We start from the raw sequence: 144179 nt of genomic DNA, 5'->3' as shown, positions 1-144179 counted from the left end.
CCAATCAGGATGGAGTCCTAAAATGGAAATGATTTGTTCAAATGGGATCTGAATGAATTCAGATATGTTCATAGTGCACTGACATCTAAGTAGAAGAGGATATAAAAGACACTTCAAAGATAATGAGAATGTCCTGGATTATTTGGAAAGTTTCTATTTTCTTGAGATAATTAAAAATGGTAATCAGCATAAAGATCTTCACATATAGAGTGATAAAGTTAATATTAATAGGTACAGTGGATACTAGTTATGGTTTTGAGCAGTCTGGTTTGAGTTGCTAATATAAAATGGGAAATAATAGAAATTTATGCGCATAGATAATCACGAAGCCAACACAGCTTCTTATCTATTTCCTTTTGCACTTCGCAGTCATATACTAATTGGAAATGCCTTGTTACTAGGATATCTCTACTTGGCATATGTAGAAATTTCAAAAACATATCAACAGCTGCACTATACCTATATTTGTAGAATTCTTCATTTCTCACCCAAATGAAGGACCCTTTTTTATAGGAATTACTTACCAAATACTTCAAATAAATAAAATCAGATATGAATACTAGACTGCTATGCTTTCTGAGCCTGGGCCACTTTGCCATACCTCTTTCTTGTTATTCCTGCACATATATATAATTACCTGTTCCTGCTCACTTGTTGAGTTATTTGGGGCCCTCATATGCTTATCAGCTTTGGAATTCATGCAGCATCGCAAGGATACAGTATCTTTCGGTGAAGCTGATCCCTCCTTTTATCCTTTTCAACTTGCAACCATCTTACTAACAGACATTTAAGAAAACATAAAACATGGTGATGTAAAGCTCGGATTTCTGTAGATTAGAAGAATGTATGCTCATTATCCATGACTTGTATGGATTTCGTTTTGATTGATCCATTTCATTCATGTTTCTTTCATGGGTTACCAGTGTCATATCTGTCATACTCCATAACTTTGTACCAATACAGATTATTTTCTATCAACCACCATTTTTTATAGCAACATATTGACCAGTGTCTTTATTGGATAAAATTCAAAAAGAAATACATATTAATTGAAATGTGAGGTGGTTTGCCACTGTCTTGCTCGAGGAGGGGGGAAAGGGCAGCACTTAGTATCTGTAACTTTGTTTCTGAATTCTGTATATGAGCTTGAATAATCCGAAATACTATGAACCTGTGCCATCGTCCAAGCAAGACAGCAGATATCTCCTTTACCACCAAATAGCGCTAGCACTTGTAGTCATATCGGGTGTTTTATCCTCGGTTTAGTACATTGTGTTTCTCAGATAACACTTGACCTATAGACCAGAAGATGTTGTCATGCACCCTGTGAGAAATCATGGCTACTTAAGTTTAAGACATAAATGTGACAAATAGAAAAACATGGATCAACTTTCTTTGACCATTCTTGCTCGCAAAGTTTCACATATCTCCTACTAACAATGGTGAATCTTCTCTTCCCTTGCGAAAATCTGTGTCAGGTATCCCCATGTGGCCATGTCTGGAAAGGATGTCCCAGAGTGCAACTGGGAGTTGCAGAATTAATTTTTATGCATGTTATAGGATAATTGCTTATTTATTTGGTTATACTGCAGTTAGTTGAATGTTCCTCTTTTTTTATTTATGTTGTCATGTCTCGAAGTTTATTAGATGCACCACTATTTTGTAAATTTTAACATATGATGTTGGTAGCATAATTCTTTTTCTCTGCAGTTTTTGTGCTTCTGTATTCATTACCTGCACTTTATGAGAAGTATGAGGATCAAGTTGATGCAGCTGCTGAGAAGGCAATAATCCAAATGAACAAGCAATATGCTGTGCTGGATGAGAAACTTCTGTGCAAGATCCCCCGATGCCCATTTTCTGGTAAGAAGCAGCACTAAGGCGCGAACTCATTTCCTTTGCCATGGAACTCCAGAGCTTTTGCTCCAGCCATAGGGTCCTCTGCTGCTGAATTTTAGTTGAGATTTTGATGGGAGGACATGGAGGGAGAAGTTTCTCTGACTTGAAACCGTTGTAGCTTTGAACTAGTGAGGGCTGACAAGTACGGGACTTGTACTGATAAGCGGGTGTTAATACTTTTTTTGAAATCTGTCTTCCAAGAAGCCATTTCTGGATTATTTACTGATTCCAGATTATGCTGTTTATTCATCGACAATTTTCCCTACAATTGATGTACTAGCAATGCCTGTGTGCTTCTTGTTGTGTATGTATATAACATCCATGGTGGTACATCTACCAAGTGTGATGGCGACCAAAACACTGCTTGATCGGGGGCGTCTTCATCTCTGAGGCCGCTTGCTATTGAACAGTTGGTCATGCATGAACATACCAACTGTTTTTTTTAACACTTACTAAAGAGCAAATAGACGACTAGGATGAAAGATGCAGCTGTGCCCAGTAGGCACTGGCTTTGTGCCAGCTTCTCAGTTCCTGCCTGTTTTTCTTCCTCTTCCTTTCCTTAATTTAGTAACCTCTTATACATAAAATCCATTATTGATCGATGGGTGGTTACAATCTTCCCCTTTCATCACAAAAGAAAAAAAGAAAAAGAAAAGAAACAAAGAGAGAGGAAAAATCAAAATGTCATGCACACCCATTGCCCCTTTCACGGCCCCTCCCACGATAGCTTTGGGCCATACCAAGAACCAAACTGAAATAGTGGGCTTGGCTTGTGTTGGCTTCAGAACAAGATCGAGTCAGTTTCTGTTCCAACTTTGAGAAACCCGATTGGGTCAGGTGAGGTTTGGGTCGAGGGATCATAGATTCGTATATATACGTATGTATACATGAATACATAAATTAAGCTGTAGTAATATGTCAAATATATGTTATATGATATATTCATAAATTCTTATATATATTTCATTCATGATTTTTGTTGAACTTTTTTTTGATGAAGTTTTGGTTTATTATGGTTACAATACGTAGCATGTTATATTTTATATTGATAGATATATTAATTTTTTTATTTTTAATTTTTTATTTACGTAAGATGTCTTTGAGTATATATATTGCCTTTTGTAATTCACCTTTTATTACCAGTTAATTTTCTCAGATACAAAATAATAGTTTATTTACTTTTTTTATTTAATTTTTGCTCATCTGAGAATCGAAGAGAACCGACTGAATCTTGATTGGTTGGGTTGGATTGGTTCCAGAATTAATCGGTAGGGTTCTGAAAATTAGGAATTGATTAAGATCAAACTACGTACTCTTGTATTGGTCTCTAATCAACCCCAAACCAACCCGTTTTAAGGGCACTCCTAGTTTCAAACAAAGGTTTGCAACGAGCCAAAAATCTGAATTTGATAGAAGTACAAATAAAATTCCTCATGAACGGTGGTGAAGGAATGTTTTGTTGTGGAGGTCTTTAATACAAACTAGCCAGGGTACTCTGATTGTGCAGGGTTTTTGATTTGAAAAACCATGAGGTCTTGGACCAAAATGAACCTGTTGACGGATTTAAAAGATGCGTGCCGTGGAGTTTAGCTTAAACTTTTTTAAATAGTACCTCCATTCTATGAATTCCGGCAATGATCAAATGAATTAGAAAGATTGGAACTTCGGATACCATCAAAAACTTCTACCATGTCAATGGAAATTTCTGAATATTTACCATTCGTTCAATAGTCTCATAGACAAGAATTATGTGAAAAGGTTAGTAACGAGTGAGTAGTTAGAGAATTTCAGAAGAAAAATCCACTAAACTGTTATAATAATAATAATAGAGAAGGGCTCCAAGAATAGGGAATTCAGAAATAAGGATGCAAGACCGTAGTAAGTGCCCTCTGTGAAACAAAACTAATAAAAAGTACAGATTCTATCATCTACACGTATAACGGTATAAGTAGGTGTCAAGCATACAAGAGTCGCTCAATATGACAGTATCTACAGAAGACATAGAAGACGTATACGAGTTCCGGCACCGACAGGTGATCAGAGTTCGGTCTTGTAGCTGCACTCCTGGCTCTTCACCCTGAGGTCCGGGACCCCGATGCCGACGTGGCACTCGGTCTCCGCCACCGCGTGGCGCTTGATGAAGCCCAGGAAGGTGACCCGACCAGGGATCTGCGTCGACGAATCGAACGCCACCTCGCCGGCGGCCACGTCCGCAATCAGGCTCAAGAACTTCGTCACGAGTCGGTCGGCCTCGACCCTGAACTTGACCTGCACGTGCCCATCCCCCCGCGGCGGGATCCGGCCTGGCTCCACGTCGGCGTCGCCGATCAGGGAGCCGCGGTAGAGGAGGACGGTGTGGCCCTCGGCGTAGTCGAAGGCGGCACGGTTGGCGTTGTGGACGAGGACCTCGAGCTCGAGGGTGACGTTGAGTTCGATGCGAACGACGGGGAGGGTGACGCGGGGGGAGACGCCTTCGACGCGGGCGGAGACGAGCTTCATGGTGGGGTCGCGGGGCTTGAAGAGGGTGAGGTAGAGAACAAGGACGACGACGCCGAGGACGAGGAGGAGGAGGAGGCAGGCGCCGCCCAAGATGAGGCAGCGCCGTCGGTGGCGGTGGCGGCGGAGCGAGGTGGAGGACGAGTCCTTGAGGTGGGTACTGCTGGAGTCGCCGGATTCAGTCATGAGGGATGGATGTTGGGGGGTTGGGGGGAGGAGAAAGAAGTGGTTGGAGTTATAGTGAGAGTGGGGTATAATTTCTCGAGGATGGAGGATGATGGGGTGGAGGATGCGTTTAATGCTCTGACGCAGACACCGGCATACCTTGACGGGCAGGAAATGAGAAAGATGAAGAATGGAGAAAAAAAATAGCACAGAATATTTATATAATTTGATTTATTAACCTATATGTATAAATAAAGATAAAATAAAAATTTTATCATAAAATTGAAGATCACAAAATATGAGATTTTCTCATAAATCCTAACTCTCAATACATCCGAGATCTCTAGAATACTCAATCTTAAGATCACAGTATATGAATATGTTATTAAGATTTGAATTGGTATCCTATAACGATCAGGTTGACCCATGGAGTCTCCACTCTTGCACCTCTAGTCAACTATTTATGCAATCTAAATAAAATAAGTGTGGCGATGGAGGAAAATTTTTTCCAACGACCTATTTTACTCATTTTGCTTGTTGCACTCTATTTTGCTCATTTTGCACATTGTGCTGTGCTCTGATTTTTTTAATTTTTTATGGCTTACTAGAATTTTTAAACTTAAAACATGATAGAAACAATATATTATTTGCTTGTTAGGATTGAAGAGATCACTAGATCGGTGTATAATATGGCCATACTGATGGTATCACGTAATTTTCTTAATCCCTTATGCATAGAGAACGGCCAATATTACCGTCTGCAAGATTAAATTTCATGACGATTTTTTACTTGCAAACAACTTGCAATTTACAATTTTTTACTTTGTTTACTCACTACCACCTTGCATGACCATGGGATGAATATTATTTTCAGTTTTTTTGACAACCTGCTGCGTATTGTGGATAGAGTTAGTGGCGTTAGAAAATCCAGTCTCATGGCAAAAACCGTATTCCTGGTTCCAGTCTCGTATGATTTGGATCACTATACTAGGTGACTGAAATATTTAGGATGGTCTCCGGAGAGGGGCAAGGATGAGATCCCACACCCTTTGTATATATCGCTCATCACATGACTTGGTTTTGGAGTAGCGCAATATGTATGGGGAATTAAATCTCATCCATCTCTAATAAGATTTTAGTAAAAATAAAAATAAAAATATGAAGCCATTGAAATAATAATGTATATAGGATTTATATGATTTGGCTCTACCCCCATCTGGAATATGAAAACAATAGATGAAGCACCATTTAAGAAAGAGAGAGCACAAATTACAATAGATGATCCTAATATATGTGATATTAAATTGTAGCCCTCCGCCTCTCAATTCACACATGTATAGGTCTCTCGTGCCTAAGCCTTTTGCAAGGGCTCATACATTAATACAAAAAATCATACATTTGAAATCAAATTTAATAGATATAAGAAAAATCTTGCACTTGTAGAAAAATAAAGCAAGAAATTTAAATTCTATATTTTACTACTTGAAAAAGAATTCTTTCTCTAATGTTGATTATTCTATTTTTTTGCTAAAAGATGTCCTTTGCTTCGTATGTGAAAGACAGGAACCGTTGGTGGGTGGCCGATGGTAACTGGCATAAATGTCATCATGGGATAGTCAGCGAGGGGAAGTGGGCGGTTGGAGGTCGTAGTTCGTATTAATAGCGGTCTTCTCACCAAGAGAAGTTTATGGTCACCCGTGGTGATATGGTAACGAATTTTACCAATTCAAATCAATGCGGAGAAGAAGCAGGGGGGTGAGGCTCACAGGTAACGAAGCGTGTTTGTCTTTCCCGCCACAATCACAATCTCCCGTTTTAGAGGAATGGATTTTTTTTTTTCTTTGTTTGAATATTAAGTTAAAAAAAAAAACCCCTCTTTCCTGTTAAATTAATTTTTTAATTTTTTAATTTTAAAAAATTGAAAGAAATAAAGATATGAGATAGATAAAGAATAAAAATATTTACAGATTTTTAAATAAAATTAAAGTATAATAGCCTTTTTGATTTAAAATACCTAGGATTGGATACCAGCATATCCATATCTATATTTATTTTCTCATATGAATACAAATAGGATATGGATATTATTCAGATATAAAAATTTATATCCATATTTATTTTAAATAGATATGGATACAATTTAAAATACTAAAAGTATAGATATAATTATGAATATAACTTAAATAATTAAATTTTATGGTTACGGAATCAAAGATATTACTAAATAGATAATAAATCAAATTTTATATAGTTATATATTTTTCTTAAAAGTTAATAAGTATCATATAAAATTATATAAAGTTACATGTAAATTTGGATATTCGGATATAGATTGGATAGTTATCTATACATATCCATATCTATTTTTTTTAACGGATATGGATACGAATACGAATATTAATTGGATCTTCAAATTTTTATCTATATTCAAATTAATTTGGATATAAAAATAGATCCGAATGGATAATACCCATATCACTTTTGCCTTTAAAAATATTTATCTTTTTTTTTTTTTTTCTTATGAGAGCTATCCAAACGAGGCTGATATTCTCCTCTCCTTTCCTTTTCTTTCCATTACAAGGGCTATCCAAACAAAGAAAAGTTGCTAAAAGAAAATAAATTGATCCCGCATATTAGAACTAGCCTATTTTTTTTTTAACATGGACATATCAATTTGCATATAATATAAAAATCTCAATTATATTAACCGACATTTTTTCATCATTTTTATTTTGAATAAGTTTTTATCAATTAATAATTTTTTAAATTTATAGTCAAATATATTTAAAATCTTTGATTTATTTTATGAGCTAAAATTTTGATATCTAGATTTGAAACTTTTGATTGATATCTAAAAAATTTTGATTCTTTTTAAAAATTTTCTGTTCATTATATTGGCTGAGATAAATGAAGGTCTTGGTCACTCAACAAGATGATTGATTCAGGGAGATTTAAAAAACCCGGTACCCTCCTAAAAGTGTAGAGGAAATCCAATGAGTTTACAACCTGGACGGGCGATGGGCTCTCAGGGACCAAGGTTGCATCCTTCACTTCGATCCAAAGAAGGATTCATCTTCTTTAGCGGGAATCCACCATTGTGTCACCCACTGCACAGTTTGCAAAGCATTGCAAACTTCATCATCGATCCATCTGTATGGATCTCAAAGCATCCATTGCAAACTTCATCATCCATTCATCTGTATGGATCTCAAAGCGATTAATTGGTGATCTGACGGTGGATTCAAGCAAAAGAAGGTGAATCCTCTTTTTGCACGAAGGATACAACCCCATCCCGGCTCTTTGAGGCTGTTGTCGGAGATCCTCGACTGACATTGACCCAACCTTAGGCTTGATGTCATCAAATTCCGCAACCAAGATTCCCCCTACCCATGCGGGCCGCGGACCATGTTGCTTTTGGGGAATTGATCGGATGATAATCCTCCAACACCGAAATGGAGAGCCATGCATCTCACCTCCTGACACGCACTCGGTTTTTGAAAGTGGGGCCCGGTGCCCGTACAGCTTCTAGAGACATCATTCATATCCCAAACGGACGGTTACAAGTTGCGATTGTATTTGAACTCGTATATTTATGTGTGTGTGTGTGTGTGTTTGAGCTCTAATTCATAATTCGAGATGCGAATGCAATCATATTTTTGGCACGCATCTGATACAAAAGCAAGTGCTGTGCACATCTAATATTCCAGCAGACAACTAAAATGAATGATGATTCCAAGCCAATCAATTCCATGGTAAGTGAACAAAAACTTAGACAATTCACAAATAACCAGCTTTAATTAATTAATATTCTTGGAACCGATGCAAATCTATATTGATAATACAAAATTGCTCCTCTTCAACCTTGCAAAAAATTATGGAAACAACGAAGGAAACATCCGTATTTGTTGTCAAGGATGCTCAAATCTTTGATTAAGCCATCATTCTTGACCATAACTAGCAAACAAATATCCATCTCCACACAAACACAGGAGGAGGGCAGCATTTATTGGATTTAAACATCTTCTATTTCTAAATTTTGTCATGTTCGTACTTAAATAATTTATATGAGGTTGTTCGCGAGTGGATGTGGTTGCTAAGGTTGAGGTGAATCAAGCTAACATTGAATACATGGAGGAATGCTAAGCAAGAAATATGGGCACCGTACATGATGCTGAATTGAGAAGTGATAGGGGGCAGACCGTAGCTTTTCTTTCCTCGTGTTTTCTCAAGAACTAAATCTCTTTAAATCCGGCATGATAGAGCAGTGTAACATCCCATGCAAGCGAAAGGAGATACATTAAAAAATGATAGTACAAATAGTCCGTGTTGGAAAAAAAATTATCATCCAGGCTGAAGGTATGGATTAATAAAAAAGCAGGTAATGTGACATACAGGGCTGATGTCACAGCGCTATCAAAAATGAAAATGTTCAATCTCAAAGAAATGTGTTTCTTTTATACTATAAAAAAATCGTTTGAAGTCATTCTGTATATAACTTGGAACCTGCCAATCCTAACTTCGGCTCCTGACAATCCTTGACTCCTAGTGATCTCCTTGGGCAGAGCACCCAGGATCATCCGATCTTGATTCCTCGTTCATCCTGACTTTGGCATCAAATCTGTCTCAGTCTCCATTGTAGCTGACATCCACCATTTGTCTAACGTCTACAGACAGCAAGATACCTAAACTGATCGATCTCCGACTTCAGCTGCAGGTATACTTCAGCCCTTACTGGTCTTCATCTCACTGAGCGCAGTTGGCTCCCGCTGCCTCTTTCCTTGGGCATCCGCTTCCATCGAACCAAGCCGAAGTTTCAACAAAAGAAGTCAGTCCAATCTGACCTGCACCCTCATTTCAAAATTTAAAAAATATCTATAATATTCAGTTGGCTCTAGAACAGATAAGATAAATGTAACCATTCGATCTCAAAAATTTCAATCGAAAATCTGATCATATCACGCCTAAATTAGCCATGTAACCGGCTTAAAATGGTTTTCTAGCTCTCAGTTACAAAAAGACCTCTAAGAGGACCTCAAAGGTATGTGCGAGTAATCTTTGCACTCTTTATCATCTATTTTTTTGATTTCTGACTGAGCGTCAAAGGATCTCCATCGATGCCAACTCCGATCAGGACTTGTCTTGCAGGTTTCTCTTCCGAGAGGATCCGCCATTGCTCCAGTCTTTCCAATTGAGTTTCAAATTTCAGTGGCAATAGATTGGTGCTAGAAGGAGGGGCATTTTGACCTGATTGTGAGAAGGAGCAACAAATTGAGACCATGGCCCCATGCAAGGTGTCTTCCAAGTGATCAGCTGACGCTGCAACCTCCCAGCCAATGGAGAACATGGCCAACCAGCAGGTTTAGGTGCAACCACCACTAGAGGTTCTTTAGCCACCTTTGCAGCAGGTGGTAACCGTCAGCATGGAACACTTCAACCTACTGTTTTAGTAGGTGCAGACTTTGACCACCGTCGTCTAGATGATGCAGCAGCTTCATACTGTACCAATGGCGGTGACATCGACACCAGCAGTAGCACTAGTAGCAGTAATAGCACCATCGACCATTGCCGCATCGACGGTAAAACTACAGCTAGCAAACCCGGCATAACAACTTGCACGGGCACCTTAGGAGTGACCGTTGGTCCCCCCATAAAGTCCTGAGCGGGAGAGAGAGGCTCACCATAGCCGGCCGTGAAGTCTAGAACAAAGAAGATGGCGGTCTTTGAGTCCTCATTCCCGACAGGATTCAACTCCTAGCCAATGATCTCCTCCACAGTGCTCAGAGCACTACACCATCTGAGATGTGGATATCGACTGCAGACTTCAGGAGATGAACGAGTAGTCAAAGCAATCCACCATCAAGTGCCAGCATGCGATGATGGGGACAGCACTGCCTGCCATTCAGCATTCGAATTATGCAGGAACCACTCCCTAGCAACTTTAAGATGCCGCAGCTGGAGAGGTACCATGGGATAACCAATCCTGTGGATCATCTGAAAAGTTTCAAATCATTAATGCTTATTCATGGGGCAACCGATGTTGCCTTTTGTCGAACCTTTCCATCAACTCTGAAAGGTATAGCGCGGCATTGGTATACAAGTTTGAAGTTACAAACAATCCATTCCTTTGATCAGATGAGCCAAGTATTTATGGGCACTTTGTGAGTAGCAGGAGGCAGCAGAAAGGATCAGACTTCTTAATGAATATAAAGCAAAAAAAGGGAGAATCAATCTGATCCTATCTCGATTGCTTCAATGTGGTCGTGTTGGAAGTTTGCGACCTGGATCAGTCCATCACAATGGTTGTCTTAAAGGATGGATTACAGAGGAATGATCTTTACTACTCGTTAGCGAAGGCTTATCCCGTGACTTCACGGACATGTTGGCTCGAGAAGTACACGAGGGCAGACGAAGCATTTGAAGTGAGTTCCCGGTAGATATGGTCATCAAAGAAAAGAAGGAAGAAAAGATGAAATTTCTGTCAAAGGATCAGTAGTATTTTCGTTCTTCGCCCAGACGCCAGAGGTCCCAATCTCCCCTATGGAACCCTCGACAAAAGGATAATTTTAGAAAGGAGCAGCGTGCATCTCTGCCTAGAAGGTTTACAAACTATACACAGCTGAACGCTGCCCGGACCCAAGTGCTGATGGAAGTCAGGGATCGGATCCCTGGGCGGGGAAGCTACAGTCTCATCCAGGCAAGCAGAACTATAACAAGTACTACCTATATTACCGCGATCATGGCTATGATACCGAAGATTGTATTCAACTTCGGGATGAAATTGAGAAACTTATTCGGCATGGATGCCTGGACCGATTCATCAAGCATCGATAGAAACAATCGAAAGAGTGGCATAATAATAGAGCAGCCGCTCTGATACCATTTATTGCCCAGACAGGTAGCAACTCAAGAGGGGGGTGAATTAGGTTCTTTAAAAATTTTAAGTCAAATTAAGTCTTAAGCAAATATGTGCTTCAATTTAAAACAAGTTGTATGTTTGAGATATGTATAATGCAAGCAATAGTAGAATCAAGATATAATTAAGGCTATGCAAGAATTAAATCAAGCTAAACAAAACTTAAAATTATACAAGATAAGAAAGCACAAGTATAACAAAATACAAAAGATTTATAGTAGTTTGGTACAATCCGCACCTATATCTACTCCCCAAGCTTTTCTTAAAAATTTTACTATAATCAACCTGATTATAGTGCATTTATTTTACTCAGACTCACAAATAAATTTAGTTGATTTTTTGAGATCACCAACCAAAATCTTATATCAATTATTTTTTGGGCTCACAATCAATCCAGTTGGTTTTATGGACTCACCAACCAAAACCTACAATGTCCAATTTCAGGCTTGGATGGGCTTAAATTCCAAGTTTCTTTCTCCCAAAGAAACTTGTAAAGAAAATTAAAATATAAGATGAGATTTTAGCATAAAAAAAAAAAAAGAAAACATAAACTCTTTGAAGCCGAAGTAGAAGCTGAAAGATTGCTCTTTAAGGCTTGACTTCTCTTCAATTGAAGCTTGAGAGGATGTTGGAGATGGTCTGAAAGATTGCTATTGAATGTCCTCTCAAATCAGTGCTTGATTCCTCTTATTTTCTTCTTCTTTTGGATGTTCAATGAAGCTCTCACAACTTTGAATTGATTATCTCTTTTAATCCATTTTTCTTTTTTTTCTTTTGATTCTCCATCTTTTAATAGGCTTGACAATGACTGGAGAAGAAATTTGGACCATTGGAGGACTTGAATTAGCCTAGTCGTTGGAGTAAAAAAATAGCTATTGGAGACGTGCAGAAAAACTAGCCGTTATATCTGTCCCGTGTCATGAGTCGACTCGATTTTCTTTGGAGTCGGCTCGTTTTTATTTCGAGTTGACTCGATTTCATTTCGAGTCGGCTCGATCTCAGATCTGCAAAAATTACTTTCTGTCTTGCAAATATAGTCAGCTCAGATTTTTCTCGAGTTGGCTTGAATCCATGCCAGTTTTCTTCCAACATATTAGAGTCGACTCTTTTTCATCAAGAGTCGACTCCTCTTAGCCAAACATGAGAAAATATGTTCTTTGAAATGCTTTGGCTTGCCAACTTGAGTGGATCTTTTCATAGATAAATTTTTTAATTTAAACATCTGAAGAGACCTATATACATTCTTGAAATACATGATTAATATCATTTATACTCAATATTTTAGAATCATTAAAATTATAGGGTCAATATGGCAGATATCCCTCGACCCACCAGAGTGGCACCAAGGAGAACCTTCTGGAGATCGACCCCTTGTTGGAGTAATTAATGCAATAACGGGTGAGCATCGAAGCCAAGCGAAGGAATTTGTCGAGCCAGCCAAGAAGTGGAGAACTGAAGAATCCATCACCTTTATCGAAGAAGATGCTCAAGAAATCCAGTTTTCGCATAATGATGTGATTGTAATGTCTTTAAATATCATAAATTATGATGTACACTGTATTTTGATGGATAATAGAAGTTCGACAGATATGTTGTTTTACGATACCTTCTCCCAAATGAACATACCTCCTGAATGCTTAGGGGGACTGGATTCCTCTCTTATGAGATTTATTGGAGATGCGGTGCCTGTTGAGGGAGTCATAACTCTCCCTGTAATAGCCAATCAACCCCCAGGCATTCCGAAGTCCAAATTGATTTTTTGGTGGTTCGGACTGCATTGGCCTACAATGCCATCCTCGGGCATCTAGGACTCAACATGCTCTGAGCTATAATATCCACATACCATCTGAAGATGAAATTTTCAACAAAATTCGGAGTCGATGAAGTTTGTAGAGATCAGATCTTGGCACGACAGTGCTACAACATCGTACTTCGTAGCATGGGGCCTCCTAAAGCTTATCCAGTAGATGGACTGGATACTCGAGATGAGTTGTTTGAAAAATGAGGAAAGCCGGTGGAGGATCTAGAGACGATCCTACTTGACGATGGCAACAAAGAGTACACCACCCAAATCGGGTCAAAACTCAATCAGATAACCAAATGACGTCTCATCTCCTTCTTACAAAAAAATATGGATGTGTTTGCCTGGACCCCAGTAAACATACCAGGCATCGATTTGGAGGTAATGACGCATCAGCTAAGCATCAACCTGAACCATCGACCCATCAAATAGAAGAAAAGAAGCTTTGTGCTCGAACAACAAAAAGTAATAACCAAAGAGGTGGACAAGCTACTAGACGCAGGCTTCATCCGAAAAGTCATCTATCCAAGTTGGATTACGAATGTGGTTCTGGTGAAAAAGATGAATGGCAAATGATGGATCTGCATCGACTTTACTGATCTCAACAAGACATGCCCGAAGGACAGCTATCTCTTACCTTCCATCGACCAACTAGTAGACTCAACTTTAGGGCACGAACTTCTCATCTTTATGGATGCCTTTTCGGGATACAATCAAATCCGAATGGCATTAGAAGATGAGAAAAAAATAGTCTTTATTATTGATCAAGATTTTTTCTATTATAGGGTCATACTTTTCGACCTAAAAAATGCAAGTACAACCTATCAGCACCTTGTGAATAAGATCTTCAAGGATCAGATTGGATGGAACATGGAGGTCTACGTAGATGATATGCTTATCAAGAGTAGGACCTTTAGAATTCATATTGAAGATCTTGAGGAGATCTTTACTATCTTGAGGAAGTATCAAATGAAGTTGAATTTGACTAAGTGTACCTTCGGAGTTACTTCGGATAAATTTTTGGGCTTTATGGTGTCCAATCGGAGAATAAAAGCCAATCCCGAGAAGATTCGAGCCATATAAGAGATGAGTTCGCCTAAGAATATTAAGAAAGTTCAGCATCTCATCGCCAAGGTGGCAGTATTGAACCGATTTGTTTCAAAATTGACAGAACAATGTCTTCCATTCTTTCAAACTCTAAGGCAACCGAAGAACTTTCAGTGGACTAAAGAATGCCAACACTCTTTTGAGGAGTTGAAAAAATATCTTAGTTCAGCATCACTCTTCAGCAAGCTGAAGCCTGAAGAGGAACTTTGCTTGTACTTGGCAGTCTCACCAGTAGCTATAAGCACAATGTTGGTTTGTGAGCAGAACAAAGTCTAAAGACTGATCTACTATATCAGCCAAGTCTTACATGATGTAGAGACTCGATATACCAAGTCGAAGAAGCTGATCTTTGTCCTCATCATTATAGTCCAAAGACTCCGACCATACTTTCAGGCATAGCTTGTTACGATGCTGACTAATCAACCACTCAAGACAGTCTTGCATTGGCTTGATATCTCTGGATGATTGGTGAAGTAGACCATTGAGCTCACTAAGTTTGAGGTAAAATTCTAACCTCGATCTTCCATTAAAGCTCAGATTTTAGCAGACTTTGTTGTGGAGTGCACCATTTTGGATGATCCAGAAATGTCAGAGCCAACTCATGAGAAAGATGCATCGATGGAACCCAGGTCGTCAGAAGAGTCGGATGACTTTTAGGTAGTACATGTGGATGGTTCATTGAACTCCTTGGGATCGAGAGTAGGTCTGTTACTTTTCGGACCCGAAGGAGCTATAGCAGAGTGCGCCCTAAGATTTGACTTTCTGGCAACCAATAATGAAGCTAAATATGAAGCTTTTTTTGTCAGACTCAGAATTGCAAGGGAGCTTAAGGTGAAGAAGCTGAGAATTTGTATTGATTCATAGCTAGTGGTTGGATAAGGGAGACTTCGAAGCCTGCGAGGAGAATATGAAGAAATATCTCTAAAAGATGAAAGATCTAGTTTCGAAATTTACTAGCTTCGAGATTCAGTAGTTGCTCTGATCTAAAAATTCAAGAGCTGATCTGCTGTCCAAGTTAGTGACATCGGCCCCAAAGGATCTACCTCAGAAGATATTCTTTGAGATTTTAGAAAGGCCCAATATTGAAAAACCGATTCCAGTCCTACAGATTGATGGCAAACCTTATTGGATGGATCCCTTCATCTATTTCCTGTGAGATGGAATATTGTCTGCAGACTCTAAGGAGGCCCAACAGATCAAATATTAAGCTCCCTATTATATCTTTTATGAAGACAAGCTCTACAAATGATCCTTCTCCCTGCTACTTCTTAGGTGTCTCCGTCCTTTCGAAGATGAGTACATCCTTCGAGAGGTACATGAAAGAGTATATGGGAGTCATTTGGATGGCAAATCATTAGCCTACAAGATTCTTCAGTAGGAATACTACTGACCCACAATGTAGGATGATGCAGCTGACTTCATCAAGTGATGCGACTAATGTCAATGAAATGCAAATGTTCAGCATCAGTCGGCTGTCCCACTGGCTTCGATAGCCGCTCTCTGGCCATTCGCACAGTAGAGAATGGATATTTTAGGCTCTTTTCCACCAGCATCGGGTCAGAAAAAGTTTTTACTTGTGACCATCGATTATTTCATCAAGTGGGTGGAAGCTGAGCCCCTTGCCAAAATCATTGAAGCCAATGTGACCGACTTCATCTGAAAATCTATCATTTGCTGATTCGATCTCCCACGGATACTAATCACCGACAACAGATGTCAGTTTTCAGGCTCCAAACTTGTCGAGTTCTATCAAAGCTATGGCATCGTCCAATACTTCACTTCGGTAGGACATCCGCAGGTCAATGGAGAGGCTGAGATAACCAATCGCATCCTTTTGCAGGGATTGAAGGCCAGAATCAGTAAGGCTAAAGGAGTATGGGTGGATGAGTTGCATAGCATGCTCTGGGCTTACCGAACCACTCAAAGGACATCTACTGAAGAGACTCCTTTCAACCTCTCCTTCGGAATGGAAGCCATCATCCCAGTGCAAATCAGACTTCCTTCACATCAAGTGAAAAATTATGATGATCAGAGTAATGTGGAGCAACTTCATACAAATTTGGATATGTTCGAAGGAGTTCATGAGAAGGTATGAGTATGAATGGTGGCCTATCAATAAAGGATGGTGTGGTACTACAACTCTCATATCAAGAATAAAGAATTCAAAGCGAGTGATCTGATCTTACGTCAAGCTAAAATCTTCCAGCTTACAGAATGCAGGAAGTTATCTCCAAATTGAAAAGGCCGTTATTAAGTGGATGAAGTAATTAGATCGAAAACTTATCATCTTAAGCAACTAGATGGAATGCCCTTACCTCAATTGTGGAACTCAGAAAATCTAGGAATGTATTACCAATAATATATTAATTATTCATCAATTAAAATATCTTTTTCTCAGAATATCACCACTTCTTTTGTTTCTCGATGAAAACGTAATTTTGATATGAATCTCCTTCGGAGACTAATCTATCATAACTCTCTGAAGGAGCCTAACTAACCCACGGACTCATCAGATACAAGGGAGTGAGCATATCTCGAAGATAGCAGTCTAATGGCTGGGCAATACACCTTCAAAAATTTTAAAGAAAGAGAAAAAAAAGAGAAGAAAATGAGAGGTACATATAAAAGCCTATTTTCATTTCTTTCTATATTCATAAAGGCAATGCTAGAAATGCATCATACAAAAAAAAAGAAAAAAGGTGCTCTATTAACCAGCAACATTTCAACTTCATCAAGGCCAAGATCTAGGACAAAGGAGGTCTAATCCTCATTCGAAGAAAATGTGCCGACCTCCTCATCGCTATTCCTAGGGTGAAGGCAATGCAGATCTAGCTGCGGCATCAAATACTTTATGTAGGCTTTGTAATTCTCAAAGTCCTGAATGAAATTGGTAGCTGAAGCATCAAGGAGCTCCCCTTTAAAGATTTTAGAAGTCTTGTATTTCGCTATGCAGTGAAGCCAGGTTTCGACAAATGCCTCCTTTGCAGTATCCAGACGAGCCACTCTCACTGCGGTGGAGGATCTCTCACTTGAGACTCTCAGTGGAGGGGGTGCACAACTCAGGCCTGAAGACTCCGGCGACACGGCCCTCACATGCTTAGCTGGGACCTTCCCCCTCAGATATTTGGCCTTCTTCTTGGCCGCTTGACTTGTCAAGGAGTAGGCTCGATTACTGCAGATTGATGAAAGAGAAGATGGAAGTTTGTGAACATATCAGCCATGAAGGGGGATTATTTATATAGGTCTCAAATGGCATGCACCCATCCGACCACCAACCAAATTATGCCATGTGTCCCATTTCGAAATGCCAATTGTCGCTGTCATTTACTGCACATCTCCACTATCAAAGCATAATTGGTGAGATACTTCGAGAATCGCCTGGGCTTACCATATGGCAATAAAAAAATAATCTGCAATAAATCCTCAATCCATTCTCTTGGAAGATTCCACTTGCCATTATGACAAATAGACTCCCAAGGTACATCATGGATAGACGCTTGGGTTTCTAATAAGCGGACTCGTAGACCAACTTTGACCAACAAAGAGTCAACTATTGAGGCCTCTGAACTCCTCCGAAAGAAACTTCAGGTGTGACGGATCTTTTCCCAATAATCGATGAAATCCTATGTGGCTAAGCAGCAGGGGGCTAACCTACAAGGACCTCCTTAGTCGTACGAGAAGTGGGGGCTAACCTACAAGGAGCCCCAATATTTATCGATCCAAACATGTAGACAAAAGACCTTGATGACTAAAAAGCGGAGGCTAATCTACAAAGATCCTTGAAGATCACTCGCTTTTCAATGAACCAGTATTCGAGAAGACCTTAGTCATGTGAGAAACGAAGGCTAATCTAAAAGGACTTTTAGAGGGCTAACCTGCAAGGAGCCTCAGCCTGTCAATTTCGGCAACAAATGAAGGTTGACCTAAAAGGACATTCGGAGGGCTAACCTATAAGGACCCTTAATCCACCTAATTCAGCAACGTGCGAAGCCAAACCCCAAAGGGATGGTGTTTTATGGACATCTCCTTGAAACCCCTCAACACAAGGATCGTGCATAATTAAATTTGAACCATGACACAACCGACAAGACATGGTGAATGTAGGTGAAATAAAAATTTCATTTCATTGGCGAACTTCTTACAGAAGCTGCAAAACAGACATCTATAAAAAAAGAATAAAAAAGTACATCTATTATTCGACGATCTTTTAGAGGATCCACCTTTGGCCGATGGAGCTTCGATATTTCTACCATCATTAAGAATGTTGATGTGAGAGTCGATTTTAGAGAAAAGTCGCCTAACCAAACTTCTACATTCCTCAAAACCAACATCGACTGTCTAAGCTGATACATCTACGATTGCAAGAGTCATATCATGCAAAGTCGAAGCAAGCTGCTCTTCCAATAGCCTAATGGTGGCCTTAGCATTTTTTATCGCCACTGTACTTTTTGCAAGCTGGATTTAGAGTTCAATAACCACAGATCTATCCTTATTCAGAGCTTCTAAAAGGTCAGCAATTATTCTCTGAGCCGAGATAAGGTCGCCCCAAATATCATCGACTGTGGACCTCTCTGTGTCCATTGCTCGATGAAGTTTCCTATTCGTACCTTCAATCGAGTAAAGATCACCTCGAAGTTGGCTAATGTGCTTTTTAGCTTCATCACCAACTTTGCCCAATGCAATAATATACTTCATCTCCGATATTTTATCCTAAACCTTGTGCACTCATTCGTTGTAAAGAACTTTTGCCGCCCCCATCCTTCAGTTAGCATCTGCAACAGACTTTGCAAATCTATCGCTCTCTTCAGTTAATCTACATTTCACGGTAAAATATTTTCTATTCATCTACTTCAGACACTTCCTTAAACGCTCTACCTCTGCCAAAGACTCATCGTTCTTCTTCTTCGTCTTTCGGAGTTTTTTTTCGCTTCGACAGCATCTCATTAAGCCTGGTAGAGGTCCTCTTTTAGATTCTCAATTCGAACCCTTAGAGATAAAGCTGTTGGTAGATGCTTGGCATGATATTGCATGAATGCACGATCGCAACAATGACACCGAATCAACTGAAAAAAATATCAGAAGCAGACATGAATCAAAGAACACAGATAAAAATTATTTTTTCATTTATTTCAAAATCTTTCATTAAATTGACAGGAAAAAAAAAGATACATAGGTTTAAATGTTCTCGATCTTGGTGTGAGGATCGATAGAGGAGCCTTATATAATTGTAGCTGGCTGCTTTGACTCTACTCATGGTGATGAAATTGGCACAGCTTCGACGGAAACAAATGCATGCACAACTTCCAAAGGTGGAGTAGCTTTGGAGCACCCTTCGGCAGTCTTGGCAGATGGAGCTCCATCTTCTGTAACTTCTTCCTCAGCTCTTCCTTCCTCTTCCTCTCCTATCTCATCCAGAAAGTCCAAGTTCAAAAAGCATGCAGCCACCCTCTGACGAAGATATCCAAGCCGGTATTGAAGGCATCTTGGCCGAAATCATATTTCTTTTTCAAAAACTCATCGGATGTGTAGAAGGCTTGCATAGCCGTGCGTCCGGCTTCAGCAACCTGATCCTTAACCTTTCTCTCAACATCGACAACTTTGGCCTGCACCTCCAACTTATTTTCCTTCCCCAAAACCAAGTTGGCTTTGACTTTTTTTAGCACCATCTTCAGATGAGTGACCTCAGCTTCAATGGCTTCCACCTTAGACTTAGCTTTAGCAGCAACAATGTTTGCTGTCTCATGCATTTTCTGAGCCTCGACCGACTCCTTCTCAGCATTGCTCAACTTGTTGATGAGGGCAGCAACATAATGACCCACCTGTACCCAAAGAGCAAGAAGTCAAAAAAAAAAAAGAAAGAAAAAAGAGAAGAGTAAGAAAAATTTTACCCAAATTATAGAAGATCCCATCCACTTCTATTGCTTTATGGAGCTCTCCTCCTCGACCCTTGATAGGCCAATGTCAAAAAGCATGTTTCAAAAGATGCTATTAGCAATCTTCCAATCGTCAAAAATATATTGGATGGATGGTGAACCCAAACCCTACCTTTGGTCTATCGACCCCCCGATTGAGTCTGACCTCATCTAGGTTGAATCAGTCTAGAAGGTTGGGAACCCGACCGGCTTCGAAGGCTGAGTTTGGAGGGGAGAAACTAATATAGTCTCTGCCTAAGCTAGAGTCGGGGGGACCACCTTCTTATGACTCTCGCCCGAGGTCTTGAGCTTCTTTTGAGCATTGATAGATGAAGAGGGTACCTTCTTTTTTAACGAACCTTTCATCAGCCTCCTCACCTCTTTAGACTTCATTTCTATAATAAGAAATAAATCAGTATCTGTAAAAATAAGAACAACAAGCATCGAAAAGATTGAAAAAATCCTCATCTCTGGGATCAGCTGGACTGATGTCAGTATTGAAGAGAGCTTGCTCCGATAACAACTTCTTTAGTAGAGGCATTTGATACCCCCTCAAAGTTGTGAAGCACTCTGAGTCCTCACCTCCAAGCTTCGAGATCTAGAAGGCAGAATCCCTTGGCCGACCCCAATGTGAAAATCTTCACTCTTCAATAGAAGGATTAGAAATAAAAAAGAACCGATCCTTCCAACCATGCATTGAAGAAGGAGCTCCTTTTATCAAAGTAAAGACCTCCCTCGGAGGAGAAACATACTACCAGTCTCCAGTACATCTCTCTATGGTATAGAAAGATCGAAAAAGAAGAAGAGAAGGATGAACTTTGGCCTTCGAGCAAAGAACAAGAAAGTCGATGATGAAATGGAAGGAATTAGAAATGATAGAACAAAGAGAGATATCAAAAAATTGAAAGAGCTTAATAACGAAGGAATGGATGGGAAGCCTAAGTCCAATCTTGAAGACCTCTTCGTATAAACTGATCCTATCGGGAGGAGAAGTACCGATCCTACCACTAGGGTCTAGAGACTCTAATTCAAATGAAGTTGGGATCCTGTATCGAGCATGGATGAGATTTAAGTCCTTCGGGCCCAATTGAGATCTGATTGTATCAAGAATGAAGGCACAATAGCGTGCCCTTCACCCACATCAGCAGGGGCCTCCCGTAAAGGGGATGATGATCCAGTAGATCAGCTTTCGCTGAGGCTCTCAAAACCCACCATTTACAAGTAAAAAGTAGGCATAGAAAAAAAAGAAGGGGTAGCCGAGCTAAGAAAGCAAAAAATAAAAAAGAGAGAAGGAGATAACCTACAGTGACATAGGAGATGAGGACGGTGGTCTTGTAGGAAGCGAGGACAGTGATTCAAAGAGAAGCCACCGGTGATCGGGGAAGCTTTAGGAACAAGGAAGAGAACCAGAGAAGAAGAAAAGCCTGAAAGGGTTTGGAAGCACGAAAGAGGAAAGCGAGTATAGCCTCCTTTTTATAGGGGCAGAGGAGCTGAACGATTTGGATATCAAATCCGATCCAATCATTCGATGATCGACACTTGGCATGATTCATTGGTAAGCAGGAGACGTCAGTCGGTCCATTAATGATTTGCACCAAAAATAAGGCATGCCATTTTTTGAATTCCACAAATCACCTCAAAGTCATGATTAGATACTGATGTGACCATTCGCTCTGCTTAAGGACCACAGATGCCATTTTGACTTCAGAGGATGACATGTTTTTGACAAATCAAAACTTGTGTACTCTTTTCATCCGCACTGAACTTAGGAGTAGGGGGCATGTGTTGGGAGAAAATTTATCATCTAGACTGAAAACATGGTTTAACAGACAAGCAGGTGATGTGATATGGAAGACCGATGTTATGACGCCATCAGAGATGGAGTGTTTCTCCTATATTGTTGGGTGTGATTTTGTACTAATCGAAAACATGAGGCATGCTAGGACTTTGGAGGTGCCTCAGGCTTGGCCAGCTTCTCCCGATTCACTTACATCGGCAACTTCGATCCTCGCTTGGCTACCAACCCGATCCTCGGCTGGTGGTCTTTACTTCAACAATCCATCTTTACCAACCCTTGACACTAGCTGATCTAACAAGACACCTAAGCTAATCTTATTCGATAAAATGGAAAGATTGACTCTCACGGATTCTCAAATCCTATGATCATCAGAATATCCAATGACGGGCAGATAAGAAAGAAGATAACAATCATAACTCTCCAAATAAAGCAGGACCAACTACCTAATTCTCTCTTCGAAGCTAATATTCCTGATAAGATAAGAGATAACAAATATATCTCTCTCAATAAAAAAAAAACAACGAGAATATCTCACCTGACAAGACAAGGCTAACCACTTGATTCTCTTTTCTCCTCACAGTTCTTTAGCCTCATATATAAATAAAAATCCAAAGGGAACCCTCAAAGTAGAAAATCTTCTCTCTCCCAACACGCTCACTCCTTCTCTCTATTGTCTAGATTTTAACTTGAGCAACAGAGGATCTTCGTTGGAGCTACCTCCGATCGAAGATTTTTTTTGTAGGTCTTGCCATCACTGACCTACCGTCGCCGCCGCACTCCAAACAATCCAACCTCCAGATGAAATTCTACTGCAACATAATGGCGCTAAAAGGAGGGGCCCAGACCCCTTTATGGGAAGGAGAAAGTATTTAATGGAAGGAGTTTAATCGCACTATTCTAATATCGACTAAATCTGATCATTTACAGAATGGCCAAATACAAATCAGGGCCGACCATCTACAGATCATCCGACTTTGATCAAATCTGACTACCTTCAAATCAGCCATATATCAATCAAATTAGATCAGATTAGTTAATGCCCCCCCTCCCTCCAAGACTATCCTAGTTGGGCTCAAAATTGGAGGGCTCTAGATAGGGAAGGAGATCACAACTTCCAGATAAAAAAGATTACGAAAATCTCTCAATGCTCGGATCATTTTTGCTTCTTTATTTATATTTAAAATTTTAAATTTGAATTTTTAGTAGGACCCAAATAAGGAAAGAGGGTCTAAATGAAGATGCAACCAATATCGAGATAAAAAAAAGAGGATCCAAATAAGAAATGGAGCAAGAACATTCCAGGAGAACGAGCTCAAGGGAGAAATGCCAATGATTTAAAAATCTTTATAGTAAAAGGCTCTTAGGTCCTCATTTATTATTCCATGTTATCTTTCTTGCAGGACTATGGATCTTTGAGCACATGAGTCGAGGTGAAATCTGAGGCTGAGCTAAAATGAAACCCAAAATTAAGTCAGGATGAAGCTCCAACCTAAGCCAAGATTATGATCAAGCTGAGGCTATGGTCCTCTCCCCATAAGAGACTCTGAAGTCTCCCCCACTTGCACCTGACATAGAATCCAAGGAGGGAGATCTTCCTTAGCAAGCTCATAAAAAATGCCTCCAATGTGCTGAACAAGATCTAGTTTGAGAGCCTTAAGAACAATAACCGGCTCAATGCCCAGCCGAAGCTCTTCATCCACGCCATCTTGGATAGGGCCTCCAATAGCCTCTCCATCATTGACGGCAGTATTGATAAGACCAAATTTGATTTGATCAATAATTTTGTTATTATTGGTAGGTCCGAGATGCTTGTGGTCGAGAGATTAAAAACAAAGAAAGAAAGAAAAGATCGAAGTGGGCCCAGCTGAAGCAGGAGGCATTGAAGTTTCCCTACGCTTCTATGCGTGTTCTTGGCATTGAAGCCACCTGCGAATGGATCTAGAGTCCCATGCATGTGTCTCGCCTCCAACCACATCGAAACCACTCGTCAGCCGATCCGATCCCTAGCGGCCCCGAAGTCGCCTGTAAGAGGCTCCCGAATCTCCCCACTCATGCCTTACCTTTGCAATGCTGATCCTTCTCATGTTTGGGGCTTCGAAGCCACCTCACCCCTCCATCGATTGCTGAAGCTTCCCTTGCGCCCATCCTTGCCGAGCTTGTGGATCCGATCCCCCCAGCACACATAATCTATCTTTGATGGTGTAGCACCCATTCCTGCCTCCCCTCCACTAGCGTCAGAAAAGAAGATGGGTGTATACCCGCCAAAGGGGAGGGAGAAATTGGCGGCAATTAGGGAAACCCAAAGTAACGTAGCACAAATGACAAAGATGACACAACTACACAAAAAGATCATCTCCCATCGGGTCACATCATGCAACAGATCGACTGACCGACGGTGATCGAAGTTTGATCTAGTGGAGCCGATGTCATAAAGCAAGTCAGCTGACCAGCAACAACTGAACTGTGGAAGCAATCTAATGGAGCTAAAGCTGAAATATTCATTTGGATCGTTAAAATGTGAGGCCTCCACATGAGGGCCCCTATGAGAAAGTCCGATCCAAGCTGCTGAAGTATGGACTAGGCCGATGCATGGCGAGCCCGAAGCCTTTAAGTGGGACGTAGTCATCACTTTGGGTAGGGCAAGCTCGAATCTATGATGGACATTTCAATTTGTGATGGAAAAATTAGTGGGAGCTCCTGAGCAGCGTGGTCAATCTGAAGCCCAGATCCAGACCAATCCGCAGCCTAGAACCAGGCCAATCAGAAGCCAGATCCAAGCCAATCCAAAATTAGAATCCAAGCCAATCTGAAGTCAGATCCAGGCTAATCTGAAGCCAAATTCAGACCAATCTGTAGCTTAGATCTAGGCCAACCAGAAGTCAGATTAGGCCAGTCCAAAGTAAAAATGAAGACCAATCTGAAGCCCAAATCAAGGCCAATCTGAAGTGAAGATCAGGCCAGTCGAAAGTCAAAATAAAGGCCAATCTGAAGCTAAATCAAGGCCAATCCGAAGTCAAGATCAGGCCAATATGAAGTCATTTGAAGTTAAAATAAAGGCCAATCTGAATTCAGAATCAAGATTGAACCAAGGCACAGAACAAGATAAAACAAAAAAAAAAACAAGTCCAAGCCAAGGCAAATAATAAAAAAGAATCAAGCAGAACCTAAGAGCTCTCAACAGAACTCTAACTTTCATGGTAGGAGGCTCTTAAGCCCCTTCTACTATTCTATTTCCTTCTTGCAAGACAATAGGTCCTTGAAGCACATGAGCCAAGGTAAAAATTAAACAAGATCACGATGGGTATCAAACCTAAGGATGAGGTGAAGATCAAGCTGAAGTAAAGATAGCTCAAGGCCTATGTCATCAGAGGGCCAACACTTAAAAAGCCAACCTCAAAATGTTAACATCATCAGGCCGAGGTCATCAAAGGACCAATTCAAGCAAACCGAGATCGAGCTTTCAAAGCAAAAGGCTAACAGCTGAGAGGGACCAAGGTTGAAGTAAAATTCGATGCCAAAATGAAGCACAAAGTCGATCTGAGAAGGCCGAGCTTCCGATGCGGACCATCCAAAAATTGCTCTCCAAAAGATCGACCCTCTAGAAATGAGGTCCTGAAAGCTGAACTTCCAAGAGACAACCTCCTGAAGCCAAGCTCCTAGCAGCCAAAGTGAAGTGATTCCAGAATGCCAACCAATGAAAGCCAACTAGAGGCAAACCGATTGAAGCAGGATCAATAACTCAAGGCCCCTGTGACTAAGTAGCAGGGACTAACCTATAAGGACCCTCGAAGGCTATGCTCACTTTTCAACGAACCAACATCTATAAAGACCTTAGTCACACAAGAAGTGGGGGATAACCTATAAGAACCCCCAAAGCTTAACATGGGTGGAAGACCTCGACAGTTGGGAAAGGGGGCTAACCTATAAGGACCCCCGAAAGCCATGCTCGCTTTTCAGTGAAATATCTATAAAGACCTTGGCTGATCAAGAAATGGAGGCTAATCTATAAGAATCTCTGGAGGGATAATCTATAAGGACCCTCAGCCCATCAACTTCGACAGCAAACAACATGAGCTGAAGATCTCGACGACTAAGCAGCGGGAGCTAACCTATAAAGACCCCGAAGGCTGCACTCGCTTTTCAGCGAACCAATACCCATGAAGACTTTAGTCATATGGGAAGCGAAAGCTAACCTTCGGAGTGCTAACCACTTAAGACCCTCGAAAGCTTGCCAATTTTTCTATCTTCAAAGGCTAACCTCTTAAAAGCCGACCTTAATGGCCGACATCCTAAAGCTAATCTCCTAAAAATCAAGCTCCCAAGGCCAATCAAACCAAACTGATTAAAGGGCCTAACCTAACAATCAACTTGATGAGGCTAAGATAACTAACCAAATTCTTTTGTAAAGCCCGTAGGCAATGATAGATTAGCTTGAAGACCTAAAGATCTTAGATCGGCTTGAAGCTCACGAGGATGAGCCCCACAACACATGCCGAAGGCACCTCTCCTCGAAGATGAGCCTTGCCGTATAGAAGCCCCCTCGCTTATTAGCAAAGCAGAGCTAATGAAAACCTTAATGGCTAAGAAGTTGCAAACACTGGGATGATGTGACCAGGAGCTGCAGACATATCACCTCAGATAAAAAGATACTTTTGGCATGTCTTCGACAAACTTGAAGTACTCCCTTCATTCGATGCAATTCTAACTCAAATTTGGGAGTAGGAGGCTTATGTTGGGGGTGATTTCATACTAGCCGAAGACATGAGGCATGCTAGGACTTCGAAGGTACCTTAGGCTGGGCCAGCTTCTCCTGATTAGCTTATTCGACAACTTCGATCCTTGCTTGGCTACCGATCCAATCCTTGACTGCTGGTCTTTACTTCGACAATCCATCTTCACTGACCCTTGATGCTAGCCAATCCAACAAGACACCCAAGCTATTCTCATTCGATAAAATGGGAAAGATTGACCCTCACAGATTCTCAAATCCTGTGATCATCGAAATATCCAATAACAGACAGATAAAGAAGAAGATAACGACCATATCTTTTCAGATAAAGCAAGGCCAACCACTTGATTCTCTTTTTGGAGCTGATATTCGTGATGAGATAAGAGATAATAAATATGTCTCCCTCAATAAAGAAAAAAAGCAATGAAAATATCTCATTTGATAAGACAAGGCTAACTGCCTAATTCTCTTTCCTCCTCACGGCTCTTCAGCTTCATCTATAAATAAAGATCCAAAAGAGACCCCTAAGGTATAAAATCTCGCATGCTCACTTCTTTCCTCTATTGTTCAGAATTTTAAATTGAGTGTTGGAGGGTCCCCACCGGAGCTACCTCTGATCGAAGATTTTTTTGTAGATCCTACCGTCGGCAACTTACCGTCACCAACCAACTCCAGTCAATTTGACCTTAAGACAAAATTATGCCGCAACATATACCATAAAAGAATCGTCTGAAGTCATTCTATGCATAACTTGAGATCTCTCGATCCTAGCTTCGGCCCCGACTATCCTTGACTCCTAGTGATCTCCCTGGGTGGAACACCTAGGATCTTCCGATCTTTACTTCGGCCTCATCCTGAGTTTGGTTTCAAATCTGTCTCAGTCTCCATGGCAATTAAAATCCAGCATCTATCCAACGTCTGCAGACAGTGGGATACCTGAACTAGTCGATCTCCAACTCAGCGACAGATATACTTCAGCCCTCACCAATCTTCATCTCACTAAGAGTAGTTGGCTCCAGCCACCTCTTTTCTTCGGCATCCACTTCCATCAGATCAAGCCAAAGTCTCAACAAAAGAAGCCGGTCCAATCCAACCTACACCCTTATTTCAAAATTCAGAAAATATTCACGACATTCAGTTGGCTCTGAAACAGATAAGGTAGGTGTAACCATCCGATCTCGAAAAATTTTAGTCGAAAATCCTTCCATATCGTGTCTAAATCGGCTACGTAACCTGTCTAAAGTAGTTTTCCATCACCTACAAAAAGACCTCCAAGTGGATCTCAAAGGTACATACGAGTAATCTCTCACTCCTTCTCACCTATTTTTTTGATTTTTGACTTGAGCATTGGAAGGTCTCCACTGAAGCCAACTCCGGTCAGGACTTGCCTGGTAGATTTTTTTTTCGGAAGGATGTGCCATCGCTTTAGTCTTTTCGATCGAGTCCCAGATTTCAACGGCAACGGTCTATGATCTAAAAAATAATTTAAATTCTTTCTCTCAAAAATTTATACCATCAAATTTTTCTTTTTCCATTTACTAAAAAGAAATGCTATAGTTTGGCACATCCAAATCATAATATTATCTACTCCATGCTATTTCATTCCCTCTGCGTATCTAAAACACAATTCCTTCTCCAAATATGGCTTACGCAGCGCCCATGCGCACGTGCACTCCGCCAGGACACATTGACCTGAGGGGGAAAAAAAAATCTTCCGGGCGCCAGCCGCCAGATTCAATTTCAAGTCTCATGACCTTTTCCGGCCCGCCACTTTCTTTCGCCCACTATCCTCCATCGTCCCTGGTCCCGCTCCCATATATCCCGAACGATCGGAAGAACGAAAAGAAAAGGCCCACCTCTCGAATTCTCCCTAGTCTCTTCCAGTTTCCCCCCTCCGCCCTCGTCGGGCGGTTCTTGGGAAGGTGGGGGTGGGGGAGGTGGGATTTTTGCTGGTGATTTGAGGCCGCTGGCGCTGGGATTTGGGATTTCTCGGGCAGTGGGGGGAGGATCTCCGTCTGCTCGCGGCCGTGCAGCGGGCGGAGAATCTTGGCACGGAAGGGGCTGCGGGCGGACGGGTTCGTGAACAGCGTCAAGAAGCTCCATCGGCGTGAATCTTGGCGGAGAATCTTGGCACGGAAGTGGCTGCGGGCGGACGGGTTCGTGAACAGCGTCAAGAAGCTCCATCGGCGTGAGATCAGCTCCAAGGGGGACCGAGCGTTCGGTCCGAGCAACGCCCTGGGGAGGTTCCGGATAAGGCTGCAAATGGGTCGGGTTGACCCATGACCCGACCCACTTAAATCCGATCCAATTCATTTAAAAAAATTCATAGGGTCAGGTCGGATTTTAAAATTGAATCTGTTTAATATTCCGGATCGAGTCTGGATTTACTGAATTAAGATCCGATCCAATTTGAATTTAGTATTGAATTCAATATAAACTATAGAGTAAATAGAGTGGGATTAGAATTCCAAATGCTATTGTAGTATTATTATTTTTTATATAATTTTATTCAATTTAATTATGAGAATTTGAGAAATTACTTATAAATTAATAGTCAAAGTAAAATAATATTTATTTTTTTTGGTCATAAACTTCGTATATATTAGTTTATCATATGAACCAAATTGGGCTAGAATTTGGGTTCGAGCTGGATCCAAATTTTTTAGATTGAGATCGGATTATACATGGATTCGATCCGATCTAAATGATCCAATGGGACAAACTTTTTGATCATAGATTCAATCCGATTTTCAATTGGGTTGGATCTGAATCCAACATTAAGACCTAATCAAGGGACTGGATCGGATCGGGATCACTCATGATCCGATCTAATCCGACCCATTTACACTCCTAATTGCAGAGCATCCGACTGTGGGTCAGTGTGTTAGGGCTCATTCGTGACCCCCTGTGCTTTTTCTTGCTGCCCTTTTCTACTTGTCTTCAATTTCTAAAAGATAATCTAGTTATAAGATAAAATTTCTAGTGTCTTTGGCTATGGCATTGAGTTTTGTTCTTGGTAACGACTTGGAAACTGGGCACAAGAAGTGTTCACCTTAGAACCCTAATTAATTGCCCATATTTTGAAAAGAAACCTGAAGAAACCAAGAAACCATCATCTTTATTATCTATACTTCATTTGGAGCGGCCTAGTTGACATGTTGCAATTCTGAGTCTATTTCTAGATGTTATGTTTGATATATAGGCCACGTCTCAATTCTTTATTTGATATATATGGAAGTAATATTCCCATTCTGCTTTCTTCATGGATTTGTTACAACTTTTATTATATTTGTTGGGATTTGATTACTGAAAATAATAGATAAAATAAAAGCAAAATCACACTATCGATAATACCAAAGGCACAGAGAAATCACAGCAATCACAAAAATATCAAAATTTTTCATGATTTGATTAAAGCCTATGTCCACACAACGATGAAAATAAGAAAGAGCTTCTACTATAATAATAGTTTAAGTCCAAAAAACCTTCTTTAACGTCACATCGAGAATACTGCTTCTAATACAATAAAAAATAAATCCAAGATTAAACAAACCTTTAAAAAAACTCTCCTCGATAGACTAACTCTAATCCGAGATTGAGTGAACTCCTCCAATCGACGTTCTCCAATCTTTTTTTCTTGAACGAAGTACCCTGCAAGCTTCTCTTCTTCTCTCTCCCTCTCTTCTTTAGACGGCTCACAGCTTTCTCATTTTTTTTTTTGGTGTTTTGTTCACCTTCTCACATTCGAAGGACTCCTTCTTTTATGAGACAAAAGCTAGTTCTTTACGGACTCTTTTTTCACATCTTAGAAGGTTTATGTGTCTTTTTGGTTTTTTGTGTCAAAAGGTTCCGCATGCCATCCTCACTTTTTTCGCATCTGAATGTTAGAGTTCATTTTACACTCTTTCATTCTCCAATTCATTGGTGGGTCCCATATGAGGAGGGACCACACTTGGGATGGATTTATGTACATCCAAGGGGTGTCCAGAGACACCTCTTAGCTTTTAACAAATACATGCATACGATACTATATATGCATATATTTTTATATATAGGACACCTCTTTTTTAATGTAAAGGACACCCTTTGTTAATAAGTGAAACTACAGTCCATTGGATTGCTCTCTTGCCCTCACTTCCCAATTCCTAGTTCTAAGGTTTGAAACCCACTAGTGACCTCTTCAACCTTTTTTTCCTCAAAATCAATTTTTTTTTTAAAACTTTAAGTGCTTAATTAATTAATCAACCCTCCCTCTCCCTCTTTCTCACGAACGACGAACGAACGAATGCCGACTTTTTTTTAAAAAAAATCCTAACCACCTAATTAATTAATCAACCCTCTTGCTCTCTCTCTCACGAACGACGAACAGACGAATAGCTGTCTTCTCATCTTCGATGATTGGTCTTTCTTTCACCGCCGGTCATCGGTCTCTGCCCAACTGCCAGCCTCCACCTCCACTCCACTAGCTCTCCCTCTCATCTCTCTCTCTCCCCCCTCTCTCTTTCTTTTGGTCTCGCTTTTTGCTATCTACGACTGTCCACCGCCAGCCAGCCTCCATGACTGCTGCCTCCCTCCTGCAGAGTTTGGCCTCTTTTGCTCACTCTCCTTTTGGGTTTATGCACTCTCCTTTCAACCCTCTGGCCTCTCTCTCTCCACACTTGCTCTCTTTAAGTCTCCTTTGTGTGAATGTGAATCAGTCTGCCCAGTCCGCTGGCAACTGCTGCAGGCTATCACCTCCATCCTCTGACCTTTCTAGCTCTTTTGTGTACTCGTTGCAGCTCGATAATTTATTTATTCTACTGTTTTATACCAATCCAGTACTCTATCGATCATGTTAATGTTATCTAATATTTATTTATTTTTTAAAATTTTAATATGATTATTTAAAATTTTCTATGAAAAATCTGATTTTATGGTTTAGTTGAATAGTTAATTAGTGTTTAATTGAATGTTAGATTGAATTTAAGATGCTGTTATGCATTGATATGTGTGCTAAAAAAATATTGAAATAACTATCTTGTGCATTTTAATTTATCATAAAAAAGTTAATAACCATTTAAAATAAAAAAATACTTACTTTGACATTTCAAAAATAATTATTTGAACAGTTAAATTATAAAGAGATACTTAAAAAGAATAATCCCATTATCACAAAGCTCATCTCAATGTCAAGATGGAGCAAGTGGAAGTGGTTCTAATCCTAATCCTCAAATATATTCTGCTGAAATTGAAATTAATTTTGAAAATCTTTCTATTGATCTAGTGAAGAGAAAAAGAATTTCTGATTATTATCCTAATAAGCGAGATGAAGTTAGAAGGAGATATCTATAAAAAGATCATTGTCAACATCGATATCATGCTTTTTCACAAAAATCAATTGGAGGAAAATTGCGTAGATTTAATCCAAATTGGTTTGATCAGTATTCAAATTGGTTGGAATACAGTATTAAAAAAGATGCAGCTCTTGTCAATGTTGCTACTTATTTAAACCTGAAGAAAAAAAAAGGTGGGGCAGATATTTTTGTTTTGGATGGATTTTCACATTGAAATAAAAAAGATAGGTTGGATCTTCATATTGATTCATGTAACAATTCTCATAATCAAGTCATTAAAAAATGTGAAGATTTAATGAAAGAGCAGCAATCCATCCAAGTGGCAATCCATAAAAAATTGAGAACCTGTTGGATAGCCATTTGGATGGATTGCTGCTCTTTCATATCAACGAATAATAGCATCTTAAAGTCAATCTAACATTCAATTAAACATCAATTGACTATTCAACTAAACCACAAAATCAGACTTTTCATAAAAAATTTCATATAATCATATTAAAATTCTAGTAACCAAATAAATAAATATTAGATAACATTAACATGATAGAGAGAGTACCAAATTTGTTAAAACAGTAGAATAATCAAATTATCAGACTGTAATGAGTACACAAGAAAGTGAGAGAGGCCAGAGGATGGAGGCGGTAGCCTGCAGCAGTTGCTGGCAAGCTGGACTAACTGATTCACAGTCACATGAAGGAGACTTAGAGAGAGCAAGTGTGGAGAGAGAGAAAGGTCGGAGGGCTAAAAAGAGGGTGCACAAAGCCAGAAAGAGAGAGAGCAAGAGGCCAAACTTTGGAGGAGGGAGGCAGCAACCATGGAGGCAAGCCGACGATGGGTAGTCGTAGATGGTAAAAAATGAGGTCGAGAGAGAGAGGGAGAGAGAGAGATGAGAGGGAGAGCTAGTGGAGTGGAGACAGAGGTCGGCAGTTGGGTAAAAGCCGACGATCGATGGTGAAAGGAAGACTGATCACCGAAGATGAGAAGGCAGTTGTTTATCGTTCATGAGACTGAGAGAGAGCGGAAGGGTTGATTAATTAATTAGATGCTTTTTTTTTTAAAAAAAAGTCGGTGTTCCTCTATTCATCGTCCGTGAGAGAATGGGAGAGGTAGGGTTGATTAATTAATTAAGTGCTTAAGGTTTTAAAAAAAAAATATTGAAGAGATCGCTGGTGGGTTTCAAACCTCGGAACTTGGAACTGAGAAGTGAGGGCGAGAGAGCAATCCATGCCTGAAACATTTTCAGTCTAATACCTTGAAAACACCAAGTATAGCATTGAGAACCTACAGGAATTTTTCACCAATAGGATAAAAGGGATTAACCCACTTATAGAAGTCTAGTCGTCTAGTGCTTGTGGCCCATGGCTATAAGTATACCCACCACACGGGCTAAAATGTTTGATGCTCCACAGATTAAGATAACGCCCGCGTCCAGACTTTGGCATATTCGTACACGCACCGTTCAAGATATTCGTTATCTTAGAGAATAAATTTCACAATATGAATTCAATGAGATCTAGTATCTAAACTGGAAAAGTGAAGGAAAAAAAGGCAAAATAGGGGGAAGAGAGCGGTAGATCCTCATATTTAACTAGAAATAATGCACAAATACATGAAAAAAAAATAATAAAGAGGTCTAACCAAACAAACATTTTAGGAATTTGAACATGCGAAATTCTTTATGCACCGTGGGCGATGTAGAAAATCCCGAGCATACCACTTTATATGATTGGTCCACGTAGCCATTGCTTTCTAATACACATTTAATATCTATAATTTTTTTTTTGTTTGAAAATTTTGAATGACAAAAATATCTCATCCTTTAGAAAAAATTATTACATCCTATATTTATATTATGACATCCTACATGCAGAAAATCATAATTTTGATACAGGATATCATAACATACTACAGGATATCATAATTTTTTTCAAAAAGCAGGAATATTTTCGTCATTCAAAATTTTAAATAAAAAAGTGAAACTACAGACATTAAAGACGCATTGGAAAGTGGTTGGACGAAAATACCTCTTTTATATTATGATATCCTAGGTCATATTATGACATATTGCATTTAGAAAATCATAATTTAACATAGAATGTCATAATATGCTACAGGATATCATAATTTCTGAATCATATTATAACATTCTGCGTGTAGAAAATCATAATAAGCCACAAGATGTCATAATTTTTTTTAAAGAGCAAAAATATTTTCATCATACAAATTTTTTAAATAAAAAAATGAAACTATAGGCATTAAATACGTATTAGAAAGTAACGACTACGTGAACCAATCACATAAAGCAGTGTACTCCACGTTGGATTTTCTACACTGCTCGCAATGCACAGAATCTCATTTGAACATACAAGCATTCATAAATCAAATTTTGACCTTCTTCAAATACCTTCTTTCTGGTGCCCAACTGAAGCATTTTAATGGCATTGCAAAGCATCAAGTCAAAATTGCACTTGCAAAAATAATTAAATGTAGAACTTACGAATTGTTTCAGGATTTGATGCGCTAGTAACATGATGAGTGCTAAGAGAAATCTTGAATCGATGGCATGCAAACTTTTCATTGCTCGAGCGGACATGTATAACAATATAAAGCCATGACAACTAAAGAAATACATTCATCAATCAAGATGTCACATGCCACAGCAACTAGTATGGTTGCCATGCACACCAAACAACCACTCTTTTGTTCAAATCTGGCTTGTGAGTGATAAAGCTCCTAGCAAAACCAGTATGATGAAGCAAAAGCACTAGAATTGTGACTTGTCAAGGCTATCAAAGTAGGGATGTTCCATTGCTGCTTTGGCTGATATTCTGTTAGCTGGGTCATGTTGAAGCATTTTCTGCAAGATTCATGACACAACAAACTCAATTTTGAAGAAAACTTCCCAATAATCAGCAGTTTATGCTCACCCAAATGAGTAACAATAAAGCATTTATGCAAGGTATACAGAACAATAAATTATCAACTAGGATGTTTAGCAACACTTCAGAGAATTATTACTGTCAAACAGGTTTTCAGTGGGAGAGCTACCATGTGGATGTTGTATCATTCTGACATGCATTGGCACCAAAAATAGAAGTATGACTAAAATGATCATTTGACCATTTCAATTTACTGGTCCTCCCTATTTCAAATTCCCCCCAAGTGTTGTTTCAGTTGTATTAAGACAGGTCTCAAAAGAATTGGCAATGTAACTGGGTAGATCATCCAAAAATAGAAGTATGACTAAAATGATCATTTGACCATTTCAATTTACTGGTCCTCCCTATTTCAAATTCCCCCCAAGTGTTGTTTCAGTTGTATTAAGACAGGTCTCAAAAGAATTGGCAATGTAACTGGGTAGATCATCCAAGACTATCTGATGATTTTTTAAAGCTTTAAAATTCCTTTTAGCAAGTAAAAGGTGCCCAGGTAGCAGTATTGGTGGTGGGCATACTTTGTCCAAATGTGCACCCTTATTCTTGTGTGCTGGACTCTCAGGGGCTAGCACTTAATTTTCCTAGTTGTATTAGTTTCTAAGTTCAACATTGTTACAGAACTCCTCTAAATATCAGCATCTAGCTAAACCCAGTAAACAGATAGTGTCAACTAAATACGTTTGACCTTTTGGAAAACTCATCATTCAATCTCCCTAGATAGAATTGGAACCTTCATCATTTGGTGTCAACTAAACCAGCTGATATATATTTAATGCGAGTCATTTAAACTATTTGAAGATGACAGCATGACCAAAGAAAAAACAAATGGCAGTAAAGAAGCTCATCCAATATCAACTTCGACTAAAAACCAGTTATAAGCACAGTCAACTAAATCAATTTCTCCCTTGGAAAATTCATCACCTTATCTCAGCCTGGAGGGACTTGGTTCAAGGATCTGATTTCTAATTTGAGCCATTTAAGGTAATTTTAAAATGAATATGTGATTTACCGATAGAAGGTCCACGCCTTCAGCTTCCAAGCCTGGAACTGCACGTGCCAAGTTCTGGGGCTCCCACTGTGGATATTCGTGCCAATCACGCAGAGTGCTAACTCCAGGCCATTGTTCCTCAGTTGGAGTCCCTAACAACCTTTCAGAGAATGCATCATCTTTATCATAGAAGTGTAGAAGCATAATGGATGTACAAGAAAAATGTCAATATCAATCACATGTTAGTGTAGCCTATGTCAAATCCACATGTATAGAGAGGTCAGTGTGTGAGGTGCCCCTTGGCCTAGGATAACTGAAAAAACAAATAATCTAGTTGGCATCATATTATTGTATTCAATTTAATCTTTCTGTACGGGATTGAGTCAAAAAGGTGGGATGTTTCATCCTATTTCATTTCGGCAAAAGTATTTGACTAATATCTGTCTGACATAATTAATTAAATTCAAGTCAATATAACGAAAGTCAACCTAATCAACCTAAGGTTAATTAATTGTGAGCCTGTAAGTTGATGGATTTTAGGTAAAAGGAAAGGAGAAGTAGAATCTATATAGCAACTGCCATTTACATATTTTGGTTTCAACATTCATTTTATAATTTATTAGCAGTACAAAGGCATATGTAGTGTGTCGTTGCAAGAAAAAAAAGAAAAGAAATTATAACCATCAGTTAAAGGAAAATATCTATATTCTCTACTTAACACCTCATGAAATTAAAGTTTACTCATCTCTGGAACATGCAATGCATGTGAGACATAGAGAGAAAAATTATTCAGCCAATTTGAGTTGCCCCCAAAATAAAAGAGAAAGTCTTACCCTCTTAGAAAGTGTAATTTGGAAAATATTAGATTAGAGAGATATAGAGTACTTTCTATGTTACTACTTTGGGGATTTCCCTTCTTAATTATGCCCGTTCTTTTGTTGAGAGATGGCTCTCTCTCCATGTAGAAAGTCCAGCCAAACAAGGGCAGTCCAATAACAGGGGGAAAAGGGTCCGTAACCAAACACTTTCATATAAAACAAGAGGCTTTCCTATGAAATAGTAGAGATGGTGATAATGATTTTTAATACTTTTACATATAAAATTTGTTGAATGGGAGATTGATGAAGATAGAAAAGAAGTTAAAAGCATTTCAGTATAAATGATTCTTGTAGATGGTAAAGTTTTTAGGGCATGTCCAACATTTCTATAGGTGGTAGGGATTTTATCTATAGAACTTTCAGTAGTAGAATTTTTTATAAAGAGCCATTTGAAGTTTGATAACTACATTTCTAAAGTGATATGGAACTTTAACAACTATTAGATAATCAAACTGAGAATGTTCTTTTAGTATTAGGAAATGCTAATAAGAGATGTGGTATAGTGTTTTCAACTGTCTGACTATGTGTACCATCAAATGCTCTTAATTTATAAATAAATTATTTCAATATATTTTAATTTAAATAAAATAATAACTAAAAAATTTTATATTTATTAAGATAGAACATTATATTTATAATATCATATTACAATAATATTATTATAATATAACAATATAATATTATTATTTTAATACAAACTATAATAGTATTATAATCTAATAATATTATGTAATTCTATTAAGATTATTATAATATAACATCATAAATACTATATCCTATACTATATTATATTGTTGCTATATTCCAAAAATGTTATTATTAAGTATCATTAATTTATTAGTATTTTATATTTTAATCTAAATAGTACAACAAATAATATAATTATTTTTTGATGGATGATGAACAAGTAATAAAGAATATCATAATAGTAAAGTGGGTAGTTCCTCATTCTAACAACAATATAAATGTTTGACTTTGTTCATTCAGATGCAAAATGGCAATATAGTTGCTCGTATATCCACAATCATCGTAGCAAAATAAATGTTTGCCAGCATTCCTTAACATCCATGTTACAAGCATAATATCCGAAACAAGATAGGCAGAAGTGGTATCAATCACCGGCTGATATGGTACAGTATCGTATCGATACTCGATACAGCATGGCATGCTGGTCAAGCCAACACACCAATTTGTTTTGTTTTGTTTTCTTTCTTTTTTTGATTTTTATGATATCTAATCAATTTTTTATTATTTTTTTTAATGATTTTAAGTCTGAATTGATGTTTCTTGACATTATTTGATGTCTGTATCATTCTGGTATACCTGCAATTAAGCATGTGATGCGGATCTGAATCTAACATAATGTTATGTCAAAGAAGCATAATTTTACAAGGATTAGATATTATTGAATAAATTCTCAAATCAATTAAAAAATATAAAAATAAATAATCAATACATATCGAGATTTAGAATCTTGTCGAGCATCGATGTTGTTCATAAATATCTGGATCATGCATACATAATTTGGTGGAATATTGGCCATCCTTCTAAACTATAGTCCCCTATGCTCATCCCATAAGGTATGCATAATAGATTGCAACTTGCCTCAGATCTTTCACCGAAGCTCCAGCTCTGAGAGGTATCCTCGGATTGATAATATAGCTATGTAGGCGCCCATCCAAATATGACAACAACAAAATCCAATCCGTAAGATACTCAAGAATGCATAGGTTAGTAATCGCTGGAAGACAATACCTTAGGTGTACTATATCCATATCCATATGGATCATAAGCTACATATAGTTGTGAATAAGAAGATCCAGAATATGATGAAGAACATGATATGTTTATAGATCCAACTCCATATGCAAGATCATTTGCGGCTGCATGATATCCTGAATGACCTCGATGAACTTGTCATCTGTAAAAATTGTATCCTTGTAGGTTATACTAGCTCGTATATCGTGATCCCTTTCCTGTGTAACATACATAAACTGAAACTCACCAGTGAATCGAAGATCACATTAAGGCTGCATTTAGCTGCATTTCACAAATAGTGGTCTCCTGTCCTCTGCTTCCTTCATGACTATCAAATCCATGACCATCAAAAGAACTACCATCATTACTCTATCTGGTCTCTGAATCTAATTGAACTGGATCAACTAATTATTCCACCCTCTCCATCGGGTTGCAACTATCTTTCCTTTTGCTGTCTCTTATGGGCACTTTCGGTATATAGCTACATTGGGATAACCGCCGGAGAGGGCAAACAGCTCCGATGGAGAGGCTGAAGCAGTCAATTGATCTAGTTCACTCAGATTCAAAGATCAGATAGCGCGGTGATGGTAGTAGTTTTGATGGTCATGAATCAAATAGTCATGGAAGAAGCGAAAGGCAGGAGACCACTGTTTATGAGACGTAGTCGCAAGATGATCTTCGATTCACTAGTGAGCCTTAGTTTACATATGCCACACAGGATATGGATCATAGTTCATAAATTAGTAGAGCTTACGAGAATATGATTTCATATAAATGATGGGCTCCTCGAGATCATTTAGGATATCATGCAGCTATAGATGATCTCATACATAGAGTTGGATCCATGGACGTATCAGGTTCATCATATTTTGGATCCTTTTATCCATAGACAACTTATGATCCATACAGATATGGGTATGATGCATCTGAAGTATCGTCTTTAGCGACTACTATCCTATACAATCCGAAGCATCTTACAAATCAAATTTTACTGTCGATATATTTGGATGGGCTCCTCTACAACCATACTATAAGCCCGAGGACACCTCTCAGAGTCAGAGCTTCAACAAAAAATCTGGGACAAGTTACAATACAATACACATTTTATAGGATGAGCACAAAGGACTACAATGCTGCATGGTTAGAGGGATGAGCCAATATTCCATTAGATTATGTAAATATTCAGATATTTATGAACGATATTGGCGCTCGACGAGATTCTAAATCTTAATATATATTGATTATTTATTTTTATATTTTTTATTAATTTGAGTATTTATGTTTTTTATATATAGTTGTTATAAGATTATTCTCCTTTGACATAACATTATGCTAGATTCAGATCCGCATCATGCTTAATCGCAGGTGTACTAGAGTGATATAAATGTCAAATAACATCAAGAAATATCAATTTGGATTTAAATTGTATAAAAATAATGAAAAATGGATTAGATATCGTAGAAATCCAAAAAAAAAATAAAATAAAAAAATTGGTGTACTGGTCAAACTAGCACGCCACACCATACCCAGTGTTGGTATGGTACCGAATCGATATCATACTATATCGATTGGCGATCGGTACCGATTTCGCCTACCTTCTTGTAGTTGATCAATCTCTAAGCAATTAGGAGAGAGTACATCCTCATCATCAAAAGGTTAAACTAAAAATTTTTATCTACATGATTATAGCGATAAAAAGACACCAACTTAAATAATTGTGGCAATCAAATGTATTTTAAATTAATTTTTAAAAAATTCCATTGCTATGATCCATGTCATCACCTAAAAGAGCTGCTAGCCCTCCAAGAAGTAGATTTTTGCCCTCCAAAAGCAAGGCTTAAATAGACATGATATTTAGTATCAAGGTTTTCTGTATTGATGCTTATTGTATTATACCTAGGGCTGGAACTAGACTCGGGCCGAGCCAACTTCAGGTCGAGCTTCAGGCTAGGCCCAAAATAGTTCAAGCTAGGTTTGGGCCTAAATATAAGGCCCATTTATCTTTTGGGCTGGAATCGGGCATATCTTTGGACCAGCCTGGGACCGATCCCGGCCCGAGACTGAATTTCAGTCCAATCATTAGCCCAAAAATCTATTCATATGATATTTTTGTATTAAAAGGAAAACCTTTTCCGAAGTGCTTCTGCAAAATAATGACAAGGATATTTTGAGTAAGAAAGAAGCTGTAGATTTCTTGGCCAGATTAGGCACTTATTATCATAGAATATTTTGAACCGTCCCAAGTTTGGAGTTAACAGGACTGATGATGCTTGATACATTGCAGCTATTCGGAAGGAACTGCAATTCATTAGACAAGTCAAAGCTGCAGATGAGTATGCATGCTGGTTTGTATCAGTGCATCAACATCTGAATTAGATTAAAATCCCTAGTCACACCATCTTATCAACGACTGCTGGTGTTTGTTACAGAATTCAATGAATTTTTTTATGAAGGTAACAGCAAAAGATGGTTCGTTTACAAGGCTGTGCAAAATAAATCATCAGGAATAGTTTCAAAGGGGAAACTTCATCTTGAGCTATTGATAAGATGCAGAAAGCTGAACCACAGACAACTCAAAATCCTCCAATGTTCTGAATATCGAAAAGCAAGTCCCACCTATTCTAATTATAAGAGAAAAGAAAGAAACAAGAATTGTAGTGGAACAATATGTTTAAATTGCAGTTTAATCCCAAGTGATTGCAAAACCAACACAAATAGAGTGCTCTGCTCTCATGACTACAAATCCAAACATGAAAACCCATAAACCATTATTACTGAAAGTTGTCTCCATTATTAGGATTTGTAAACACAGCATTCCTCCAAAAAAAAGTCCCATAATTACAAATCGGCATTCATGACCGTTTGCAAGTCAACTTAAGAACAATATTGTGTAGACTATAGCTTTTTCTTAAGAACAATTTTGAAAATGATCTGGGCCGACCTGATTGGGTTTGAGCCGAGCTCGGGCCTTAAATTTTAAAATATTTTTGGGCCTAAGCCCAGCCCGAAGCCTAAAAAAATATTTCGGGCCGGGCTCAAGCAAGGGTGTAGCCCGACCCAGCCGGGCCCGTTTCCAACCCTAATTGTACCAGCCTGATAAGGTACTAGTATGGTATGGGGGCTCAACACAATATTGTATTGACACGATATTGTTGGTCTTGCCTCCAACAACCTACCATGCATCGTCATAAGATTGTACCATTCTAACCCAACTCATTTTTATAAGTTATTGGTACATGGTTTCATACTGAGACTAACGACCTTGGTCAATAGTCATTCATCATATGATATTAAATATTATAGCATACATATTGTTAAGCTAAATTTAGGAATAAACTAAATATGGTGAGTGAATGGGTGGAGGTGAATATGCAAAATTTATCATTAAAATAATGGAAAAAGGAAGTAGACACCAAGAGAGAAGGTCAAGGGTATTTCGAAAGAAAAGTGATAGACTAAGTGTAGATTGACATATTCCAAAATTCAAAAATCACCGTGGAGTTTTACATGGAAGGCTTAAAAGAAGAGGGTAAAAAGAAACAACTAGTGTAAACATTACTCTAGCCTAAAAACCAACATAATCAAGCCTTGGTAATAAATTCTGTGGACCAAACAATTTATGTAGATGTTATGATTCAGCCTATCTGATGTTAATATTTCTGAAACAATTCCAAAACTTGGTTATTACATAGTAACACAATCATAAACACAATAAGAAACATGATTTATCATTAATGTAAAGGAGAAAAAAATTCTGTTTTTCTTCACAGAACCTGAAGATGTGAAGCAATTGTTGCAATTCTGAGTCACCTGGAAAAAGAGCTTGTCTCCTCACCATTTCAGCTGCATCAACAAATACATGAATAAGATATGGGAGTTGTTGTAGCTCCAGAGGAAATACTAAATCAAGTCATGCAACAATCTTCCATTTTGTCTGATTATCTCTCTGTAAGTTTATTTGAAATAGGGAATTATAAAACTTGATTTTGTGTAAAATAAGTTCATAAGACTGACTTTTCCAGTTTTATGTGATGGATGCCTATGCAAGCTGGGATGAAAAAGGTTGAGGGTTGACGTTAGGTTGACAACCAATTGTAGGAAGCATGTCAAACTCTAAAATAGTTTCAAGTTAGATATTAACCAAATTTGATATTTATGAGTATAATAAGGATGTCCCTTGTTTCAGATGAGTATAACAAGCACGTCAAACTCTAAAATAGTTTCAAGTTAGATATTAACCATATTTGATATTTATGAGCACAATAAGGATATCCCTTGTTTTAGATGATATGTTGAGATAACCTGATTGTGGTAGAAGTGGCTGGGGCATCACTTATAAGAAACATGCTGCATGTGATCTGAGTGACGCGAGAATAAGGAGAAAAGCTTAACACCAAAGGTGGCATTAAAAATGCTCCATGAACGAGGATTCAAAAAGCAGATGCCAGATAATTGGGGGAACAGTTTATGATTATGGAGTTATAGTCATTATGGTTATAATATGTGAACTTCTCTAGCATGGGTTTTGTGCAAAGTGAAATCAAATAGTTTTATAAATCTCATTTATTTCATGCTTTCTATTATTAACCTTGTTTTAGGAAAACATCACAACCAAACAGCTCCTAAAGGCTAAAGTATAATCATATGAACCTACAAGGGTCTATGGAGCTGTTGATCTTTTGCATAATACATGAGGCATGTTTCAAATAAGGTCAGAAGAACATGGCTCTTCAACAATTGAAACACTTAGAGGGTTTGTTAAAGAGCGCTCTAGGTCAACAAATACCAAGAAGGTACCACAACTCTGGACATAAATAGCAAGGTCATGTATGGTCACTTCATCAGACAAGCCCACATGAGATACAGTATTGTATAATGTATAACATTGGAAAAAATGGTGATCACTTAGAACAGAACTGAGAATATATATATATATATATATATATATATATATATACTATGGTCACAGCGAGAACCATAGCATAGGTTAGACACTAAGATTGGACACCTAATACTATTGGTGAACAGGGTGGAAGCTACTAATGAAGGACACGGACATAGTGGTTGCTACTAGGCGGACGCTATGGTGGATGATGTGGACAGAGTGGATGTTACAGAGTGGATACTATTAGGCAGACACTATGGTGGGCGCTACTATGGATGCTATGGTGGGCACTATGAGGTGAACACTAGTGGATGGACACTACAGGATGAATTCTACAGGTTGTCCTAAAGATTGCTTACAGGTTAAGGTACCTAAGGGTTATCTATCTAAGGTTTACCTATGGTCACACTATAGGCTACCTAAGGGTGACATTAGAAAAGGGATACTAGGCTGCTAAGGTTATACTAAGGTTTCCTATGGGAATCTATGGGTTTCCTAAAGGTTACCTAAAAGTTTATCTAAAGGGTTATCCTAAAGATATACTACGAGTTACACCTAAGGTTACCTATGGATAACTAAGAGTTAGACTATCTAAGTTATCTAAAGTTTATTTAATTAAACTATGAGTTACCTAAGGTTACTTACTAACTAAGTTACCTACGGGTTATCTTTTTTGTATTTTTTAATTTTTAATTTTTATGTATTTTTTAATAGAGTTTAATTTATGTTAAACATTACTTATCCTATTATCTACGTGTAAGTTACCTACTTACTACAATTTTTATAATTTATTATTATTATTTTTTTAAATAATATATAAATAGTACTGAAATAGTTTGCAAATAGTATTTTTAAAGTAGTGTTTTGAAATGGTGGTGGTCAGGAAAATGATGAAGGAATATGAAACATACAAATAATATTTCTACTATGCAAATAGTATTTAAATAGTGTTTTGTCAAATAGTAATTCCACAAAATAGTTATGAATAGTAACTAATGAATAGTAACTATGAATGCAGGATGCATGCAACGATGAAAGAAGATGAAACTTAAAAAAAATAAACACTATATAAACAGTATTTAAAACAAAATAATACAAAGAAACAAAGAAAACACAAAGAAACAAAGTAACTAAAACTTTGTTAAAACATGCATGAGTATGTATATATGAAAACATATGAGAAACTTACACGATGAAGGAAACAAAGAAACAGTATGGATTTACAGAGGATGGAGAAAGCTTGCAGGAGCTTGCTTCTCTCCGACTACGGACTTCTGAATGCAAACTTCAAATTTTTGTACAGGACTCTTGAACAAACAGGGCTTTTGTATAAGGACTCAAGAGACTATACAAAAAAAACTATACAAAGGGTACAAGACAGGAGGAAGAAGAGGATTATTTGGTGGAACACTCCTTCTCTGACTTGTAACTTCTACCTGGCATATGATCTTCAATAAACTTTTCAGAGGAGCTACTGGCTCTTAGGATTGCTCTTGAAGCATTGTCGAGGCTCTTCCTCCAATGCTGGTATTTGGGGTCTTCTTATAGAAAATTTGGCTAGCTTTTGCTTGGGCTTCAAGTAACTTAGTGCTGAAGTAACTTGGTGATGAATCAACTTTGTCGGTAAAGTGGCCTACTGTTAAAGTGACTTGTTGGTGAAGCATCTGTCTACTATTTCTTGTCGGTGAAGCATTTGCCTACTGTTGAAGTGACTTGTTGGTGAAGTATCTCCTTGGTGAGGTGGCTTGTCAGTGGCTTGTTGATAAAGAAATAATTTGTAAAGTGGCTTGGATGTCTTGCTGGTGGAGAACAACTTTGGGTGGTGAAATGACTTTTGCTGGTGACAAGGTGAAATGTTCTGGATGGAGCATCTGGAAGGAGTCTTTGCTAATTGTTGATGAAGAGACAATTTTTGCTGGTGGTATGATGGAGCATCTACTATTTGTTGCTTTTGAAGGAAATTACTTAAATTTTGAGTATAATCAACTTGAAGAAAGATTAGCGTAGTCTTTTTTTCCCTTCTTCTCTGGTACTATCTTTATAGGATTTCTTCTTCAGTATTGGATTGTGGAGTTGAGCTACCAGAAGAAGATTCTTCTTCATTAATTTGGGCAAGTGATTCAAGGAGTTTTTTATATTCTGATTTGGATTTGGCTTCTGCAAGTTTAAAACTAGTGGAGGTTTTTTGTTGGATGAATTTGTCTGTAGAATGTTCAAGTGGATTTTGGGAATTTTTGGAGATCCATTCAAGGACTTTGGTTTTAGTGGCTTTCTCAAGATTAAATTCTTGCCACCATTTTACTATGAACTTTCTTCCAAGGGCAGTAGGAAATGAAGGGCTTTGGATAAAAGTGTATTCCCAACATGTGATCCATGATAAGGCAAACTGAGAAGAAAAATTAAGAAGAAATGAGAATTTTTGCTCTTTGGGGTTTGGTTAGTAATATTTGCAATAAGTTTCAGAACCTTCTTGGACAGAGGATGGAAGAATCTCAGTAGTAAGTCCAAAACATTCCCACCGGTTAGAAAACCAATAGGAAAATTTGTATGATACCCCTGTCTTAAAATAGAAGAACCATGAATGCTTAAAATCATTGTTTTTGAAGAGGAATGCAAAATACCATGCATTTTGATAGTCCCAGTAGTTAAAAAATTGAGGATCAAATTTTTGAGAAAATCTTTTAAAATTACTGGGGTTATCATTCCAATCTGTTGGTGTTAAAACTTTAAGGATTTGCATTGATGAATGTGTAGCTTCTAATGGATTTACCTTTAATTTATGGTGTTTAAAAGCCACAGAATTTGTTTCTATTAAAATGTATTCATAAAAGTTGTGTTTCTACAGGATCATATGGTTGAAAATGCCATCCATGTGGAAAGATTTTTTCTACTATTTGTCTAGGGGTGTTTTCAAAATACTCACCTTCTATAGTGAGGATTAGTTGTTGTTGGGTTTTATCAATATATTTTGAAAAAGAAAATCTTCGAGGAAATCTTTGAATTGGTGTGGGATCAGAAATTCCCACAATCGATTTTTGCTTTAAATCTAATTGTTGAAGAGTTTTTTAGAAAATTTCAACTACTTTTTGAAAAATTTCCATATCCATTAAGGCTGGATTTGTCTGTGCTATATTGGCTAATTCTTCTGTGGTTAGGTTTGGATGACTCTCAACTGGAATTTTTTGTTCCTCTTCTGGTCTTGTATCAGTTTGGTACCAGGATAATTGTTTTGGGGGAAAAGGTTTTGGAGATGGGATTTGTCCTAAGGAGACAAGACCTCGACTAGAGGTAGGTTTAGTAATTGGAAGTTTTGAGGCTATAGTTTTCTTAGGAGCCATTTTTGAGTAAACTTTCCTACAGGAATTCACGAGATAGAAAATCAGGTAAGGAGTTATTTTTCCCCTCTATGAACTCAATATCAAAATCGAAAACTGATCAAATAGCCTGCCATCTGGCAAATATTGGCTCGGATGCCAGATTTTTTACATCTTTTTTCAAAACAATTTTTGCAGATCGGCAATCAACTCTTAATAAAAATTTTTGGTTGAGTAAATCACTTTGAAATTTGAGAATGCATAAAACAATGGAAAGTATCTCCTTTTTTATGGTTGAGTAATTTTTCTTAGTATTCCATAATCCTGAATGATATTGAACAAGTTATTCTTGGTTATCTTGTTTTTGCTTAAAAATACCTCCATAACCAATATCAGAAGCATCAGTTTCAACTATTTTGAATAGCTTGGGATCTGCTAAGTACAAACAAGGTAGGGATTTGATTTGTTCTTTTATCTTCTAAACAATTTGAGTATGCATTGAGTTCCAAGGTGGTGGAGATTTTTTAAGTCTTTCATAGAGAGGTTTTGTGAGAGGATTTAAGTTCTTATAATAATTTGAGACACAATTTAGACTTCCTAAAAATCTCTGAAGTTGTTTTTTTATCTAGAATCTCATCAAAAAAAATTTCTCCAAACTCTATAGATTTATGAATTGGTTTAGTAGTTCCATTATATATTTCATATCCCAAGAATCTTATTTTTGTCTTAAACAACTCCATTTTTCTTTCTGAAATTACTAGTCCATTTTTAATAATGGTTGATTCAAAGGTTTTTAAATGTTTTATATGTTGTTCAATTGATTTTGAGAAAATTAAAACATCATCTGTATAAACTATTATAAATTCTGTAAAGGGATTGAAAATATCATTCATTATTTTCTGAAATTCAGAAGGTGCATTTTTAAGGCCAAATGGCATAACATTCCATTCATATTGTCCGAATGGAACTGTGAAAGCTGTTTTGTACCGATCTTTTTCATCTATTTGTATTTGCCAAAATCTTGACTTTAAATCAAACTTTGAGAATATTCTAGCCCCTATTATTCTACTTAATAGATCTTTTTTATTTGGTAAAGGATATCTAATCCATTGGAGGGCATCATTTAAGGGTTTGTAATTAATAACTAATCTAGGTACTTCTGTTTCTAATTCTGCTCTTTTCTGAACATAAAAAGCTGCACAACTCCATGGAGATTTGCTTTCTCTGATTAGTTTTTTAGAGAGTAGGGTCTTTATTTCATTTTTGCAGAAGCTTAAAGTTTCTCTGTTCATTTGTATGGGTCTTGCTTTTGTTGGGATTTTTCTTTCATTTAAGTCTTTTTCATAGGGCAATTGGACTGTATGGTATTTCCTATTCCAAATGGCATTAGGTAATTCAGAGGAAATTGTTTTATGGAGTTGCGTTTTTATCTTGTCAATAATTTCTCTTATGGTAAGGGTTTCTAATCTTTTTTCAATTCTTTGCTGGTCTAATTCTTCTTTTAAAAATTTTAATTGTTTTTGTTTTTGATTAATTTGATTTAGAGATTGGATTCCAAGACTATTCAACTCTTTTAGATATGGGGGATTAATAAATTGAAATTTAGTTTCATGCCCATAAAGATTTGTTGAAATCCCATGATCATCAACTAAGAATGGTTTAATGAGGTTTAAGAAGGGTGTTCCTAAGGTTATCGATTGATTTACATTTTTAATTAGAATGAACGAAGTTTTTAAACATATTTTATCATTACATATATAGGCATCTGATAATTTAAACTTTATTTTGAGGTTTGACCCATCTGCAGTATTTAATTTTTCTCTTGTTTTTTCAAAGTATTTAGTAGGTATCAATCCTTCTTGTATACAATTTGAATCTGCTCCGGAATCTATTAGGGCTATAGTATCAAGTTTAAATTCCTCTTTTATTACTAACGTAATTCTAACATACCATTTCTGAATTGTTATTTGTGCGACCAATCTTATGAAATCTAAGTTTTCTCTATATTTATTTGTCTGATTTTTTATTTGTTTGATTTTTGTTTTTAATTGATCGATTTCTGTCTGAATGTCTTGAATAGATAAGGACTTCTTTGGTTTATTTTTTCCTAAAAGCATCTGTAGCTTTAATAAAAATTCTTTTCTTTGGTTATTATCATCCATCCTGCTAATAGATTCTAATAGTAAATGTTGTTCTTTAGATATCACATAGATTTCCTTATTACGTTCTAGTAATTTAATATTTTCAGGGGTTTGAAGCATGTTTTCTTGCTGTAGGCATGGGCAAAGGTATTTAACTACCCTGCCAATGCCCTTTTCCCAATAAACTTTTATTTTCTTATTCAGGCAATTACATTTATCTTTATTAATAAATGTAGTTAAAGGTTTTTAAATAATTAGGAGAGTGACTAGAAAGTTTTTATGGTTATAAGGAGAATAGTCAAAAGGAAGGTAACTAGGATCTTAAGGGTTATTGGAAACTCTTATGTCTGTGAGAAAGAGAAGTGACTAAAAGATCCTAAGTATTATAGTTGTTAGGTATAAAATACCCCCATCCGAAGTTTGTAAAAGACCGACCCTTCCAGGATTTTTCCGGCTTCCGACCTTGTGTGGCGTCTCTCTGAACCCCCTCGACCGTCTGGACTTCTCCGACAATGAGCTTCTGCATTCATCTACCGGGCTGCTCTAAAGGCTCTCTAGGCCTCACTATCAGCCGACCTTCTACAGTGATCAACTATTCTCCAAATCCCTTCCGGACTTCTTCCGGCCACGGACGACCCTACTCCGAACTTCTTCCGGACTCGTCAATATCCGAGCTTCTCCGACAACGAGATTTCTACAGTACCCAGACTCCATCCAAGTTTCTACGACGGTCGACCGCCTTCCGGATTCCAACCGAGCTCTTGCGAGAGCCGAACTCCCACTGCAGACGTCTACTTTGGATATCTACTATAAGCGAATTCCATTCGAGCCTCTACTGTAAACGAATTTCTTCCGAACTTCTATTACAGGAAGACTTCAGCCGAGCTTCTCCATAGCGGATGGATTCCGGACGAGCTTCTACAATGGGACAGGCTCTACTAGCCAGGACCCTACTCCGAGCTTCCATGACAATCGATCCTCATCCGAACTTCTACAATAAGCGGCCTCCTTTCAGCCTTCTGCAAGAACCGGACTCCGTCTGAACTTCCTTAGTGGATGGATTCCGGACAAGCTTCTATAACAGACGGGCTCTAGCAGCTGGATTTCTACAACGGCCGATCGCCTCCGGATCCCCCAGACTCCTCCAGCGGACGAGTCTCCCCAACGCCATCCGAAGTCCACCGCCGGCCGACCCTCCACCAGATTCTTCATGAAACCGGACTTCTCCGGTGGATAATCTTCAGACGAGCTTCCACAACAGGCAAATCCCAGACGAACTTCTCTAGCAATCGGACTCCTACCGGACTTCACCAACAGAAAATCTCCATCCGAGCTTCTACAGCAGATGACTCCTGCTTGTAGCATCAGCGCCCGAGGCATCCGACAACAGTAGACTCGTCAGCAACCTCGGAACGTCCGAGCTTCTCCTAGATCGACGAGATAGAGAGCCATTCTGCTCCATCAGACATCCCAACCGAGATTCAGCTGACAGATTCGAACTCTCTGGCAAGTCGCGACAATGGCTGCTACCTTACCCCACACTATGTAACGGATTCCACGCGGCTCCACCACTCTCTGGCAAGCCACGACAAGGGCCACTACCCTACTCCACTCTCTGGCAAGTCACGACAACGAACACCACTCCACTCTTCGTAACAAACTCCACGTGGCCCTGAACGGCCCCTGACGCCACTACTCTCCATAACAAACTCCGTGCGGCTCTGAACGGCCCACTACCAGACGGTTACAGACGTCGCTGTCAATCAGTTATGCTCTCCGTCTATAAAAAGAGACCCTCAGATACATTTTTCTCTAAGCTCTAAACTTTATCTCGAAACTCTGCTAAAACTCCCACTCAAGCACTCCATTTCTGTTGAAGCAGAGTACTGACTTGAACGTCGGAGGGTCTTGTCGGAGCACCCCCAACTCCGGTTTAGACTTCCCTTGCAGGTCCCGACGGCGGCCGCGGTCATCCCAACTCCAGCTTCTCTGGCTTCAATGGAATTCTGCACCAACAGAATTGGCGCTAGAAGGAGGGGCATGTGTCTTCGCAGTATCCTTGTTCTTAAAGGAGTGCTCAACGGGACTGTCTTCGGTCATCTTCTCCGACATCCTCTTCTCCTTCTCCTACTAGACCTCCACCTGATGCCTCCCCGAAAGGCATCCACCAGGCGATCCACCGCCTCCGCGGCCAGATCTCAGCGAGCTACGCAAGATCCGGCCTCATCTCTAGTTTTCGAGGCTCCTCCTCCGGCAATGGCAGTCGGCATGGAGTAGTTCGACCTGCTGGTTCAGCAGGTCAGAGGCCTCACCGAAGCAGTGCAGGCCATGCAGCAATAGCAGCAACAGCCGCAGGCGTCAGTGCGGTTGGAAAGAGCATCGTCGGAGTTCCAAAACCCGACGGTAGGGTGGGCCACTTGGGTCAGTCGCCCTGTCTTCCCCGAAAAGGGGAATCTGAGGGTGGAGAGCCCTCAGTCTGATCACGATTCCACCCCCGGAGGATCCCTACCTTCATTTTGTCAGAAGATCCTCGGGACTCGTAGTCGAGAGGACCTCCTGGATCAAAGGCTCCAGGAGATGAACTGGCGGATCGAAGAGCTCCGCCATGCTCCTCCTGCTTATGGTGAAGACATCTGTACTGACCCTCCTTTCTCTCAAATGATCATGCAGGAACCGATCCCGCCAAACTTCAAGCTCCCCCAATTCGAAAGCTACGACGGGACCTCGGATCCGGTTGACCACCTGGAGGCCTTCCGAACAATGATGCTGCTCCATGGCGCGCCAGATGCCATCCTGTGCCGAGCTTTCCTATCCACTCTGAAGGAAGCAGCAAGGAACTAGTACTCGGTGCTGAAGCCAGGTACTATCTTCTCCTTTGATCAGATGCGCCACCAGTTTGCGGCTCATTTTGTTAGCAGCCGGCATCCCCGAAGAGGTTCGAAGTCCCTTATCAACATCAAGCAGAAGGAGGGAGAATCCATCCGAGCTTACATCAACCGTTTTAACATTGCCGCGTTGGAGGTCCGAAACTTGGACCAATCGGTCGCGATGGCCGCCCTGAAGGGCGGTCTCCAAAAAAACGATCTTCTGTTTTTTCTGAAAAAGAAATATCTCAGGGACTTTGCTGATTTGCTGGCTCGGGCCGAAGGATATGCCCGAGCAGAAGAAGCCTTCAAGATGAAGGACGAGGAGGCCGTGAAGGAGCGGCAGGCGGGAGACTCCAGCAAGCCCGCAGTTGAAAAAGAGCCGAGTGAAGCTCGACCGCGTTCTCGAACTCCTCCCAGACACAGGCGTGTCCGGACTCCTCCCCAAGCTCGTAAGCAGAGAAGCTCGGACCACAGAGTTCGGCGGAGCTCTCCCCAGGAAGATTCCACAGCTACGCCCCTCTCAACACATCGAAAACTTAAGTGCTGATGGAGGTTAGGGAGCAGCTGCCAAGGCCGGAAAGGATGCGCACGCATGTCGGAAAGCACAATCCTAACAAGTTCTGCCTCTATAATCGTGACCACGGCCACGACACGGAGGAGTGTATTCAGCTCCGAGCTCATCTCGAAGCTCATCAGACGAGGTCGGCTCGACAGATTCATTCGACGCCGACCTAAAGGTAGGGAAGATCGGCCTAGGGCCCTGCCGCAGCCGGAGCCGCCAAGAAGGGAGGAGCAGCCTGAAGATCGGCCTCCGATTGGGATTATCAACTCCATCTCAGGAGGACCCCGACGAGAAGCAGACCCTCCACGACTACAGGATTCGAAAAATCTACGGATGTATTACCAATAACTTTGCCTTAAATAAAAGTTTCATATTTGCATAATTTTTCTTTTAGCACGGGCTTATAACGACAGGAACTAACTACCTCATTCAATCGAAATTAAGCGTGTTAGGAACAGGAGGAAAACCTCATCCTAACACGAGCAAAGTCGAAGGCTCGATTACTTAAAGACCAGATGGGGGGAGAGGCCCTCGCAACGGCCCTTATGTGCCCCCACAGCCTTGTTAGGAACAGGAGGAGAACCTCGTCCTAACATGAGCAAAATCGAAGGCCCGTTACTTAAAGACCGGATGGGAGGAGAGGCCCTCGCAACGGCCCTTATGTGCCCCCACAGCCTTGTTAGGAACAGGAGGAGAACCTCGTCCTAACATGAGCAAAGTCGAAGGTCCGGTTACTTAAAGATCGGATGGGGGGAGAGGCCCTCGCAACGGCCCTTATGTGCCCCCATAGCCTTGTTAGGAACAGGAGGAGAACCTCGTCCTAACATGAGCAAAGTCGAAGGCCCGGTTACTTAAAGACCGGATGGGGGGAGAGGCCCTTGCAATGGCCCTTATGTGCCCCCACAGCTTTGTTAGGAACAGGAGGAGAACCTCGTCCTAACATGAGCAAAGTCGAAGGCCCGGTTACTTAAAGATCGGATGGGGGGAGAGGCCCTCGCAACGGCCCTTAGTGCCCCCACAGCCTTGTTAGGAACAAGAGGAGAACCTCGTCCTAACATGAGCGAAGTCGAAGGTCCGGCTACTTAAAGACCGAATGGGGGGAGAGGCCCTTGCAGTGGCCCTTACGTGCCCCAACAGCCCTGTTAGGAACAGAAGGAGAACCTCGTCCTAACATGAGCTGAAATTGACTGTCGGGAATAAGAGGAGAACCTCGTCCTGACACAAACAAAGACCCAATCGATCAAGACCGGGCGAGGAGGAAAGCCTCCTCAACGGCTCCCCTACTCTCTCACGACCCTGTTAAGAGCAGAGGGAAAATCCTCACTCGAACACAAAAAAAGAGAGGGGGAGATGAAAAGGGAAAGCGACGAACTACACCAGCGATAAATGAAAAACAAACTACATCAAAGACACAAGGGACCTCATTTCAACGAGAAAGGATACTCCTATCAAAAATCCTCAGTCGCTAAGAGGGAACTCGACACCGGTCGAGGAGAAATCGACTTCCTCAAAGTAACGAGAAGTTCGGGTCCCTAAGATCGAGCACCGGGAGGAAGCATCAAACTCAAATGGCCTCGAAAAGACCTACGATCATGAACAAGAAAGGCAAATCAACACGGCGACGATCGGGAACCTTCAAATAACGTCGGCATCGAACAAGACGGAAGGCAAAAGAAGTTCGGTAAACAACAACTTAATACAAGAATGGACAAGATAATGAAAAATTTCTTTTTCATTCCATTAGCGAAGTGTACATTACAAAGCCTTGAAGGCCAAAAAAGAGAAACAACAAGAAAAGAAAAAGAATACATGGAAAGATAAAAAAAAAGCTTTAAGGAAGCCCAGTTTCTTCCGACTTCGAGCTCTCGGTTCCGGTCCTTATTATGGATTGTCTTAAATTTTTGACTTCTTCCTCTAGTTCCATCTTTCTCAGCAGCATATCCCGATACATCTGGTGGAACCGCCGGCTCTCACCCTCCGACTCTCGAAGCCAAGTCCTCAAGACCTCGGACTCCGCCTCGGCATCTTTGACTGCCTGCTGCTCGTGGACCAGCTAAATCTTCAACCGCTGCAGTTCGGCCTCCTCCCGCCCAAGGGCCACAGACAGCTCTGCCATGGTCCCTCTCAAGGAGCGAAGCTCGTCGGAGCCTTGTGCAGAGGCAGGCTGGACTCTCTCAGACAGTTGCCTCTGAAGGCGGGCAACTTTGTTGGTCGCCGTCTGGAGCCTCCTTCGATAGTCCTTTACTTATCCGCTCCAGCTGACTCGGTAGGCGTTGTAGTTCGCCTCGGCGTCCTACAGCTGCTTTTGAAGGTCGGAGAACTTCGACCAGTCTCGATCGCGGTTGGCTTAGATTGTGAGCCAGGACGAGCTCCCTTCCAGCTGGCCGATCTTCTCTCGTGCGGCCGCCAGCTCGACTTCAAGGGAGCTGATCTTGGAAGCCTGAGTCCAAGATCGGTCGCTGGCACGTTTCCGAAGTTCCTCAAGCTCCGTCACGAAGTCGGCCTTCCTCTGGATGTATTCCATGAAACCTTTCTTGTGGAGGTCCCGAAAGCGAGTAGCCTCCGCAGTGGCCTCTGAATGGCTCTCCCTTAGCCGGCGAAGTTCATCTTCCAGCTTCTTGGATTTCTTCGTCAACTGACGAACTTCCCTTCGAAGGTCTTGAATCATCGACTTCAGAGGAATCCCCTCTGGCAGGGGAAGGGCTTCGGCAAGGCACTGTCGTTGGAAGACAACAGCGCCACGACTCAAATTAGTACAAGAAGACAAAAGAGAAGAAAAAAAATACAAAAAAACGGGACCCTCTGTAAAGAAGAATCCGATTTCATTGATTAAATAATTTTCAAGTACAAGAGAACGAAGAAAAGTCACCACAAAAGAAAAATACAAAGCTAGAGGTTTCGGACCTTTGGGGCAGTACAAGAAGACAAAAGAGAAGAAAAAAATACAAAAAAAGGGGGCCCTCTGTAAAGAAGAATTCGATTTCATTGATTAAATAATTTTCAAGTACAAGAGAACGAAAAAAAATCACCACAAAGAAAAAATACAAAGCTAGAGGTTCCGGACCTTTGGGGCAGAAGTGGAGGGGCTCGGCGTCTCCGGAAGATCGGCAGCAACGGCCGCAGCGGTCGATGAGGTCCCAGTTGGAGGAGGACCGATAGCGGCTTCGGATGGTTCGGCTTCATCGTCGGACGTCTCATCCAGAAAGCCGAGATCCAGTTCGAAAAACCTCCCAGCCACCTTCTCTTAGCAGAGTTCGAAACCCTTGATGAAGGCATCCTGGCCGAACTGGACCTGTAGATCCTCCTCGGAGGAGGCCTTGAACTCCACTGCTCGGGCCCCTGCCTTCGAGATCAGGGACGGGATCCGCGCTTTCAGCTCGAAAACCTGCGCCTTCAATTCGGAAACCTGCGCCTTCAGTTCGGAGACCTCGGCCTCAGCCTTCTTTCTCTCCTCCAAGACGGTCCTCAGATCGGATGATGTTTGTCCCTCCTTTTCCAGCGCCTCCTGGAGACTTAGGACCTCGGCAATCTTCTCCTCGAGGCGGGCGGCCCCAGCCAGGCAACCTTCCTCCGCCCGAGCTGCCTCCCTCTTGGCGATCTTCACCGCCTCGATGTTGGCGACAAGCTGGTGTCCAATCTGCAAGAGAGGCCGGGGAGTCAATATAAAAAAGGCTAAAAAATAAATTAAAGGAGTAAGAAGGAGAAAAAAGTGAATTAACCTACTTCGAGGAAAGATCCCAGAGAGTCCCAGACCCGCAGCTCGAGATCAGCAAGGACGATCCTCTGGACGATTTCGAGCAGAATGCACCCTTCGACCAGCCTCTTTATTAAATCCCTGTTGTTGAAGGAATTTTCCCCCAGGTCTTCCTCGGAGCCGCCAGCCCCTTCGACGACAGCCTTGCGACTGCGGCTCTTCCGGGCCAGGGTCTTCTTTCTCCTCCTCCTTTCGGCCTCGGGTGCCCCCTCGGGACGAGCCTCCGGAGCGGGATCCTCGGTCGGGGGGCTCCTTGAAAGGGCTCGGGGGACTTCAGGTTCGACGTCGGAAGGGACGTCGACGGCAACGGCCACCTGAGCAGGCATGGCCGAGCTCGTCCCTTCTATCCTGGCTTTCTTCACCGACCCCGAAGTCGAGGCGTCTTTTCTCTTGTGGGTCTTGAGACCCTGGGCTAACCTCCGAGCCACACCTGCGTCCATGTCTGCAATAAAAGAAGATCAACACGGCTCAGAGATGGAATAAGAGAAAGGAGAAGTAGCGAAAAAAAAAAAAAGAAAATAGTTCCGGTAGGGTTAAGAGGACTCAGGCTGACGTTGAACAAGAGTTGTTCCTTCAGAAGTTCGGAGAGGAGGGGGGCTTGATAGGCCTCGAGCTTTTTGGAGGCTTCGAGGTCGTCCCTTTCCAGACTAGAAGCCCGACGGACGGAATCCCTCAGAGAGCCCCAAGGGGGTAATCCTAGCTCCAAGGTCGGGCATCGGACATAGAAGAACCTCTCCTTCCAGTTGTGGACAGAAGAGGGGGTGCCTTTCAGTAACCCCTTTCTACCGAACTGGGGGAAGAAGTACCACCAGTTCTTCACCGAGGGATTACGCTTGAAAGTGTAGAAGTTCCTAAACAAAGAAAGAGTCGGCCGAACTTCAGCTAAATTACAAAGAGAAAGAAATCCTATCAAAAACCTAAAGGAGTTCGGCGCTACTGAGACTAGAGAAATGTTCAGAAAATGAAAGAGAGAGACGACAAAAGGCGGAAGTGGAAGCCGAAGTCCGGCACGGAAGGCCTCCTGGTACAGACAAAAGCGACCGGGAGGAGGGACACTAGCCCGGTCAGTTGGCTCGGGAAGCTCCAGCTCGTACAACGGAGGAACTCCATACTGAATCCTTATCAGTGAGAGTTCATCCAGAGTCAAAGAACTGGAGATGGTGTCCGGCGTAAAGAGCAGACGAGGTTCGGTCCTAACTACGGGTTTGTCTACGGTACAAGGATTTTGAGGAATTGGGGCTGACGAACTCCTAGAACCGCTAGAAGAAGAGATATCGGAAGACATTTTGGATCAAATGGAAGCCACAAAAAACTCGAAGAAAAAAAAAATCGGGAAAAACAGCAAGCAAGCTCTCGAGGATGCTAAACGAACGGAATACGAAGAAGAAAGAACAGAAAAACGGCAAGAAGTTTCGGAACTAACCTAGGTTGGCCCGAGGAGTGCAGGAAGACGGCAAGGACGATGGAAGTCGATCCGGAGGACGCCTAAGGCCGAGAAGGATGCTAAAGGAGGCTGGAGCTCTCAGGAAAGAGGAGGGGACCGAGGGATTCTCTCAGGCAAAGTGAAACCCCTGAAAGAAGAGGACGTGTTTAAATAGACCCCGGGATCTGACGCAATAATGATTGCGGATCTTCTCTGGTCGACCTACGCTCGCCGCGTGTCCCACTCACCATGGCAAGCGGCTGAAAATGGCTGACAGCTGACAAAATCATTATTGCACCGTACCTAGAGCCACGCTCCGGCGGAAATTCCAAAAAAATCTTTTCGGATCGCCTTGATTTGAAAAGACTTCAGCACCAGCGCGCCAAACGCCAAAATATCTGGCAACCACCGAGTGCGAAAATCAAGGGGGGGCAACTTTGACTGTGAGAATTTCTCTGTACTTCCTTCATTCAGAATCCGAACTCGGAAGTAGAGGGACTGGTGTTGGGTATAAAATACCCCCAGCCGAAGTTTGTAAAAGACCGACCCTTCTAGGACTTTTCCAGCTTCCGACCTCGTGTGGCGTCTCTCTGAACCCCCTCGACCGTCTGGACTTCTCCGACAATGAGCTTCTGCATTCATCTACCGGGCCGCTCCAAAGGCTCTCTGGGCCTCACTATCAGCCGACCTTCTACAGTGATCAACTATTCTCCGAATCTCTTCCAGACTTCTTCCGACCGCGGACGACCCTACTCTGAACTTCTTCCGGACTTCGTCAATATCCGAGCTTCTCCGACAACGAGATTTTCACAGTACCCAGACTCCATCCAAGTTTCTACGACGGTCGATCGCCTTCCGGATTCCAACTGAGCTCCTGCGAGAGCCGAACTCCCACTGCAGACGGTCTACTCTGGATATCTACTATAAGCGAATTCCATTCGAGCCTCTACTGTAAATGAATTTCTTCCGAACTTCTATTACAGGAAGACTTCAGCCGAGCTTCTCCATAGCGGATGGATTCCGAACGAGCTTCGACAACGAGACAGGCTCCACCAGCCAGGACCCTACTCCGAGCTTCCACGACAACCGATCCTCATCCGAGCTTCTACAATAAGCGGCCTCCTTTCAGCCTTCTGCAAGAACCGGACTCCGTCCGAACTTCCATAGCAGATGGATTCTAGACAAGCTTCTATAACAGACGGGCTCCAACAGCTGGATTTCTACAACGGCCGATCGCCTCCGGATCCCTCAGACTTCTCCAGCGGACGAGCCTCCCCAACGCCATCCGAAGTCCACCACCGGCTGACCCTCCGCCAGATTCTTCATGAAATCAGACTTCTCCGACGGATAATCTTCAGACGAGCTTCCACATCAGGCAAATCTCAGACGGACTTCTCTAGCAATCGGACTCCTACCGGACTTCACCAACAGAAAATCTCCATCCGAGCTTCTACAGCAGATGACTCCCGCCTGTAGCATCAGCGCCCGAGGCATCCGACAACAGTAGACTCGTCAGCAACCTCGGAACGTCCGAGCTTCTCCTAGATCGACGAGATAGAGAGCCATTCTGCTCCATCAGACATCCCAATCGAGCTTCAGCTGACAGATCTGAACTCTCTGGCAAGTCGCGACAATGGCTGCTACCTTACCCCACACTTTGTAACGGATTCCACGCGGCTCCACCACTCTCTGGCAAGCTACAACAAGGGCCACTATCCTACTCCACTCTCTGGCAAGTCACAACAACGGACACCACTCCACTCTTCATAACAAACTCCACGTGGCTCTGAACGGCCCCTGACGCCATTACTCTCCGTAACAAACTCCGTGCGGCTCTGAACGGCACACTACCAGACGGTTACAGACGTCGCTGTCAATCAATTACGCTCTCCGTCTATAAAAAGGGACCTTCAGATACGTTTTTCTCTAAGCTCTAAACTCTATCTCGAAACTCTGCTAAAACTCCCACTCGAGCACTCCATTTCTGTTGAAGCAGAGTACTGACTTGAGCGTTGCAGGGTCTTACCGGAGCACCCCCAACTCCGGTTTAGACTTCCCTTGCAGGTCCCGACGGCGGTCGCGGTCATCCCAGCTCCAGCTTCTCCGGCTTCGACGGAATTCTGCACCAACAATAGTTATTTTTTGTAGAAGGGTTAGTGCCTACCTAAGAGATACTAAAGAAAGTTAATATCTATAAAGATTAGTGTTTAATTACAAAAAGAATGAAAGAATGCACCTAAAAAAATTTCTAAGTAATTATAAAGAATAAAAGAATAAGATTCCTAATTGCTTATCTAAGTAATATACAGCTAGAGACTATATTATAAGGAATGTAAAAGTAATACCTAATTGTAGAAAGAATAAAACAATGACTAATATAAGAAGATACTTAATACCTATACATTAGACTCTTTACAAGATCCTCGCCTTAACTCTATGATAACAATTTCAAGGGTGGAAAATGTTAGTAAAGAAAAATCAAAAAAAGATATCCATCTTAGGAGACTTTACAGTATTATTAAGGTAAGAGGTCCTTTCCTTAGGAGACTTAACATAGCAGGACCTGAAATAATACTTTAGGAGACTTAACACAGAAAGATTTGAAACGAGGATCTGAAATGGTTACCCAACTTAGGTGCCCAAAAAAAGATTCTCTGCGGTCCATGGTATCAGAAACCGACGAGAGAGTAGTATAGAAAGATCTCGATTTGAGGAGCAGTAGGAGCCTCAATCCAGATGCTCAGACTTGGTCCGAGAAGCAGTAGAATTTTGTTAAGAACCTTTAGCTTGGTCCGAGAAGCACAGTGGTTGTACGACTGATAGTCGCGTAAGCTTGGTCTGAAGATCAAGAAAAGATACCAATCTTAAGAGATTTAAATATTATTATTAAGGTAAGAAGTCTTTTCCTTAGGAGACTTAATACAGTAGGATCTGAAATAGTACCTACCTTAGGAGACTTAACACAAGAGGATCTGAAACGAAGATCTGAAACGGTTACCCAACTTTGGTGCCAAAGGAATGGTTCTCTACGGTCCATGGTATCAAAGCCCGGAGAGGGAGAAGTATAGAAAAATCTCGGTTTGAAGAGCAGTAAGGGCCTCAATCTAGACGCTCAGGCTTGATCCAAGAAGTAGTAGAGTTTTGATAAGAACCTTTAGCTTGATCCGAGAAGCATAGTGGTTGTACGACTGGTAGTCGCCTAAGCTTGGTCTGAGGATCATAGGGGTTGTACGACTAGCGAGTTGTATAGCTGACGGAAACTCGATTGTACCTTCGAGTGTTGGATTGCTTTAGGGCATGTCATTGTCGACGAAGATCAGAGAGAGCCGCTACAGATGCAAGCAGTAAAGACTGCAGAGAACCATTCCTTTGGCACCTAAGTTGGGTAACCGTTTCAGATCCTCCTATGTTAAGTCTTCTAAGGTAGGTACTATTTTAGATACTGCCGTGTTAAATCTCCTAAGAAAAAGATCTCTTACCTAAATAATACTGTTAAGTCTCCTAAGATGGGTATCTTTTTTTGATCTTCCTTTACTAATTCTTTCCACCCTTGGAATTGTTATCATAGAGTTAAGGCAAGGATCTTGTAAAGAGTCTAACATATAGGTATTAAGTATTTTCTTCTATTAGTCATTCTTTTATTCTTTCTACAATTAGGTATCACTTATACATTCCTTATAATATAGTTTCAAACTGTATATTACTTAGATAAGCAATTAGGAATCTTATTCTTTTATTCTTTATAATTACTTAGAAATTCTTTTAGGTGCATTCTTTCATTATTTTTGTAATTAAATGCTAACCTTTATAGATATTAACTTTCTTTAGTATCTCTTAGATAGGCACTAACCCTTCTACAAATAATAACTATAATACTTAGGATCTTTTAGTCACTTCTCTTTCTCACAGACATAAGAGTTTCCAGTAACCCATAAGATCCTAATTACCTTCCTTTTGACCATTCTCCTTATAACCATAAAAACTTTCCAATCTCTTTCCTAATTATTTAAAAAAGACTTTTAACTTTCTTACAATAGAATGGATCTATATCTGGAAGATATTCTAAACTATTCAGATAATGATCTGGGTGATACCCAATCTCTTCACTCTGAATCTGACAATGAGAATAAAAGCCAAGATTATTATCCTCAATACCAATCATTCTCATATTCCGAAAATAGAATGGGTCATAGGCCAATCTCCAAAATTAAAACTCATTCATCAAATCCAATACCAAATTTTCAAAACAAACCCCTATCCTATTTATACAAACACAACCCTGAATATAAAAAAATATTTACAAAATTTTTTTTGCTGATTATAATAAACTTAAAAGACGATAGATTCCCAACTCCTTTAGCAAAACCCAAATAGAAGAAATCCAATCTAAATACTATACTTTTATGAAATCAAACAAGACTTCTATCAAATTTTTTGATTGGTTTGAAAAATATGATCATTTAAGTCAATCTAAAATAAAACCTAAACCTAATAATGAAATAATTTCCAAACCTGTGACAAACATGTCAAATTTAAAATTAAACCTTAAAAACAAACATAACTCTGAAGTTATAAAAAGAGGTAATGAATGCGGTTGTATAAATAAGAAAATATCAATTTATTGAGAAAAAGGTAAAAGGGTTATTGAATATCTTTGTCCATGCCTATAAAAGAATATATAAATTCAACCTAAGGATTCCCTTTCTGAAACAAAAAACATGATATAGAACCAACCTACTGATACAGAATCTGAAATCAAAGAAAATGAATCCTCAAAACCCTTAACAAGCTAGGACTTTAGGATATTCCAAAATCAACTGACTAAGGAAATAAGGTCATCTGAATCATCTCATTCTAAAATTCTAGATATTCTTCAGACCCAACAATCCTTAAAAAACTCAAAACATAAATCAGAAAAAAGAGTATGAAACTGCAAAAAGCTTACAAGAACAAGTAAAAATACTTGAAGACACCAAAATCTTTAAAGATGAAAACATTAAAGTCAAATAATCCGTAAAAAACTTAGAACTCTCAAAACCAATTCAGGAAAAGAATCATCTAGAAAAACCTAGTCCAGAAATAGAAGAAATTAATCTTAAATCAGAAGTTCAGAAAGATGTTCTGACCAAACATCTTTCTGAAATTTCCAAATTAAACTATCAAAACATAGAATTATGCTTAATCAAAACCTATAATAAAAACCCACAAAAATTCTGGACTAACTGACCATGAAAAATACTAAGAAACTTAGGAACCCTAATAAAATTATCTTTGAATCTTAGGACCTCTAAGTTAGAATTACAAGAACTTATTATATCTCATAATTTACTTACCCTTTATAATAAAACACCTTATTCTAGCATCTGTAATAAGATAAAAGAATTCAACAAACCTTTAAATCTCTTCCAATCTAATAAAAAAATTCTTAAACAACAAATCTTGTTTGCGACTAAAATTCAAACCATAATCAGACCCTTGTGGAGACCTCAATCATTATGGAAATCTAAAACAGAGAACTTAGAATTAAGATATAAAAATCTTTGGCCTGCAAGACATAAAAGCCTTTGGACTCTCCTAAATCTTCTAAATATTTTTCAAAAGAAAATTAATATATCTATGCTCCCTTATCCACAAAAACCAAGCATTTTGGCACCAAAACAATATTCTACACCAAAAGAAAACCATTCAGAAGACATTAAATCTAGGCTTCTAGTTGGACCCTTACTGAGACCTTCTTGAAAATTCAAAAGAAAAAAAAAACCTTTATCAATATCAAAATATGAATAAAAGAAAAAAAATTATTCAAAGAAGAGAAACCTCAAAATTCTTTAAGAAAAAGTTACTTAGCATACAAGTAACTTCAAACCTCTAACCTTATCCAATTCTGAACTAAATTCTATAGATGCTAGTAATTCAAACTTCAAACAAATGACTTATCATTCTATTAAGCAACAAAGATTAGAAATTTGGAATAAAGCACAAAAAACATTACCCTTTGAACTTCAAAATATTATTCTTGATAAAATCCTTCAACCTAGTGAGATTAAAGAAATACTCCAAGATCTCAGTGAATATCTTATATTAGATTGGTGCTGGCCAAAGTTAAGTATTTCAAATATAAATATGAATCCTTCTAGTACCATGATTAGATCTTTGTGTAAAGGACTGGTTAGACTAGCTTCCATAGATTACAATTACTCTTTAGATATATTTTCAAAATTAGTTTCTACAATCTTAAAAAGACTCAGAAATGATAGGAAAGAGATAGACATGATAATCTATAATAGAATTGAAGAAAGAAAATTAACTGAAACTAAATTTATTATCTCACACATACTCAATTTTTGAATAAAAATGGCATCCTAAAAAATAAATCTACAGAAGACTTTGATATAGAAGATTATATCTTAGTCAATTATATTGATGTTTATTGGGAAGCTATAAAATCCCAAAATTATAGATGTTGATCAGATAACAGAATATGAGTTATAACAAATTTAGTAAATCCATCCAGTATCCTACTAGAAAAAGAAGAAAATTGAGATATCCTTCTAAACCCAAAAAATTATCCTGATCAAGTTCAAAATAAAGTATAAGATATCTTCGAAATAACTATACCCCATTCAAATTCATTACATAAATGGTAAAATATATATATGATATGAAAAATGGTTTTCTCAAGCTATTTTAAAACAAAATCTGCACTGCATATGTTTGTTTTCCACCTCTTCCACTTTTAAACAAATCCATCCTTTCTAAATAAGAAGGGGATTAAAAAGAAATTTCATTTGGGAGTATTCCAAACCCATCCACAAAATGCAAAACACCATTAGACAACGGCTTTCTGCCACCATTCAAAAGCAAAGATTCCATTCAAACAAAAAAAGCAAAACCGTAACCTTCCATCAATCAACTAAATAGAAAAATCCTACTCAGATACCAACAAGCAGCTGTAAGCAACAGCCATTACTGGAAGACAGCGATTTGATTCCCCATCAGTCACTCAAAATATTCAAATTCTGAATTATTCAATCTAAAAAATCTGAAAAGCATCCAAAGATGATCTATAAATACAGGTATGAATTTCTTCACTTCTTATCTTCTATCAAACAAACACCTTCAAATACATCCCAAAGAAATCATCGAAGACACTCTCATCACCATAGGCGCCACCTTCATCGCCACCATCCTCCACATCAAAGAAGACCTCAGTACCACTCTTCAGTATTTATCCAAATGATCAGTCTATACCACCACATTACTATTTACATCTCATCATCATCATCAAGCAATCCTCTTCAACCTCAAGAGTACTATCCAGAAGAAAGATATTACCACCAAAGAAATCAACCTGGATGTACTCCTCCATCTGCTCGCACTCCGCCGCCAGTTCATCCATAAAATTCTCTAAAAGATCAGCATTCAGCAACTAACACTCCTACTCATCAATAAAATTCAATTATGTCCTTAGTTCAACAACAGCATTCACCAAAAAATCAACATTCGGTAACCTCATCTCCTATCCTCTTAGTTCCTCTTAGATTTGAAGATGTTTATAGAGGCAAGCTAGGATGTACAAAAACCACACCATTACAGCACCCAATCCAAATCAACAATTCTACATCCAATATAAGTTCATCAGCCAGTTCAAAGACTCCAATATCCAAAAGACAGCATATTTGGACAGATACTAGTCACTCACATCATCAAATGAAATCCAAAAGCAAATATTCAAAAAAGAAAAAGAAGTCAAATATGATAAGCTTAGCTACTTTTCCTAAGCAAGCCACCTCACCGACAAAGATGCTTCATTAGTAAGTCACTTCATCAGGCCACCTCATCGACAAAGTTGACTCCTCAACAAATTACTCTGCCAGCAAGTTGCTTCATCCCACAAAGTTGATTCATCGCCAAGTTACCTCAGCCCCAAGTTACTTCAGCACCAAGTTACTTCACCGTCAAATAAAAAGACCTCCAAAGCTTCTATAAGAAGACTCCAAATGCCAACATTGGAGGAGGAGCTTCGGTAGTGCTTCAAGAGCAATCCTAAGAGCCAGTAGCTCCCCTGAAAAGCTTATTGAAGATCATATGCTAGGTAGAAGTTATAAGTCAGAGAGAGAGTGTTCCATCAAATAATCCTCTTCTTCATCCTATCTTGTATCCTTTGTATAGTTTCTCTTTGTATAGTCCCTTGAGTTTTTGTACAAAAGCCCTGTTTGTTCAAGAGTCCTGTACAAAAGTTTGAATTTTGCATCCAAAAGTCCATAATCGGAGAGAAGCAAGCTTCTGCAAGCTTTCTCCATCCTCTATAAATCCATATTGTTCTTTTGTTTCCTTCATCGTGTAAATTTTCCATGTATTTTCATATGTACATACCCATGCATGTTTTAACAAAATTTTGGTTACTTTGTTTCTTTGTGTTTTCTTTGTTTCTTGGTGTTATTTTGTTTTAAATACTGTTTATATAGTGTTTACTTTTCTTAAGTTTCATCTTCTTCCATCGTTGCATGCATCTTACATTCATAGTTACTATTCATAACTGTTTCTGCGGAATTACTATTTCGCAAAATAGTATTTAAATACTATTTGCATAGTAGAAACATTATTTGCATGTTTCATATTCCTTCCTTCATCATTCTCCTGACCACCCACTTTTTAAAATACTATTTCAAAAATACTATTTGCAAACTATTTCAGTACTATTTATATATTATTTAAAAAATAATAATAATAAATTATAAAAAATTCTAGTAAGTAGGTAACTTATGCATAGATAATAGGATAAGTAATGTTTAACATAAATTAAACTCTATTAAAAAATATATAAAAATTAAAAAAATAAAAAATACAAAAAAGATAACCTATAGGTAACTTAGTAAGTAACCTTAGGTAACTCATAGTTTAATTAAGTAAACTTTAGATAACTTAGATAGTCTAACTCTTAGTTATCCATAGGTAACCTTAGGTGTAACTCGTAGTATATCTTTAGGATAACCCTTTAGATAAACTTTTAGGTAACCTTTAGGAAACCCATAGGTTTCCTACGGAAACCTTAGTATAACCTTAGCAGCCTAGTATCCCTAAATGTCACCCTTAGGTAACCTATAGCGTGACCATAGGTAAATCTTAAATAGGTAACCTTTAGGTACCTTAACCTGTAAGCAATCTTTAGGACGATCTGTAGAGTTCACCCTATAGTGTCCATCAACTAGTGTTCACCTCATAGTGCCCACCATAGCATCCATAGTAGCGCCCACTATAGTGTCCGCCTAATAGTATCCACTCTGTAACGTCCACTCTGTCCACATCATCCAACATAGCATCCGCCCAGTAGCATCCACTCTGTCCGTGTCCTTCATTAGTAGCCTCCACCCTGTTCACCAAAAGTATTAGGTGTCCAGTCTTAGTGTCTAGCCATAGGTATCCATACTTAGTGTCTAACCCTAGGTATCCAGCCTTAATGTTGTCCATTCACCCATAGCGTTCTTAGAGACCAACCTTAGGTTCACCCATAGGTGTTAGTATCATTTAACGTTAGTATCATCTCACCTTAGAATTCCTTTAGGTTCACCTTTAGAAGACTTGTCTAACCAGTAGTGTGTCCATCATCCACCCTTAGTACCTATAGTATAGGATTAGGCAACTCAATTAGGATTAGATAACCATAGGATAAGAAACCTATTAGGTAATATAGATACATTAGATAAGTCTTAGTAAAGTAGAGTTCTAGAAGAATAGATCTTAGATAAATAGAATAGATCTAGGATAGATTATTAAATATAGTTTAGTATATATTAGTTTGGATTAACTAAACTGTGTACTATATCTGTACCTTAGGAGACTTATGGCTGTGAAAGTCCTAAACTTGAGCCTTAGTCTTTGATGGTCTAGTTTATAGTTCATAGTTAATCTGTACTCCGTTAGTAGTATTTTGGCGGGCCTTACTCTCTATGATTTTAGAGTAAACAAGATCCTACTTATAGGTTTCCGTACATAAACCTTAGAGTAGGTTAAGATAGGATTAAACCCTAAGATAGAATTAATTTGTAATCTGTTAGTAGTGTCTTGGCGGGACTCACTTTTTGAGTGAGCAAGATCCTACTCATAGATTCCATTATATAAATCCTAGGTTAGAAGTACTACGATTCCTCCTTTAACTACGAGGCTCCCCCCATCGGTCCTGTCGGTCCATGGTATCAAAGCTCGAGGAGGGTGAAGTAGTATAGAAAGATCTCGATTTGAATAGCAGTAGGGGCCTCAATCTAGATGCTCAGGCTTGATCTGAGGAGCAGTAGAGTTTTGGTAAGAACCTTTAGCTTGATCCGAAGAGCACAGTGGTTGTACGACTGGTAGTCACCTAAGCTTAATCTGAAGAGCACAGGAGTTGTACGACTGACGGATTGTATAACTGACGGAAACTTGGGTGTACCTTCGGGTGTTGGGTTGCTTCAGGGCATGCCATTGTCGACGAAGGCCAGAGAGAGCTGCTACAGACGTAGGCAGTAAAGACCGCAGAGAACCCTTTCTTTGGCACCTAAGTTGGGTTAACCGTTTCAGATCTTCCTGTGTTAAGTTTTCTAAGATTGATACTATTTTAAATCTTGCTGTGTTAAGTCTCCTAAGAAAAGGATCTCTTATCTTAATAATACTGTTAAGTCTCCTAAGATGGGTATCTTTTTTTAATCTTCCTTTACTAACTTTTTCCACCCTTGGAATTGTTATCACAAAGTTAAGGCAAGGATCTTGTAGAAAGTCTAACGTATAGGTAATAGTATTTAGGTATTAAGTATCTTCCTATATTAGTTATTCTTTTATTCTTTATAATTACTTAGGAATTCTTTTAGATACATTCTTTTATTCTTTTTGTAATTAAATATTAACCTTATAGAGTAGTAATAGGACCCCTAATCTAGTTATACAATAGTAGATAACTCTAATAGGAATTATATATTCTTAGGTTAGAATCTTAACTGTAAACTAGGAATCCTAGCCTAGTTATATAACCTTTTAATTAGGTACTAACTTAATTCTAAGAATCTAACCTTTATAGATATTAACTTTCTTTAGTATCTCTTAGGTAGGCACTAATCCTTCTACAAATAATAACTATAATACTTAGAATTTTTTAGTCACTTCTCTTTCTCACAAGAGTTTCCAATAACCCTTAAAATCCTAGTTACCTTCCTTTTAACCATTCTCCTTATAACCATAAAAACCTTTCAGTCACTTTCCTAATTATTTAAAAGACTTTTAACTTTCTTACAATAGAATGGATCAATATTTGGAAGATATTCTAAACTATTTAGATAATGATCTAGATGATACCCAATCTCTTCACTCTGAAACTGACAATGAGAATGAAAGCCAAGATTATTATCCTCAATACCAATCATTCTCATATTTCGAAAATAGAATAGGTCTTATTAGGCCAATCTCCAAAATTAAAACTCATTCATCAGATCCAATACCAAATTTTCAAAATAAACCCCTATCCTATATATATAAACACAACTCTGAATATAAAGAAATATTTACAAAAAACTTTTTTGCTGATTATAATAAACTTAAAAGATGACAGATTCTCAACTCCTTTAATAAAACCCAAATAGAAATCCAAACACTATACTTTTATGAAATCAAACAAGACTTCTACAAATTCTTTGATTGGTTTGAAAAATATGATCATTTAAGTCAATCTAAAATAAAACCTAAACCTAATAATGAATCAATTTCCAAACCTGTGACAAACATGTCAAATTTAGAATTAAATCTTAAAAACAAACATAACTCTAAAGTTATAAAATGAGGTAATGAATGCAGTTGTATAAATAAAAAAATATCAATTTATTAGGAGAAAGGTAAGAGGGTTATTGAATATCTTTGTCTATGCCTACAAAAGAATATAGAAATTCAACCTAAGGATTCCCTTTCTGAAACAAAAAACATGATACAGAACCAACCTACTGATACAGAATCTGAAATCAAAGAAAATGAATCCTCAAAACCCTTAACAAGCCAAGACTTTAGGATATTCCAAAATCAACTGACTAAGGAAATAGGGTCATCTGAATCATCTCATTCTAAAATTCTAGATATTCTTCAAACCCAACAATCCTTAGAAAACTCAAAACATGAAAATCAGAAAAAAGAGTATGAAACTACAAATAGCTTACAAGAACAAGTAACAATACTTGAAGACACCAAAATCTTTAAAGATGAAAACATTAAAGTCAAACAATCTGTAAAAAACTTAGAACTCTTAAAACCAATTCAAGAAAATAATCATCTAGAAAAACCTAGTCCAGAATAGAAGAAATTAATCTTAAATCAGAAGTTCAGAAAGAGGTTCTGACCAAACATCTTTCTGAAATTTCCAAATTAAATTATCAAAACATAAAATTATACTTAATCAAAACCTATAATAAAAACCCACAAAAATTCTGGACTAACTTACTATGAAAAATACCAAAAAACTTAGGAACCCTAATATTACCTTTGAATCTTAGGACCTCTAAGTTAGAATTGCAAGAACTTATTATATCTCAAAATTTACTTATCTTTTATAATAAAACACCTTCTTAATCTTATATCTGTGATAAGATAAAAGAATTCAACAAATCTTTAAATCTCTTTCAATCTAATAAAGAAATTCTTAAACAACAAATCTTGTTTAGAATTAAAATTCAAACTATAATCAGACCCTTGTGGAGACCTCAATCATTATGAAAATCTAAAACAGAGAACTTAGAATTAAGATATAAAAATCTTTGGCCTGCAAGACATAAAAGCCTTTGGACTCTCCTAAATCCTTTAAATATTTTTCAAAAGAAAATTAATATATCTATGCTCCCTGATCCACAAAAACCAAGCATTTTGGCACCAAAACAATATTCTACACCAAAAGAAAACCATTCAGAAGACATTAAATCTAGGCTTCTAGTTGGACCCTTACTGAGACCTTGAAAATTCAAAAGAAAAAAAATCTTTATCAATATTAAAATATGAATAAAAGAAAAGAAATTATTCAAAGAAGAGAAACCTCAAAATTCTTTAAGAAAATAGAAGTTACTCAGCATACAAGTAACTTCAAATCTCTAGCCTTATCCAATTTTGAACTAAATTCTATAGATGCTAGCAATTCAAACTTTAAACAAATGACATGATTCTACTAAGCAATAAAGATTAGAAATTTGAAATAAAGCACAAAGAACATTACCCTCTGAACTTCAAAATATTATTTTTGATAAAATCCTTCAACCTAATGAGATTAAAGAAATACTCCAAGATCTCAATGAATATTTTATATTAGATTGGTGCTGGCCAAAGTTAAGTATTTCAAATATAAATGTGAATCCCTTTAGTACCATGATTAGATCTTTGTATAAAGGACTAGTGAGACTAGCTTTCATAGATTACAATTACTGTTTAGATATGTTTCCAAAATTAGTTTCTACAATCTTAAAAAGACTCAGAAATGATAGGAAAGAGATAGACATGATAATCTATAGTGGAATTGAATAAAAAAAATTAACTGAAATTATTTATCCTTTTCAAATTTATTATCTCACACATACTCAATTTTCGGATAAAGATGGCATCCTAAAAAATAAACCCATAGATGACTTTGATATAGAAGATTATATCTTAGTCAATTATGTTGATGTCCATTAGGAAGCTACAATTTTAAAATTATAGATGTTGGTCAGATAACAGAATATGGGTTATAACAAATTTAGTAAACCCATCTAGTATCCTACCAGAAAAAAAAAATTTGAGATATCCTTCTAAACCTAAAAAATTATCCTGATCAAGTTCAAAATAAAGTACAAGATATCTTTGGAATAACTATACCCTATTCAAATTCATTACATAAATAGTAAAATATATATATAATATGAAAAATAGTTTTCTCAAGCTATTTTAGAACAAAATCTGCACTGCATAAGTTTATTTTCCATCTCTTCTACTTTTAAACAAATCCATCCTTTCTAAATAAAAAGGAGATTAAAAAAGAAAAATTTCATTTGAGAGTATTCCAAACCTATCCATAAAATACAAAACACCATCAAACAACGGCTTTTTGCCACCATTCAAAAGCAAAGATTCCTTTCAAACAAAAGAAGCAAAACTGTAACCTTCGATCAATCAACCAAAAAGAAAAATCCTACTCAGATACCAATAAGCAGCTATAAGCAACAGCCATTACTGAAGATAGCGATTTGATTCCCCATCAGTCACTCAAAATATTCAAATTCTGAATTATTCAATCCAAAGAATTTGAAGAGCATCCAAAGATGATCTATAAATACAAGTATGAATTTCTTCAATTCTTATCATCCATCAAACAAACACCTTCAAATGCCATCCCAAAAAAATCGCTGGAGACACTCTCATCATCATAGGTGCCACCTTCATCTTCACCATCCTCCACATCGAAGAAGAACCCATTATCACACTTCAGTATTTATCCAAATGACCAGTCCACAACACCACATTACTATTTACATTTCATCATTATCATCAAACAATCCTCTTCAACCTCAAGAGTACTATCCAAAAGAAAGACATTACTAGCAAAGAAATCAACTTGGATGTACTCCACCTGCTCGCACTCCGCCGCCAGTTCGTCCACAAAATTCTCCAAAAGACCAGCATTCAGCAACTAACACTCCTACTCATCAGTAAAATCCAATTATGCCCTTAGTTCAACAACAGTATTCATCAGAAGATCAACATTCGAAAACCATATCACCTATCCCCTTAGTTCCTCCTGAATTTGAAGATGTTTATAAAGGCAAGCCAGGATGTAGAAAAACTACACCATTACAACACTCAATCCAAATCAACAATTCAATATCCAATATAAATTTATCATCCAGTCCAAAGACTCCAATATCCAAAAGGCAACATATTTGGATAGATACTAGTCACTCACCATCATCAAGTGAAATCCGTAGGTAAATATTCAAAAAAAAAAAGAAGTCAAATATGATGATAAGCTCAGCTCCTTTTTCTAAGCCACCCCACCGACAAAGATGCTTCACCAGCAAGTCACTTCATCAGGCCACCTCATCGACAAAGTTGACTCCTCACCAAATTACTCCGCCAACAAGTTGCTTCATCCCACAAAATTGATTCATCGCCAAGTTACCTCAGCCCCAAGTTACTTCAGCACTAAGTTACTTTACCGCCAAGTTACTTCACCGTCAAGTTACCTAAGCCCCAAGTAACTTCAGCACCAAGTTACTTCACCGTCAAGAAAGAAGACCTCCAAAGCTTCTATAAGAAGACTCCAAAACTGGAGGAGCCTCGGCAGTGCTTCAAGAGCAATCCTAAGAGCCAGTAGCTCCCCTGAAAAGCTTATTGAATATCATATGCCAGGTAGAAGTTACAAGCCAGAGAGGGAGTGTTACATCAAATAATCCTCTTCTTCCTCCTGTCTTGTACCTTTTGTATAGTTCCTTGTATAGTCCCTTGAGTCTTTGTACAAAAGCCCTGTTTGTTCAAGAATTCTGTGCAAAAGTTTGAAGCTTGCATCCAGAAGTCTATTGTCGGAGAGAAGCAAGCTCCTGCAAGCTTTCTCCATCCTCTGTAAATCCATATTGTTCCTTTGTTTTCTTCATCATGTAAGTTTTCCATATGTTTTCATATGTAATACCTATACATGTTTTAACAAAGTTTTAGTTACTTTGTTTCTTTGTATTACTTTATTTAAATATTATTTTAAATACTGTTTATATAGTATTTATTTTTCTTAAGTTTCATTTTCTTCCATCGTTACATGCATCCTACATTCATAGTCACTATTCATTAGTTACTATTCATAACTGTTTCTATGGAATTACTATTTCGTAAAAATACTATTTATATACTATTTGCATAGTAGAAATACTAGGTGCATGTTTCATATTCCTTCCTTCATCATTCTCCTGACCACCCATCATTTCAAAATATTATTTCAAAAATACTATTTGCAAACTATTTCAGTACTATTTATATATTATTTAAAAAAGAAAAAATTATAAAAAATTATAGTAAGTAGGTAACTTACACATAGATAATAGGATAAGTAATGTTTAACATAAATTAAACTCTATTAAAAAACACATAAAAAATTATAAATTATAAATTATAAAAAAAAAAAAAGATGTAGGTAACTTAGTTGGTAAGTAACCTTAGGTTACTCTTAGTGTAATTTACTTTGTAAGATTGTAAGTTTTTAGTTAACCATAGGTAACCTTAGGCATAGTTCATAATATAACTTAAGTAAACTTTACATAACTTAGGTCTAACACATAGTTATCTATAGTATAACTCTTAGTATAACCATAGGCTAACTCTTTAGGAAATATAAACTTAGTTTGTAAATTAGTAACCTTTAGTTAACCTTTAGGAAACCCACAGGTTCCATAGGAAACCTTAGTATAACCCTAGTAAACCACCCATAGGCAGCCTAGTATCCCTTAATGTCACCCTTAGGTAACCTATAGTGTGACCATAGGTAAACCTTAAATAAGTAACCCTTAATAAGAGATGTATATATATGGGTTGGACCCTAGGTGTCCATACTAATATTAGGGTAATCCTCTTCTTAAAAATAAAAAATAAAAAAAAAAAGAGGAGGGAATTTTCTCTCTTTTTTCTTTGGTAGTTATGAATAGTAACTAATGAATAGTGATTATTCATTAGTTACTATTCATAACTACCAGATGATTCTGTTTGGGTCAATAGTAGTGGAGTAAGAGGGGATGGTTTAGTAAATAAAGATCAAGAAAAGATACTCATCACATGGTATCGAGCCCAGGGAGGGAGAAGTAGGAAGGGTTCTCTGCGGTCTTCCTGCTTGCGGTCTTGTACCGGCTCTGATACCATGGACCGACAGGACCGACGGGGGGAGCCTCCTAGTTAAAGGAGGAACCATAGTACTTCTAACCTAGAATTTATATAATGAAATCTATGAGTAGGATCTTGCTCACTCAAAAAGTGAGGCTCGCCAAGATACTACTAATAGATTACAAATTAATTCTATCTTAGGGTTTAATCCTATCTTAACCTACTCTAGGATTTATGTACTGAAACCTATAAGTAAGATCTTGCTTACTCTAAGATCACGGAGAGTAAGGTTGCTAAGATACCACTAACAGATTACAGATTAACTATGAACTATGAACTGAACCATCAAAGACTAAGGCTCAAGTTCAAGACTTTCGCAGCCATAAGTCTCCTAAGGTACAAATATAGTACACAGTTCAGTTAATCCATACTAATATATACTAAACTATATTTAATTATATAGATTTATCCTAGATCTATTCTATTTATCTAAGATCTATTCTACCCTAAACTAGAACGTCTATACTACTGACTCTATTCTACTAGAACTCTACTAAGACTTATCTAATCTATCTATATTACCTAATAGGTTTCCTATCCTATGGTTATCTAATCCTAGTTGGGTTGCCTAATCCTAGACTATAGGTACTAAGGGTGGATGATGGACACACTACTGGTTAGATAGGTATTCTAAAGGTGAACCTAAAGATGAACTCTAAGGTTAGACGATACTAACACCTATGGGTTTACTTAAGGTTGGTCTCTAAGGACGCTATGGGTGATCCTAGCCTATGGGTGAACCTAAGGTTGGTCTCTAAGGACGCTATGGGTGAATGGACCATACTAAGACTGGACACCTAGGGTTGGACACTAAGTATGGACACCTAATACTATTGGTGAATAGGGTGGAGGCTACTAATGAAGGACACGGACATAGTGGATGCTACTAAGCGGATGTTATGGTAGATGATGTGGATAGAGTGGACGTTACAGAGTGGATATTATTAGGAGAACACTATGGTGGATGGTAAGGACAGAGTGGATGCTACTATAAATGCTATGGTGGGCACTATAAGGTGAACACTAGTGGATGGACACTACGGGGTGAACTCTATAGGTTATCCTAAAAGTTACTTATAGGTTAAGGTACCTAGGGGTTACCTATCTAAGGGTTACCTATGGTTACACTATAGGTTACCTAAGGGTGACATTAAGGGATACTAGGCTGCCTATGAGTGGTTTACTAAGGTCATGCTAAGGTTTCCTATGAAAACCTATGGGTTTCCTAAAGGTTACCTAAAAGTTTATCTAAAGAGTTATCCTAAAGATATACTATGAGTTAGACCTAAGGTTACTTACTACTTAAGTTACCTATAGGCTACTATTACTAGTTACTAGTTACCTATGGGGACTTACTAGTTAAGTTACCTACAGGTTAGTTATCTTTTTTTATTTTTAATTTTTAATTTTTTAAGTTACCTATGGTGATTACTAGTTAAGTTACCTAAAAGTTTAATTTTTTATGTGTTTTTTAGTAGAGTTTAACATTACTTATCTTATTATCTATATGTAAGTTACCTACTTACTACAATTTTTTATAATTTTTTATTATTATTATTTTTAGATAATATATAAATAGTATTGAAATAGTTTGTAAATAGTATTTTTGAAATAGTATTTTGAAATGATGGGTGGTCAGGAGAATGACGAAGGGAAGAATATGAAACATGCAACAAGTGTTTCTACTATGCAAATAGTATATAATAGTATTTTGCGAAATAGTAATTCTGCAAAAACAATTATGAATAGTACTATGAATAGTAACTATGAATGCAGGATACATGCAACAATGGAGGAGGATGAAATTTAAGAAAAATAAACACTATATAAATTGTATTTAAAACAATATTTAAATAAAGTAATACAAAGAAATAAAGAAACAAAGTAACTAAAACTTCATTAAAACATGCATGGATATGTATATATAAAAACACATGAGAAACTTACACGATGAAGAAAACAAAGGAACAGTATGGATTTATAAAGGATGGAGAAAGCTTGCTGGAGCTTGCTTCTCTCTGACTACAGACTTCTGGATGCAAACTTCAAACTTTTGTATAGGACTCTTGAACAAACAGGATTTTTGTACAAGGACTCAAGGGACTATACAAGAGAAACTATACAAAAGATACAAGACAGGAGGAAGAAGAGAATTATTTGGTGGAATACTCCCTCTCTGGCTTGTAACTTCTACCTGGTATATGATTTTCAATAAACTTTCCAGGGGAGCTACTGGCTCTAAGGATTGTTCTTGAAGCACTGCCGAGGCTCCCCCTCCAATGGTGGCATTTGGGATCTTTTTATAGAAACTTTCAAGATCATCTTGCTTGATGGTGAAGTAACTTATTGTTGAAGTAACTTGACGATGAATCAACTTGGTAGATTGAAACAACTTGCTGGCAAAGTAATTTGATGAGGAATCAACTTTGTTGGTGAGATGGCCTACTGATGAAGTAACTTGATGAAGCATCTTTGTTGGTGAGATAGCTTGCTTGGTGGTGAAGTTGCTTTTCAGAAAAAGTAGCTGAGCTTATCATCATTCTTGACTTCTTTTTTCTTTTTGAATATTTGCCTACGGATATCACTTGATGATGGTGAGTGAGTAGTATCTGTCCAGATATGCTGCTTTTTGGATATGGAAGGTTTTGGACTGGATGATGAACTTATACTAGATGTTGAGTTGTTGATTTGGATTGGGCGCTGTGATGGTGTAGTTTTTCTATATCCTGACTTGCCTCTATAAACATCTTCAAATTCAGGAGGAACTAAGGGGATAAGTGATGAGATTGTCGAATGTTGTCTCCTGATGAATGTTGATGTTATTGAACTAGGATCCTAATTGGATTTTGCTGATGAGTAGGAGTGTTGGTTGCTGAATGCCGGTCCTCTGGAGAATTTTGCTAATGAACTGATGGAGTGCGAGTAGGTGGAGTACATCCAGGTTGATTTTTTTGGTGATAATATCTTTCTTCTGGATAATGCTCTTGAGGTTGAAGAGTGTTGCTTGATGATGATGATGAGATATAAATAGTAATATGGTGATGTGGATTGGTCATCTTGATTTGGATAGATACTGAAGAGTGATAATAGTGCCTTCTTCAGTGTGGAAGATAGTGGCGATGGTGATGAGAGTATCTCTGGCGATCTCTTTGGGATGGCATTTGAAGGTGTTTGTTTGGTGGAGGGTAAAGGAGTGAGGGATGAGAAGGAATCCATACCTGTATTTATAGATCATCTTTGGATGCTCTTCGGATTCGTTGGATTGAATGATTCAGAATTTGAATATTTTGAGTGATTGATGGAGAATCAAATCACTGTCTCCTGGTAATGGTTGATTACAACTGCTTGTTGGTGTCTGAGTGGGATTTTCCTTTTGGTTGATTGATGGAAGGTCATGTTTTTGCTTTTTTCTTTTGGTTAATTATTGGAAGTCTTTTTGGTGGCAGGAAACCTTTGTCTAATAACCATCATCTGATGTTGGTCTTGATTATAGTTTGAATTTTGTGGATGGGTTTGGAATACTCTCAAATAGAATTTTACTTTTTTATTCCTCTTCTTTCTCAGAAAGGGTGAATTGTTTGAAAGTAAAAGAAACTCATAGTGTGCAATGAGGGTTTTGAGAATGCAAATATGTAAAAATTTCTCAAATAGGTTTTTGGAATGTTTCATTTTGGAACATCTTTAGGGTCCACTAAAATGTTTTGCATTTGTACTTAAACAAACTTATATAGTGCAAACCTTATTCTAAAATAACTTGAGAAAATCATATATAAAAATCATATACATATATATACTACCATTTATGTAATGAGTTTGAATAGGATATAGTTATACCGAAAATATCTTGCACTTTATTTTGAATTTGATCAGGATAATTTTTTAGGTTTAAAAGGATATCCCAATTTTCTTCTTTTTCTGGTAGGATACTGGCTTGGTTTACTAAATTTGTTATAACCCATATTTTGTTATCAGACCAACATCTATAATTTTGAGATTTTGTAGTTTCTCAATAGACATCAATATAATTGACTAAGATATAATCCTCTTCATCAAAGTCTTTTATAGGTCTATTTTTTAGGATGCCATCTTTATCTGAAAATTGAATATGTGTGAGATAATGATTTGAAAAAAATAAATAATTTCAGTTAATTTTTTTTCTTCAATTTCACTATAGATTATCATGTCTATCTTTTCCCTATTATTTCTGAGTCTTTTAAGATCATAGCAACTAATTTTGAAAATATATCTAAAGAGTAATTATAATCTATAGAAGCTAGTCTAACCAGTCCTTTATTCAAGGATCTAATCATGGTACTAGAAGGGTTCACATTTATATTTGGGATACTTAACTTTGGCCAGCATCAATCTAACATAAGATATTTACTAAGATCTTGGAGTATTTCTTTAATCTCACTAGGTTGAAAAATTTTGTCAAGAATAATATTTTGAAGTTTAGAGAATAATGTTCCTTGTGTTTTATTCCAAATTTCTAACCTTTGTTGCTTAATAGAATGATAAGTCATTTGCTTAAAGTTTGAACTACTAGCATCTATAAGATTTAGTTCAGAATTGGATAAGACTAGAGGTTTGAAGTTACTTATATGCTGACTAACTTCTTTTTCTTTAAAAAATTTTGAGATTTCTCTTTTTTGAATAATCTCTTTTCTTTTATTCATATTTCGGGATTGAGTTATTAATGGTTTATCTTCAAGAGTGTTATGAAGATTGGGATTCCTCTCTTTTCGTTTGAATTTTCAAGGGGTTCGCAACAAAGGTTAACTAGTAATCTAGGCTTAATATCTTCTAGGTGTTTTTCCTTTAATTTAATATTTTAGTTATATTCTGATATTAGTGATTTTGGGTTTTGACAAAGGAGTGAAGATATACTATAGCTACTTTTCTCTTGAAAAATATTAAGGGGATTTAGGATAAACCAAAGACTTTTATGTCTCACAGGTCAAAGATTTTTATATCTTAATTCTAAATTCTCTCTTTTAGATTTCCTTAAGAATTTAGATGATAACTTGGGTCTCCACAAGGGTCTAGTTAAGGTTTGGATTTTAATACCAAACTTAACTTCTTCTTTTAACAAGATTTGTTGTTTAAGAATTTTTTTGTTTAGCTTGAAGGAGATCTAAAGGTTTGTTGGATTCTTTTATCTTATCACAGATACTAGAATAAGAAGGTGTTTTATTATAAAAGATAAGTAAATTTTGGGATATAATAAGTTCTTGTAATTCTAACTTAGAGGTCCTAGGGTCCAGAGATAATCTTATTAAGATTCTTAAGTTTCTTGGTATTTTCCATAGTAAATTAGTCTAGAATTTTTATGGGTTTTCATTATAGATTTCAACTGGGTATAATTTTATATTTTGACTTAAAGATTCAGAAAGATGTTTAGGTTAAACTATTTTATTAATTTTTTCTTTTTCAGGACTAGTTTCTTCTAGAGAGTTGTTCTCTTCTAGTTGATCCTCTTTCTGAGTTGATTTTTTAATATTTTCAAGATTTTGAAGTGTATCTACCTGATCTTTTTCTTCATTTTCAGGCTTAAGGATTTTAGGTTCTTCAAGTGTTTCTTCTTGCAGGTTTCTTGGATGAATTGTAGTTTTATATTCTTTTTTTTTATTTTCATCTTTTGAGTTTTCTAAGGATTGTTGGGCCTGAGGTGTATCTAGAATTTCAGAATGAGTTGAAGTTTCAGATGATTCAGATGACTCTAGTTCCTTAGGTTGAATTTCTATATCTTTTTGTAGGCATGGACAAAGATATTCAATAACTCTTTTGCCTTTCTCCCAATAAATTAATATTTTTTTATTTATACAACTACATTTATTACACTTTTTTATAACTTTGGGGTTATGTTTGTTTTTAAGGTTTAGCATGTTTGTAACAAATATAGAAATTGGTTTGTTACTAGTTCTACATTTTATTCTTGGTTGACCTAAGTTATTATATTTTTCGAACCAATCAAAGAATTTGATAGAAATCTTGTTTGATTTTATAAAAGTATAGTATTTAGATTGGATTTCTTCTATTTGGGTTTTGTTAAAAGAGTTGAGAATCTGTCGTCTTTTAAGTTTATTATAATCAGCAAAAAAGTCTTTTGTAAATATTTCTTTATATTCAAAATTGTGTTTATATATATAGGATAGGGATTTATTTTGAAAATTTGGTATTGGATCTAATGAATGAGTTTTAATTTTGGAGATTGGCCTAAGACTCATTCTATTTTCGGAATATGACTGGTATTGAGGATAATAAACTTGATTTTCATTCTCATTGTTAGATTCAGGATAAAGGGATTGAATATCATCCTGATCATCATCTGGATAGCCTAAAATGTCTTCTAGAAACAAATCCATCTTTTGTAAGTTAAAAGGCTTTTAAATAATTAGGAGAGTGACTGAAAAGTTTTTATGGTTATAAGGAGAATGGTCAAAAGGAAGGTAACTAGGATTTTAAGGGTTAGTGCCTACCTAAGAGATACTAAAGAAAGTTAATATCTATAAAGGTTAGATTCTTAGAGGTTAGAATCTAGTATATTAATTAAGTTAGTACCTAATTAAAAGGTTATATAACTAGGATAGGATTCCTAGTTTAAAGTTAAGATTCTAATCTAAGAATATATAATTTCTATTAGAGTTATCTACTATTGTATAGCTAGGTTAGGGGTCCTATTATTACTCCTATAAGGTTAGTGTTTAATTACAAAAAAAATGAAAGAATGCACCTAAAAAAATTCCTAAGTAATTATAAAGAATAAAAGAATAACTAATATAGGAAGATACTTAATAGCTAAATACTATTACCTATACGTTAGACTCTCTATAAGATCCTTGCCTTAACTCTATGATAATAATTCCAAAGGTGAAAAAAGTTAGTAAAAGAAGATCAAAAAAAGATACCCATCTTTGGAGACTTAACAGTATTATTAAGATAAGAGGTCCTTTCCTTAGGAGACTTAACACAGCAGGATCTGAAATAGTATCTACCTTAGGAGACTTAACACAAGAGGATCTGAAACGAGGATCTGAAACGGTTACCCAACTTAAGTACCAAAAGAAGGATTCTTTGCGGTCTTTACTGTCTGCGTCTGTAGCGGCTCTCCCTGGCCACCTCCCCCTCCTTTCACTATATAACTCTCTGTCCTATATATATAATATATATGAGTCCTCAAGATTTGAAAACCTGGTTTCAATTTTAATTAGGCTCATATTGTCAACAATTTTAGTAGTTTTGGAAGCGTCGCTCCTAGTTTCGAACTTTCAATTAAAAAATAAAGAAAATGCCCCAAAAAAATAAAAAATTAAGAAATTAAAAATAATGAAGCAAGGAAAAATTATTATAACTTAAAATATTGTGTTATATAGACTATTTATGCTTATAATTTAGACAATTTGAGGCTTAAGTTAACATTGCATATAAGTGAAACTCAACTTCTTGAGCTTCGATTGGTAAAAAAATTTATTATATTGATAATAATGAGGCATTTTAGTGCTTCATAAATATATTTTTTAGGGGTGAAAGTGGTATGGATACTATCCGTTCGGATCCATTTTCATATCCGAATCAATCCGGATATGGACAGAAATTTTAGGATCTGACTAATATCCATATCCTATTCATATTTATTAAAAAAAAATAGATATGGATATGGATAGACAACTATACAATCCGTATCCGAATATCCAAGTCTACATGTAATCCTATATAATTTTAAATAGGACTTATTAATTTTTAAAAAAAATATACAACCATATAAACATGTTATTAACTTGATTTATCATCTATTTAGTAATATCTTTGATTATGTAGTCATAAAACTTAATTAGTTATATTTGTCATTATATCCATAGTTGTAGTATCCGACTTAAATCAATATCCGTTCAAAACAAATATGGATATGAATTTTTGCATCCAAATAATATTCGTACCTGTATTTGTCAGATAAAACAAATATAGATATGGATATGCTGGTATCTAATCCAGTTTCAGCCTTATATTTTTTTATTTTTCTTATACTAAAAGTACCATTTAGGGATTCAAGAAGCCAATTCTTGTGGACATATATTGAATCTAAGCACTCTTATTCACTATTTTGTGGTTAAGTGGCAGAACAATCAAATGCCTATAGCTATATAATTTTGCATTCACCTTATAAAAAAGGGATGCATTCTCATGAAATGAATTATATTTAATTGGTCACATAGTCATTATAGAGTTAACAAATAAGGGCCTTTTACGAGACTTTAAGTGTTTATTATCTATATCTCCTTTTTTATGCCAAGAGAAAGAAAGAAAAACCATAACAAAATGATAATATATAACCTATATATTCAAATAAATACTAAACTTGCATATGATATAAATACCAAAAGAAAAATTAACAGCAAGTAAAAACATTTGGTTTTGATCATTTTGGGCCGAAACTTGCTAAAAACCATCGAAAATATACTGAACTGATTAGTTTCAACAAAAACTTAATATCTTGGAGGTCATTTTCTATTTTGCTGTTTTTTTTCTCAAATAGAAACCATAAAGCAAGCAAAAAGCCTTAGGAGGAAAGAAAGGAGAATGGAACAAAGGTGCAGTGGTTTCATTGCTCCATATCTATAGTTTGTTGAACACTTGTTGATAAACTTAATAGGGCTAGGTTGTTAATGAGTAATTTTAAGTGGAATAATTATCTATATAACCAAACCAAAACCTCAAAACTGCAAGGGTAAATGGAAATAAAAGTGGAGTAATTGAATACATAATTCAGGGATGACTTGATAATAGGCTTTGAAAGTATAGAGATTTGAGTTAACCAAATAATAAAATTATATTTTCTTCATGGTGTAGAAACACTCCTTATGTGGATTGGACCTAACCCGATGGGTTGAATTCAATGTAATGGAGAAAAGAGTAACACAAAAGAAGACTTCAATGATAGTAACCTTGAAAGATATTTGGGGGAGTTTGCTATGGTGCTTCTTAAAATCTTTGTAAGATAATCTTTTGAATTTCTAGGTACCATTCAATGTAAAAAGAATGGTCCTGATTTCTCTTAAGGCAACTAGTTATAAGCAGTGGAAAGCCTAAGTACGAGTAGCAAGTACCATAATTTGGGCAAAAAACAAGGATCATTATTGATACCTCACCTTGTAATTTTGGCAACATTCTGATGCAATGCATCAAGTCACTACTTTTATTTTATTTTATTTTATTTTGAGTGTGTTCTATCTTGGTTTAATTTATTGAGATTGGATGGCTAGGTTATCCTAAATCAAATCAAACCAACAACCATACCCCAACAAACTACTTCAAATATATCCTTATTCTACAACCACTCAAAACAAACCTACAACCATATCCCTACAAACCAATATAACCATATCCAACTTGGTGGCATCATGTGGCAAAGGGCGAGATGTATAAATCTGACATGGGAAGAAGAAAACTTTGGAAGGTTTAACCCATGCTTCTATCTTGAATCCCTCCTCCTTTTGGGATCATCATCGCCTCTTCCTCGCGGACGGACCCATCTTTGGCTTCTTTCCTCACTCTTGGGTTCATCTTTCCCATCTTGAAGCCTATCATCCCGGTGCTACTCTGTTTGGTGGTTGTGGATACCCTGCATCCCGTGAACCAGTTGAGATTTGAACCACTTCAATATATTCCTATACCTAAGATAACAAATCCATCCATAACCTTACTTCATGCTGTCTTTTATCCCATCATTAAAATCTAGCCATCCGAGCTTAATTTTAAGCCTGGAATGAACCTATTTCTTAGTATTTTATGTTAGAACTAGTATATGTAATTGATCTTGAAAAATGTCTCAGTCATGAAACTTTCATCACTGTCATTTAATAAATTTTGAACATGTTACTGATTTTTATTTAATTTCAACATTGGCTTTTAAGAGTTTATTTGAATAGATCACATAGTATTTAGATTTACAACATATTGCATTTGTTCTTTTTTTTTTCTTTTCTTCTTTTCTCTCTTATGCTGTACTGCTACAGTAGCAGCTTTAGTACCGTATTACAGTGTCTCTTTAAATACATCAAGTGGTATCAGAGCAAGTTCTGACCTTAGGGATTGACTTTAGCTTACATTTAGCTTTTATTAGGTTGCATCTTATTCAATCATCATTGTATATTTGCTGTTAAAATTTATTTTCTTGTAAACCTTTGTTCGCTGCTCAAAAATTTGAAAACATCGTTTGCTATCCAGAAAATTCTGAAATTAGAACCCTTTACTTGGCACCATTGTCTACTGTCCACAACTTCTTAAGCCCCCATCTCTCCATCACAGAGCTGTTAGTACATTAGAATGGCAAACAACCATCCAAAAAAACCCTAGGGATTTTTTGGAGAGAGGCCTATAAACGACAACAAGAGTCCATTAGAAACATGCAAACCCAACTGAACCAAATACAACAAATGTTAGAGGCTTTGAATACCCAACATCAGCCCAGTGGAGGGGGATTAATTGAATCAGAGAGTGACCCTGAGATAGAAGCCAACCATCCTCTTAGGAGAAACCATCCAAACCAACGTCAAACGAACACCGCACGTTGGGTAATATTAAGGTATAGATGTCAGTGAGTTCAAAGGTAGGTTAGAACCTGATTTTGTTGTTGGATTGGATTGACAAGATAGAACAATTTTTTGAATGGAAAGAACTACCTGAGGATAAAAGAGTCAAATTTGTCACCCCCTTAAGTTGAAAGGCCATACCCTAGTTTGGTGGAAGTAGGTACAAAACGATAGGGTTCGAAAGGGCAAAGAGAATGTTGGTGCAGAATTCCGGCGATGCCGGAGAAGCTGGAGTCGAGGGAATCACGGCTGCCGCCGGGACCTGCAAAGGAAGTCTAAACCGGAGTTGAGGGTGCTCCGGTAAGACCCTCCGACGCTCAAGTCAGTACTCTGCTTCAACAAAAATGGAGCACTCGAATGGGATTTTAGCAAAATTTAGAGATAGTGCTTAGAGCTTAGAGGAGAACGTTCATGGGGGGTCTCTTTTATAGACGGGAGAGGGTAACCGATTAACAGCGAAGTCCGTAACTGCCTGGTAGTGGGCCGTTCGGGGCCACTTGGAGTTTGTTACGAAGAGTAGTGGTGTCCGTTGTCGCGACTTGCCGGAGAGTGGTGGGGCCACGTGGAGTTTGTTACAGAGAGTGAAGTGGTATCCGTTGTCACGACTTGCTGGGGAGTTCGGGCCAGACGGTTGAAGCTCGATTGAGACGTCTGGTGGAGCGGAATAGGCGTCTTTGAGTTTATGTTATGAGCCAACCTTTTCTGATCCTAGTTCATAGTAGGGCAAAGCAAAGAGCCCTATGCCCTCTATTCTGATGATATGGATTCGACTTGTCGGGTGATTATGGAAAAGTGAGTTGTCCCTCTTCGGAGTCAAATTCTGGTTTGGATGCAGATGATACTGAGACATCGCCTGATGCTGCTGTTCCCTGACCCAGCCTACTTCGATGAATTCCCCTTCGCTTCAACCGGTGCTTTGGTAAATGCCGTACTAGGTGAAGGTGACTCCTTTGCTACCTGGAACTATAGTACCGACCCAGGGCGAAGGGAAGCGGGGACAGGGGAGAAAGACGGCTGTCTCAGCAATCTAAGAGAAGCTCGGATGTTTCTGAGGTTGCTGACGGGTTAACTGTTGTTGGGTGCCTTAGGCGTTGATGCTGCAGATGGAAGTCATCTGCTGTAGAAGCTCGGACGGAAACTTTCTGTTGGACAAATCCGACTGGAGTCCGATTTCTAAAGAAGTCCGTCTGAAATTTATTTGATGTAGAAGCTTGTCTGAAGACTGTCCGCTGGAGAGGTCCGATTGCATGAAGAATCCGACAGAAGGTCGATCGATAGCGAAATTCGGAAGGTGCTATAAAAGGTTGACCCATAGAAGAGTCTGGAAGGCATTGTGGAAGTTCGTCCACTGGAGGAGTCTGGAGGACACTGTGGAAGTCCGGTTGGCACTGTTGAAGGTTGATGGCTAGAGAGGTACGGAAGACACCGAAGACAGTCGGTCACTGTAGAAATCCGACTGCTGGAGTCCGTCCGTTGTAGAAGTTCGTCTGGAATCCAATTCTATTGCAGAAGTTCGAACGGAGTTCGATTCTTGTAAGAGTCCGAAAGGAGGCCGCTTACTGTAGAAGCTCGGATGGAGATCGATTGCCGTGGAAGTCCGGATGGAGACCGCTTATTATAGAAGCTCGGACGAAGTCCACTTACCGTAACTCGGATGAAATCCGCTTGCAATAGAAGTTCGGACAAAATTTGCTTACTGTAGAATCTCGGATGAAATTCGAAAGGCGGTCGACCACTGATGCCATGCGAATCTGCCTGATGTAGAAGCTTGTCTGAAGACTGTCCGCTGGAGAGGTCCGGTTGCATGAGGAATCCGGAAGAAGGTCGATCGATAGCAAAATTCGGAAGGCGTTGTGGAAGTTCGTCCGCTGGAGGAGTCTGGAGGACACTGTGGAAGGTCGATCGCTGGAGGGGTCCGAAAGGAATTTGTCTGTTGGAGGGGTCTGGTTAGCATTGTTGAAGTTCGGTTGGAGCTGTTGAAGGTTGATGGCTGAAGAGGTACGGAAGACACCGGAGACAGTCGGTCACTGTAGAAATCCGATTGCTGGAGCCCGTCCGTTGTAGAAGTTCGTCTTGAATCCATCCGCTGTAGAAGTTCGGATAGAGTCCGGTTCTTGCAGAAGTCCGGAAGGAGGCCGCTTACTGTAGAAGCTCGGATGGAGACCGGTTGTCGTGGAAGTCCGGATGGAGACCGCTTATTGTAGAAGCTCGGCTGAAGTCCGCTTGCAATAGAAGTTCGGATGGAATTCGCTTACTGTAGAAGCTCGGATGAAATTCGGAAGGCGATCGACTACCGTAGAAACTTGGATGGAGTCTGGTTACTGTAGAAGTCCTACTGCTAGAGAAGTCTGAACATTGACGAAGTCCGAAAGAAGCTCGGAGTGAAGTCGATCATGACAGGAACAAGTCTGGAAGAGATTCGAAGAGTAGTCGATCACTGTAGAAAATCGGCTGATAGTGAGTCCAGAGAGCATTTGGAGCAGTCCGACAGACGACTGAAGGAGCTCATTATTGGAGAAGTCCGGAGGGTATGGTAGGAGTTCGGACGGCCGGGGGAGTTCAGAAAGGCACCGCACAAGGTCGGAAGCCGGAAGAGTCCTGGGAGGGTTGGCCTCTTCCGAACTTCGACTGGAGTTATTTTATACCCAACACTAGTCCCCCTACTTCCGAGTTCAGGTTTCGAATGAAGAAAGTACAGAGAAATTTTCACAGCCGAAGTTGCCCTCCTTGATTTTCGTACTCGAATATTTTCAGATATTTTGGCATTTGGCTCGCCGATGCTGAAGTCTTTTCAAATCGAGGCTTTGCTTATGTTAGGACGAGATTCTACTCATGTCCCTAACATGGCTGTGGGGGCGCATAAGGGCCGTTGCGAGGGCCTCTCTCCCCATCCGGTCTCTAAATAACCAAATTTTCGACTTTGCTCATGTTAGGACGAGGTTCTCCTCCTGTTCCTTGGGTAGTTCAGCCGGAGCAGTGTAGCCAACTTGGAGAGAAGATCGGCCCTGGTATTTCTGCTCTTGGAACCTGCTTGATGTCAAAGCTGCCAAAGGCAGGGATGATCTCTTTTACCTTTTCGAGATACTTGGCCATACTCTCCTCCCGAGCTTCATAGTTTTCGCTGACTTGTCCCATCACCAATTGGGAGTCACTGTAGACTTGGAGCCGATCTACTTCTAATTCTTTGGCGATCTTCAGTCCTGCAATCAGAGCTTCATATTCTGCTCCGTTATTTATCGCAGAAAATTCGAAGCGCAGCACGTACTCCGCGATAATTCCTTCCGGATTGACCAAGATCAGGCCCGCGCCCGCGCTTGATGTCAAAGCTGCCAAAGGCAGGGATGATCTCTTTTACCTTTTCGAGATACTTGGCCATACTCTCCTCCCGAGCTTCATAGTTTTCGCTGACTTGTCCCATCACCAATTGGGAGTCACTGTAGACTTGGAGCCGATCTACTTCTAATTCTTTGGCGATCTTCAGTCCTGCAATCAGAGCTTCATATTCTGCTCCGTTATTTATCGCAGAAAATTCGAAGCGCAGCACGTACTCCGCGATAATTCCTTCCGGATTGACCAAGATCAGGCCCGCGCCCGCGCTTGACATGTTGAAGGAACTGTCCACATAAAGGGCCCAAAAACCATCAAAGAGATCTGTTCTTTCCTCAGGGGAGTTCGGTTGGAGCCTTGGGTTGTCAGCTTCATCTCATTCAAGTTCGGCTTCTTTCGGGATAGTGCATTCCACTATGAAGTCTGCTAATATCTGGGCTTTTATCGTTGGCCGAGGTTGATAGTTGATGTCGAATTCTGTGAGCTCGACTGTCCATTTCGCTATCCTTCCAAAAGCATCCGCTCGATGCAGAACTGTCTTAATCGACTGGTTGGTGAACAATGTTATGGTGTGCCCTTAAAAGTAAGGTCGGAGCCTTCGGACTGCAATCAACAGGGTGTAAGTTAGTTTCTCTAACTTAGTGTACTTCGACTTATGTAGTAGATCGGCCGTTGAATTTTTGCTTCTTCCTTGACCAAAACTGCTGCGAGAGCCACAGGGAAGACCACCAGGTACAGGAACAACTCCTTTCCAGGTTCGAGCTTTGCCAATAGCGGAGGTGAGCCGAGGTAAGTTCTTCAATTCTTCGAACGCTAGCTGACATTCGATGGTCGAACTTCAGCTGCTTAAGAGTCTGAAAGAAAGGTAGGCACCGTTCGGCCGACCTTGAGACGAAGCGATTCAGAGCTGTTACTCTCTCAGTAAGGCGCTGAACTTCCTTTATTGACTTCGGGGCGGTCATTTTCTGGATGGCACGAATCTTTTTCGGATTTGCTTCGATCCCGCGCCCCGATACCATAAAGCCCAAGAATTTTCCTGTGGTTACTCCAAAAGCGCACTTGGCTGGGTTCAGCTTCATCTTTGTATTTTCGGAGGGCGCTGAAGGTCTCCTCAAGGTCGGCGACGTGGCTCATTGAGGATTTGCTTTTTACAAGCATGTCGTCCACGTAGACCTCCATGTTGCGGCCGATCTGCTCTTTGAAGATCTTGTTCACCAGTCGTTGATAGATCACCACTGTATTTTTGAGGCCAAAAGGCATGACCCTGTAACAGTAAAGACCACGGTCAGTGATAAAAGCGGTCTTTTCTTCGTCCTCTGATGCCATCTTGATTTGATTGTAGCCAGAGAATGCATCCACGAAAGTGAGAAGCTCGTGGCCCGACGTTGCATCCACTAATTGATCAATTCTGGACAGAGGGTAACTGTCCTATGGGCAGGCTTTGTTCAGCATTTTGAAGTCTATACACATCCTCCACTTGCCGTTTGCCTTCTTGACGAGAACCACATTGGAGATCCAGTTCGGATAGTTGACTTCTCTGATGAACTTGGCTTTCAGGAGTTTATCAACTTCCTCAGCTATTGCCTTCTGCCTTTCCGGTGCATGACCTCAGATTTTTTTCTTCATCGGCCGATGTTTGGGATCAACAGCTAGACAACGGTGTTCCATGACTTCCCGCATCAATCCCCGGCATGTCCGTCGAAGAATGGATATTTTTTAGAATGCATCGTAAAACAAAATATCGATCGAGCTTCCATTATCAACAAGAATGCGACGTACATCATAGTCAGCAATATTTAAAAAAACTACAACCGCATCATTATGGGGGAATTGAATCTCCTAGGCATCTTCTTCAGTTAAGGTTATAGATTCTTCAGTCCTCTGCCGCTTGGGCGGTCCGGCCGATCCACTGGCTGCTCCCTGTCGGGATCATCCAAAGAGGGTGTTGATGATCCCGATTGGAGGCCGACCTTCAGGCTGTTCTTCCTTCCTTGGCGGCTCTGATTGTGGTAGGGCCCTCGACCGATCTTCCCAACTTTCAGACCGGCGTTGGATGAATCTGTTGAGCCAACCTCGTCTGATGAGCTCCTCGATCTCATCTCGGAGATGAATACACTCCTCCGTATCGTGACCGTGGTCACGATGATAGAGGCAGAACTTGTTAGGGTTGCGCTTCCCGGGGTGTGTGCGCATCCTTTCCGATCTTGGCAACTGCTCCCTGATCTCCATCAGCACTTGAGTTTTTGGAGCATTGAGAGGGGCGTAGCTGTGGAATCTTCCTGGGAGAGAGCTCCACCGAACTCTGCGGTCCGGGCTTCTCTGCCTATGAGCTCGGGGAGGGAGTTCGGACACGCTTGTATCCGGGGGGAGTTCGAGAACGTGGCCGAGCTTCACTCGACCCTTTTTCAACTGCGGGCTTGCTGGAGTCACCCGCCTGTTGCTCCTTCGCGGCCTCCTCATCCTTCAGCTTGAAGGCTTTCTCTGCTCGGGCATATCCTTCGGCCCGAGCCAGCAAATCAGCGAAGTCCCTGGGATACTTCTTTTCCAAGGAAAACAGAAGGTCATTCTTTTGAAGACCGCTCTTCAGGACGGCCTTTGCAACTGATTGGTCCAAGTTCCGACCTCCAATGCGGCGGCGTTAAAACGGTTGACATGAGTTCGAATGGATTCTCCCTCCTTTTGCTTGATGTTGATGAGGGACTCCGAACCTCTCCGGAGACGTCGACTGCTGACGAAATGAGCTGCAAACTGGTGGTTTATTTGATCAAAGGAGAAGATAGTACCCAACTTCAATGCCGAGTACCAATTTCTTGCTGCTCCCTTCAAGGTAGATGGAAAGGCTCGGCACAGGATGGCGTCTGGCACGTCATGGAGCAGTATCATTGTCCGAAAGGCCGCCAGGTGGTCAACCGGATCTGAGGTCCCATCGTAGCTCTCAAATTGGGGAAGCTTGAAGTTCGGCGGGATCGGTTCCTACATAATCCTTTGAGAAAAAAGAGAGTCAGTACAGATATCCTCACCGTAAGCAGGGGGAGCATGGCAGAGCTCTTCGATCCGTCGGTTCATCTCTCGGAACCTTTGATCCAGGAGATCCTCTCGATCGCGAATCTCGAGGGTCTTCTGGCAGAACGGAGGTAGGGACCCTCCGGAGGTGGAATCGTGATCAGACAGAGAGCTCTCCGCCCTTTGCTTCCCCTTTCCAAGGGATACAGGGCGACTGGCCCAAGTGGACCGCCCGATCGTCGGATTCTGGAACTCTAGCGATGCTCTTTCCAGCCGCACAGATGCCTGCGGCTGCTGCTGCTGCTGCATGGCCTGCACCACTTCGGTGAGGCTCCTGACCTGCTAAACCAGCAGGTCGAACTGCTCCATGCCGACTGCCGTTGCCGGAGGAGGAGCCTGTAAAACTGAAGACGAGGCCGGAGCTGGTGGATCTTGCTGAGATATGGCCACGGAGGCCGTAGATCGCCTGGTGGATGCCTTTCGGGGAGGCATCAGGTTGGGATCTGGCGGAGAAGAAGAAGAAGATGTCGAAAGGCATCCACCAGGCGATCTACGACCTCCGTGGCTAGATCTCAACAAGATCCGCCAGCTCCGGCCTCGTCTCCAATTTTCCAGGCTCCTCCGGCAATGACAGTCAGTTCGACCTGCTGGTTCAACAGGTCTGGGGCCTCACCGAAGCGATGCAGGCCATGCAGCAGCAGCAGCAGCCGCAGGCATCTGTGCGGCTGGAAAGAGCATCGTCGGAGTTCCAGAATCTGACGATCGGGCAGCCCACTTGGGCCAGTCGCCCTGTATCCCCTGGAAAGGGGAAGCGGAGAGCCCTCTGTCTGATCACGATTCCACCCCGGAGGGTCCCTACCTCCGTTCTGCCAGAAGACCCTCGAGATTCGCGATCGAGAGGATCTCCTGGATCAAAGGTTCCGAGAGATGAACCAGCGGATCGAAGAGCTCCGCCATGCTCCCCCTGCTTACGGTGAGGATATCTGTACTGACCCTCCTTTTTCTCAAAGGATTATGCAGGAACCGACCCCACCGAACTTCAAGCTCCCCCAATTTGAGAGCTACGACGGGACCTCAGATCCGGTTGACCACCTGGCGGCCTTCCGGACAATGATGCTGCTCCATGGCGTGCCAGACGCCATCCTGTGCCGAGCCTTCCCATCTACCTTGAAGGGAGCAGCAAGAAATTGGTACTCGGCATTGAAGCCGGGTACTATCTTCTCCTTTGATCAAATGAGCCACCAGTTTGCGGCTCATTTCGTCAACAGTCGACGTCCCCGGAGAGGTTCGGAGTCTCTCATCAACATCAAGCAAAAGGAGGGAGAATCCATCCGAACTTATGTCAACCGTTTTAATGCCGCCGCATTGGAGGTCCGGAACTTGGACCAATCAGTTGTAATGGCCGCCCTGAAGAGCGATCTTCAAAAGAATGACCTTCTATTTTTCCTGAAAAAGAAGTATCCCAGGGACTTCGCTGATTTGCTGGCTCGGGCCAAAGGATATGCCCGAGCAGAGTAAGCCTTCAAGCTGAAAAACGAGGAGGCCGCGAAGGAGCGGCAGGCGGGTGACTCCAGCAAGCCCGCAGCTGAAAAAGGAGTGAAGCTCGGCCACGTTCTCGAACTCCCCTCGGACACAAGTGTGTCCGAACTCACTCCCCGAGCTCATAGGCAGAGAAGCCCGGACCGCAGAGTTCGACGGAGCTCTCCCCCAGGAAGATTCCACAGCTACGCCCCTCTCAATGCTCCAAAAACTCAAGTGCTGATGGAGATCAGGAAGCAGCTGCCAAGGCCGGAAAGGATGCGCACACACCCCGGGAAGCGCAACCCTAACAAATTCTGCCTCTATTATCGTGACCACGGCCACGACACGGAGGAGTGTATTCAGCTCCGAGACGAGATCGAGGAGCTCGTCAAATGAGGTTGGCTCAACAGATTCATCCGACGCCGGCCTGAAGGTAGGGAAGATCGGTCGAGGGCCCTACCACAACCAGAGCCATCAAGGAAGGAAGAACAGCCTGAAGATCAGCCTCCAATCGGGATCATCAACACCCTCTCTGGAGGACCCCGACGGGAAGCAGCCAGTGGATCGGTCGGACCGCCCAAGCGACAGAGGACTGAAGAAGATGCCTAGGAGATTCAATTCCCCCATAATGATGCGGTTGTAGTTTCTTTAAATATTGCTGACTATGATGAACGCCGCATTCTTGTTGATAATGGAAGCTCGGCCGATATTTTGTATTACGATGCATTCTAAAAAATGTCCATTTTTCGACGGACATGGCGGGGATTGATGGCGGAAGTTATGGAACACCGTCTAGCTGTTGATCCCAAACATCAGCCGATGAAAGAAAAAATCCGAGGTCATGCACCGGAAAGGCTTGGCAATAGCTGAGGAAGTTGATAAACTCCTGAAAGCCGGATTCATCAGAGAAGTCAACTATCCGAACTGGGTCTCCAATGTGGTTCTCGTCAAGAAGGCAAACGGCAAGTGGAGGATGTGTATAGACTTCAAAAAGCTGAACAAAACCTGCTCGAAGGATAATTACCCTCTGTCCAGAATTGACCAATTAGTGGATGCAACCTCGGGCCACGAGCTTCTCACTTTCGTGGATGCATTCTCTGGCTACAATCAAATCAAGATGGCATCAGAGGACGAAGAAAAGACTGCTTTTATCACTGACCGTGATCTTTACTGTTACAGGGTTATGCCTTTTGGCTTCAAAAATGCAGGGGCGACCTATCAACGGCTGGTGAACAAGATCTTCAAAGAGCAGATCGGCCGCAACATGGGAGGTCTACGTGGACGACATGCTTGTAAAAAGCAAATCCTCAATGAACCACATCGCCGACCTTGAGGAGACCTTCAGCGCCCTCCGAAAATACAAGATGAAGCTGAGCCCAGCCAAATGCGCTTTTGGAGTAACCTCAGAGAAATTCTTGGGCTTTAAGGTATCGGGGCGCGGGATCGAAGCAAATCTGGAAAAGATTTGTGCCATCTAGGAAATGACCGCCCAGAAGTCAATAAAGGAAGTTCAGCGCCTTACTGAGAGAGTAGCAGCTCTGAATCGCTTCGTCTCAAGGTCGGCCGAACGGTGCCTACCTTTCTTTCAGACTCTCAAGCAGCCGAAGAACTTCTGTTGGACCACCGAATGTCAACTAGCATTCGAAGAATTGAAGAACTACCTCGGCTCACCTCCGCTATTGGCAAAGCCTGAACCTGGAAAGGAGTTGTTCCTGTACCTGGCGGTCTCCCTTGTGGCTCTCGCAGTAGTTCTGGTTAAGGAAGAAGCAAAAATTCAACGACCGATCTACTACATAAGTCGAAGTATTGAGAGACGTCGAAACCAGGTACACTAAGTTAGAGAAATTAACTTACGCCCTGTTGATTGCAGCCCTTATTTTCAAAGGTACACCATAACACTGCTCACCGACCAGCCGATTAAGGCAGTTCTGCATCGAGCGGATGCTTCTGGAAGGATAGCGAAATGGGCAGTCGAGCTCACGAAATTCGACATCAACTATCAACCTCGGCCGACGATAAAAGCCCAGATATTAGCAGACTTCATAGTGGAATGCACTATCCCGGAAGAAGCCGAACTTGAACGAGGTGAAGCTGACAACCCAAGGCTCTAGCCGAACTCCCCTGAGGAAAGAATAGATCTCCCTGATGGTTTTTGGGCCCTCTATGTGGACAGTTCCTTCAACATGTCAGGCACGGACGCGGGCCTGATCTTGGTCAATCCGGAAAGAATTATTGCGGAGTACGCACTGCGCTTTGAATTTCCTGCAACAAATAACGGAGCAAAATATGAAGCTCTGATTGCGGGACTGAAGATCGCTAAAGAATTAGAAATAAATCGGCTCCAAGTCTACAGTGACTCCCAATTGGTGATGGGATAAGTCAGCGGAAACTATGAAGCTCGGGAGGACAGTATGGCCAAGTATCTCGAAAAGGTAAAAGAGATCATCCCTGCCTTTGGCAGCTTTGACATCAAGCAGGTTCCAAAAGCAGAAAATACCAGGGCCGATCTTCTCTCCAAGTTGGCTACGCTGGCTCCGACTGAACTACCCAAAGAAGTCCTCTTTGAAGTTATGAAATGTCCAAGTACGGAAGAACCGCAGCTTGTAATGGAGATCAGCCATAAATCCAGCTAAATTGATCCACTGGTTGCATACCTCAAAGACGAAGTTCTTCCTCATGATGCAAAAGAAGCTCGGAAGCTTAGAAACCAGGCCTCTCGATATATCCTTTATGAGGGCAAGCTGTACAAGAGATCGTACTCTTTGCCCCTCCTGAAATATCTCCGACCTTCTGAAGCCGACTTTGCCTTGTGAGAGGTACATGAAAGAGTCTACGGAAGTCACCTGGAGGCCAGATCTTTATCCCATAAACTGCTCCGACGAGGTTACTACTGGCCTACAATGTACCACAACTCCATTGAATATGTCAGAAAGTGTGATCGGTGTCAGAGATATACGAATATCCAAAGACAGCCCGCCTCCAAACTTACACCCTTGAGTGCCCCATGGCCATTTGCACAATGGGGGATAGATATCCTTGGACCTTTTCCCATGGCATCCGGACAGTGAAAGTTCCTCCTGGTGGCAATTGACTACTTCACCAAATGGGTCGAAGCCGAACCTTTGGCGAAGATCACAGAAGCTAAAGTGCAGGACTTCGTCTGGAAGTCAATCGTTTGTAGGTTCGGCTTACCCAGAACTCTCATTGCTGATAATGGGCGACAATTTGCTGGAGCAAGGTGTGCTGAATTTTGTGAGGACTTAAACATCTCCCATAACTTCACGTCAGTAGCCCATCCGCAGGCAAACGGCGAAGTCGAGGTGACTAACAGGACTCTGTTGCAAGGAATCAAGGCGAGACTTGAAAAAGCAAAGGAAACTTGGGCAGACGAGCTTTATCATGTGTTTCGGGCATACCGAACTACCCAAAGACTGTCCACGGGGGAGACCCTCTTTGCCTTAGCCTTCGGAATAGAAGCCGTTATCCCGATTGAACTCAAGCTTCCATCGGCGCGAGTCATGGCATTCGACGAGCAGCGCAACTCACAAGATCTCAAGGCCAACCTCGACTTGTTAGAAGAAAAGTGGGAGACAGCTCAAGTTAGGATGGCAGCCTACAAGCAGAAAGCAGCCCGCTACTACAACTCTCGGGTCAAGAGCAAAGCCTTCAGAGCGGGAGACTTAGTACTTCGGCGAGCCGTTGTTTCACAATCTCAGAACCAAGGAAAACTTGCCCCAAACTGGGAAGGCCCATATGAAGTCAGAGAGGTAGTCTGGCCCGGAACATACTATCTAAAAGAGCTCAAAGGAGCGAACCTTCCGCGACCATAGAATTCGAAAAATTTACGAACACAATCGAAACTAAGCGCGTCAGAAACAAGAGGAGAACCTCGTCCCGACACAAACGAAGGCCCGATTATTTAGAGACCGAATGGGGGGAGAGGCCCTCGCAACGGCCCTTATGCGCCCCCACAGCCATGTTAGGAACAGGAGGAGAACCTCGTCCTAACATGAGCAAAGTCGAAGACCCGATTATTAAGAGACCGGATGGGGGGAGAGGCCCTCACAACAGCCCATATGCGCCCCCACAGCCATGTTAAGAACAGGAGGAGAACCTCGTCCTAACATGAGCAAAGTCGAAGATCCGATTATTAAGAGACCGAATGGAGGGAGAAGCCCTCGCAACGCCCCTTATGCGCCCCCACAGCCATGTTAGGAACAGGAGGAGAACCTCGTCCTGACATGAGCAAAGTCGAAGATCCGATTATTAAGAGACCGGATAGGGGGAGAGGCCCTCGCAACGACCCTTATGCGCCCCCACAGCCATATTAGGAACAGGAGGAGAACCTCGTCCTGATATGAGCAAAATCGAAGATCCGATTATTAAGAGACCGGATGGGGGGAGAGACCCTCGCAACGGCCCTTATGCGCCCCCACAGCCATGTTAGGAACAGGAGGAGAACTTCGTCCTAATATGAGCAAAGTCGAAGATCCGATTATTAAGAGACCGGATGGGGGGAGAGGCCCTCGCAACGGCCCTTATGCGCCCCCACAATCATGTTAGAAACAGGAGGAGAACCTTGTCCTAACATGAGCAAAGTCGAAGACCCGATTATTAAGAGACCGGATGGAAGGAGAGGCCCTTGCAACGGCCCTTATGCGCCCCCACAACCATATTAGGAACAAGAGGAGAACCTCGTCCTAACATGAGCAAAGTCGAAGACCCGATTATTTAGAGACCGGATGGAAAGAGAGGCCCTCGCAACGGCCCTTATGCACCCCCACAGCCATGTTAGGGACAGGAGGAGAATCTCGTCCTAACATGAGCAAAGCCTCGATTTGCAAAGACTCGCAACGGCCCTTATGCACCAAACGCCAAAATATCTGGAAACAATCTAGTACGAAAATCAAGGAGGACAACTTCGACTGTGAAAATTTTTCTGTACTTTCTTCATTCGAAATCCAAACTTGAAAGTAGGGAGACTAGTGTTGGGTATAAAATAACCCCAGCCGAAGTTCGGAAGAGGCCAACCCTCCCAGGACTCTTCTAGCTTCCGACCTTGTGCGATGCCTTTCTGAACTCCCCTGGCCGTCCGAACTCCTACCGTACCCTCCAGACTTCTCCAATAATGAGCTTCTTCAGTCGTCTGTCGGACTGCTCCCAATGCTCTCTGGGCTTCCCTATCAGCCGATTTTCTATAGTGATCGACTACTCTCCGAATCTCTTCCAGACTTCCTCCTGTCACGATCGACTTCACTCCGAGCTTCTTTCGGACTTCGTCAATGTCCGAACTTTCTAGCAGCAGGACTTCTACAGTAACCAGACTCCATCCAAGTTTTTACGGTGGTCGACCACCTTCCGAATTTCATCCGAGCTTCTACAGTAAGCGAATTCTGTCCGAACTTCTATTACAAGCGGACTTCAGCCGAACTTCTACAATAAGCGATCTCCATCCGGGCTTCCACGGCAATCGATCTCCATCCGAGCTTCTACAGTAAGCGGCCTCCTTCCGAACTTCTACAAGAATCGGACTCTGTCCGAACTTCTACAGTGGATGGATTCCAGACGAACTTCTACAACGGACGGGCTCTGGCAGCCGAATTTCTACAGTGACCGACTGTCTTCGGTGTCTTCCGTACCTCTCCAGCCATCAACCTTCAACAGCGCCAATCGGACTTCAACAGTACCAACCAGACCCCTCCAACGGACAAATTCCTTTCGGACCCCTCCAACGGTCGACCTTCCATAGTGTCCTCCAGACTCCTCCAGCGGACGAACTTCCATAATGCCTTCCGAATTCTGCTATCGGTCGACCTTCTTCCGGATTCCTCATGCAACCGGACCTCTCCAGTGGACAGTCTTCAAACAAGCTTCTACATCAGGCAGATTCTCATGGCGTCAGTGGTCGACCGCCTTTCGAATTTCATTCGAGCTTCTACAGTAAGCAAATTTCGTCCGAACTTCTATTGCAAGCGGACTTCATCCGAGTTTCTACGATAAGTGGACTTCGTCCGAGCTTCTACAATAAGCGGTCTCCATTCGAACTTCCACGACAATTGGTCTCCATCCGAGCTTCTACAGTAAGCGGCCTCCTTCCGGACTCCTACAAGAATCGGACTCCGTCCGAACTTCTACAACAGAATTGGATTCCAGACGAACTTCTACAACGAACGGGCTCCAGCAGCCGGATTTCTACAGTGACCGACTGTCTCCGGTGTCTTCCGTACCTCTCCAGCCATCAACCTTCAACAGTGCCAATCGAACTTCCACAACGCCTTTCGGACTCTTCTATCGGTCAACCTTCTATAGCGCCTTCCGAATTTCGCTATCGACAGACCTTTTGTCAGATTTCTCATGCAACCGGACCTCTCTAGTGGACAGTCTTCAGACAAGCTTCTACATTAGACAAATTTCAGACGGACTTCTCTAGCAATCGGACTCCAACCAGATTTCTCTAACAGAAAGTTTCCGTCCGGGCTTCTACAGCAGATGACTTCCGTCTGCAGCATCAACGCCTAAGGCATCCAACAACAGTTAATCCGTCAGCAACCTCGAAAACATCCGAGCTTCTCTTAGATTGCTGAGACAGAGAGCTATTCTGCTCCACCAGACGTCCCAACCGAGCTTCAGCCGTCCGGCCCGAACTTCCCGGCAAGTCGCGACAACGGACACCACTACTCTTCGTAACAAACTCCACGTGACTCCGAACAGCCCACTACCAGGCAGTTACGAACATCGCTGTCAATCGGTTACGCTCTCCCGTCTATAAAAGAGACCCCCCAGATACGTTCTCCTCTAAGCTCTAAGCACTATCTCTAAACTCTGCTAAAATCCTATTCGAGTGCTCCATTTCTATTGAAGCAGAGTACTGACTTGAGCGTCAGAGGGTCTTGCCGGAGCATCCCCAACTCCGGTTTAGACTTCCCCTGCAGGTCCCGACGGCGATCATGATTCCCTCGACTCCAGCTTCTCCGGCATCGGCGGAATTCTGCACCAACAGAGAAGATTGCCACTTGGGAACGAGTGAAAGAGAAGCTTAGGAGTAAATTCCTTCCAACCGATTACCAACAAACTTTATTCCAAAAGCTTCATAACTTAAAGCAAGGGTCTAAAATGGTGCAAGAGTACATCGAGAAATTCTATAACCTTCAGGCCCCGTAATGACCTTAGGAAAGATAAAGAACAGCGGATAGCTCACTATCTTGCTGGACTTCGCCCTCAAATTCAAGATGAATTGACTTTTTGCAATTTTCAGCGAATAGATGTGGCCTATAGTCACGCACTTAAGACCGAGTCTGAGTTGAAGAGACAGACATTCCGACAGGATAACACTAGTGAGAAGTTTTCTATAAAGCCAACTCCCTCCGAAAAATGACATCCAACTCCCTCCAAAACCTATTAGTGATACTAAAGACAAGAAAATTTTAGGTTCCAAACCCTCAGGAACCAGTATCACTTGTTACAAGTGTAGGCAACCAAGCCATAAATCATATAAATGCCCTTTGAGACAAGTTCAACCTAGGACCAACTTGATAGAAAATGCTAATGAGAGTGATCAAGATGGAGTAGAAGTGCAAGAGGAAGACACTGTTGAGGATAGTGAGGTCTCTTGATGCATTTAAAGAGACACTATAACACAGTACTGAAGCTTGCTACTGTAGCAATGCAACATAGGAGAGAAAAGAAGAAAAGAAAAAAAAAAGAACAAATGCAATATATTGTAAATCTAAATACTATGCAATCTATTTAAATGAACTCTTAAAGATCAATGCTGAAACTAAATAGAAATCGCAACATATTCAAAATTTATTAAATAACAGTGATGAAAGTTCTATGACTGAGACAAACTTTTCAAGATCAATTACATATACTAGTTCCAACATAAAGTACTAAGAAATAGGTTCATTTCAGACTTAAAACTGAGTTCAAATGGCTAGATTTTAATGATGGGATAAAAGACAACATAAGATAAGGTTATGAGTGGATCTGTTACTTTGGGTGCGGAAATATATTGCAGTGGTTCAAGTCTAAACCAGTTCACAGGATGCAGGATATCCACAACCACCAAAGAGAGCAACACCATGATGATAGGCTTCAAGATGGGGAAGAGGGAGCCAAGAGTCACAGGAGGAAAGAAGTCGAAGAGGGGTCCGTTCGCGAGGAAGAAGCGACGACGATCCCAAAAGGAGGAGGGATTCAAGATAAAAGCATAGGTTAAACCTTCTAAAATTTTCTTCTTCCCTTTTTTCTTCTTTCCATGTCAGATTTATACATCTCGCCGTTTGCCATATGACGCCACCAGGTTGGATATGGTTGTTGGTTTAATTTGAGTGGTTGTAGGATAAGGATATATTTGAATTGGTTTGTTGGGATATGGCTGTAGGTTTGTTTTGAGTAGTTGTAGGATAAGGATATATTTGAAGTAGTTTGTTGGGGTATGATTGTTGGTTTGATTTGATTTAGGATAACCTAGCCATCCGATCCTAATAAATTAAATCAGAATAGAACACACTCAAAATAAAATAAAATAAAAGTAGTGACTTGATGCACTGCATCACATTCAACGGTCATAATTGCTACCACCCCTCCCTCTAACCTCCTCTTCCTCCTCGCCTTCACCCTCCTCTTCATTGCTTCTGCCCACCAACATCCTCTCCCTTGTCCACCAGCTCGCCATGCTCTTCATCCTCCTACTTGTCGCCTTTGTCCTCCTCTCCATTGCCTTGGTCTACTAACATCCTCTCCCCCATCCATTGCCTTGCCACCCTCTTCACTAACATCCTCCTGCCACCCTCCTGCTCCCCCACCCCCTCCCTCTATCATCCTCCTATCTGCTGGTGGGATGGACAACGAGATGGTGATGGAATTAGAAAAAAGAATTCAAGGCAATGTATGAGGGATAGGCAATCAAAGGGAATAGATAAGAGGGACCGTGACAAGAGGTCATAATGGATGGGTAGTGTGTTGTGGTGGATGAATAGCAACATCTGAGGATGGGTAGAAGGCATTGATAGATGGGAGTGGACTGTGGTGTAGATGTGAGGAGGTGGGGGTTTGTTGGGGAGAGGGGCTTGTAACGGCTTGGGATGAGGAAAGGGTGTCAATAGAGAAAAGAGAGGGGATGGGGAATAATTGCCATGAGGGTGGTGGTGACAAATCTGTGATGAGGTTCCTCCATCTCAACATGGAGACAAAGAAGATGAAGCAATCGGACCTTTCTCTTTTTCTTTTTTTTTAAAAAAAAATAATTTTCACAAATCCAGTAAGATATACATGTCATCACGCCACATAAGCTATCCCACGACTGTTGTCCTAAATTTGGGTTCAACTAACATTGCTCTAACTCGAAATTGGCCTCTAAGCCCTAGCTATATATACCTACAAGGCTCCCTTTCAGGGGAACAAAGCAGAGTTTGAGAATGGAAGGAAAGCCCTGAGTGAAAGATTGGCACCAGAACTCTCCTTCTTGTCAATTGATATGATTTAGTCTTTTTTGGATGGCATTTTTGTTGCTGATAAGGGTGTCTAAATGGAAGGGAAGCTGTAGTTAGCAGGCAGCAGGGAGGAAGCCATCGATGTTTCAAAGTATGTGGATTAAGGCCACAATGAAAGTAGAAGGGATCGAACTCGAAGGCCAATGAGCCAAGGGTGGTGGGTGGTGTAGGATGGGAGGAGTTGATAGAGGGGGTGTATGGGCGAAGTTGGTGGGGGGATGGGATTACGACGAAAGAGTTGAGTAATGGTGATGGTTTGGAGTTGAGAGGATAACCAGACGGGTACCTATTAACCTAAATATTCTATAATAACCACAAACAATGAACGGCTAAGATTAATTCGCCTTTTGAAAAAATATGAAAAATGCGCCATAGCAATCCCCAAATTTGAGAATAGAAAATTATTCATGTGGTTTAGACTCATGAGAAAGTAAGATTCATCTAGCCAAAATGATGTTGTCAAAAGCCAAGAGTGGCAACATGAGTGAAAATAGAAAAAAAGTGATCAAACATTTAAGCTTAATTCTCACAATTTGGATTAACATGAAACGAGAAAGGAAAGGTTAGGAACTTAGTCGGAGACCTGTTTTGATACCATAATTTAAAGTTCACATCTTCCAAACAAAAATTAATTGTACAAGAAGGTCAATTTAATGGACCTTTGATTAGAACACATACTCTTGCAATTTCAAAACTAAAGCAAACTACCACTTTGAACATAACAAATATAATATGTTATGGCGGTAACAAAAAAGATGATAGAACATACCAAATATACATCCAACAGACCACATATCAACTCCAGTTGAGTAGTGGGTGGTTCCTAGCAAAACCTCGGGAGCTCGATACCACAGTGTGACAATCTATAAATGAAAAGAAACTCCTTAATTCAGCATAAAACCAACTCGGATAATTAACCACAATGCGTCATGGTCAGCAAACGCAACTAGAAAAATCTCAAGACTAGGTTGAAGTTGATTTCTTGATGAGAAAACTAAGTATGGCTGATAATGCAAGACCTCATGGGTGTAGCTCTTAAGAGGGATGGTAAAGGCTCTTCCTAGCCCAAGATCAGCAATCTTCAGAATGCCCTTCTCTTTGTCAACCAATAGATTTTGAGGTTTCAAATCCCTGTTTTGATGTTATACATTCATCGTTTCCATGTAAATGATTTTTTAAAAACTGAATCAAGAGGAGAATCTAACCTGTGAAGCACGCCATGGCTATGACAGTGGGCGACTCCTTTGCACAACTGATATAAAAAGCTCTGCATAAAAAAGGAAACAAGAACTTACCAGCATGCACACATTGCAGAAGAAGGGGTAAAAGAATAAAAATAACTGTTCATTGAAATCATTGTAATGGACGAAAATTAATGTAACCTTCAAAAGCTGTTGTCAATAAGAATTTCACCGCATACTGGTAAAAGTTAAAGCAAGTTATGACTGAAAACCAAAAATCTGGACGTTAAGGTTGGTTATGATCCATTCACAAACCAGAAACAGAGATGACACCTCAAAACATTCACAGCAGAAGCACTAATCTTCTTTTTTTTTTTTTTTAAATAGATTGAATGAAACCTTCAATTACTCCTTGCATCTACCAAACTGAATTTATTGAACCACACCAAGAATCAAAGATGCACTAAAATTCCCAGAAACTGGAGTCAACTAGGGTTTCTAACCAAAACACCTATCGCTAAACCATGTAGCATCACAAGAGAAAAAGATACTACACACCTGAACAACGGATGGTGGGAGAGGCCTGGGGCTTGGGCCCCTGCGGTGGAAATCGATGAACTTCTTGAGATCAGTGTCAAGATACTCAAATACTAGGTAAAGAAGGGGCTTCCTGTTCTTGTCCACATGTTCTACACTCAGCAATCTAGAAACCAAAACATAAAATCCAAAGAAAAAAAAAATTGAATCAGAAAAAATAAGATAAAGGGAGAAGAGAGAGATCTTGAATCAAAATGAGATAAAGAAATTAGGGCGTTCGAACCGGACGACGTAGATGCTCTGGGAGAGCAGCTGGAGGAGGGAGATCTCCCGGAGGGCGGTGGGGGGGATGCCCTCCTCGTCCATCTCGAGGCGGGTCTTCTTGAGGGCCACCAGTTGCCCCGTCGCGTTGTCCTTCGCCTTGTACACCTTCCCGTACGTCCCCTCCCCGACCTTCTCCAGCTTCTCGTACTGCTCCATCTGTCTTCGCTCTCCAAAGCCAATCGCCCGCCTCTGCTCCACAAACACCGGTCCACCGATACCCTAACAAATGACCGATCGATCGATTGATCCCTCGAGTCAATCTTTGGGGAAGAGAAGAGAAACGATATAAACCCTAGATCGAGATAGGAGGCTTATATAGAGTGAGAGAGGTGATGAGGTTTTGAAATGGAAGCGGAGGGAAAAGCAATACTGCAAGAGGCGGTTGGTCTCCGGGTTTTTTTGTTATTACTTTTATTTTGGCGTGGCCCGCCGACAAGGAGGAGGGGTGGACTTCATGGGGCTAGGGAGGAGACTAGCGTGTGGGCGAAGAGGAAGGCCCAAGAAAGAACCGCTCCAACGGTCACATTCATTTGAACTTTGAATTGGATTTACGATGCATGAAACTAATCTACGCCCTCTTGTTGAGAACTTGCCACTTGGATCAGATATATTAAGGACATATTTGGTAGGGGTGAGAATGAGCGGTACTCATTTCAGCCATTTGATCAGAGAAAATTATATTTTCATTCTAATTTCAAAAATGAACGGGAATGCACTATTCTTCCAAAATCTATTTTTTTTATTTTTTTTTAATTCAAATTTCATTTCGATTCTAACTTCAAATTTTATCATGAACCAAATACATTGAAGACATGACCATTCCAATCTCATTTCAATCCATTTCGATTTTGATTTAATCTTAGTCACGAATCAAACATACGCATGCTCAAAAGACCATTACCACCTTTCACATGCATACTCATACTTTTTACATGCACAACCGTCTGGCGGTTGCTTGCATGCACAAGACCATGATTCTTTCACGCGAAAGCCCTGACCCCACTCCTATTTAAATTGGATCTGGAAATTGGGAAAATACTGCGGCCTTGTTGCAATTGCTGTCACGGGGAAGGAAAAAGAGAACAAATCCCCTGCGGTGTGCATTTGGCACCGCAGAGCGTGACACATTCCTTCATCTTCCAAAAAAGATTGCATACTGTTCCTCATTTGAGAATTATATACAAATAACAAATCAATTGTTGCACTAATAGAAACTCACTTTTCTATTCAATCTTAAATGCCCAATTGTCTTGCTGCTTGCCAAAGAAATGAACTTTTCTTCTATGCACAAATACATCTGCACAGGTCCAACTTGATAAGCCTCAGGCACAATGGTTCTGCACTAACAAGTTTTCTATTTATTCCAAAACAAATAACAATAATTCATCAACTAATCAGAATAAATGAGCACAAATGCAACCGAACAGAGTCTCATATCTCTAAGAAGATCTTACATCAATGTTTAATCATAACAAGAGGTTATGTACCGCTTGGTGCAAATATAAAGAGTCATCAAGCCTTTGAAAGAGAAACCGAGCTATCAAACGCAGACCCCACATGACTAATAACGAAACCATATATTTTGCGTTTCAAGCGCTCAATTTTCTCCTTCAACGTCTCTTCAGGTATCCTCCCCACTCCATCCAACCAATCATTGATCTGCTTCAACTGTGATAGAACTTCTGCAATTTTACCACCGTCTTTGCAAGCATTTTTTTTGCCATCATCTGAACACTGCCCAAATAAACGGAAGCCAACATCCAAAGCTTCTTCCACAAACTTCAAAAACCAAACCTGCATCTCTTGTCGGAGATCTTTAGCGAGGTCAACTGTTTCATCCAAGCCATACCCTCTAGTCCACATGGTGGTTGTGACATTGCTCAGAACCTTTGAGTGGCTCCTGGCAGGGTTTCCAAGAGAATTCTTCTTAGACATGCTTATTCTTGGAGGATCCATAGAGGGAACTACAGGTTTTTCAGCACCCTTTTGTTTTGATAGGCATTCAGTGTGGTTGTTTAGTAAATGGAGAACTTCAAGATCTGTGGCTAATGCTGCTTCAACCCAGATAAAGGCTGATTTGCTTTGCTGAATGGATGCGACGTCACTAGGTCCATTGTTTTTGCGACTAGCAGCAAGAGTTTCAGCAATAGAATTCCACTTCAGGACATCATCGTATATGGATAGGAACCGAGCAATTGTTGGTCGAGGGTTGCCAGCCTTTGATGAAGAACAAAGATCAGAAAACATACTGCCAAAGAAAACAATTAGTGCTATAAGCTGTTGATACTAATCAAGAACCAGTTCAAACATTTTCAACATAAGAAAGGACGGATAGTCACCTTAGACTCCTGATAATTGACTCAATAGCCAAGCCCTCTTCCAGAGCCTCAGCTGCAGCTATGGATGCAATATTCCTCCTTTGAAGAGCCTCCTGCATTTGCATAAAGTAGAAATTTTACTTGTATTCAAATTGACAATATGGCTGTGGATTTGGTGAAAAAGAACAATCTTAAAATGTATGCATAAGATCTTGGAAGCATACACTGGTACCAGCCAGGGTCTAACAGAATACCTTCCCAAGCTTTGCAAGGTTATCAGAGACATTATCCAAAGGGATGCTGCCATCAGTCCACTTGCGGTCATGAACTGTAATTTTCGGGATGGCACAGCTTGACTTCTCTGATTCAGATGTTAATTCAATCTTTTTAGTCAGTTTAGGCTTTTCATTTGGAGATGATTCCTCATCATTGGATTGTGCCCCACTAGCATCACTGATTCTCCGCGATATAGCAGCCTAAAATCATAGTAATACAATTGAAGAAGACACATGCAGAGATTGATCCCAAGCAATAACAGGAATCACAAGCAGAAAATAGCATTCATATAGATAAAGTTTTTAGATAAAGTTGCATGCAATAAGGTGGAAGAAGATGAGTGAAAAAGGCTGGAAGGAATGACTGGAAAAAAAAAAAAGAACTTGTGCAATGAGGAATCACATCACGTTGAAAAGTTTTAGTATATTACCGCATGGCACGTTCAACATACTGACAAATGTCCCCTTATCTGAGATTCAGCAAAATCCACTTATCTAGACTTTATTCAAGTTCCCGTTCAGTTGCCATGTTCAAAATAAAACCTGCCCAAGTGGTATTATTATGTTTTCCACTAACCTGAATTATGCCCTAATTACCATTCCAAAATTCTTTTATGCACCCGCCACGACCACTTGAGTAGTATCGTGTAATATCGGTGGAACTCACTCAGGTAAATTCAAGAATAATGTTCTTATAAACACCAATCCTTCTCTAACTCAGAAGACATAAGGATATAGCTTCGATTCTTTGGCCAAAACAAGGGGTACAGAGAAGAAGTGGTAAGTGCTGAACCACCTTGTTGCAAGTGACATGGACGCAATCATATCAAACCCAGCTAAGAAACAATCTAAAATGACCCTATAGAAATAAAATTAAACCTGCAAACAAAATGATCACATAATATTTTGTATGTTGAAATGGCCCTTCAAATGTCATTTCGTTAAAACAAATCTCTCACCCTTAGTCCAGATTACCATTATTATTTTTTTACTTCAAATATGTCTACTAACTTCATCTGAAGCATTTGATGAGGATATTTTAGCAGATGTTCACATGATTTGCCAAATTAAAGAGATTTGTGAACTGGTGACCAGAGTAATTGCATTTGATTGTCATATTAAGAGACCAGTGAATTAGGAATTCCATATGAATGTTAATTAGATTAATTTCAAAAACTGTATATTTCCTCATTTTGTTCCTCTTCTCTCAAAAAAATGAATCCGTATCAATGAACAAAAATGAATTCATCAACAATTTTTCTATAAGTAAAAAATCAAATTTGATATGAAAACATATATAAAAAATAAAATGAATTTTCTCATCCTAGTCTGACCAAAGCAAAGCATTAAAATCAAACTGCAAATAAAAAATAAATATGAACCAACAATGCAGGTAAGAAGAAGAAATGACTAAAGCTGTTTTGCGGAAGCAGCAAATCTCAAACCAGAACAAGAGAAATTTCAATTACCTGGGTTCTCAAAATAGCTCCCTTGTCTACTTTACTCTTCGACCCTCCCTTCTCCTTTAGCTCCGATGACACCAGAGTATTCACCGCCGAATCATCCCAGCTCTTCCTAACTGATTTAACGGACCCCATCAGCGCATCTGAAACCTTTGAAATCCCTGCAACCATTATCCCCACCTTTTTCTTACCCCCACCACCCTCTCCAACCGCTGGCGATGCCTTCAGCCCGCTTGAGAGCCTCCTCCCGGGAGACATCGAGCTCCTCCTCCCCATGGGTGACCCTGCCGCCTTCCTTGCCACTGGCGAGGGCTGCCGGTACCTCGATGGCACTATAATGGATGGTTCCCTCGCCACTCTCCGGTTCTCCTCCTTCGCTGCCACCAGGCTCGGCACGATACACTTGGACGGGACCGGCGACGAGGACCTTGAGCCCCCTCTCGCTGCTCCGCCCAAAGCAGGGGAGGATGACCTCGAACCCGCCTTCCCCTGTCCCACAGCAGGGGAGGGATCCCTCTGCTCCCCTGTCCCACCACCGCCACTGCTCTTCCTTGCCGCTAATTTAGCTCCGGCCGGCGATGAGAAGCGTCGTTTGGCGGCGGATTCTCCGAAGGTCTTGGTAGCGGCACCGACGACGTTCTCTTTGGGAGCAAAAACCGTTCTTTTTTCGCCGCCCGTGTTCTCCTTGGTAGCAGAAACCGTTTCTTCTTCACCGAACGGGTTATCCTGCGGAAAAGGGTTGGATCTGAGGGAGGAGGAAGGGATAAGAGGAGGGCCGGCGTCGGCAGGCGAGGCGGGCTGGATGACGAAGCCCCGGCGGGAGGGATCGGAGCGGGCGACAAGGGGCTCGGGAGAGCCGAGAAAGGGTTGGGGGCGCCCGGGGAGGGGGCGGACGCCGGATGCGCGGGGGACGGGGTGGGCGAAGTGTAGGCGGTCGACGTGGACGAGCTGGCCAAGCTGGGGGCGATTGGAGAGGATGGCGTCGGCGTCGGCGTCGGAGAGGGAGACGTAGGTGGAATAGGCGGAGTCGGAGAGCTGGAGGTAGAAGCCGTGGGAGGGCCAGAGGTCGTGGGCGGTGGAGGCGGAGAGGGCGGGCACGATGGCGATGACCTGGAGGACGGCGGATCGGTGCTCGCCGACGACCTTGGCGTCGGTATCCATGGACTGGAGGAGCTTCACGAGGACCCCCGGAGTGAGGGACGCCATGGCGAGGGAGGGAGGGAGGGAGGGGAGGAGAGAGCGAGAGAGAAGGGGGGTTGATATCACGTGGGAGGAAGAGACGTTATGTTAACGTTAGGGAGCTGTGTTTTCAAATTTCAAATGCCCGCCTCTCTCTCTCTCTTCATCTACTGTCAGGCCCAGCACGATTTAACGAGGGGGAAGCACAGTGCGTGGGATACGCGGTAATGGGAGCCGTTTGGGGAGCGAGAACACGCGGAGGGGGGAACAAGGTAACCGATAAGTTGGAAGGGAGCGAGGAAAGCAAACGTTATGTTTTCCCTCTTTTTCTGCTCTGGCTCGGCGCCTTGGTGAAATGTGGGATGTGTGATGAGGAACGGAACGCAAAAATGAATGCACGGACCGCGTCTCATTATTTGAAAGCTATTGATGGATGGTAAAATAATAGAGTTCCATTCTTATGATAATAGAATTTTTTTAATTTTTAAATGAAAATTATGAAAAGGGTTTGTATGTTTTGAGTATATAAGTGTCTGCAATGTTATGGGCCTCGTTTAGTTCACATAAAGTGGGAGGAGGAAAGATAATTCCTAAGAAGTGAAAAGGAGTCATCTTCTTTGATTAAAATTTTAATAGAAGAGAAAAAAAAAATTATGGACAAAATAGATTTTAAGACTTCTCATAGTATGTAAATTGAATTGTCTTCTTTTTTTTTTTAATATTTTTTTCGATTAAAATTTTGTAAAATATTAATAGATAGTTAAGATGAAATATTGAATAGTGATATATGCCAAAATCTTCATTTTATCCTCCTTGCAAAATTAATATAATATTATATTAATATTATCTTAATATTAATATTAATATATTATAATATTTATACTAATATAAATATTATATTATACCAATATAAATATTAATATTATGTTAATATCTATACTAATATATTATTTTTATTAATATTAAGATGATATTTATATTAATATATTAATATTTATATTGGTATATTATTATATATAATATTTTTATTTATATAAAATATGGAAGCAAAAAGATAGGGTTTTATATCTATTAAGGATATAATAGGTATTTTGCATAATTTCTTTTAAAAAAAATGAATGTTCAATCAAATATAAGTTAATTTGAAATAAATTATTTTTCTATGATCAACTAAATATGTTGAAATCATATTTATAAGAAGTTACTTCCTGAGAAGTTGATTTTTGAGAAGAAAATTTTTTTCCTCAAACCAAATGAGCCCACAACGATATTATTACCATGGTAGTCTTTTAACAACACATCTCAAAATAAACAATGATGTTAAATAGCCACTATTGACTATTGTAACAGAAATTAACAACTAACAAAAAATAATATCTTAAAAACTAGGATTTAAAATATAATATTATTTCAGCTACATATTTTTTATAATAGCTCTGTCTTTAAAATGTTGCCATATGCAAATGAGAAGTTGCTTAGATCCACTAATATTAGAATGGCATCTCAACAATCAACCACCTCTCATACTAATTTTTTAGTTGGTGATACCAATCAGAATGAACGTTTTATATGCACAAGACTTGCTTGCATAGCATCACTTGCAAAAATATGCCTTTTGTACTTTGCACGTGTAGGCAAAATTAATGGATATAAGATGCATGTTCTTAGTGAGAAAATTTTGACACATAATTAGTTTACCATGGCTTGATAACATACTGATGATGCTGTTACTATTAAAGTTCTAGTACCCAAACTATGATGTAATATGACTTGATAACATACCTAATGGAGCCACTATTACATTTGTAGTAGCAACATTATAATTATAATGTGGCTTAATAACATATAAATGATGAAATAAAGTTGCAAAAGACAATTGTAGCTGCATTTTTTTTTTTTTTTGAAGAAAGGGAGAGAGAGATTCACCTATATTGATGTGAATATTACTGGCAATGTCTTGGGACCTCATCTAAAATGCAAGGCTTTCATCTGTTTGTGTTGTTCATCCATCATCCCCTCCTCCTTTATTATTCTCTCTTTCTTCCCTCCAAACTTTCCCATATGCCACATCAGCCAAGATAAATTGAGATCTCCATTCATCTTGATCTCGGTCATTCACCAAGATAATCTATATATTGAGATTTAAAAATCTTTCGACAAAGTGCTGGTCAGCTGCAAAAGGAACTGCTACAATATTTCCCAGCTACGCATGGGCTGTGAGTTGAGTTGGATTTCCAAAGCAAGAAATGATTAGATGTTTAAAATTAGATATTCTGCATATATCTAAAACAAAAGGTTTACAAAAACAATTAAGTGAGCATCCAAACTTTGACTAGATGACTAACCATCTATAACAACCAAGCGGCCTACCTTTTCCAACTATTTGGAGTCAGCTTTATGGCTCTTTGTTCATCAAATATTCATATATATTAGAGCCATCACAATCCTCCATCAAATATTCACATTAGAGCCATCACAATCCTCCCCTCCATCCCTTACCTGCTTGAACACAAAGCATCCTTTTTAACTGGGGCCTTCGGCCTTCTTAGATCTCCATCTTAATATTCATACCATCAATTTTCAGTTTAGCCCTTCCAGATTCTTTAATATATTCATTTCTTATTTTATTCTTTCTAATTTTACTACATATCCATTTTATTATTCTAATATTGGATAAGGTATATCCATAAAAGAACGTATCAACCCAAATCAAAACTTTGCCATGGCTTCAGAAGATGGGAATATATTACCTTCTAATCTTTTTTTAGCAACGTAGTAAGTTTATTGTCAAGTGGGAGACGTTGGAATATCATCAAAATCACTAATTCCAACAGGCCCAACCCGCTAGCAAATCTAGGCTCCAGCCATCACATTTGTTCCTAGATTGCATGCCTTCCTCATCCTATCAAAGACTCGAGGAAAACCACAACAAGTTTCAACACCATAACAAAAGCAGCAAAGAATTCATCTCACCAAAATGTGGTATAGCTGACAGCGATGAAATCACATGAACTGCACAAAGAACCACTGCTGCCTAAGAATTAACCACATTAACCTTCAAAATTTGATAGGATTAAACATGCAACCGTAGAGTTTTAAAAAATACAAACACAGGGGGGTAGCATAAAAAGACAATCATGATAACAGAAAATGCATATAGTCCATTTCAAGTTTAAATAGCTTCCCACCAAGTACAAGGCACTTAAAACATGCTCATGGAGAATCATGGCGGGAGAACCCCACACAATTAACTTCCTCCAGAAAAAAGGGGTAAAATTATAACACTCTTAACAGCTTCTACTGCGGCTCACAAAACATTGAAGTTTCACAAAAAGGAATTTATTCAGACATCTCTTCCAATCAAACAAGTATTGGTGGTAGAATTTGAGTCAGACTCTAGAATGGAGCAATATAACTCCTGCGTTAAGTTACGACTAGATGATGCATTCAATTGTCAACTACTTCAATGAGGGTTGGCTCATAGTCACTAGGAGCCTCAAAACCATGAAGATTCATAACGGTAGCAGCAATATTGGCAAGGCCACCATTGGGTACATCCTTCCGGAATCCGACACCAGGTGCAAGACCAGGGCCACCAATGGCAACCGGAACCTGCAAACCATGGTGAAATTTATCATATCCACATAGAAGGAAAGGGTAGTGGAAGTAAATCGAGAGCAAGTTTACAAATGCTGTTGCAAAATTGATATCAGAAGCTTACTAAATGACAACTGCAACAAATTTATTTAAGACTACCACAATTAAAGAACCATGATATTGATAAATGCAACTTATATCTACTTGGAGAATGGGTGTCCCCAGATGTCGGTGAGGCATTGACACAAAGAAAGAAGAAAGAGCAGCATAGATATCTGGCATTTTATTTTCCAGACTGCCTATTTGATCGACTTTGATCCATTTTTTTATTTAATCTACAAAATTATCCCACTTAAAATCACCACCTGTACTTACTTTGCAATCTCTTCGATGTCATCTGGTCTTCTAATGCTGAAAAAAATGCAACTTATTATGTTCTTCAGTTACTTGAAGATGTGGAAGTGCTTCTAACCTTCAAATGCAAATGTTCTATATTTTCCTTTGAAATCCATCATGTTCAAGTCTAGACAAAGACCATCTAGGTCAAGCTATCCATGATATTCCCATAGTAAGAATATGAGCTATAGATCCAAATACTGTTGTCCAGATTCAGTTTCCATGACCAATAAATAGGAATTTGAGCTGTAGATCCTAATACTGTTGTCCAGATCCAGCTTCCATGACCAATAAATGCCTCTAACGAATCGACAATAATTTTTTTAAAAAAACTAGGACCTGCACAAGTTTATCTATATCCTGATGCAAAGCTTTTTGCTAGAATGCAAGACGTTTCAGATCCACTCTGTAAAGGCAATCAACCACCAATATTTTAATTAGATAAAAAGGCCCCAGCCACAGTACTGCAGGTTGTGACCAGTCATTACTAGTTATATTATATGCAAAACGCATGGCAAAATTTTGCAAAGAGTCTCCCATCAAGATCTCACAGTCACCTTCTAACACTTCATTTAGACAAGCAGCAGTACATGTGGCAACTAGAAATATATGCACATGATCTCCTACAACAATATGGCATGGGCAGCTAAAATCTAACTAGCAGAATGCCTCAAATTGTTTTTAAATAAAAAACACCTAGTGTTCAGATTATAGCCAACTTCAACATTTGAACATTTTATCATATACATATTAACTTGACTAAAAGATCAAAAGAAGTTATTGTTATTGTTGAAGATGAAAAGATCTTTTAGTATACTTACTGGTTGAAGAGTATGGGAAGTGAGAATTTGAATGTCCCCATTTTTGTCAAGTTGTGGTTGGCCGGATTTGTTCCTCTTTACCATGTCCTCAGCATTTCCATGATCTGCAGTGACCACATATATTCCACCCACTTGCTCTATAGCATCCAGAATCATCTGTATAAAAAGCATTGAGTTCTTATGAATAAAAGCAAATCTACTCAACCCGAAATAAAGTAAAATACTTATATGACAGGTTCATGATAAGGAAAAGTTTTGCTACTGGTAGGGAAGGATCTGACGTTACTTCAGCAAAAGTACACAGCAAACAGTAAAACTATGTATCACATTGAAAACTAACTTAATATTGAATAGTTATTGGTTCAAAAAAGTAAGGCAAGTAAACGAGGGCTCGGTACCGATTTGCTGGTGGGAAACTAATTAAAGAGCAGTTAATCAGTGTTCACAAAGTAAAATGCCATCAGAAATATCGAGCCTGAACACTATTGCAACTTCAGACCTCAAAAAATAGACTTCCAAACATTGAAAAAAAATAACAAACTCTAAATAGAAAATAAGATAGCATTTGCATCCCATGTTTAAAAATAAAAAACACTAATTCTGCTGCTTCTTTTTAAAAAAATTTCAAAACATAGACATTTTTCATGCAGCCCTACTTTTATTTCTGTAAACATTAAAAAATTGAAAGGAAAAAAAAACCTCTTCCAACCTTCAATGGTGAACACGGCAGGGGTGGCAGCGGCAGGGACAGCAGCGGCAGCAGCAGCAGCGGTGGCGGTGGCGACAGCAGAGGTGGAGGTGGCCATTGAGGTAGCGGTCACAACAACAATCAGGGTAGCAATGGTGATAGCGCGGGTGGCAGTGACAGAGGCGGTGGCAACAAAGGTGGTGGGGACGATCTCAAGAAGGGCGGTTTCACTTAAAAAATTTGATCTTTAAAAAAATAAAATAAAATAAAAGCAAAGTTTGCTTCACTTCTCCAAAAAAAAAAAAGTTCCTAAAACTATAAAACAAAAAATAATAATACCAAACATATTGTTTCCCTCCATTTTTATTTTTAATTTTTTAAAATGGTAGGGGGAAACTGACAGACCCTAAACCTTGCCTGTTTCAGAACCACTGAAAGTCAAATTATTTGAGGAGAACAGTGTCTTACTTCATCCATTTTCCAAGACATTTAGAAAGGATTTATATTTTTATGTCAACTGAAACTAAAACAATTTCATATAAAGTGAAAACAACAGCATTAGAGCTCCATAAATTCCATCATCAAGAAAACTTTGACATTTCCTTCTCTTTTCCATAATAATATTCAGGGGCTAACTGGCACATATGATTTCATGACTAGCCGAGTTCAAATTAAGGATGCATTTCAAAAATTCACAAAACAATTTCTGAATCAATCTTGAACTTGTGAAATGCTAGAATATGCATAAAATCAGAATAGAAATCCCATGAGAAATAAAAAGCAAGGTTTGACTTAACTCAGTATAATGATTGCATTTCTTTTTGAAAGTTTTAAAGTGCAAAATCTAAGAGCAGAAAAGGTAATACATACAAGTATGGACATAAGCAAACTATTTGATAACCAAAAGGAATTCCTTTACACAAATTAAATGAAAAGAATGTCAAAGCAAATCTAAAATGCTACCTTGACAGCATCATCAGCAGCCTTGCATGCCACAACAGTGGCCTCTATGTCACCAGTATGACCCACCATATCTCCATTAGGAAGGTTGACACGAACCTATAATAACAGACTAGTGAATGGTGTGAACCATAAAACTGAAAACTAACCACTCCATCTTATAGCTGATATTTTTCTCTACCTGGTCAAACTTGCGACTAAGGATAGCATCTCTTGCCTTTTCAGCAATTTCCACGGCCTTCATCTTGGGTTTAACATTAAATGTAATTCCTGCATCACTTGGAATTTCAACATATTCTTCCATAGACGGGTCAAAATACCCAGATCGATTCCCATTCCAGAAAAAGGTGACATGACCAAACTTGACAGTCTCACTGTCAGCAAATTAAAAAGGTTTTACATGTAAGCAAACTTGTAGTAGATATGAAAGCAATAATGCACTAATAGCCTGTCTTCAAAGAACAGGCATAGTAATTATACTGATGCCTCTAGAAGAAATGAAAATAAGCACCATGCAAGTAACAAATAACCAGTGTGATAGAGTGGCCTCATAAAACTCAAAATTACAAAGTAAATATAAACTATTGGTTTTAGGAGAAGTGTCAAAGTTACATATAGGATAATAGTAATTGCATCATGCTTTGTTAAAGTTCGGTCACATAAATTCAAAAATAACACCAGTAAATTGTGAGTAAGACAAAAAATATTGGTCACAATGATGTTCCCTGAGAAACTAATAATGCAATCACCACATATGGCATTCCTGTATACCTTTAGGGTCAACAAACTAAAATTGGTAGCACGTATTTGGACAGATGCAAGTTAATGACCATACATGCATGGTTAACAATAGCACATGCTCATATCAGGAAATGATAAAATGAGTAACTGAAGTTTCTTATGGTGTTGGTTCTCCAGTTTTATGAAACAAGTTAGAACACAAACCATATATATATAAGTTTTATGAGAACATTATCTCCATGCTTTTTTCCAAGAGTAACAGTTCATTTAACTTTGAAATGATTATATGAAAAAACAAGGAACCCACCCTTTTCATTTCCAATCTGATTGACCACCAATAAGCACATGCCATTTGTTATGAAACTTCCAAACAACCTAAAAGTTTGTGATGCATAGTACAATACCTGCAAGCAAAAGTACGGATGCCATTGTGCACTAGGTACTCTCCTGATGTTCTCTCTATCTCTGGAGGAGAAACAAGATAATGGCTTGGAAGCTTCAATTCACCATCATACTGAAGCATTCCAGCATATTGAATCTTTGGAAAGCGAACACGGTCAAATTTGTCAAAATCTTCATATTCTAGTGCTTTAGCAAGCATGACCATACGATCTGCTCTGAAGTTGAATGTTACAACCGCATCACCATCCACTATTGGCCCAACTGCCTTGCCGCTCTCATCAACTATAACAAAAGGGGCCAAGTACTGATCATTGGCTTTGGGAACTTCCCGGAGCTTTTTGACAGCTTCAACGGCACTTTGAAACTTGTGTGGTGCTTCACCAAGAACCTGAGCATCCCAACCACGCTTAACAACACCCCAATCATTCTGCAAAATGCATAAATGATATTTTTAATCAGCAGCCCAAATTATTTGGTTGCTATTCAGTAACCCTGAGAATTCATCAAAACCAGCTGTATGAACTACCAATAACATGTCTATAATAGCAAAAATTCCAAAGGAACTGCAAAATTTGAATCCACTGTACAAATAGTATAAACCAGTGCAGTGTTTCGCTAGAATAAAAGAATGGCAAAAATAAAATAGATTTGCTCTTGAAGATATGCTCCTGTACATTGTGGAACTTTGCTGCATAAATTGGAGTAAAAGGTTTTGGAAAATACATAAACAAGGAGCTTACCTGGAAAGTGACAAATTATAAGAAAAAGATTTAAAGATATTTTCATAAACATTAAGATTGTCAAGGACATAAAATGCACAAAAAGAGACAATATAGTAACAATATTTCTTTGGAAAAACATTCAGTAGGTCCCCACCTAAGAAAGTTCCATAAGTCTTTCCTAAAGTGTAAAATGAAATACGAATCATGATATTTTGAGAGAAGATATGAAGCATAAATTCAGATCCTCCTTATAAGATAAATCACTATCTTATATATGGCTTATAGCAGATATAATAGATAGAGATATCTTAAGAGATACCTCATAGCGATCCATGGTAACATACATACGACCACCACCAGAAGCAATTTGTGCATCAACACCCTTCTCTCGTAGCTTCAAAAGATCATTCTCAAGTGTTTCAACAAAACCAACACTTGACCCATCCAAAACATCTCGGCCATCGGTAAGAACATGCACACGGATTCTTTTTGCACCATTCTCACTAGCACCTTTCAGTAGCAACTGCGAAGAAAATGAATTATTAAGGTACTCATAGATACATACATAAAACACCAATCAGATGAGAACTGAGAATTCTTTATCTGTACCTGCAACTGATCTAGCCGAGAGTGAACACCTCCATCACTCAATAACCCAATGAGATGCAAAGTACCTTGATCAAAACATTCTTTGATGTACTTGAAACCTTCCCCTTCATATATCTTTCCAGAGGCAAGTGCAAGATCCACCAACTTAGCACTATAATCCAGAAAGGGTAACTTTAATTCAGTATGCAACAGCATGAAACCAAGAAACCTATTATAGAATAAAAGGTGATCAAATAGCACAGCTTTTTGGTTCTACTTGATTTTTCTTAACTTAATTTAGTTCTATTGGTAGTCTCTGCTTGGATTTTATTAGGTTTTACTTCAAGAAGTTTTGGAATGATTACAGAAAGTTAAATAAAAAAGGGAATTCATACCAAAAAAAAAAAAAGGAATACAAGATTAAGTTACCGTGAATATGCGTGTCTATAAGTTGTGATATGTGAATAAAATTTTTGAATTTTTGAAAATGATCAAGGTGAGAGTAAGTTGCCGTAATCGCATCATAATGGTATGTTGGATCAAATGTGGTGGGGTTCTGAACAGTCCTTCAATGAATAAGAATCATGATTTACTTTTCTTGATTTGTTTAAAATGTTTGTTCTGTTAATAATTCAGATGTAAAGTAGGTGGTGCAATAATAGACATCACAATTTTTGGTCCATACAAAACAGATAATGACCAACTTATATAACAAATCTAAATCACATTAAAGAGATGACCATTTTCATCTGAAAATAAAAGGCAGTAAACATATTTCTAAAAATTTTTTAACATAACCTACATTATGGTAAAAAATAGATACTTTCTTTTTTTAGTTAAGCACAATCATATTAAATTTATCTGAAGATGTAAGATTCAAAAGTAAGCATAACTAGAACATTCGTCATACTAAAAGACAGCCCGAATAGCACATGATTGCTTTTACAAAGAAGCATGGTGCATTGCTGAGTATTGTACCCTTGGGCATAGATGCGTCCTGCACCTAGTGCATTGTGACCTACTTCACTGTTGCCCATGTCATCCTCAGTAGGAAGTCCCACCGCTGTGCCGTGAGCCCTTACCAGCCTCCATCTGTCCGGAGCACCCTTTTGAAAGAACATGATCAGTGTTAATAACTTATCTCGAAGCACAAATAATTCATGAAATTGTTTAGTTCAATTTGAGTAGAAAATAAGGATCAGCAGATAATTACAACTTAGGTCATGAAATCATCTTTGTCGAAGTGACAAGCCAGAGAAAGTGCATGAAACATACTGCATGGTGTGTAACAACAGACTCTATAACATGACATCAATTGTTAAAACGGACACAGAAGCCTCACATCATGTTATACATATATACGAAATGCGTTATAACAAGAACCATATGTAGTTGTTATTCCATTAAAATAGCTCTTATATAACAGTTCTAACAAAATACTTATTTGTTCTTTTCCTTGTACATTGATTTGTATAACAATTTTAGAAAGTGAATCTCCACATTATTTTATAAAATATACTTTTATTCTGCAAATTATTATCCACAGTTGATGTTCATTTGTAAATTATAATGACTATTCTGAGCCATTGTTTTTGGTGTAGCAGAAAATTGTGGTTCTAGAAGGGCTTAAAAGGAGATACCAATTGCTACTCAAACCATAATACAACATACATACATGACTACATTCAGGATCTAACTGCTCAAGTAAATAGTTTAGGGCCTGTTTGGTATTGCTTCTGTTTTCTGTTTTTGTTTTCAAAAATCCAAGGAGAAAGTTGAACTGGAGTGAACAACATGTATGATGAAATCATTTTGTTTTCTGAAATTGTTTTTTGAATTTTTAGTTTTCCATAGGAAAAGATTTACTGCTTTCAAAATGAGGGAAAATAAAAGCAAGAAATATCAGAAGTTCTGTGCAAATGCTATCTTCAAAGACAATCTCCTTTTTATTTCACTGATTTTCAGAGAAACAAAAACAGGAAAACAGGAAAACAGGAAAGCAAAAGCAATGGAATTCGATATGTTCATTCATATGACAATCCTATTCATAGTAAATTAGAATTCAATGTGGTTTAGAGGGTTCTAATTAATAAAAAAACAAACAATAAGAGGGCTGAGTTTAATGGTAAGTGTACTATGTAGAAGCTGTATATTACATTCATGACATGGTATGTATATAAAATTAAACATCAAATGAAAACACGGATGCTTTATGAAATATCAGAGTATCATTAAATTTGCAGATATCCTATTATTCGATGTCTATAAAAGTTTAAACAGGAATCTAAAAAACCAATAGACATCTAAAACCCCCATAAGTACGTTTGGCGGGGCCGGAAAAAGAAACGACCGCAGATCCGGACAAACTGAACCATACCTACAGGTAACATGAGGAGGGGAAAAAAACCCTTATACCTTCTTGAGTGAATCCATGGCAGGAGTCTCGGCGACGTGAATGCAATTGTATTTATCGGGATTGGCTTCGCCCCATCCATCCAAAACCACAACGGCCACCGTCTTCCCTTTTGGAAGCTTCGGGTGATCAGCCAATTTCCACGAAAACTCAGAGCTCCCCATCTCTCTCCAAATGCTTCCAAAAATAACATCAAAGATCAAAACAAATAAAAACCAAACAACACTAACACACGATCTACTCCAAAACCTTCTAACTCATCAAATCAGATCGGAGAAGAAAATTTCATACGGAGAGATCGAATCAGAACTCCGCATAAAAACTAACCCGATGGATTTCATCTAAAGAAAATAAGATAAACCAATATCTGATCCGGAAAAACCAATAGACAAAACCACGATCTCGATCCCAAAAAACAAGAAGAAAAACATATCTTGAAGATCGAAAAAGATGAAACCGATCGATACCTTGCGAGATTTCTCGAGGAGGGTTTTCTCGGACGCGAACGAGGGAAGATCGAATAATAAGATCTTCGAACGGGTCTTTGATACGTTTATATAGAAAGAAATCTGTTCTTCTGGAGACCATGACGGCGGCGGAGTCTTAAACCGCCCGCGGGTTATCCCCACCCACAGTTTGTGATGATACACTCCCTGTTTCAGAGCAGCTAACAAGCGTACCATACAGAAGCCCTGACTGGGCTGAAACCGGCTTCGTGGTTCGACTCATGCCGGGCCCGAGTAGTTTTTAGTGACGAAATGACTATTTTGCTATCACTGATTCACTGAAAACCCCGATAACTCGGACCATTTCAGTGTATCTCTAGAAAAAAATAGTGTTACGATATCTGAAATATCTTCTTTATTTTTGGGTATTCAACAATTTGACGGACGGTTAGATGAAAGGTCCATATTCAAGATGAGACAAAAATATCGAATTTTTAATGTTATTTTACGTTCTAGTGTCCTCACCCGATGCTTTTAAGTTGTTCCCATGCATTTCACACGATGACATCCGTCCATTGAGGTGATTTCATTTATTTATTTTATTTTATATTAACGATGCGGTTATCGATATACTCTGTTACGGTATTCCTGCGGAACATGGCAACTGCGACGAATGGCAAGTGACGTCTGACGAGTCCACCTGTTATTATATTCATTCACGTGGTTCGCTCAAATGCCGAATTATTTGGAGAATTCTTTCGTCAGGACGCGTGCATATAATTTTTTACAGGGATTAATGCTTTGCCGTTGTTTTCTTCAATCAAAAGCATCTCATCCGTCCAATGTATGCATGCACGAAGGAGATGGACATATATGAGGAAGGCGGATGGCGGATCACAAGTTTGCGAAAGAATTCCTCTGAGTGCGTTTCAAAGAGGCGTGCGCTCTACGCCGGCCTTCCGTCAGCTGGAACGGGGGGCGCGGCGGTGGGGAATAATTCGCCGGATATGCTATTCCTTTAGCTTTAGCCGACGTGTCTAGATTTTCCAGGTGCAAATGGGGACATGCCACCTGGCCCTTGTGGACCACTATACGATCCGGTAATCACTTTTGGTCATTCTAGGCTCGAGAGTGTTGATTTAAGGAATATATGCCTCTTCATGAAGTGATTTGCTTAAAAAGAAATGTTGCCGCTGATTGGTAATATTCTGCGTCAGATTTTGAACGATCATGATCAACATCCAAATATACTGTACGAATAATTGGAACTGCTCAATAATAACCATCGGTATGCTTGTGGCTTTGATAGAGGTGGAGCTCTCTCCATAGAGTGTAAAGAGCCATCGATTCTATATGTGCATCTAAATGGATGGATGAGGGTGCTACTTATTTGCTTAAGGCTTTATGGCCGTGGTTTATCTTATTGGATTTAGTAATTTTATTATGATTTAAAATTTTAAAGAAATAATAATTTTTTAAATATCTTTTTTTATTTTATCATTTATATATTGCTCTATTTGGTCTGTTAAAAAAAAAAAAATTTTATTTTGCCATTCATATTTTGCTTTATTTGATTAGCTCATATAAGACTAGATCCAATGAGAAACGCATGAGAATGATCTTTTAACAAATCTATTCATTGGACTTTCTCATTTGGTTTGTTCTATTATAAAAACTATTTTGGAACTCCCTTTTATGAGCCATCCTTCTTTATTAGGTTCTTCTCTCTCTGTTGTAGCTCGTCTATATAATGGGCTAGAATGGAAGGAGAAACATACATAAGAAATTCTACTACATACTTCTTCACTTTTGCTCTCATCCATTACACTGGGCCTTCAAGCTTCTTCAATTCGCATCTAGCCTCTTTGGAGCTATACTGACGGGGAAGAATAAGTGGTCTTCCACTGGATTGTTGTATCTCTGAGAGCGGCCGCCAGTAGCCTTGCACGTGGAGGGATTATATAAAATAGGCGCTCGATAGATCTTTATTATTTAGATCACAAAGGGCTTCATACTTGCATAGATTAGAGTGATAATTTATTTTATTACTCTTTATTTTCAAATTTTGCATTTCTTCTTTAGATATTTTATCTATTTTTATAAATTAAAATGCAATCCTTCACCCAACAATTGGATGAATCCTATTCGATCAAACCAAACTATTTTGATGGATATAATTTTTGTAAATGGCAAAATTAAATGAAATTTTGGTTAACTATTCTTGGCCTCATCTCCGCCATTGTCAACCCCATTGAAAATAATAATAGTGAATCTGTTGCCCAGCTATGCAACTCAAGAGGGGGGTGAATTAAGTTTTTTAAAATTTTAAAGTTAATTTAGAACTATGAGGATTAAATAACAATGAGCAGGATATATGTAGAGAGTGATTTAAGCAAGGTGTAGAAATTAAATGAAAGAATACAAGAAAATAAGAAAATTTAAAAAGAGCAAGTAAGCACAACACAAACAAACAAGATTTATAGTGGATCGGTGCCAACTTTACACCTACATCCACTCTCCAAACTTCTACTTGAGAATTCAAATCCACTAAACCGTATTTAATCAAGAATATAACGTCGGTACATCCGACTCTAGCTATCTCAAGCTAAAACACTTATTTTTCGGATACAAGCCAACCTAATACAATCCGAATCAAGGTTCAGACCAACTTTTTCAAATTTTGGAACCCTTCCAAAACTAAAGATCAAGACAAAACAGAATATGTAAGTTAATCACACAAAAATATAAATTTAGCTCATTTAATGAGCAAATAAAACTTTAAATACACTTTACACAATAAAAAGGAAGCTTTTGTGATTTTCCTCAAGGTAGTTGAAGACTTGAATGAGCTCTTGAAGGGTTGATGAACTTGAATTGAAAGCTTCTTTTGCTTGAAGAGATTTTTTTGCTTAGGATCGAAATGAATGCTTGAGTCTCTTCAATCTTACTTCTTTTTTCCTCCTTTAAGTACCTTTATAGCTTCAATAGATGGTAGAGATAAATCTGAACTGAAATAGAGCCGTTGGAGATCATTAAAAAAGCATTAAATATTGTCAAAAAGAACTGAAAACTAGCCGTTACGAAAGTTTCCATCACAGGGGGCCGACTCATGGGGTTGACCTCTGCACAGGGGTCGACTCATGGGGTCGATCTCTGTGGTACAGAACAGAAAATCACTATTCTTTATCTTTGGCTTGCACAGCAACAGAGGTCGACTCATAGGATCAATCCCTTTGAGTATGCCAGCCAAAAATAGCGTGTCGTTCAACCCCTTTTGACAGGAGTCAACTCATAGGGTCGATCCAATTCTTTAAACTTGAATTTTTCTCAACATATCCATCCAAAAAGTATAAAATTACCTCCAATAGATCACAAATCTTCTGTTCTTGCTTTTGAGGCTTTCGAATCAAAACTTGATAAAATTATGATTTTACCTCTGAAATACAATAAATCTTTTTTCAAGCCAAAATCATTAGTAGCCCCTTAAATGTACTGTTATCATCAAAATCAATTCATGGAGCAACAATCTCTCCTTTTTGATGATGATAAAATACTTGAGCAAAACATAACATATATAAAGTATTAAACAAGAATTTCAAATTTATGAAGATGCATTACTTAAACATTATAGCCAATTATTTGAATAAAATACATCATGAGTAGTTTGAAGATTAGTGTTAAGATAGCTTATAAGATTATTTTCTTTTGACAAATTTATTTTGATAATTTTGCTTATGGATCGATTTTAGATAATTTTACTTATTGCTCGATTTTATTCCTCTACTCTCCATTTTTTGACAACATCAATTAAGATCATTACTCTCGCTTTTTAAGAAAAAAAATGAAAGAGACTCCCCCTCATTATAGCAATCATAAAAGACATTTTAATTTGCTCTTTTAGAGGATATTGCAATTCATAATATTTTATAACGCATATATGAGGTATTTTTTATATCATATAATTAAGACACTTCAATTTATGTCATTCATAATATTTCATTAGCACATATATGAGGTATTTTTCATATTACATAATTAAAATATTTCAATTAATGCCCATTCATAAAAATCAATCCAAAGATATTTATATATATGAAAAAGTATATATATATATATATATATATATATATATATATATATATATATATATATATATCCAAAATGTGACATAAGTGTCACAATACATACGAGTCAAGTCAAAGTACGTAGGCCATACAAAAGTCATGGATAACAAAAAAATACAATTGTCCATTAGCCAATCAGCCAACACATACAAAGGCCATAAGTAAAATCCTAGACATAAAAGGCTAACTATGCTAGATCTAATAGATGTCATGGCTAGAGGCATCAGAAGAGTCAGAGATATGATGAGGAGTCTCAAGATCAAGGCCACGGGCACGTCCTCAACCTCGTCTGCTTCGGCCACGGGTTGAAGTACCGGCACAAGCAGAAGGGTGAGAAGATTCTCGAGCCTGAGAAGCTATAGACTGTGCTAGGAGAGAAAGTCTGATGGTGTCTAATTATTCCACAGCTCTCGTCATGGACTGCATCAAGACACCAATCTGAGTAGAGACAGTCTCACTGGAGCCTCTGATCTCTCTCCTCAAAAAATCAAATCCACCCTTCAAAATTCCTCGAAGTCTAGCCGTCTCTGCAGACAAGTTGGAGACCTCTGTGATGTCCTCATGCGGCTAGAAATGGGCTAAGGCTAATACCTGCCTCTGCAAATCTAGAACTCTATCCGTTAGTCTCAGAACACATCCCTCGAGCTCCTTAAGTCGTACGGACTGAGCTGTGAGCATTTGAAAGATAGTAAAGATATGAGGGATCAAAGTCTGGTCTGAGTCAACCTGAAATGTCGATCTCTGAGCAAAGACTAAGGTGACAAACTACTGAGATAAAATGGAGGCAACACGCTAGGACATTAACTCAATCTGATCATCTGTAAGTCTGAACTCTGAAGGATGTACCCTGCTTCCTGACTGTGGAACTGAAGCATGCCTCCTCACTGACTCTGAGGGATCAGTCTCGTGATCAGATACGAACTAAATATCAGGAGATGCTCTGTGATCATGAAGAGATGAAAACGGTCCCTTCTCCTCTGCTCTCTCCTCAATACCCTTCGACCAACTGCTATCAGTCTTTGAGAAACCTATACGGTGCAGTGTGTGGCAGTTGATGGTGTCAGAAGTGACAATTTGGTGACTGCCTCCCCCTCAAAACAGACTCTGAACCTCCTAAAGACCAGGATGAGTGCCATACCATAAGGCAAGTGAGCCTTAGACCTGTTCAGGATCTCCCTCGTAGCCTTAAACATCAAAGCAGGAAGGTTCAAGGGGCTCTCGGTGATCACATGGTACATGATGCAAATATCCCTACCAGATAAGAGGTCATGCCTGCCACTCCTAGGGACAAAAAGTTTGGTAACCATGTGATGCAAAAGCCTCATTTCAACTGAAAGAATTTTGCTTCTAATTTATTCAAGTTTTCAGTAATTGCTCTTCCTAAAATAGCACTTAATCATTCTTCTTTGATTGGGAGTTCCATATGAGTATAGCCTTCACAAGGCAAGTATAAGATTTGTCCCAAGTGCAATGGATCAAGAACTATGTTAACCTCTTTCACCAAAGATTTTACTGTTCCATTGCAATACCTCAAATTTAAGTAAAATTTTTTGACCAAATTAACATAAGTATTTTTCTTTAATAAATAGTAAAACTCCCATCTTTGATTTTTAATCTTTGATCCAGTAGAGAATCCTTCTTTTTTAAAAAACTTAAAATCTATATTCTTTCCAGATTTTACTTTTCGATTGGAGAGAGATACCTTGCTTGAACTGAGTGGAGACTGTGAAGAAGCTGGAGCAGGACCTGAAACTAGAGTTGGAGCAGAAGAGGGCTCGACAGTCATTCTTTTTCTATGCATATCTTCCTCTAACCCTCGAACAGATTTTCTTCTCTACGATAGCTTTGATTTGAGAGCTATTTTGGACAAAAGAGACTTGCAAATAGCTTAGGAGAGTTGATGAGTGGTAGAGTGGAAGAGATTTTTAGAGGAAAAGCAAAGATTTTAGAGAGATAGACCGTCGGTTTGGAGAAAAGGGTTTGAAGCTAGAGTAAGCTCGAATCACCCAAACGAAGAAGAAAGAGAAGAGAGATTTAAATCCTAAAGGGGCGATTTAAAGGAAAAAATTCAGTGGGAAGAGAGATTTTGAGATGAGAGTGGAGAGGGAGGTGATCTTGTTCAGTGGAATGGGAAAGATGAACGGCAAAGGGGTCGGCTCTTTGCAATCGATGAAGTTTCAATAAAACAGAGCTCGAGTGTCATCAGGAGTTTCAGTGTCTACCTTATTTTTATGTGCCATAAGGCACAAGTTAGCTTGCTCATGTAAATCTTCTTCTTCGGAGCTTGACTCATCGCTATCACTCCATGTAGCCACCATAGCCTTTTTCTTGTACTTCTTAGGGCCCTTCTTAAGTTGTGGACATTCGGACCTAAAGTGCACCGGCTTCTTACATTCATAATAATAAGGGGTTGCTTCTTATCCTTCTTCTTGCTATTCTCTCCTTTTGTAGGTGGCCTCTTCCTCATCTCTTTTTTTTTTTTTTTCAAAAATCTTTTAAACTTTCTAGTGATGAGGGCCATTTCTTCATCTTGCTCTTCATTTTCTGTTTCTTCGAATTTCTCATCGAGTTGAGTAGTAGACTTGAGGGTGATTGTCCTCTTTTTCTTGACATCTTCTTCTTGATGTTGTTTCATACTTAGCTCGTGTGTCATTAGCGATCCTAGAAGCTCCTCCAAGGGTAAAATATTCAGATCTTTGGCTTCTTGGATTGTGGTCACTTTGGCCTCCCACGTCCTTGATAAAGACCTAAGAATCTTTCTCATAAGATCGCTGTTAGAGTAAGACTTACCAAGACTTTTTAGACTATTAATAATATCCGTAAAATGAGTAAATCTTTTAGTTATTGATTCATCATGCTCTATTTTAAAGAGTTCATATTTGTGCACAAGCATCTTAATTTTTGATTTCTTAACTTGATTAGTGCCTTCATGTGTTACTTCTAATTTATCCCATATTTTTTTAGCTGATATGCATGTTGAAATGTGATTAAACTCATTAGCATCTAAAGCACAATATAAAATATTCATGACTTTAGCATTGAGTTGAGCCATTTTCTTGTCAACCTCATCCCATTTTCTTTTGGATTTGGTTAATTCTACATCATCAATTATCTTAGTGGGTGTATGTGGTCTATTAACTATGATACTCTACATATCATAGTCAAGTGCTTGGATAAAGATTTTTATCCGAGCTTTTCAATAGGTGTAGTTTGATCCATTGAAAAGTGAAGGTCGATTTGTGGACTGTCCCTCGGCTAGTGAAGTATCAACTTGAGTTGCCATAGATCTTTGGCTCTTTAATGGTTAAATCAAAAAAAGATTGGAGCACCAAGCTCTGATACCACTTGTTACCAAGCTATGCAACCCAAGAGGGGGGTGAATTGGGTTTTTAAAATTTTAAAGTTAATTTAGAACTACAAGGATTAAATAACAATAAACACGATATATGTAGAGAGTGATTTAAGTAAGGTGTAGAAATTAGATGCAAGAATGTAAGAAGATAAAGAAATTTAGAAAGAGAGCAAGTAAGCATAATACAAACAAACAAGATTTATAATAGTTCGGTGCCAACCTTGCACCTACATTCACTCTCCAAGCTCCTATTTGGGAATTCAAATCCACTAAATCGTATTCAATCAAGAATACAACATCGGTACGTCCGACTTTAGCTATCTCAAGCTAGAACACTTATTTTTCGGGTATAAGTCAACCTAATACAATCCGATTCAAGATTCGGACCAACCTATTTAAGTTTTGGAACCTTTCTAAAATTAAAGATCAAGACAAAATAAAGTATGTGAGTTAATCACACAAAAATACAAATTTAGCTCCTTTAATAAGCAAATAAAACTTTAAATATACTTTACACAATAAAAAAAGAAGCTTTTGTGATTTCTCTCAAGGTGGTTGAAGATTTGAATGAGCTCTTAAGGGATTGATGAACTTAAATTAAAAATTTCTTTTACTTGAAGAGATCTTTTTGCTTAGGGCTGAAATGAATGCTTGAGTCTCTTCAATCTTACTTCTTTTTTCCTCCTTTAAGTGCATTTATAGCTTCAATAAATGGTAAAGAAAAATCGAACTGAAATAGAGCCGTTGGAGATCATTAAAAGAGCATTAAATGCTGGCAAAAAGAACTAAAAACTAGCTGTTACGAAAGTTTCCGTCATAGGAGGTCGACTCATGGGGTCGACCTCTGTGGCACCGAACAGAAAATACTGTTCTGTATCTTTGACCTGCACAGCAACAGAGGTCGACTCATAGGGTTGACCCCTTTGGGTGTGCCAGCCAAAAATAGCATGCCGTTCAATCCCTTTTAATAGGAGTCGACTCATAGGGTCGATCCAATTTTTTAAACTTGAATTTTTCTCAACATATCCATCCAAAAAGTATAAAATTACCTCCAATAGATTACAAATTTTCTGTTTTTGCTCTTGAGGCTTTCGAATCAGAACTTGATAAAATTATGATTTTGCCTCTGAAATACAATAAATTTTTTTTCAAGTCAAAATCATTAGTAACCCCTCAAATATATTGTAATTATCAAAATCAATTCATAGAGCAACAGAATCTCTTCCTTTGGATATGATTGAACCCATTGAAGGTGGTCGTGGGTATGGTAGGGGTCGTGGGAGAGATAGAGAATGTAGGGCCTCCTCCAATAATATTCAAAAATTTGAACCCACCTTTTTATCTACTTTATCACCATAACTTTTAGACTACCACTGCCTACACTGCATCTTGAGTGCTCTCTCAGACTTCCTTAGTAGCTCAACACATGTACTCTTTACCTGCTTATGCGTTCATAGCACAAGATTTTATTACTAAAGCTGCCTTATATACTCATAGATTTTATGATATTTTTTGTGATGCTAAAAGTGTTAAAGAACTCTGATTACCCTAGAACAAAAATATAGTCCAGAAGACCCTGGTCAAAAGAGATACAAGACCTGAGACCTTATATAATTCAAGCTAGTGGACACCAAGCCCATGAATGATTAGTTACTAGAATTTGAGCATATGGTTGAACAACTTAAATCTAGTGGTGTGACACTTGATGAAACTTTCTTGTAGCTAGCCTAATTGATAAGTTGCGCTCGTCATGGTCTAGCTATGTAAATAAAATTAATCACATCCAAGGAGAACTTTCTTTTAACTATGCTCTAAACTTTATAAGAATTAAAGAGAGAAATAGAAACAAAGATAAAATCTTTAATGAAAAGCAACCTAAAGATGAATATGATAGAAGATCAGCCTAAGCCCCGTAGTAATCAAAACCATCAAAATAAATATAAAAATAATAATAATAAAATATTTTCACTATAGTAAAAATAATAATAATAACAAAAGATAAAAGATTGAGGGTGGAAATGGTCGTTGCTGCTTCGTGTGTGGGAGGACCAATCACTTAATAAAGGATTACTTTTATAAGAAGTTTGCTCTCATTGTACTTAAGAAGAATGGTCCGATCGTCCGTCATCCTCAAGTCAATATTGTGACCTCTGGGGCTGACTCCTCTGAGACTAATTTCATGCCTGTTCTTTTCACTCTTAAAGTGAACATGACTATTGAAATAAATGATTGATAGATAGACATAGGATTAACATTCATGCATGTTTTGTTTGCTTGTGGTTTTCCACTTATCAGGTCTCAAGTGGAAGAGCGATAATGATGGGGAATGATGCATCGGCACGTGTGCTTGGAGTTGATCGTGTTAATTTAAAACACATATGGAAAGATCTTAACTTTTTATGATGTCTATCATATCCCTAAGATTCGAAGAAATCTAATTAGTAGTTCTCTTTTAGTGCAACAAGGCTATAGACTTATCTTTTAATGTAATATAGTTGTAATCACTAAGGGTATTGCTTTTATTAGGAAAGAATTTCTAAATGATGGATTGTTCTAACTTAATATATCTCCTTCATTTATTAATAATAATTCTTAAATTTTAAATGTTGAAACTTTTGATATCTGGCACAGTAGACTTGGATATGTGAATCTAAATTCCATTAAAAGACTAATGCACTTGAATTTGATTTCAAAATATGATATTTTAGATAACAAATGTGAAATTTGTGTTCAAGCAAAAATACCTAAAAAATCTTTTAAATCTATTGATCGAGATAGTGATATCTTAGAATTAATTCACAGTGATGTGTATGACTCGAAAAGAGTATCCCGAGGTGACAATAAATATTTTATAATATTTATAGATGACTATTCTAAATATTGGTATATATACTTACTTAAATCAAAAGATGAAGTGCTTGAAAAATTTAAAATATTTAAATCTAAAGCTGAAAATCAATAAGAAAGAAAAATTAAAATCTTAAGATTCAATAGAGGAGAAGAATATACCTCTAATGATATAAATCAGTGTTGTCAAAATCATGGTATCATTTATGAAGTGATAGCCCCCTACTCTCTCCAATCAAATGGTGTAGCTGAAAGAAAAAATAAGACTTTAATGGATATGATAAATGCAATGATACTTAGCTCGGATATGCTCGAGAACTTATGGGAGAAGCTCTTATTTCTGTATGTTATATAATTAATAGAATCTCTTTTAAAAATAATGATAATACTCTCTATGAACTTTGGGAATAAAGAAAACCTAACTTAGGATATGTTAAATGTGGGGATTCTTAGCTAAAGTTAGAATTTCAGATAATAAAAGAAAGAAAATAGATCCTAAAACTGTTGATTCTATATTTATTGGTTATGCCTCAAATAGCAATGCAAGTAGATTTTTTATAATTAATTCATAAATAAGTAAAATTTCTAAGAATATAATAATTGAATCTAGAGATGCAACATATTTTGATAACATCTTTACCTATAAAATAAGAATACTAAATAAAATTCAAAATGATAATAATCAAACCGGTAGCTCTAATATAAATAGGATTAGAGATGAAGAAATTAATTTGCAATCTAGAAGAAGTAAAAGATCTAAAGTAGAGAAGAACTTTAGAGATGATTTTTATGCCCTACTTGTAGAAGATACTCCTATTACCTATGAAGATGCCATGAATTCAATTGATGCTCTATTTTGAAAAAAAGCCATAAATAATGAAATTCAATCTATCATGCAAAATCAAATATGAAAATTAACTGATTTATCATCCAGATGCAAACCCATAGGTTGTAGATGGTTATTTAGAAAGAAATATAGGTTTGATGGAATCATAGAAACATATAATGCTAGATTGGTCGCAAAGGACTTTACTCAAAAGCATGATATGGATTATTTTGATGTATATGCACATGTAGCTAGGACTATTACAATTAGGGTTCTCCTTGCACTTGCATTTATATATAAACTTATAATTCACCAAATGGATGTAAAAATAGCTTTTCTTAATGATGATCTAGAAAAAAAGATTTATATGGATTAACCGAAAGGCTTTATTATCCATGGTTAAGAGTATAAAATGTGCAAATTGACTAAATCTTGTATGAACTTAAGCTCCCAAACAGTGGCATGAAAAATTTGATACAACCATTTTATCCCATAATTTTCTTGTTAATATGACTGATGAATATGTGTACTATAAAGAAATTAATGATCAAAAAATTATTTTAGGTTTATATGTTAGATGATATTCTAATTTTTGGCACTAATATGAATGTGATTAATGATATAAAAAGCTTTTCCTCTTAAAATTTTGATATGAAAGACTTGGGACAAGTTAATGTGATTTTAAACATAAAAATTATTAGAGAATCTAATAAAATCATCATGTCTCTATCTCATTATACTGAATAATTATTAAAAAAGTTTGGATACTTTGATTGTAAGTCCATGTCTATTCCTTATGACTCTAGTATACATTTAAAGAAAAATTTAAACAAACCATTAAAACAAAAAAGGTATGCTCAATTAATTGGTTCACTGGGATACCTAGTAAACTTTATCAGACCTGCTTTGCGTATACTGTCAATAGGCTAAGTAGATACACTTGTAATCCAAATAAAGATCTTTGGAATGCTTTAGAAAGAATTCTCAAATACCTTAAGGGTACCATATCATATGGTTTGCATTTTTGTGGTTATCCAACTATCCTAAAAAGCTATAGTGATGCTAACTAGATTAGTGATATTCTAGATGTTAAATCCACTTCAGAATTTGTGTTCCTTTTAGGAGGTGCTGCAGTCTCTTGACGATCTTCCAAACAAACTATAGTTGCTAGAAAACTATGAAATTAGAATTGATTGCTTTAGATACCACTATTAATGAAGCAAAGTGGCTTAAAGAGTTTTTATATAATATTCCATTACTTGTCACACCTCTTCCTCCTATTTCTATTCATTGTTGTTGTACGGCTGCCATCGACAAATGTGCACAATAAAATGCAGATGTAAAAATGAATCATCATATGAAAGTCAAGATATAAATTAATAAGAGAGAAGATCAAACAATGTAATTGTTTTAAACTTTGTGAGATCTAAAAGAAATCTAGCTGATCAGCTTAATAAAGGATTATCTAGGATAGTGGTCCTAGATTTATCGAGGGGGATAGGATTAAGCCTATAAGAAGGTCTTCAGCGGTGGCAACCCAACCTGATAAAGGTTCAATGGGTAAAAGTAAATCGAATAAAAGACCATGAGGAGCACTATGTTTTACTCCTTATCCCTATAGTGCTCTTAAAAATGTAAGGGGATAGAAAGAGCCTAAGCTCTGAATGATTTCGAGACCCATGAGGCAAGATATTACCTTGCAAATATCTTTTGAGGACCTACTATATACATGGAGCTATAAGGCCGTAGCTGTGGGTAGAGGGTTGTTCCCTGAAACACATATGAAAAGATACCTACGCAAGGCCTCTAATAGCGTAATCCGCTTTGAACTGCAAAGTAGCTGTATTATGTATATGACTTGTAGAAATCTTATTCACCGGCTTGGTTCAAGGTGAAGTCTACCATGTACCTTCAGATGTATACAGTCAATACTAAATAAAGGTTTAAATCCAAAAGGTATCTTCATCCATTGCATAGTATAGGGTGCCCAGCATATGAGATTTATGTTTATTGATTTTCATTTATTTTATGATTTTAAATAAGCTTAATGGTCTTAAAATTTTAAATCATGTGGGGGATTATTGAATTTAGTAATTCCATTATGATTTATAATTTTAAATGAATAATGATTTTTTGAATACCTTCTTTTATTTTATCATTTATATATTGCTCCATTTGGCTTGTCAATTTTTTTTTTTTAATTTTATCATTGATATTTTGCTTTATTTGATTGGCTCATATAAGGCTGGACCCAATGAGAAAGGCATGAGAATGATCTTTTAACAAATCTATTCACTGAACTTCCTCATTTGGTTTGTTTTATTAGGAAGGCTGTTTCGGAACTCTCTTTTATAAGCCATCTTTTTTTATTAGGTTCTTCTCTCCCTATTATAGCTGGTCTATATAATGGGTTAGAATGGGAGGAGAAACATACACAAGAAATTAAATTCTCCTACCTATTTCTTCACTTTTGCTCTCCTCTATTATGCTGGCCCTGAAAGCATCTTTGATTCGCATCTAGCCTCTTTGGAGCCGTGCTGATGGAGAGAAATAAGTGGTCTTCCATTGGGTTATTGTATCTCTAGGAGTGGCCACTAGTAGCCTCGCACGTGGAGGGGCAATATCATTTTTAGGATAGCGTCTTTAGGCATGCTTCGATTCTAGGCCACCTTCTAACTTTTTTGATTTAACATTTAGTTATTTATGTACAGGATTGTGTGTAAATTATTTTATCTATTTTTTGTCTTTCATCATTTAGTTCCATCATATCTGCCATTTGATAGAATCTTCGATGATAGAATCAAGATCTTTCCTTTAGCATTATTTTATTACTGCTGGAAATTAGCCAGATCAAGACGGCAAGTGAGCTAATATGATCATAGACTCGAATAAATAGTTGAACAATTGGGAGAGCTTAATCGATGATCATGATGTGCCTTTGAGGATGATGTGTAGTGATCATTGTGCTTGGATGGCAATTGCTCTAATATAGATCATTCCCGAGGTAAAGCTAGGAAGAGAAAACTATGTTTAGACTTTTACACCAATACTAGACTCAACCTAAAATAGCACAAAGATGAAAACATTTTTTTGTCGAAGAATGTCCAGCGGGAGGATCTTTGATATCTAAGTCAAACACTTCTAATGAATAGTGGAGGTGTCATAAAAGCGGCAACGTAATGGCGTAGATATACGAGAGCTTGAGAGCACTTATCTGAAGGATTCTTCAGGAGTGATTTATGCAGGCTACAGTCGGCATTTATCACCAGAGAATCTAGACATACAAGTTAATTGTTTTTGGTAGTTGATCATTGCACATCCCAAAGGTTTCATGTGGGCATCCTATCCGCGCATTACACTCCGTGATTATGGAAACCGCTTGTAATTGTCACCGAAGTGTCATCAATTAGAGGGAGAATTTAAACTCTCTACATGCCTCTAGGTCGGCCATATAGTGGACTTTAACTGGTTACTTAGATGCTTTATTGCGAGCTCTAATGAATTGGTTTGCCACATCGGATGTGGCCAATTCCCATATGCATCAAAAACTATACATGCTCTACTAACATTGAACTACCGCCTAGCTGATGCAAATAGTTGAGCCATGTTTGTGACATGGCCTTGCATGTTTTAGTTTTGTGTTGACGCAGCCCATTCACATGACAACTATTGCATTATGACTTTTGTTTGCAAAAAGTAAATATAAGTGTGAGAATGCATACGGATATATATTTAATTTCATATCAATTATTTGCTGAAAGATCTTAAGTATTTATACAGGACCAAAGAATCCAAATAAGACTAACATTTTAGATAAAATTTTCGATTGTTACAAATGGTATTAGAACTGATCCAGCACATAATCTATCTAGACTAGAGGATACTACAGTATGGATTCATTGAAACGGACTATAGGCCAATTATGGTGTTTATAAATAGATATATGGATATATAAGAATATCATCAAGTGATTGGCTATGTGATCAAGTGGAGGGCCGTTACATACATGCATGAAACTTTCAACATTGAATTGAAGATAACATGAAAGTCTAGAAGTTCCATTTGGTCATATTTTTGGTCTTTGCAGATGACATGATTTGAATTTGTGATCTCTCATGTTTCATGGCAACTATAGACAACAACGACAGAGTCAACATTTAACTTACGTTGGATAGCATGTAGGCATCAAGCTGCCAATCTTGACAAGGAGAACTGAGTACATGAAAAACAAGTGTTCATATGTAAAACAACACATGCCATGCCATCCAACATTGACCAAGGATGACTTCAGCCACCTTGCAATCTCGAGCTGGTCAGACCCACAGGACGGTTGCCGCTCTGGGTTTGCGAGGCAAGGGCAAATTAAAAGATTAAAAATCAACGGGAGCACACGGCATGATGGAAACCGGAATCAAATTAAAAGATTAAAAATCAACGGGAGCACACGGCATGATGGAAACCGGAATTTAAAAAAAAAAAAAAAAAAAAAAAAAAAAGAAGAAGAAGAAGAAGAAGAAGAAAGGTGCAACGAGCAGCCCGTGTAACCACATCAGGTTGTTCAAGGCTCCAAGCCCACCAGGGTAAATACTTTGTGCACCGCTGATAGCGTAGAAAATTTAATATAAAATATATTATTTTATTTAATTAATATATATAATTATTATTATTTTTATACATATTTAATATTTATAAATTTATTTTTTTATTTAAAAATTTTATATGATAAAAATATTTATATTTTTTAAAAAAATTATAATATTTTATGTTTATAGTATGACATTTTGAGTCCAAAAAATTATAATTTTTATTCATAAAATATCATAATATAACACACGATGTCATAATATGCATAGGATGTCATAATTTTTTTAAAAAAATAAAAATATTTTTTTCATTTAAAATTTTTAAATAAAAAATAAAATTATAGGTATTATATGCATATTGAAAAATGGTTGGATAAAAATATTTTTTTATATTATGATATTTTAGGATATATTATAATATCTGAGACCATAATATGTCACAGGATATTATATTTTTTTTAAAAAAATAAAAATAATTTTGTCATATAAAATTTTTAAATAAAAAAATTAATTTATAAATATTAAATATATATTTAAAAATAATAATTATGTGAATCAATTGGGTAAGATAATATATTCTAATGTTGAATTTTTTACGCTATCTGCGATGCAGGAAGAGCTTCTCTGAACGTGAGAGCACGCATGGGCACGGCGACGCACTAGGAAACGGACGTAAGCTTGTGGGCTAGAGGGACCTGTCAGTGAACACGGACAAAAGGAGGCTCAAAATATATAATAAGTAGATTAGAAAAAAGCCAGCTCCGCACAAGGGGATGTAGCTCAGATGGTAGAGCGCTCGCTTAGCATGCGAGAGGTACGGGGATCGATACCCCGCATCTCCATTTGCTTGCGGATTTTTTAAAAAAATTTTTTTTTTTTTTTGACACTTCAGAATATTATAACTATATGAGTTAATTCGTACCAAATCAACCCACCATAATACGGGATAGTGTCATAACGTCACACCAAAGGACATTACCCAACCTGCACCCAAATAGAAAAAAAGAACAATATGTAATCCGGAGAGCACTATGATAATTGTCAAGGTTTTGTACCTCGAGAATATCGTAACTGCCCAAGTAAATTCGTTTGTCAGGGTAAATCACTTATATTTGGTTAAAATATACCAAATTTATCAAATTAATCATATTTAGCTGCTTCAAGGAGACAAGTCACGTGGAGTATAGTTTGAGTTAGGTGAAGAGGAAGATACAAATCAATCCCAAATCAAGAAAAATGAGGAGACCAAATCGACACATTAGAATATAGGATGTTTCAGATTTAAGTCAACTTGCCAATTTTTTTTAATAAGTGAGTTAATTACTGTTGTGATGTAGGGAAGATATCTTTAGTCTTATATTGATTGTGAGTCAAGATGTAGTACAACTTATATAAATTAAGATCATCTCTTTTCCTGTGATGCATCTTTTAAAGAATAAAATTGTGAGGCCCAATATGGTACTTGTTAGGAGTTTAGATCAAAGCGGACAATATCTTGTACGTGCAAGTACAGAGATCGAGTCATCCGAGTGATCTGATCCATCAAAGCCATCTGATTTTTTGACCGTAACATTGGTGCCGTCTATAAAAACGTCTCCTACATCAGTTGTGTGGCTTATATGGGATTGAGACGATTGAGACTTTCTTTCCCTTTAGTGAGGCACCTTTTAAATGGTAAAAAACTGTGCAAGGAAGTATACCCCCATCCCATCCTTTGACCGCAACACCTCTGGGAGCGTATGCAAAGCAACCCCCATCCCATCCTTTGACCGCAACACCCGTCATTACTAAATTAAAAGATGTCTTGCCCTCCAATTCCGCTTCCACCTTGCCATGCCATTCATGTTGAAGTAAAGGTATGAAATTTATTATTATTATTAGTATTATTGGCAACAAAACCAGGGCTATATTATATCCGAACCAAACTGTGCACAGAAGAGAGTGATAGAAAATTTACAGAAATGTAATATGAAGATACAACATATACTACACTATGCAATGAAAATGGTGAGAAACAAAAGCAATCCGATGCAGTCCACTGAAAGTATGAGAAGTTATAAATAAGAGCTAATAACTGAGCCCCAAAATGAAAGCAGTGAAGCCATAACTGCAGCCAAGTAGTTAGACACCGAGAAAGACATTGAAGTATGATGTCTGCTTTTAAATAGTCACAGGCTGCTCTGATGAAATTGATGGTAATATTGAAGAATCCCAAGTCTTGTAAAAAGTAAACCTGAAGCTGTTGATAAAGTAGTAGGCAGACCATGGAATTTATTCTTGTCGAGTCCTGTCAATTGCTGCAATGCACCCAAACTCTTGTGGCTCTAAGAAACGGTCTGGTCCTTAAAATTCCTTCTTTTGTAAGTTTGTTTATGGAGTTCCGTATAAATTGGATGCTGCTTGAAGCGAACTTTTGTACACATTGTTTCCTATTACAAAGGCGTTAATGGCTTATTAGCAAGGTACCATAGAGGCGTAATACCAAAGCCACATGTGGGCCATCTTTGTTAATGCTATTAGGCATAGTTTGTTGGTTTTGGAGCCAAGGTTTTACCATCTCAGACTCTGTCCAAGCTGTATTAACTCATAATCTTTTTTATTCCATTCAGTCTTAGGTGGTATTTAGTTTCAATACAGAAACCCTATTAGTGGGCAAAACTACCTTATCACTTGGCACATTCATTATTTGTTATTAAAAGGTAGTTCTGGAAGTTTTTTCTGCTCCATTTATATTATATATCGATCACAGTTATATAAGGAGGTCTTTGAAGGCACAATATTACAGGTAACTGAATTATTTTTGTCATTCTTCATTAACTTGGCTCTGCTAGCTATAATAAATTTTAGCATCCGTTGGAAAGTGCATCTTGGTGGGACTACAGAATGTCTGGTGTTGTTGAATCCTGCAGGGTCAATTATCACTCAAAATTGGGTTGCTTCAGCTTCTCTATATAGTCTTAGATTGTCTCCAACTGATAATCGTTTTTGCATTATGGAATATCCTTTGACGTTGCAGAGGAGGTCATTGGTATTAAGAAATTTGAAAAGTCAACATATGCTTCTATCTGTGTCTGACATTTTGGGTGATTTTTGTTCTGTTTTATTCTGGTACTCTCCTTTTACCCAAAACAGGTTATATGGTTCTTCTTTAGTTTCAATTACAACACGTGCACTTATCTATGATGCAGATTACATGATCTTGTCAACTCTTCATGTTACCGTGTATGGATGGATCTTTACTTCAGGTTTTTGAGCTGGCTCATTTTTCATGATACATATCTCTCCCTCAACGACAAATTCTCAATGGATTGCTACAGTATTTGGGTGGATCTTTCTTTCATGTTCTTGGACTGGCTCATTTTTCATGGTACGCATCTCTTCCTCAAGGATAAATTCTCAATGGATTACTCATATTTTTGTCTGTTGTTTATATATTTGTATACCTTTTTGTTCTTACATAGTAAACACTATCTATATGCTGTTTGTTTCCTTCTTATTTTTGGAACATAGCCCCTTTGGTTTAAACCTTTATCTTTTGATTGTACCTACGAATGAATGTCATCTCCCCCCACAAAAAAAAAGCCGCATGTGGGCCAAGGCAAAAATTAATTGGCTCTTAAGGTCATCATCACTGAATAAAAGGGTCAGAAAACAAGTTTCACAAGATGGGCAACAGTGTGGATATATTTAGTGGCTAGGAAAGGACTATAACCCTACTCTCTAACCTATACCCGCCACCAAGCTTAGTGCTCACAGAACTAGGTATTTAGTAACGAGGACCGAATCAGGATCGACTCTATCGGGAATCAAACCGTCTCTTGTTTTAAATGGCAAGCAATCGAACCTTCTGAATTAAAATTTGGTGGTCTTTTATAGAGTAATTGGTAACAAAATGAAAATATTATTTAGTCCACACCTCAGGTGTCTAATACTTAAGAATAAAATCTGATAGCTTGCTTGTCTATTCAATGGAAAAATGCGTCCCTAATAATTGCATCATTATGCCTGGGCCGTAGACCCTCTTAACCACATGAATAACTCAATATACTTATCAGTGTCCGTTTCGGAGATGTGGCCCATCATTTATGATATATTTTTTTTTCTCTAAGAATTATTAAGCAACAAACATTCAAACTACATTTGGAGGAGTTTCCTCGTACCTTACAAGGTTCTTTTCATATGTATTTGAATGGAAAATTGTTGCGTAATTTCTGTAAAATTATTGAGTGGTGGTGCTCTTTTGGATACGCTGAATTGATAATTTTAGCATCATTTCCTTAAAATAATTGATTGGTTGTGTTTCTTGGAATATTTTTATTGTAATTGTCACATGGAGAGAGATCTTGGATTTGTGGCTTGTTGAGCTAGAGACATTGAGAAACATGGTTATCTAGGTCTATAATTTATATTTTATTAATTTAGATATGCCTTCTTATTGTCACCCTTTTAAGTTGATACTGTTTGCATGGCTTCCAACAATTGTCAAACCAACAAAGCAACAAGCAAAAATCATAAAAGCAACATTGGTTTAGTTGAACTTAAATATTAAATATAATATTTATTTGATCAGTCCAAATTATATTTCAATTTTTTTTATAATTCTTTCTTACATATTCATTAGAGAATAATTGTGGCTCGAAAATATCCGGTCCAAAGCGCCTCATAACTTTTTTTTTTTGTCTAAGTTAATCCCAATTTACAAAAATATGGTGAGATAAAAATATAATTTTTCTTAACTTAGGCCATCTTTTTTTGTTTTAAATGATTTTTTGGGCTAAAAAATGAGGATATAATTTTCCTTGGGAAGATAAAATATTAACACTGAAATAGAATTTACCTTCTACTGGTATATGATTCATTGAAAAAGAAAACTGAGGTACAATAAAAGGAGAAATTATATCCATACCTTGTGCATCAAGTGGCTATGTATCTCACTAATCAATTTGTCTCTTTCATATGGATCTCATCCATCATATGCTTGTTTTAGTGATTGGTTCATAAAAAGAAGATGAGCTGATTAGTGTGATGCATGACTACGTTGGTGAATAGAATGTGCATGTGGCGAAGGATATAATTTGTTCAACAAAAAGTCTTTTTAATCATGCTTTGCAACAAACAGCAACCATGGAAAAAAAAAAAAGAAAAGAGGGGCAGCAACCCTTCCAACTTACGACCCCTAACTAACTCTCAATCTCAGCCCTCCATCAGAGGCCCTCGCGATCAGAACATCTGATCGAGGACAATGACGATGGCCATGGCAAGCGAGGTGTCGAGCTCTGCTTGAACAACGAGACGGAAGACATCAGTCCCGAACGCCACCCCGCTGGCGGTAGGCTCCTTACGGTGGACTTTCACCACTGGCCGTCGCTGCTCGTCGTAGACCGCACAGCATCGCTGCGAGTACGAGCCCTCGACCTCATAATCCACACCGCCGCCGCCGCTGCATGGGGCCACGTGCGCTAGCGCCTTGGAGTTGAAGAGGTTCACGTGCTTCTTAACGGAGAACCGGGGGTTGACGGCCTCTTCACCGTTATGGATCAGCCAGTGGTCTCCTAGGCTCAGCTTCTAGGCCATCAGTTAGCGACGGTGAGTCAGTTAATGGAACTCACAAAACTTGGAAGTTTAGATTTTGCATACTTCCATGAAATAGAAAGAATGCATTTCAATTTTTATATTTAACATTTGATATTCGACCACTATATGATTATTATTAGAATTAAACCAAATTAGTATTTCATTCTTTATAAAGAGTTTCTAAAAAGTAATGAGTTTTTCCCCTTTACTTCTATGGGTTAAATCTTGTTTCTCCTTTCGGATCAAATGCTTGGCTTGAAAGCTTGATCAACGAAAGCATTCACTACCAAAAATATTTTCAAACTATAAAATATTTAAATAATTACGTACACGTATCAAAAGAACTTCCTCGTGCAAAGCGCAATGCAAAATTCTCTTCTTTGAGTACTTCAAATATATATAAAAGAGATAATACATTCTAACAAATCATATCGCTTAGTTTAGTACTTTGAATATAAGCTTATACTCTCCAGATGGAAATTAAAGGATATCAAAATTATACCTTTCGTCGGATAGTGAGGAGCGGCTTCCCGGCGGCGTCCATGAGAACGACCTCGCCTTTACTATCCGACCCGTAGTTATCGACTCGGAACACCAAGCTCCCGTTAGCGTCAAAAACGGTGAACCCACTACAATTGAATAATAACGACTTCCGCCACACGGTCAGCACCGCCACCTCCTGCCGCCCCCCGACGCCTCCTCTACAAGAGATGGCGGGCATTGGGAGCTCGAGGGCAGGAGCGGCGGCGTTCGGGTGGACCTTCATCGTTACCCACTGGTTGCAGCGGCTGTTGTGGTGGCTTTCCGGCGGCCGGATATCGGAGGGGATAAGAAAAGAGGAGCTCTTCGTGGTGGTGGTTACAATGGGTCATGGGAAGGGGAAGGACCTCGGCTGCCCGTATTTATATCCGTTGCGGGCAGAGATGGGAATAGCTCGCACGTGCGAGGGATGAGGGCCACGTGGTGACGATAAGCATCGCGCCTCTGCCTCTGGGTGGTTTGGTGGGGTTAGTCATTATTTGTTCCCTGGAATCTATCGCCCATATTTGGAGGCCTCAAGGCTTAAGCCACCTCAAAATCACAAAAATAAAAAATAAATTATATATATATATATATATATATATATATATATATATATATATATATATATATATATATATATATATATAGACACACATACTTACATGAGAAATAAGAATTAGTTTGATGGTCTAATAGTAACTCTTCTTCATTTAATTACGAGTATCAGATCTATGTATTTTTTTTTCGGTAAGATGGTCACTTCATACAATCCTAGTATGAGTATGATCTAAAAAATAAAAAAAAAATATTTCGA

General features: G+C 38.9%; 6 protein-coding genes and 1 non-coding gene across 13 annotated transcripts in view; 2 read left to right on the top strand and 5 right to left on the bottom strand.

Annotated features, from left to right (window-relative positions):
* The window catches only part of LOC105052335 (reticulon-like protein B6), a 7670-nt gene extending 5479 nt beyond the window's left edge, over window positions 1–2191 (top strand). For 2 of the 4 annotated variants that reach the window (XM_019853254.3, XM_019853255.3), the window contains exon 5: window positions 1711–2191. In XM_019853254.3, coding sequence (XP_019708813.1) covers window positions 1711–1880 — 170 coding nt within the window. In that variant the 3' untranslated portion in view covers window positions 1881–2191. The remainder of the gene's footprint in view (window positions 1–1710) is intronic. The other 2 variants (XM_073245221.1, XM_010933109.4) reach the window with 2 other exon arrangements.
* Window positions 2192–3684: 1493 nt separating this feature from the next.
* On the bottom strand, window positions 3685–4636 carry LOC105052336 (uncharacterized). Its single transcript, XM_019853272.3, has one exon. It carries the CDS (start codon window positions 4579–4581, stop codon window positions 3937–3939), a length of 645 nt encoding a protein of 214 aa, XP_019708831.1. The 5' UTR covers window positions 4582–4636; the 3' UTR covers window positions 3685–3936.
* Window positions 4637–34648: 30012 nt separating this feature from the next.
* LOC105052337 (cyclin-dependent kinase B1-1) lies at window positions 34649–105005 on the bottom strand. Of its 3 annotated transcripts, none has more exons than XR_012135016.1 (8): window positions 104488–105005; window positions 104226–104370; window positions 103692–103753; window positions 103434–103617; window positions 103256–103349; window positions 42487–42556; window positions 36099–36229; window positions 34649–35010 (listed from the first exon to the last, which is right to left on the bottom strand). XR_012135016.1 is itself a non-coding variant. In XM_010933111.4 (8 exons), the coding sequence occupies exons 1-8, from the start codon at window positions 104682–104684 to the stop codon at window positions 34918–34920; spliced, it is 984 nt and encodes a 327-aa protein (XP_010931413.1). In that variant the 5' UTR covers window positions 104685–104999; the 3' UTR covers window positions 34649–34917. The 3 variants fall into 3 exon arrangements, 2 of the variants coding, with proteins under 2 accessions (XP_010931413.1, XP_010931414.1); XM_010933111.4 differs by having other exon boundaries at window positions 36099–36237; window positions 104488–104999; XM_010933112.4 differs by having other exon boundaries at window positions 36099–36237; window positions 103506–103617; window positions 104488–104996.
* Window positions 105006–105901: 896 nt separating this feature from the next.
* On the bottom strand, window positions 105902–110188 carry LOC105052338 (uncharacterized). Its single transcript, XM_010933113.4, has 4 exons — window positions 108591–110188; window positions 107101–107322; window positions 106868–106959; window positions 105902–106776 (listed from the first exon to the last, which is right to left on the bottom strand). The coding sequence occupies exons 1-4, from the start codon at window positions 109788–109790 to the stop codon at window positions 106041–106043; spliced, it is 2250 nt and encodes a 749-aa protein (XP_010931415.1). The 5' UTR covers window positions 109791–110188; the 3' UTR covers window positions 105902–106040.
* Window positions 110189–112904: 2716 nt separating this feature from the next.
* LOC105052340 (2,3-bisphosphoglycerate-independent phosphoglycerate mutase) lies at window positions 112905–121698 on the bottom strand. 2 transcript variants are annotated; one of them, XM_019853389.3, is made up of 10 exons: window positions 121559–121698; window positions 121094–121268; window positions 119657–119784; window positions 118700–118850; window positions 118410–118613; window positions 117371–117795; window positions 116407–116599; window positions 116229–116324; window positions 114578–114733; window positions 112905–113375 (listed from the first exon to the last, which is right to left on the bottom strand). In XM_019853389.3, the coding sequence occupies exons 2-10, from the start codon at window positions 121253–121255 to the stop codon at window positions 113211–113213; spliced, it is 1680 nt and encodes a 559-aa protein (XP_019708948.1). In that variant the 5' UTR covers window positions 121256–121268; window positions 121559–121698; the 3' UTR covers window positions 112905–113210. The 2 variants fall into 2 exon arrangements, with proteins under 2 accessions (XP_019708948.1, XP_073100193.1); XM_073244092.1 differs by lacking the exons at window positions 112905–113375; window positions 114578–114733 and adding an exon at window positions 115309–115510.
* A 16340-nt stretch (window positions 121699–138038) lies between these two features.
* On the top strand, window positions 138039–138111 carry TRNAA-AGC (transfer RNA alanine (anticodon AGC)). The gene has a single exon. It is a non-coding gene; the product is annotated as a tRNA-Ala (tRNA).
* A 4232-nt stretch (window positions 138112–142343) lies between these two features.
* LOC105052341 (protein LURP-one-related 8) lies at window positions 142344–143709 on the bottom strand. Its single transcript, XM_010933115.4, has 2 exons — window positions 143346–143709; window positions 142344–142834 (listed from the first exon to the last, which is right to left on the bottom strand). The coding sequence occupies exons 1-2, from the start codon at window positions 143607–143609 to the stop codon at window positions 142490–142492; spliced, it is 609 nt and encodes a 202-aa protein (XP_010931417.1). The 5' UTR covers window positions 143610–143709; the 3' UTR covers window positions 142344–142489.
* Window positions 143710–144179: the final 470 nt, after the last annotated feature.

This window comes from Elaeis guineensis, chromosome 10, assembly GCF_000442705.2.
Source record: "Elaeis guineensis isolate ETL-2024a chromosome 10, EG11, whole genome shotgun sequence".
NCBI lineage: Eukaryota > Viridiplantae > Streptophyta > Magnoliopsida > Arecales > Arecaceae > Elaeis > Elaeis guineensis.
Note: the sequence above shows the minus strand (reverse complement) of the source record. Positions and strands in the feature narration are given on the sequence as shown.

Bases quoted from the DNA above. Each gene is read 5' to 3' on its own strand.
- LOC105052338 (XM_010933113.4), bottom strand. From the start codon at position 109,790: ATGGCGTCCCTCACTCCGGGGGTCCTCGTGAAGCTCCTCCAGTCCATG. The intron at 107,323-108,590 runs GTAATTGAAATT...CTATGATTTTAG, and splicing joins GAGCTATTTTGAGAACCCAG to GCTGCTATATCGCGGAGAAT. The intron at 106,777-106,867 runs GTGACTATCCGT...TTTCTTTGGCAG, and splicing joins TCAATTATCAGGAGTCTAAG to TATGTTTTCTGATCTTTGTT.
- LOC105052336 (XM_019853272.3), bottom strand. From the start codon at position 4,581: ATGACTGAATCCGGCGACTCCAGCAGTACCCACCTCAAGGACTCGTCC.
- LOC105052341 (XM_010933115.4), bottom strand. From the start codon at position 143,609: ATGAAGGTCCACCCGAACGCCGCCGCTCCTGCCCTCGAGCTCCCAATG. The intron at 142,835-143,345 runs GTATAATTTTGA...CTGATGGCCTAG, and splicing joins TCCTCACTATCCGACGAAAG to AAGCTGAGCCTAGGAGACCA.
- LOC105052337 (XM_010933111.4), bottom strand. From the start codon at position 104,684: ATGGAGCAGTACGAGAAGCTGGAGAAGGTCGGGGAGGGGACGTACGGG. The intron at 42,557-103,255 runs GTATGTTCTATC...TTGTTGATGCAG, and splicing joins GTCTGTTGGATGTATATTTG to CTGAAATGGTGAGGAGACAA. The intron at 35,011-36,098 runs GTAAATCACATA...TGAATCTTGCAG, and splicing joins AAGGCGTGGACCTTCTATCG to AAAATGCTTCAACATGACCC.
- LOC105052340 (XM_019853389.3), bottom strand. From the start codon at position 121,255: ATGGGGAGCTCTGAGTTTTCGTGGAAATTGGCTGATCACCCGAAGCTT. The intron at 118,851-119,656 runs GTACAATACTCA...TCTGGATTATAG, and splicing joins GGACGCATCTATGCCCAAGG to TGCTAAGTTGGTGGATCTTG. The intron at 114,734-116,228 runs GTAGCATTTTAG...CTTTTTATACAG, and splicing joins CTGCTGATGATGCTGTCAAG to ATGATTCTGGATGCTATAGA.